General features: G+C 42.8%; 1 pseudogene; it reads left to right on the top strand.

The window, feature by feature from the left end:
* Window positions 1-46,949: 46,949 nt before the first annotated feature.
* On the top strand, window positions 46,950-111,138 carry LOC129707014 (C-terminal-binding protein 1-like; annotated as a pseudogene).
* The last annotated feature ends 33,041 nt before the right edge of the window (window positions 111,139-144,179 follow it).

The following is a 144,179-nucleotide window of genomic DNA, read 5'->3' as shown; positions in this document are numbered from 1 at the left end:
TTCCCTGAGCTGTTACAGGCAACTGAATCATCATACCACAAACCCAGAGCTCTGCTGCATTACTATCTACCTCTTTGGTAAACCGGACTAGCCTTGATTGAACTTGCTGGGCTTTACCATTCACGTAACGTTATTCCTCTTATCACGATCTATACCCTTTAAGAATCACTTGTAATCGTGTATGTCCTTTTTCTGCTGCGGGTTAGCCACAACAAAGCTTTTCAACTGTCGCTACACTGACATAAACTAACTGAACTGAACTAAGTACCACAGGTCCACAGGCTTTCTGTTCACAAATAAAACCCTCCATTATGTCCTTCCCCTTTTACTAGCTCGTTTTAAAATCCAATTTGTCAACTGCAACTGGATCCCTGTGCTCTAGTTTAATTTAGTTTATTTGGAGAGATAGCGCGGAAGCTGCCCTTGTCGCCCAGCCGAGTCTGCTCCAACCAAGTGACTCCGGCCATTTTTAAAAACTCTCCATCCGACACCCACTTAGGGACAATGTTTTTTCACATTTACCAACCCGAAGTAATCTACAAATCTATACGTCTTGGATGCTGGAGGAGACCGAAGATCTCGGAGAAAACCCACGCTGGTTTACATGGAGAATGTACAAACTCCCTACAGACAGCACCCCGTATCCGGGATCGAACCTGGGTCTCCGGCGCTGCATTCGATTCTAAGACTCTACACGCTGCGCGCCAACCGTGAGACCGCCCTAACGTTGAAAAACTTTCTCCATAACTCCAGTCCAATGCATTATTGGTCATTGGTCCTGGAAATTTCCTGTCTTAGCCTTTTTTGGAAAAAATATTTGCTATCCGTCAGTCGTCTGGCAAATTTGCCCCATAACCAGCGAAGATTTAAAGTTTTCTGTTTAAAGATAGCGCGGTCGGGATATGGGGAGAGGCAGACGGGGTACTGATTGGGGATGCTACCTTTAATGGCGATGCTGGCTCGAAGGGCCGAATGGCCTACCCCTGCACCTATTGTCTGTTGTCTATTGTCATAGCTCCATTTATTTCCTCCCTTGTTTTCCATGGCCGCTGGGATACATCTCATCCCCAGTTTAGCCTGTTGAGGCCTCTAGTGCTATTTAATGGTAACTTCTCTATCGCCACTACCCCTCAGTGAATGCAGATGAGAAGTTTTTATTCAAACTCACTTATATCCTGAGGCCCGTAAATACTAGAGGCCTAAAAGATCGCAGATGCTGTAATTGAAGCAAAAACAACACATTTCTGGAGGAACTCAGCGGGTTACGCAGCATCTGCTTGAGGCAGAGGAACGGTCAACATTTCTTGCTCTAATATCAGGACCGACCTGCTTGGCTCCTCCAGCAGATTGCTTTATGTCTTCTATAATTCCTGTACACTTTTCTAGTCTCGCCCTTTTTTTCACTTTTCTCATCTCTGTCTGTTTACTCTTTCCAAGTTCATAAGTTATAGGAAGAGAAGTAGGCCATTTGGCTCATCAAGTCTACTCCGTCATTCAAGCATGGCGATCTATTCTTCCCTCTCAATCCCATTCTCCTGCCGTCTCCCTGTAACCCTTGATGCCCTTATTAATCAAGATCCGAACAATCTCCGCTCTTAAAAATACCCAATGACATAGCCTGCACAGCAGTTTGTGGCAATGAATTCCACAGATTTACCACCCTCTGACTTAGAAATTCCTCCTTTCTAAAGATGCATCATTTTAATTTGAGGCCATGGTCTCTGGTCATAGACTCTCCCACTAGTGGAAACATCCTCTCCACAACCCACTATATCCAGGCCTTTCACTACTTTTGTAAATTGCAATGAGGTCTTCACCTTTCAGGATTTATCCCGAATTCTCAGTTTTTTCAGTTTTGAATGAGTTCAAGTCAAGTCAAGTTTATTTGTCACATACACATACGAGATGTGCAGTGACACCTCCCTCACTGTTTGCTACAGACCTACATGCAAGTAACTACTCTCATTTGTTACTCATTCAGGTTTTGATGCGATTATAGAAATCGATCTTCCACCAATTCAGGACTTTAATTTCCCAAGCATTCTATCTTTTTATATACTGGTAACTACTTTGACATTTACAGTTATTTAGTTTAGTTTATTATCACGTATACTGAGATGCAGTGAAAAGCTTTTGTTGCGTGCTATCTAGGCATTGTGATTACAATTGTGCATTACAATTGTGCCGTGTACGTGATACAGGATATAGGGAATAATAATTTTAGGTGCAAGGTAAAGTCCTAGTTAAAGATAGTCAGGGTCTCCAATGAGGTGGATGGTAGCTCAGGACCGTTCTCTGACTGGTATAGGATGGTTCGTTGCCTGATAACAGCTGAGAAGAAACTGTCGGACTTATCACTCTCTGAAATACTTTCCCACTCAAACCAAACTCTTTCAATCACTTCCCTCTGGAAGGCGACTGGACTGTCAAATCTGCCGAAGCCAGACACAAACACAGCTTTTTTCCTCTAGTAGCTCTACTCAATAACCACAAATCTGTAGCCTCGTTTTGCTCTGGTATTTTTATTTTAATTCACATGTTTAATCAATACTGTTTTATTATTAATGTTTTAATGTTTATGTATCATTCCTAACTGTCACTGTATGTCATGTTGTCCACTCACTTGCGGCGGAGCACCAAGGCAAATTCCTTGTATGTGAATACTTGGCCAATAAACTTATTCATTCAATCATTCATTCATTCATTCTTATTCATTTATTCATTGGTTATGTTTGCCAATATTTTTCCCCCTTCTCTTGTATTTCAATCTATGAAAAATCATATTCCCTCAAAACCTTTCATATAAAGATGATCCCATAAATATTAGGGAAGTTGAAATTCCAAAATGTTATAACATAATTATTTTTTGCAATTGGCCTAAATATCTGTTCTTCTTATTCCCACTGACTGTTAACTCTGTCGTACATTCCACCAAAATTAGTATTACGCTTTTGTATTCTAAACTCATAAACATACAGCCACATTTAAAGTCTTATTGGATATCCGCACTCATTACTGCAATAATGGGCTCCTTAAAGTAATATTACCATGCATTAATGCAAATGCAGTTTAAACTTTGTATTCCTCCCATGTATCTTCTCATGGTGCCTCTAAGCTCCTGCCATCTTGTTTTTTTTCAATATTTGAAGGTACCACTCCTAAACCGTGCATCTACTCATGTCCCCACCAAGTCGGTCTTAAACCAAACCAACCCTGTCAACTTCACTAGTAAACCACTCTGGTTTAAGGTCCAATGTTTCCAACTCAGGGTGGCACTTTCTCCAGAAATGTTACCGATGATTTTGGAAATCTTAAACCCTTTGTGCTATAGACAACTCTTAGAATCTAAGAAACTCTAAGCAATGAAAGGAACCCATAGATTAAAACCTTATAGTTCCTACATTCCTACATTATGTGGCACGGTGGGCGCAGCGGTAGAGTTGCTGCCTTACAGCACCAGAGACCCGGTTCGATCCTGACTTCGGGTGCTGTTGTACGTTCTCCCCATGACCGCTTAGATTTTTTCTCCTGGAGCTCCGGTTGCCTCCCTATTCCAAAGATATAGAGGTCTGGAGGTTTAAGAAAGAACTGCAGATGCTGGAAAAATCGAAGGTAGACAAAAATGCTGGAGAAACTCAGCGGGCGAGGCAGCATCGACGGAGCGAAGGAATAGGCAGCATCTATGGAGCGAAGGAATATTCATTTTTAGTCTGAGAAGGGTCTCGACCCAAAACGTTGCCTATTCCTTCGTTCCATAGATGCTGCCTCACCCGCTAAGTTTCTCCAGCCTTTTTGTCTACCTTCAGGTTTGTAGGTTGATTGGCTTCGGTAAAAATTGTAAAATGTCCCTAGTGTGTAGTATAGTGCGTGGTGTACCGAATCGCTGGTTGGCACGGACTCGTTGGGCCAAAGGATCTGTTTCCGTGCTGTATCTGAAAACTAAACTAAGCTAAACCAAATTCACAGTGCATGATTATGTCCCTACATTTTACCTATATCATCAGCACCAAACTCAGGACCTTTGGTCTACTCATCTTATGACTGCTTTGTAACTGTTCTGTAACCCAAGTACAAAGGAGGCAATACATAATCGTGGATATGCTGGGCAGATTGCAGAGTGATTTCTCAGTCAAGTCAAGTCAAGTTTATTTGTCACATGCACATACGAGATGTGCAGTGAAATGAAAGTGGCAATGCTCGCGGACTTTTGTGCAAAAGACAAACAACCAAACAAATTATAAACACAATTATAACACACACAGTCCCCTTCACATGAAACATGAACCAATTTTCAAGCAATTATTTTGTCAATTTTAGTTATCGGTTTCAAAACAAGAAAGGAAAAAATAAAACTGAGATTTTATTCGGTAGCCTGAGCAGCAATCACTTTATACATACAGCCTGTAAATACAGTTTTGTAGTGTTGTTATTGTTGGACTATGGGAAGCACAGCTGTGAATTTATGCACCCCAAATGATGACTAATAACCATGCAATAATTACCATATTATCTGTTCTCATAATGTTGATGGAATGATAAATGTGGCCAGTGTGCCAATGATGGCTCCTCTCCACTTCAAAATAAGTGTCTTGGAATCTCATACATTCACCTGAGAAAATAGATACGACCTTGGCTTTGTATCTCGCCCTGATATGAACAGGTCTGAAGAAGGGACCCGACTCGAAAACGTCACCTCTCCATGTTTCTCCAGAGATGTTGCCTGACCTGCTGAGTTCCTCCCGCAGTTCTATTCATTTTCGGTTTCCAATCAATGATTTCGGAATATCAAACTGATTTCGATACTGTATTGCATAAGAATTCTTAGTGGGCTGGAATAAAATTTGCACTTTTAATTCCCCAAGAGGCCTGACCCCGCTGTGCTACTCCTGCACTTTGTACCCTTTCCTGATTTTGTACAGCACTGATATGTCACACAGATTTTACTGCTCAAATCTTCAGTGTGATACTAGAATTCACAATCGTCTATCTCAGCAGTCAGCACAGGAACGGGTTCTTCTGCCCACAACGTCAGCCCAACTGTGATGCCAACTTAATCTAATCTAATCTCTACCTCCACATGATCCATTTCTAGCCATCCCCTGCATATCCATGTTCCTATATTTAAATGCCCCAATGAATCTTCCTCCACCACTACTCCAGCAGCATGTTTCCAGGCACCCACCACTCTCTGTGTGTAAAACAAACCTCCCTGCACATCTCCTTTGAACTTTGCCCCTCAAACCTTAAAGCTATGCCCTCTAGCTTTTGACATTTCCATCCTGCATAAAAGGTTATGACTTGTCATGATCTTCACTGTCTTTAATTTTAATTTATTTTACAAGATCCTATTTTGGTTGACGCTGTGGATTCAAATAGTATTAATTGCATTCCCAATTTATTAAGCCTTCATTTATTAAATTTTAATATTGCTTTTGTGCCATATAATTCCAAATTCATTACGTAGAGCTCGTACATGAGCAAATTTTAAGCCAAAATGCCCTTTCTTGTTTTTAATCCTGAGGAGGATAATAAATTAAATTAGAAATAGCTTTTGCATATGATGTTTGGATAAGAAGTGAAATCACATATAGTTACATATAGTTTGAGTTGAGACTCAATGTAGTTTCTGGTGGTATGCAATGATCATTTTTTTTTCAGGGGATCTAATATAGTTGTTATGTAAGAATGACAAAAATAGGCATAAAGCTGAACAATACAGAAACAGACTCTGTGGCCCAATCTATCCATGCACACCATGATGCATATCAGTGCCACTTTCCTGTATTGGACCTCTTACCCTCCACTCGTTTCCTATCCATGTACCTGGTCAAGTGTCTTTTAACATTATTGTTGTATCTGCTTATACCATCTCCTCTGACAACTCAATCATGTAACCCTAACTTGTGTGGGAAAAACTTACCAAACCTCCTTTAAATATTTCTCCTCTTCCCTAAAATCAATGCCTATAGTTTTAGACATCCTACTTTCAGATAAAGCCTATATGTGGCCCTTGTAATACAATAAACCTCTCCAAGGTCAGAAGTGTACATGTGGCTCTGATTTTGTTAATATTTAAAAACATTTGACAAGCAAAAAGATGAATCATACGGCTGCTGTATGACGTGTAAAGGTTGTACGCAGGTTTCACTGTGGTTACAAGCTGAATGAAAAATTGCAGATCTATGCAGTTTCAATTTTAGAATACTGCTGACCATTTTATGAGCATTCTGGGAATCAGGAACTGGATTCATTCTCATCATTCATTCATTTTCAGTTTTCCGATCAACAATTCGGAATATCAAACTGAATGTAGATACTGTCATTGCATAAGAATTGGGCTGGAATAAAATTTGCACTCTTAATGCCCCAAGAAGGCTATTTTTACTTGTCTCCTCTTGGGTTTTTTTTATATGTGGGGAGTGAAAAGGATGGATTGGAATATCATTGTCTCCTTTTAGCACTATTTTAATTATGAGATACTAGCAATTGTGAGATTCATTTTAAAAATAAGGAATTTTACTGTTCCATCTTGCCTAATTGCTTCAGTTGACACAGAGAATGAGTTGACCCAGTGATGAGACTGGAACTTAGTGCATTTTATGCTTAATATTTAAATCGTTTAATAATGCTTTTTGAACCGAACCTCAAATTTATTTATTTGTGTGTAAATCTATACATCACCCTTTTGATTATTTATCAGTGCAGTTAAAGTCAGTTCAAGGACCTGTGCTATTTTTCTTGTTTTTATATCTTGAATAAATTACGATGGTCCTGGTCATAATTTTCCAGGTTAGTGTCTTGGAGTCATGGTAGGATAGCCTCGCGAGATGTTTGGTGTTATTATCAATGCATTTTATCTTTGTCATTTCCAACCTCAGATAACTGTGTGTAGTTAAAATGTATCATGGATTTTAGACCATTATGATAACGGAAAATTCTACTTACAATGTGTCGTATCTTGTGGAACAGCGAGAAGAACAATGCATTCCTGCCTACTGAAGCTAGGATTATATGTCACTGTGTCTTGTCAGGAATTCTATGAATATTCAATGAGGATTTTAATGTACTGTCATCACAAAAGCAATTGGAGTGTAGCTGTACTAAACAGTCTTTTGGCTGAAATATGTTGCTTTGTCCATCAAATGACCTTACAGTCATTCTCAAGATTGGTTGGAGCAATTTTTTAAAAAAAGCACGCGTGACTGATGATATAAACTTGCCTTTGGTAGTCTTCAGATTTACCCTCTTCTCAGTGCAATGTGTGGTAAAACTTCACAATCAGTAGATGTAATATTTAACAAAACAAGTTATATCATACATATGTATCCAAGTGGATAGCCTTGTTCAAGAAGTAGAATTAGAATAATTGAACAGCAGCTTAAAAAAAATTATACTGGGGAAGAAGAGTGATGTCAGACACAAGATTTCCTTGAACCTTTTTTACATGGATGATTAGAATAATTATTATTTTAGCATGAAATATAAGTAAGTGGTGAGCATTATCAGGTGCCTAATTAGAGTTTGAAGTATAGAGTAAGAGACAAAATGTAAAAAAAAAATTAGCAGGTCAAACAGCTGAAAGACCAAAACTATGAAATATCAATATTCTTTCTTACTTGGTGATTGATGTTGCCTGTGTTTTTGTGAACTTTTGCAATTATTGTTTTTCGTTACAGATTTCCAGGTTTCTAGAAGGTTTCTCTTCAGTGCTCACTATTTGATAAAGGGAAGCATTTAGCTTTGGTTGTTTTGGCACTTTTGAAAGATTGATTTTCACTGAGTTGTGCATCTTCTACTCTACCATTCCTTCTGCATTACTACTTCACTAGCTGGTTACCAACCCTGACATTCCTTTATTCCTGGTAATAGTAACAAGGGGAGAGTGTGGCCAAGATGGTGTGCATCTTTGATATTAGCTTTCGTTTTGAGGCAGCGCCTCCTGTAGATCCCCCTCATGTTGGGGTGGCCAATGTCCCTGATGGACTGAGCAATGTCTAGCAGTTTCTACAGCCTGGACGTTTGAGTTACCAAACCAGGCTGGGATGCAACCAGTCAGTATGCTCTCTATTGTATGCCGATAGCAGTTCGAGGGAATATTCAACGACATACTGAATCTCCTCAGCCTTCCAAGGAAGTTGATGATTTTATGTTGTTTTTGTGTTTGCATCAATGCTATGGGCCCAGGACAGATCTTCAGAGATATGCACACCCAGGAAATTGAAGCTGTGGAGACGACTTTCCACCTGCAAACCCATGGGAATGTGGGGAGAGATAAAGGTAATCAGGGTAGGATTGGTAAAATAAAATGGGTTGGATTGATTGATTGGACGCAGGGATACAGTGAGCCATAGGGCCTATTTCTGTGCTACATCCTTCTGCCTCTGTTAAACCAAATGGATGTGATCCTTTGCTGCTAAACAAGATGGAAGAATTTGGTGTTTTCAACTCTGGCACAGGCATGACATAAAGGACGATGACGGGTTTATGGTGTGATATTTGGGAAAATATTGCCTTAAACATTCCCCAGATCTCTACTTTATTGGAGAAGAGAATTGCCTGAAAGTCTTTGCATCAAAAATGTGCAAAATGTATGTTTAAAAAACATTTAATAATTGGAAAGATTTTCCATGAGAATTAATGAGTGCAAAATGTATAATATTGCTAATGCTCAAATCAACCAACAATTAGTTGTGAAAGGGAGATATCCCATGGATTGTGAATTGTCACGTTCCTAGCTAATTTATATTGCTTCGTTAGCTTTATGCAAATGGCATTTTGTGGTTTAACATCCCCAGGAACGTCACCAACAGTGTTTTTGCACATTAATCGCCCATTAAGTTTGCCATATAAAGTTAAATCAATTAATTATCACCATAAGTACCCTTTTAACAATATGCAATTGTTAATAAAACTACCAGATGGTCTCACGTGCAAAAGATTAAAAAAAAAACAGGTAGACTTCATTCTTCAGGTTGCAAATTGTTTTTTGCAGATTTAAAAATAGTTAATTTTCCCTTGTCTTCTTTTTTTGCCTTTTATTCTCTTTCTGTATTGGATTGTTTTGTTTCATTTATTATTGTCACGTGTACTGAGGTACAGTGATTGGATGTTGAATTTCCCCATTGTGCTCTTCTCAAACATTTGTTAGGGTGACTTTGGTGAGATATCAGATACCTCATGTTGATAACTTACATTTTCAGCAGCATTTGAAATGATCATGTTAAAGCCAAAACATGCACGTTTATCTGGATGCACAGTCCTCTAATATAAGTAGTTCTTCATCTAATAAACAAAAAACGTTAGAATTTTTACATGGTATTTATGCAAGCAGAAAAAAATAACTGTAAAGATCCAGTGCCTATTTTTGCCCCCCTTAATCATCCTTAATCATTAATGAATCTATATTCATTTAAGCCCTTTGACATAACCTGTTTTTCCTTTCTCGCTTTTGTGCTTATCCATTAAATGCATCAATACTATTTTTCTCAATCTCTCCATGAGGTAACAAGTTTCGCATTCTAACCGCTTTCCTCTCATAAATATTTCCCCAGAATTCCCCATCGGATATATTTGTCAAAACATTGAATTTATCTTGTCTTGCCGGCAATTCAAAACATCCCTGAATCTATTAATCACATTCTTATATAGGAATCTCCATCGGATCACTTGTTATTTTTTAAGAACATGATTCTTTGCAAATTCAGTTTGATGGGGTTAACGTCAGTGAATACATTGTAATGGTGAGACCATGTACCTCCTCTACTGTTTTTAAACCCTTTTATGAAATCGTACACACAACGGTTCACTGTAATACATGAAATCTAACTGATATTTTATGCAAATATATCAAAACTTCTGTTCCATTCCATTTTTCCAACAATGACATTTTGTATTTGATCATGGATGTAACTTTCTGAACTTGTTTTAGTATTTCTAGAGTTTTGTGTTTTACTCCACATTGTGTTCTCCTTCTCCAGAGAGAGCACACAAATGCATTAAAAGCTGATAAGATAGTGGAAGAGTGAATTGTAACAACAATCAGATGTACCAGTGTAGAGCCAATCTAAAAATAATTGACCTTCCCCTGTGATTCTGTATTTTTGACCGAATAGCTTTCTGAGACGCGCAAGTTGTCATAGTGATGATGCAGAGTTTAGCTAATGTAAGTCAGAAGAATGGTGATTGATAATTAAAAATATGAAAAAGGGATAAGCTTGCTTTGGTTTGTTTCCATATCTCTCTGGGCAGCTGTACCTAATAGGCAATAAGTTTACATTTACCATATTATATATGAAAATAAATATGAACCTCATTAACAATTTCCTAATAACCACAAATAAATTATCTGAATAAATAAAAATACACTTGTCAGGAATTGTTTTTTGTGAATAGGATTTGCAAATTATTTTGTATATTACTCTATTTCCATATTAATTGCCAGCAAGCTATATCATTGTTAAGAGGGAGATGGGATTTATTTATCTTTCCATTTTTTTATAACAGTTTTTTTTACTCTTGTATATATTATGAGGTTATTTCTAAAGGTTGAGGAGACAGATTATTTACCCCTATGGTGTATAATTCCAGTGTCGCTAAACCTAACATTATAATGATGCTGCAATTTAATGGTTTTCACTTTTATCACGAACTGATGAAGTCTATCACAAATGTTCATATTGAAATTTGTAGATCAGTGGAGCAATCCGCTAACCGATATGAAATGCATTTACCAGAAAGGCTCCTCGTGCCGCTTGGATTAGTGGAAAAGACTGAGAAAAGATTTATTTTCTTTAATCCTGTCTATTACCGCCCACACACAATCTTCAGGGGATTACAAACTGATCGGGTCGGGCAAGTGTTTGTCCTGAGATCGGAATTGCACAAAGGTGGAGATCTTCAAGGGTTGAAAGGCTGGTGAAAGTTATGGAGATATGGAGGGAAAATAAAATCAAGAACGGAAATTCTAAAACAGAAAAGTTTGCCCAGTAGATAAAAACCTAATTCATCGTTACTTTCAAATTTAATTTGAGGTAACCTTGGCGGTAAAAGGCTGTAGGTAAATAATAAAAAGTGAGGAGCAGAATTGTGGCATTTTCATCCAAGAATGCTTTTCTTGTTAGCTTTACAAAATCCTGCTTTACTTTTTAGCAATTATTCCGCGTGTAATGCAATGAATTAATTTTGCATTATATTAGGGTTTTTTTTGGTGCACGGGTTGTGTTTTCCTTTCTAATAACTTGTTTGGCCTTATATAAATATCCCTTTGAATATGTGATTCAATTGAATGGTAGTAGTAGTATAGTAGTATATCTTTATTGTCATTTTCCTGAGTACTCACATACCCAGAGGAAACAAAAAAATGTTGCTCAACCAGTGTCCATTCAGTGTGTAGTAAAAAATAAATAGAAATAAAAATACATATGCATGAACAAATTAAACACTCTACTCTCTACTAAACATCAACAGGCGTTCCGATTGACAGTGGCTCTGCTGCAATGTGTCCAGGTTGGTGCGCGATACTTTGGCAGGGGGCAAAGTCCATTTATCAGTCTTATAGCCTGCGGGAAGAAGCTGAGGAGCATCCTGCTGGTTTTGCAGCTAATGCTCCTGTACCTCTTCCCAGATGGCAGGATGGAGAATATGTGATGCGATGGGTGGTAGGGGTCTTTGATGATGGAGATGGCTCTGCTGATACATCTCTTCCTGTATATGTCCAGCAGGAAAGGGAGTGGAGCACCAATAATCCTGCTGGCGGTCTTCACAATCCTGTCTAGTTGGTGCCGTTCGTACGCCTTGCAGCTCCCGAACCAGGAAGTGATGCCGTAGGTTAATGTGCTCTCGATTGTCCCCCTATAAAAAGTTCGTAGGTGTGTAGTGGGGAGACCTGCTTTCCGTAGTCTTCGGAGAGGGTGTAGTCGCTGCTGGGCTCTCTTGACCAGTGCTGTGGTGTTGGTCGTGGACGTCAGGTCATCTGACAGGTGGAGTCCTAGGAACTTCACGCTGCTGACCCTTTCCACATCAGCTCCATCGATGTGCAGAGGTGTATGGTGTTGTTTTCCCGCCCTCCTAAAGTCAACCACCATCTCCTTAGTTTTTCCCACGTTGAGAATGAGGTTGTGGGATTTGCACCATCCTGTGAGCAGCTCCACCTCCATCCTGTACGCCGACTCATCATTGTCACTGATGAGACCCACCACTGTTGTGTCATCAGCGAACTTGTTGATGAAGTTGTTGTTGAGTCTAGCAGTACAGTCGTGTGTAAGCAGACTAAACAGCAGGGGGCTTAGGACACAGCCTTGGGACTGTCAAATGGTGTCAAAAATGGAGTCTGAGAGTCAAAGTCGGACCATCTTTGATCGGACTTTACTGGACTATGTCTTGCTCTAAACTTTATTCTCATTATTTCCTTTATCATGTATCAGTACACTGTGGATGGCTCGATTGTAATCATGTATTGTCTTTCCACTGACTGGTTAGCACGCAACAAAAGTTTTTCACTGTATGTCTGTACACGTGACAATAATCTAAACAAACTAAAAAATGTTGAACTACAAAAAGGTTTGACAGTCGGCATTTGAAGTGTTGAAATAAAATATATGATAATCATTATTGTCAATATTTAAAACCAACAAATTTAAATATTCAATATTTTAAGGAAGGACCTATCACATTTTTTGTGCGGCAAAAATGCCACAGCAGCAAATTGCTGAGAAAGCATTTGGTTAGCCCGCTGCTGTGGTAATCTGTATCTCCACTTATTATGTGTACATATGCAAAGCAAACATTTGTGCTCAACTTTTACAATTTAAAGACGGGCAAGAATTACAGTATATCTTTACAGCAATCTAATGGAATGCATAGGCGTGTGGGGTTAGATTTACTGACGAATCTTGGGGGAAAGCACCAGCTAGGCAACATATCCCACTTGAGTGTATCCTATGCATATTGTCCCAAAATATTTCTTTACTTGTTTTTGGGATGTGAGCTGCTGTGACTTAACCACAGTCTGTTATGATTTTACATAACTGAGTAACCTGCAGCTGACACTTTACAGCAGGCATTGTTAGTAGATGCTTGGTTCGGCAACTTGAGCGTCCAGGAGCGGAAAAGGCTGAAAAAAGTTGTAAACACTGCCCAGGCCATCACTGGCTCTGACTTCCCTACCATCGAGGGGATCTATCGCAGTCGCTGCCTCAAAAAGGCTGCCAACATCATCAAGGACCCACACCATCCTGGCCACACACTCATCTCTCCGCTGCCATCAGGTAGAAGGTAGAAATCTGCAACATCCAGGTTCAGGAACAGCTTCTTCTCCACAGCAGTCAGACTATTAAACACAACTTCAAACAAACTCTGAACTATGTTTAAGAAGGAACTGCAGATGCTGGAAAATCGAAGGTACGCAAAAATGCTGGAGATACTCAGCGGGTGCAGCAGCATCTATGGAGCGAAGGAAATAGGCAACGTTTCAGGCCGAAACCCTTCTTCAGACTCTGTTCAAACTCTGAACTATAACAGCCTATTGCACTTTATCTGTTTATTTATGTGTATATATATATTCTATGGTATATGGACACACTAATCTGTTCTGTATTTATGCCTACAATATTCTGTTGTGCTGCAGCAAGCAAGAATTTCATTGTCCTATATGGGATACATGACAATAAACTCTCTTGACTTGACTTGAGACTAGAATTACATAAGGCAAATCTGGTACGGTGGCAGGTTTTCTTCCTACAAGGACATGAATGTTATTGACAGTCCAATAGCTTCATTGCCACTTTCTGTCTCACTAGTGTATTTGTTTCTAGTTGCGTTTTAATCTGAATTCATATTTCCAGACTAATATGTTAGAATTTTAAAGCTGTCTTCCAGCCCTCTGAAATACTTGCCCAGGTATGTATAAATATAATATAGCCCCTATTGTAGTACCAATTTGCTGTCAAGCTAACCATCTCCAGTATTATGTAATAGAGTCATAGAGTTATACAGTGTGGAAACAGGCCCTTCGGCCCAACTTGCCCACACCGGCCAACAATGTCCCAGCTACACTAGTCCCACTTGCCTGTGGTTGATCCATAACCTTCCAAACCTGCCCTATCCATGTAACTGAATAACTGTTTATTAAACGATGGGATAGTCCCAGCCTCAACTACCTCCTCTGGCAGCTTGTTCCATACACCCACCACCCTTTGTGTGAAAAAGTTACCCCTCAGATTCCCATTAAATCTTTTCCTCCTCACCTTGAACCTACAGTGCCCTCCATAATGTTTGGGACAAAGACCCTTTCTTTAAATATTTGCCTCTGTACTCCACAATTTGAGATTTGTAATAGAAAAAAATCACATGTTATTAAAGTGCACATTGTCAGGTTTTAATAAAGGCCATTTTTATACATTTTAGTTTCATCATGCAGTGTTTATACATAGTCCCTCCATTTCAGGGCACCATAATGTTTGGGACACAGCAATGTAATGCAAATGAAAGTAGTCATGTTTAGTTTTTTGTTGCATATCCTTTGCATGCAATGACTGCTTGAAATCTGCAATTCATGGACATCACCAGTTGCTGGGTGTCTTCTCCTGTGATGCTCTGCCAGGCCTGTATTACAGCCATCTTTAGCTTATGCTTGTTTTGGGGGCAAGTACCCTTCAGTTTTCTCTTCAGCATATAAAAGGCATGCTCAATTGGGTTCAGATCGGGTGATTGACTTGGCCACTCAAGAATTTACCATGTTTTAGCTTTGAAAAACTCCTTTGGTGCTTTATCAGTATGATTGGGATCATTGTCTTGCTGTAGAATGAACCGCCGGCCAATGAGTTTTGAGGCATTTGTTTGAACTTGAGCAGATAGGATGTGTCTATACACTTCAGAATTCATTATGCTACTACCATCAAAGAACCCAAAGACCACTCCAATTTGGAAGAAGCCAGTTCCTTAAATACTCTTGGTTCTTTTTCTGGGGTTAATCGATTTGAAAAGCTGCTGCAGGATTGTCCTACAAAATGGATTTCAAGGCTAATCTGGTATTAAAAGAAGATGACACTAGTTTCTCAAACTCCAGTGACGTAATTCTCTCAGTTCATAGGAAGAATGCTGGAGGCTTTTTTTCCTTAAGATGAGTGCCTCACAGAACATTGGACTGCTGCTTTAGATGTTTTATTCAACCATATAGAGCAAGGAGACTTATTTTTAGATAGGCTTGCAGCATTACTGAGTGCGTAATACAAATTCCAGGGGAGGCTGCCAAGGAAATGTTGTATGACTCTAGCCCTGTGTGCAAGGTTTTGTTATGAATAAAAGATTAGAATTGTATTTAGAAACTTGACCCATCATTTGTGGGCCAAAAGGCATTTTAATAGACTGATTGTTATAGAGTCTAGTTTAGTTTAGTTTAGAGATACAGCATGGAAACAGGCTCTTCGGCCCACTAGGTCCGCGCCGACCAGCAATTCCCGCACATTAACACTATCCCACACACACTAGGGACATTTTTTTTTAACATTTACCAAGGCAATTAACCTGTACGTTTTTGGAGTGTGGGAGGAAACTGAAGATCTCGGAGAAAGCCCACGCAGGTCACGGGGAGAACGTACAAACTCCGTACGGACAGCAACCTTAGTCAGGATCGAACCCGGGTCTCTGTCGCTGTAAAGCAGCAGCTCTACCGTTGCGGCACTGCCCCAGTTGGACCACATCTTGTAAATCTTCTCTGAATCCTTTTAAGCTTGACAATATTTTTCCTATAACATGGTGCCCAGAACTGAACACACAATATTCTAAATGCGGTCTCATCAACGTCTTATACAACTGCAACATGACCTCCCAACTTCTATACTCAATACTCTGACTGATGAAGGGCCAAAGTGCCAAAAGCCTTTTTGACCATCTTATCTACCTGTGACTGGACCTTCAAGGAACCATGCACCTGTACTTCTAGATCCCTCTGCTCTACAACATTACCCATTTAATGTGTAGGTCCTGCCAGTGTTCGAAGTCCCAAAATGACCTCACACTTTTATGTATTAAATTCCATCAATACGGTTGTATTGCAAGGAATCTGTAAAGTTTTCCTGAAAGAAAGTACGTGACATTGTGATGTCTCTTAAAACCAGTGCGAAACACCACAAAATTTACTGTATTTATCTACAAATTTTGTGGACTCACAAGTAGAAAGATACAAAACTATTTTGCAATCTTAAAGAAGAAATTGTGATGTGCGTAGGGAGCTCCGCAGCTCCGAGCCTGTTGACTAGGCTGGGTCTCTGTTCCTTGGATCGCAGGAGAATGAGGGGTGATGTTATAGAGGTGTATAAAATCATGAGAGGGATAGATTGGGTAAATGCACAGTCTATTGCCCAGACTAGGTAAATCAAGTACCAGAGGACACAGATTTAAGGTAAAGGGAAAAAAGATTTAATAGGAATCTGGGGGTTAATACAAAGGGTTTACAAAGGGTGGTGGTTGTATTGAACAAGCTGTTAGAGGAAGTAGATGAGGCTGAGACTATCCCGACATTTAAGAAACAGTTAGAGAGGTACATGAATAGGACAGGTTTGGAGGGATATGGACCAAATGCTGGCATGTGGGACGAGTGTAGCTGGGACATGTTGGCCGGTGTGGGCAAATTGGGCCGAAGGGCCTGTTTCTACACTGTATGACTCTGTGGCTCTACGACTCAATGACCCTAAATACTTCAACTTATCTCGTGCCTTTCCTGGCCTTGACACACCTCTGATGTTTTACAGCCAGTGAAACGAATTGTTGTAAAGTTGAAAACAGACACGTAGCCATGAACCCACAATGCGGGGGAGGTGGTGGGGGGTGTAGGGGAGAGGGGGGTGTGGGGGGGAAGGTGTGTGTGGGGGGGGAGGGGGGTGGTGGTGTGGGGGAGGGGGTGTGTGTGTGGGGGAGGGATGTGTGCGTGCATGTGTAGGGGACAGGGGTTGTGGGGGGAGGGGGGAAGGGGGTTGGGGAAGGGGGGAAGGGGGGTTGGGGAGGGGGGAAGGGGGGTTTGTGTGGGGGAGGGGGGGGTTGGGAAGGGGGGTGTGGGGGAAGGGGGGTTGGGGATGGGGGGAGGGGGGGTTGTGGGGAGAGGGGGGGGCGGTGTGTGGGGGAAGAGGGTGGTATCACGGGAGGGGGCAGGAGCCAGCGAGGGGGACCAGAGGGGAAGGGGCTGGAGCTGAGGTTGCAATGGGGACTCACAGCGGGCGCTGGTCGTTCTCCTCCGCCGGGATCAGAGTCTCTGCTTTCCGTTTGGCCACACCCGGCGACAACTCCGATGCTGGGCTGGGTCTTCGACGCTGGGCTGTGTCTCCGGCGCTGGGCTGGGTCTCCGACACAATCTCCCTCTGAAAATGATGTCCGGTTGGAGACGTCCGCTGGCCATTCAGAGCCTACCTCAGCTCCAGTAAAGATGCGATGGCGCAGGAAGGGGTGGACCGTCCTGCGGAGTGACAGGAGAAGAGACCAATCCACGCAGCGCTGAACGGCAGGAGAGGAGATCGATCTGCGCACACGCGGTTTTTAAGATTTTTCAGACCTTGCTAACTTTTAAATTAGATAATAGACAAAGGAATAGGCCATTCGGCCCTTTGAGCCAGCACCGCCATTCAATGTGATCATGGCTAATCATCCCCAATCAGTACCCCATTCCTGCCTTTTCCCCACATCCCTTGACTCCGCTATCTTTAATAGCCCTATCTGAGAGCCCTGTTGAAGATCTCCACCGCCCTCGAGGCAGAGAATTCCACAGACTCACAGCTCTCTGTGTGAAAATGTGTTTCCTCATCTTTGTTCTTAACTACTGTTGCTGCCACCTTCAGGAATTCTTATACTTCACACTGCACTCCTTCTATTCCCTAGTAACCTCTAGAACCCTTCCATTTGCTTTGTGTATACCACAACTTCATTAGTCCTTTTACTTATTAATCCTTGTACTTATCAGGATTACATTCCACCTGCTATTTCTCTCCCACCTGACTAATTGATCAATATTAACTTGGAGACTACTGTCACCATCAGCATCAGCAACAATTCTTGTGGCTCCTGATTTCATTCATATTGTTCCAAGTTCTGGTCACTGCATGGCAGAGAGGATGTGGAGGCTTGGGAGAGGTTCACCAGGATGTTGTCTAGATTAGAGAGTATTATTTATAAGGAGAGATTGGACAAACTTAGTTTAGAGATACAGCGTGGAAACAGGCCCTATTATCCATAAGGGCCTGTCCCACTTAACCGATTTTTTCGGCGACTTGGCGACACGCGTCATAGTCACAGCAGGTCGCTGAAAAATTTCAAAATGTTGAAAATCCAGCGGTGACCAGAAAAGGGTACAGGCCCCTTAGTTTCTCTGTTGTTTGCTTGCATGTATGGTCGATTTCTTGCTAAATCTTGTGAAGTCTGCAGTCAATTCCAAGCAAGGGGTTCAGACAAATTATATGAGGCAAAGCTGTTTCTGTTGGCTTAAAGGTCAAAATGGGGTAACATACTTTTAAAACGATTGCCAAAAGAGCCTGTGCTGACATGAGGAAAAACCTATTTGAATATTAAGCACTCATGATCTGGAATTTGTTGCCTGAAGAGCTGGTTGAACATGTTAATAATTTCAAAATGAATTGGGATAAACACTGAGGAGAAAGTTCCATGTGACAGGAAAATTTGAGGAATGTCAATGAGTGGATTGACTTGAGAAAGTTTCAGCAGGCCTGAGGGGCGCAATGTCCCCTTCCTTGTTGTACAATGGGAAGATATGGTGAGGTGTAGTACAAAAGAAGAACTTTGGAGTTTTTGTCCACAGCTCCCAAAAGGGAAGCAGGCCAGATCGATATAATGGGTAAAAATGCCTGCAGGATTTTCTCCCTTATTAGCCCAGACATAGAACATAAAAGCAGGGAGTAACTCAGCGGGTGAGGCAGCATCTCTGGAGAGAAGGAATGGGTGCCGTTTCAGGTCGAGACCCTTCTTCAGACTGATGTCAGGGGAGGGGGCGGGACAAAGATAGAATGTAGTCGGAGACAGTAAGACTGGTGGGAGAACTGGGAAGTGGAAAGGGGATGGAGAGAGAAAACAAGGGCTATCTGAAGTTAGAGAAGTCAATGTGTAAACTACCCAAGTGAAATATGAGATGCTGTTCTTCCAATTTGCGCTGGGCCTCACTCTGACAATGGAGGAAGCCCAGGACAGAAAGGTCAGATTGGGAATGAGAGGGGGAGTTGAAATGCTGAGCCACTGGGGGATCAGGTAAGTTAAGACGGACGGGTGTTCAGTGAAATGATCACCGAGCCTGGACCAAGCACAGGCTCGCCAATCATTTCACTGGACATCTCCGATCTGTTTACTGCCCCGAATAGGTAATTGAGAACCAGAAGACTTAAGTTAAAGATGAGGGGAAAAGATTTAATAGGAACCTGAGGGGTTTACACAGAGGGTGGTGGGTGCTTGGAACGAGCTGCTAGATGATGTAATTGAGGTAGGTACTATCGCAAAGTTTGCAAAACCTTTAGACAGGCAGGTGGGACTAGTGTAGATGGGACATGTTGGTCGATGTGGGCAAGTTGGGGCGAAGGGCCTGTTTCCACGCTGTATGACTGACTTGAGGAACGAAGACGTGCAGGACTGCAGATCCGTAGCTGGAAGATGGATTAGACAGGGTAGCTAAAAGCAAAGAACTTAGAGCAGAGCAAGATGGGTTACTCTCACGCAAACGTGTAGTACTCTCATGGGCGGATTCATGGGTGATTATAGGACCCATTTTAGCGACCAGTCCCCGCCATCTTGTTCGGCTATCTTGCTTCCGGCCAAAGATTGGATCTTTGTTTCCGCAGCGGGGAGAGGGAGTGTGCGGCCCAGGAAGAGGGAGCGCTCGGCCCGGGGAGAGGGAGTGTGTGGCCCGGGGCAGCGGGGAGAGGGAGTGTGGGGCCCGGGGCAGCGGGGAGAGGGAGTGTGGGGCCCGGGGCAGCGGGGAGAGGGAGTGTGGGGTCCGGGGCAGCGGGGAGAGGGAGTGTGGGGTCCGGGGCAGCGGGGAGAGGGAGTGTGGGGTGTGGGGTCCGGGGCAGCTGGAGAGGGAGTGTGGGTCCCGGGGCAGCGGGGAGAGGGAGTGTGGGGCCCGGGGCAGCGGGGAGAGGGAGTGCGGGGCCCGGGGCAGCGGGGAGAGGGAGTGTGGGGTCCGGGGCAGCGGGGAGAGGGAGTGTGGGGTCCGGGGCAGCGGGGAGAGGGAGTGTGGGGTCCGGGGCAGCGGGGAGAGGGAGTGTGGGGTCCGGGGCAGCGGGGAGAGGGAGTGTGGGGTCCGGGGCAGCGGGGAGAGGGAGTGCGGTGCCCGGGGCAGCGGGGAGAGGGAGTGTGGGGCCCGGGGCAGCGGGGAGAGGGAGTGTGGGGCCCGGGGCAGCGGGGAGAGGGAGTGTGGGGGCCCGGGCAGCGGGGAGAGGGAATGTGAGGCCCGGGGCAGGGAGGGGAGAGGGAGTGTGGGGTCCGGGACAGCGGGGAGAGGGAGTGTGGGGCCCGGGGAGAAGGAGTGTGGGGCCCGGGGCAGCCTGGAGAGGGAGTGTGGGGCCCGGGGCCCGGGGAGAGAGGGTGCGGGGCAGCGGGGAGAGGGGGTGCGGGGCCCGGGGCAGCGGGGAGAGGGAGTGTGGGGCCCGGGGCAGTGGGGAGAGGGAGTGTGGGGTCCGGGGCAGCGGGGAGAGGGAGTGTGGGGTCCCGGGGAGAGGGAGTGTGGGGCCCGGGGCAGTGGGGAGAGGGAGTGTGGGGCCCGGGGCAGCGGGGAGAGGGAGTGTTGGGCCCGGGGAGAGGGAGTGAGCGGCCCGGGGCAGCGGGGAGAGGGGCATAGGAGGGGGGGGGAGACATTGTAGAGTGGGGGCAGGCAAGGGAGTGCCGGGGGGGAGGGGGGGGAGTGCAGGGGTGGGGATAAGGCCTAGTGTGTGTGAAGTTGCGGGGAGGTTTACAATGTTTCTTATTTAATGTCCCTTGTCTAGTCTGAAATAAAGTTCATCATTGGATCAGAAGAAATATAATTGTGTGTGTTATATGATTATATACATTTATATCACATTCATGTATGTGTGTTTATAAACATTTTATTCTTTAACAAGAATTAACAGAATTATGAACTAACAGAATTATGAATCTAACCCTATATCACACACAAAAACTTCCCCCGCAATGTCAATTACCCTGCGAGTCGGGTCGGTTCCGGTTACTACAAAATCAACTCAAACACTGCTTGTGAGCCATTTAAAAAGAAATGATTTAAAAAACATTAAAAAAAGACAATTACCAGAGTCAAATTTTATTCTTGACAAGAAGTATGAACTGACAGAATTATGAATCTAACCCTATATCACACACACAAACTGTTGCCCCGCAACATTGATTACACTGCGAGTGGTCAGGTAGGCTCCGGTTACTAAAATGGGCGGGGGAAAATGCCCAGGATCCTCTCCGTAGCGTACTACACGTCAGCCCATTGTGTTTCGCAGGAGTAGCCCATCTTGCTCTGCTCTAAGATCTTTGGTTAAAAGTGCTAAATGGTCGTTGACCTTGATATTTTATGCATCCGAGTTCTCAAGTATTGCAAATGCCTGTGGGACATGCCTTTTTTTAAAAAAGTTGAACTCTATGAGATGTCAGAAATGTCACTTTGAACTGAGGGTGGGGATGTGCAGCTGCACAGATAGATAATGGATATTTCCGTTATTGGCTAGGTTTCAGTACACATCATGTTTTTGCTCCAGCCTAGTACTAAAGTATGAATTCCTTAAAGTGTAAACTGAAATAGCTTTGTATGGCACAAAGAAAATAGAAAAATACTGAAGAAAATGTAATTATTTTGTTAGCGGTGGGAAGAGAGAAACAAAAAATCATTTTGATTTCACAATGGACTGTTTCAAAGATTTTTTTTTGGAGAAGTTAAGGATTGAGATGAGGGTGTGGTTTTGGATTAAATATTTAGGGACCCATAAATATTACAGTTTGTATCAGAGGTGCGGCAAATAGATTTGGATCTATGCCAGGAGGTGCATGTCCTTCAGTACACTCGAGACATGCCTTGAGGTGCATGTCCTTCAGTACACTCGAGGCATGCCTTGTGGTGCATGTGCTTCTGTACACACAAGACATGCCTTGAGGTGATTCAGATTCTTTTATTGCCATCATCTTCATGGTGAAAACTTCAATTGTGATCAAGAATGAAGTGATTATGATCACAATGTATGAACATTGTAATGTTGGCCTCCCAAATGTAAAGGAAATATGTCATGTTGTTTGTAGTGCACGAAGGTTTGCCTGAGCATTGAGGCTGATCTGCACTGAGTTCGCTGATCCATCTTGAGGTAGTAATCGGCAGAATCATTTTTCTACTCTGCGGGGCCAGCAATAGCAATATGCTGAGGTTTGTCGGAAGGAACGGCAGTTGTCGGGAGTTTAAACCGAAGATGGTCACAAAAAGTAACTCAGCGATTACAGCATCTCTGGAGAAAAGGAGTAGGCGACATTTTGGGTCGAGACCCTTCTTCAGACCCTTCCGTTTGTCCAGAGATGTCGTCTGACCCACTGAGTTACTCCAGCTTTCTGTGGCTAAGTACGCTGAGGTGTTCTATATAGCTGAGGGTTGAGGATAAGATCAGTTTTAGATGTGATCCCTAGCATGGTTACAAGTAGCAAATGTAGATTGACGTATAGCTTCTTCTAAATTGTCTGTGCTTTGAGCAGTGTCCTTGTGATGCAATTCATGGACTCCATCCATCACTCGGAAACTGAGAACATTTAACATTTGAAACATGAGGCATTCAGTTTAATTTTAAATTCTTATACCAAATTTAATAAACATGTCAAATTTTAAAAACACATCATAATTCCTGAAAAGATTCACATTACACATGAACATCTTCTTCCTCCAAGTCTGCTTTATAGATCCTTGTACATGGTGAATATCCAACCCATCCCACCTGCACACCACACGGCCATTCTTGCCCTCCAGAAGCTCACCTATTTTATGAACATATTGAAAGTTAGGGTGGACGTTATCCTTATTTTGATACTACCTCCCGATCATCTTGACAACATGAATGGCATGTTTTCCAATGGAGTAACAATACAGGAAAGATTTTTTTTTCTCACTAGCCAGAAGTCACAGTTATTGAAGCATGAAATGCAGAAGCTGTGAAATCATTAGGACCATGGCTTATACTGGCTAGGTTTGGGCAATGAGATCTTTAACTCAGGATGTGTATGAACCATACGCATAAATCCCTGACAAGTCCAAAGGTACGTAGAAGCTTTAACTGTTCTAAGTAATTCTTCTTTCCAAAGACTATCCACGTCCCCTGCAACGGACTGTTCCAACTGCTACGGTCAAGCAAACGCCTCCTCCGTTGCCATGCTGCGAGAACGGAGAGGTTGAGAAGAAGCTTCTTCCCAGAGGCCATTAGGACTGTAAACTCCTATCTCACCAGGGACTAACTTTTACTGTACCATTCAACTGCCTTTTTTTAAATTGCTGTTTTTCTGCTTGGACTAGAATTAGGGTTGCTGTCTAGGCTTGATGGGGTGATTCATTCAGCCTGTGCACCAGTAACTGGATGTAACAATGATATTTAAGGACCTATGTTTTACAGTATGTTTCCACAGGGCCCAGATGTAGGGAACTAGTAGGAATCACATACCTGCACCAGACTGCTTTGGATCTGTCAAAAAGGAAGTTAAGAGCATGATCAGTATGAATCCGGCAGGAAATTGAAGAGGAAGCCACATCGGGACATTTTACCTGGCTGCCAGCTGTGTAGATGGAAGTAATTCCTTCTCGACTTATCACCGATTCTAAGTGTAAATCCGCTAAACTAGCAGAGGATCCAGGGATTCTGAACCTCTCAGAAGAGCAAGCGGAAAACAAAAGTTGCTATAATAAAAAATAAGAAATATATTTGCTAATGGATACAATTTTAGGAGTAATTTCGTAAAGTAATGAAGCAACATACAAATTTTCCGTTAAAACTATTAAGAGTAGTACTTAATGGGTGGAGGGAAAATGAGGCAAAGGTTTCATGAAACCGGAATGAGAATCTACTTAACCTTTCTCACTCAAACTACTTTTTACCACTTGGACATTTTTATTTATTAACTCGTTCAACTTCACCTTCACATTCCGTTCTCAATTAGCACCACTTTTATTTTCCCTTTCTCCCCAGAGAACGATATTCAAGGCAAGGTTATTCTTGCGTCACAAGGGAAGTTGCAACCATATCTCCCGACAAATGTCAATGGGAGCATGAAGTGCATCAGCACAAATTTGCCAGTTGTGCTGAATATTATTAGCAGGACGTAGTGCAAACAATTTAAGTGTATTACTCACATCACCCATGGATTTGAACGTCAAGTCTCTTTCCGTTTTCCCCAGACCCTATATGTGATGTTGCAAACCCAGTCTGTGATATATTTTCTGAAACATGCACATTGTCAAGCTCAAACTTAACTTCTGGTGCACAGTTGGGTTCTCGAAGGGCATTGCCCTTGGGTTATCTTAGCCAGACTCCGGCTGTCCTTGGAAGCAGCATTTTAAAATACCATTAATTGGCAGGAAACATGAAGAAAATGTGACATTCCTTGTTTTTTCCCCCACTTTTTTAAGCAAGGCTAAATTTCTTCTGCCTCATCGCGAATATGTTATATTCAACGCAGGCCGTGAAGGAGAGACAGCTGCTCATTTCCACTTAGCTCCAGCCTGGCTTAATTTCACAGCTGCCCACGGACAGATAGACATTTGGAAGGTTTCAGTAGTTCTGCAACCTAGTAAACTGAGAAGGCGAAAAGCTGAGGTTCTGACATTTCAGATTTAAGCAACAAACGTTTTACGGAATATTTTGGGTGTGGCAATGTAATTAAAGCTCTCCATTAAAAACCAAAATGGAGAAAGTTATTTAAGGGGCAGAAGTGAGTTTATCGGCTGCTGACACTAAACACACTATATAGTGGCACCTGCGATTTGTACTCTGCTCCATTGAAGCCAATGGAAGTGCATTTTGGAAGCAGAGTACACTACACAGCTGCTGCTATATTCTGTGTTGAGCATAAGCAACTGAGAATGAATAACCATCCCAGAATATTTAATTGATTTTGTATCAATTTCATGTATGTCATTAAGAGGAATACATTTTGTGTTGCTTTGGATAAAATATGGGCATATTTTATGGGTTTTTTTCAAAAAGATGGTTGTTTTGTCTTTTAAAAAAAGAAGCAATGTAGCTGTTTGCCAAGCTTTAAAAAAAAGCACAAAAGACACAACAAAATTAACCAGATGGCACACTGGGGTACTTCGGAATTTTGGCAAGAAAATGTTTTGTAAATAGCTGTAATTGTGTAGTTGTCATCACTGTCTGCAGTTAGTCTTTCAGCAAATGAATTAAAGAATTTAGCACATCTCTGCATTTATTTGCACTCCACCTCCAACTTTCATCCTGTCCCCTTCCACCACCTTGATATTTGCTTACTTGGAGAATATTTGAGCTATATTTTGCCTGTCTATTCTTGGTAAACTTGCAGCTTTGAAATATCCTTTAACCAGATTTCTCCCCCATGAATCAATCTTGTCTAAAATCAGTTGCTGAAGCTGCAATAATGTAACAGCTGTGGCTGCAAGTCCTCTCGCCACAACCAAATAGACATTCTGAATGTGTAAATTCAGCATGTGCTAAACATACTTCGTTGCCAAAACCATACTCCCTCCCAAGGATGTACAGAAGATAGCGACATCTCTTGCTGCAGCCTCCGATGACAAAATTGGAGAATTTTCCTGTGAGGTTGCCTGTAAGCAAAGGCCAATACCGTGCAAGTGAAGTATGATGAGCAGAATGAAATACTGCGGCTTGCAACTTCTGTTCTTTCAAGTTCTCTCAGTAGCTAGAACATAGAGCAGTACAGCACAAGATCAGGCCCTTTGGCCCACGATGTTTGAGCTGAACATGATTCCAAGTTAAACATATCTATTCTGTTTGCACGTGATCCATATCCCTCCATTCCCTGCATACCCCCCATACCTATCCAAAAGACTCTTCAATGCCATTATCGTATCTGCCTCCATCAATGCCCCTAGCAGCATGTTCTGGGCACCCACCACTCTCTCCATTACTGTGTTTTTTTTGTGCGATCTCTTGTGTCTCCATATTTTGTTTAAGCTCTCTCGCTCTCTCTCTCTGTCGCTCTCTCTGTGTCGCTCTCTATCTCTCTCTCTGTCTGTCTGTTTCTCTCTCTCTGTCTGTCTCATTAAATAAATAAGCAGCGTAACAATTTCATTGCGAGTACACTTGTCATCGCTTGTCTATAATTACTTGATGGCTTTCTTAAGTACAATCACATCAACAAATAAAATGTATGAGCAGTTGAAGCATCTCCAGTTGTACTGGAGATTGGAGTGAAAGTTCTGATTAACTGTTTTAATTCACGTCTACATTTGGCAGATTTACTTGCTGCAAGGAACAACATCTGTGTATGTTTATAGTTTATTGACTTTTAACTTGCTTTATAATGCCAATTGATGACTTTTGGCATTACTTTTAAATGTGGTTTAATTATCTTTAAAGGAGTTCTAAATGTGGTGTATAGTTTCCTCTAATTGAATCATGTTTTACTGCCTCCGTTGATATATTGCAGATTTTTGTGCAAATTTAAAAATATATATTTTAACTGCTCATTGTAAATACAAATTACTTATTATTTACACCTTTTATTGTGATATCTTTGATTTAATTCAGGTGGCAGCCATGCCTCAATAAATCAATATGTTTTTAAGTGCTACAAACTGGAGACTACAGCAGTAAATCTAGGCTAAAGCCGAGGCATCAGTTGCCCCTCATGATCATGAAGCATCACACGGCAAACCGTGATACCATAAAGTTGTAAAAATAGGCCCATCGGCCCACCACATCTTTATCGACCCACTACCTCCTTATCGGCTCTTTTGCCGATCTACAATCATCCCATTTCCCTAAATTAGGTCCATATCCTTCTATGCCATGCCTCTTTAAATGCACGACTAAATATCACTTTGAAGAGAAGCACCAAGTTCTCCTGAGTTTCTTGGGCAATGTTCATCTCCCAGTCATTAAAATAAAATATTTGTCCTGCGCCCACCTCTCCAGCACTTTGTGTATTTTTGAGCAATATATACCTGGGTGAGAGACAGTCAGAACCAGATGAGGGAGGGTGATGACACTATGTAATGTGGGGGGAGGACTGGCTGCACTCTCATTTCATTCCTGCCACCGGGAAGAAGATATAGGAGCCTGAAAACTAACATCCAGGTTTAGGGGCAGCTTCTTCCCAACAACCATCAGGCTATTAAACACTACAACCTCCGAATAAGCTCTGAACTGCATAGACTTGGGGGCATTGTTTCTGTCTTTGCACAATTATTACGGCACAAAGATATTTTACACGGATAGTGGTAGGTGCTTGGAACATGCTGCCAGGAAAAGTGGTTGAGACAGACATTAAAACATTTAAAAGACATTCCGACGTGTACATGGGAAGGAAAGGTTCAGAGAGATATTGTCCTAACCTGGGCAAATGGGACCAGCTTCGTTGGCATGTTGACTGGTATGGACGACTTGGGCCAAAAATATTTTACTCTATGACTGTGATAGGATGGATGGAGATGGCCTGTTATCTCTAGCTTGAAATAGCTTTCTGCATTGATCTTTAATGTGTAGTTATACATTCTTCGTCATTTGCACACATCTCAAGAACAACAGAAAGTAGGAGCAGAAATATGCCACCCAACCAGAAAGCAGTGCTGAACTACTATCTACCTCTTGGGTGACCCTCGGACTTTGCTATCTTACTTTGCACTAAACGTTATTCCCTTATCATGTATCGGTACACTGTAAATGACTCGATTGTAATCATGTATTGTCTTTCCGCTGACATGATAGCTTTTCAAAGCTTTTCACTATACGTCGGTACATGCGACAATACACTAAACTGAACTGAACTTAGGCCCCTCAGGCCTTTCAAACCTATCCTCTTGTTCAGTATGATCATGGCTGATCCACTCCTAGCCACAAATCCTCTTTTTGCAAGTTTCTATATCCTCCACTTTAAATATTTCTAATGATCCACTACCCTTGTGGACAGTGAATTTCAGACATTCTTTGCTATCTGAGAGAATACATTTTAATACGCCTGTTTTAAATAACCGGCTCTTTATTTTGCCGCCTTCTTTATGTCTCTAATGCTGGTGAAAACATCTCAACGACTACCCTGTCAAACCCTCGCAGGATCTCATATGTTTGAATAAAATCGCCCTTCATTCTTCTAAACTCCAAGGAATACAGATGCAAACTGTCTAGCCACTCTTGATAGGACATCAGGCTTTCATTTATCCCCTTGATGGTTATTGTTTCTGAGGAGCTGAATTTCCTGTCCAATTTGCATTTACCAAATTTTATTACATGTCTGCCCCATTGACCCAAACCTGTTCCATATCTACCAGATGGTTTTGGTTAACATTGAAATGATTTTAACACCATTCTCTAATGCCAGGCTTCTTCTATGCCTCATGTTGTGACTTTTATGAATGTAATTCTCCATCATTAAAAGTGAACATCACTGAAAGTGGGAAAGTAAAATAAATACTTGCATTTATCCAACCCATATGATTTTACAACCAATGTTTGTCTGTTGAAGTGCAGTCAATGTTGTAATGCCAGGCAGGTGTGCACCAAACTCCCACAAGAAGCAGATATTTCTTTCAATCATCTTACTTGTAGGCTCTTCAAATTAGTGGCTTAAGGCCAGATAAAGCATATGAGCAATAGACGTAAATCTCAACTGAAAGACAGTCAATACTGTATGGAGTGTTAGCCAAGCTTATCTAGGTAAAAAAGTAGACATAGATGCCAGTGAAATTCGACACTGGAGACCATGCCCTTGACGAGTGAATTCTATACAAAAATGAATTTCACTGTACCTCGGTACATTTGACAATAAAGAACTATTGAGTATAAAGAGCATAATTTCAAAATTTTCTGATGATCCAAAGTTTGCAAATGTGCAGTGAAGATGACAATCATTCATTTTATCTGGAGATAGTTAGGTTAAAAAGGCAGACGCATGGTGGATGAAATTTAAGACAGTTTTAACATCTATCTACCATATATTACTACTCTAATATATTGACCACTTTCTGTCTGTGTTATAATTAAATTTACGCAAAAACGATCCCCCATAGCGCTACAATTTTTCGCCACCTTACTCACCATTCTCCTCTGCTGTAAGTCAAATAAGTTTTGTTCTGATCGGTGAAATAGTACAAAAGTTATGAAGGTTTTCAAGGTTCCCCCTCCCCACACCACCCCTACAGTCCCCCCACCCCCAAACCCCCCCTCCTCCACACAGCCCTTCCCCCTTTGAATCTTTCTTTGATAGTATTGTTCCAGGGCTCTCAGGTGCCTGCTGTAGGTGGCCCATGACTCGACAAACAGGGTGGGTGCGATGATGCATCCCTGTTTGACCCCCGTTTCCACAGTGAAGGACTCTGACTCAGAGCCGCAGTTGCTGAGCACTGTAACCGACATGCCATCATGTAGAAGCCTCAATATTCTGATGTACTTGTTGTGACAACCGTACCTTGATAGTGTGCTCCAAAGAGCCTGGCGGTCTACCAAGTCAAAAGCCTTTGTTAGGTCTATGAAGGCCATGTACAAAGGCTGCCTTTGTTCACAACATTTTTCCTGGAGTTGGCGTGCTGTGAATATCATGTCTTCTGTACCTCTGGATGGGCAGAACCCACACTGTGATTCTGGGAGTACCTCCGCAGACAGTGGTAGAAGTCGGTTTGCAAGGACACAAGCTAGGACTTTGCCTGTTGTTGACAGGAGTGAGATGCCCCTGTAGTTTCCACATTCAGCCTTGCCCCCCTTCTTGAAAATGGTCACTATTAGAGCATCCCTAAGTTCTGAGGGAAGTTCTTTTTCCCAGACCTTGAGGAGTAGGACGCGGATGTGGTACAGGAGCTCCGGTCCACCTTCCTTTAAGATCTCAGCTGGGATCCTATCTGCACCGGTGGCCTTGTTGTTCGTAAGGCTCTTGATGGCATCTTGAAACTCTGTACAAGTGGGTGGCACAGTGATACAGTTACTGCCTTGCCATGCCAGCGACAATGTTCGATCCTGGCTACGGATGCTGTCTGTATGGAGTTTGTACATTCTTCTTGTGAGCACGTGGGTTTGCTCCAGGTGATTCAGTTTTCTCCCACATTCTGAAGACGTGCAGGTTTGCAGGTTGAATGGGTTCTGTAAAATGTAAATTCTGTATGTGTGTAGGATGCAAAAATGGGATAGGATAGAACTAGTGTAGGGGTAATCATTGGTCAGCGTGAACCTGGTGGGCCGAAGGTCCTGTTTTCAAGCTGTATCTCTAAACTAAACTAAAAAATCGATATGCATAGATCTAACCTTCAAACTGAAATATTTATCTGAGCCTTTCTTTTATATTACACTGGAAGGAAGTTCAAAGTTTTCCAAATCTGAGTGTAAACGTGATCAAACTGACATTGTCACTCAGGCCAACTGCCCTGTTTATCTTTTTCCTTCAAAGTGTGTCAATAGGTTTTCAAGATTTGGAGCAAATTGAGGGATAAAGTTTTATTGCAGGAAAGTGGTGCTCAGGTGAAGATTATTCAGTGATGGCATAGGCATAAGGGACTGAAATAGCCTACTCCTGCTTCAATTACATATCAACCCTGTATATCTCTGTGGAGAGTGGTAGTGCAGAGACCTGTTCTGCAAATCAGCATGTACTGGGGAGTAAAGAAAACTCTTGTTACCGAGTGAAACCACGCTGTAAAATCTGGAGCATGTTATGGGTTGATTATTATTAACTCTGACTTGTATTCCAATTTAGCATTTATTGAAATTGAAATAACGATGCACCGAGCAACAGTAATCCAAAACAAATTTCCAACAATTAAACCAATCTCTTTAAATTAAACAGAGATATTCCACATTGCTTTACCATTATTCGCATTGATCTGCATTCATACTTGCAATTAGGATTTTAGTTTTTAAGTTTATTGAAACCAAACAAAGTCTGTTGGTTAGGGATAGACACTGAACTAAAACTAAAACTAAACTAAACTAAACTGATGACGTTTTGTGGATAAGGAAAGATACCACAATCATGCTCTAACATTAGATACATTTCTGGCTTAACATTATTCAGTATATAAACCAGAATTAATAATTGAAACTGTATAAAAATTTTCATTATACGATATCGCAGGAACATTTGAGTCTGTTAAGCTTCCTGCTTTTTATACTTCATTTTTCTTTTAACAAAAATTAAGTGCTGTAAAGAATTGTCGTTGTCAGTAGCATAGATGGGAATAGACACAAAATGCTGGTGCAACCCAATTACTGTGCGGTAATTTCTACGTAATGTAGCTCTTAAAACATATTTGCGTGGAATGTTGGATCAGAGAAGTAAACACCAGATAATGTTAGGCACCTGAAACTTGCAAAGAAGTTTAAACTCAATCTGCGCAACTCAAGACAAAATCCAGGTGGTTGACTTACCATTCATCTTTTAGCATGTGGCCATTTTATCACCATTAGGCATTTCAGCTCCCAGGCCGACACAAGCATGAGAACCTATTGCGTTTATTGCCTCGTGAGGTGAATATTCTGTTACTTGGATCATGCAGAGCTCGTTAATAGATCTCCCGTAGATTTCTTAAGCAGAAGTTAAGGGCCTCCACAAGGTCGACTGCAACATCAAGCAAATTATTATGTGATTGTCAGTTTATTGCAGTAGAGTCTTACTCTGTTTTGCTGTATTTTACCAACTCATTTAGATTTGTTTTGAATTATATACATTTTCTGATTGTATAAATAGAATGAAAAGATCGGTTATTGATTTTTATTTCCAAAGGGAAAAGCAATGGTAATGATAATGGTAATGATAATAATAATAGCAAATGGTAAAAGGTAATGATATTACCATTTTTGCCAGGTAGTTTGCAGGCAGCAAATCTACCTTGGATGAGCTGAAGGGCAGTATGGGAATATCTTGAGGAAGTCACTTGCTGAAATTTCAATGCAAGTTGAGCTTAATTTAACACAATTATTATAATAGTGAACGTCTTTTCACTTCAAAGGCTCAAAAAAAAGTTGTGAGCACGTTTACTTGGTGGCAAAGGAATGGTGTTTGTTCTGAGTGTCAAAAACAGCACTCTAAAGATTCTATTCTGCAACACGATGATCTATGCACAATGCAGTGGAAAGTAATTTAGATATGCTTGTTTTTTTATATTTATGCTTTTGTGGGTCTTCATATGAGTGATGTGTTCAGATAGATGCTCAGAGTCTCTTACCCAGTCGGTGAATCGAGGACCAGAGGACATAGGTTTAAGGTGAAGGGGAATTTTTTTAAATCGGAATCTGAGGGATAACTTTTTCACACATAAGGTGGTGAATGTATGGAACAAGGTGGTAGTTGAGGCAATTTTTTTAAATCGGAATCTGAGGGATAACTTTTTCACACATAAGGTGGTGAATGTATGGAACAGAGGTGGTAGTTGAGGCAATTACTATCCCAACATTTAAGAAATAGACAGGTACATGGATAGGACAGGTTTGTAGGGATATGGACCAAATGCGGGCAGGTGGGACTAGTGTAGCTGGGACATGTGGGCAAGTTGGGTCACAGGGCCTGTGTCCACACAGTATCACTCTATGACTCTCTGCATGGAGACTGCTGGAGTCATTGCATGATTAGAAATGTAAGATTAACATCCTGTGATGTTCCCTTCCAAATAGAATAGGAACTGCGGGTGTAGACTTCACTGCCAGGTTGTTTCTTTTCTAGTTAGTGGACAGCCCTTACTTGTGCAAATCGTGAAGGTCCTGCTGCTACCCTCCACGGAGGTTGCAACAATTGAAGCAGTGCAAAAGCATGATTCTAATCACTGGAAAATGTGACTTAACTTCAATTTTACCAGAGTTGTTTTCGGCCCAAAGTCCAAATATTGCCTTGATGTTGAGGGCAGCTACTTTTGCCTCATCACCAGAATTTAGCTCTTTGGTCCACGTTCAGGCCAAGGCTATGATGAGATATGGAGCACGGTGGTCCTGACAAAACCCAAGCCGGACATCCGACCATTTATGCGAATGACAGCTTCCATCACTCTACTTCTGTTTCAGAGTAAACTGGTTGAATAGTAATTGGTTGGATTAGATTTGTCCCACTTTTTTGAACAGGAAATAACTGGGCAATTTTTCAAACTGAGTTCTAGTGTTGTAACTAGACTGGAACAGTTTGACTGGGGCTGCAGCTTGTTCTGGAATGCATATTTACCCTACTTCAGTCTTTGCTGTATTCTGTGTTGAGAGCCTCTTCTAATATTACATAGAGCGAATTGAATTGGAAGAAGCCCAACCTCGGACAATGTGGAAACAACGAAGTGCAGTAACTTATTTACGAAAAAAAGACACAAAGTGCTGGAGTAACTCAGACTGCTGAAGAAGGGTCCCTACCTGAAACTTCACCTATCTGTTTTCTCCAGAGATGCTGCCTGACCCCTTAAGTTTGTATCTTTCTCTGGAGCAATAGTGTCCTTAGAAGGAAGCTGAGATACATCATGCATTCATCATCGATGGCTGAATGTGGCAACAAATGCTTCACCCTTAAGCATGTAAATACTGGCACTTGCATTTGTAGAGGAAAGGAGCCAATGGAGCTGCTTCTTTCTGTTCTCTGTTTAATTGTTCATCCCCATTGACAATTATGTATGTAACGCCGTGGAGTTCTGATCAGATTCAATGGTTGTGTAATCACAGCACTATTTGTAACTGTAGTAAACATGTGTATCCCTTGTGTTGCAACTTTATCAAGGCGCCAAATCATTTTTGGTATACCTGGTGCCTTTCCAACATGCCTTTCTACTCGCACCTAGATTTGATTACAGAGATACAATGAGGGATATACTGGGTGATGTCGTTCCATATTGTGGTGATGTGCATTGCTGGTGCTGGTTGTCCTCAGCATTACACGTGTGACCTATTTTGAACAGTGTCTCATTCTGCCTGACTACAATGCCACATGGGGCCCGGCCTCCACAAAGAATGTGCGGTGATCACATTGCATCTTCTAAATTGGTGAATGGAAGATGAAGTAGGTTCATTTATTATATCGGTTTGTCCATCATTCTGGCAGCAATATCCTTCAAGATTTGACCAGCAGGAAGAGATTGCTCTCATTTGACCGGAACCCCAGAGACTTTGTGTCAGTAGTCAACATTGGCAACTCTGAGGGTTGGCACCTTCCACCTCTATATCACTCTACTTCCATTTCTGATGAGACTTTTCTGCCGATGTTTTCAGAGATTATGGCAATAGCGTCAATTATGTTTCTTTAAGATACGGTTCGATGGTTAAGTTGATGGGAGATCATTTAAATGTTTTTAAAAACTTGCAGGTTCAATACTCACAGGAGCAGAATTAGGCCATTCGGCCCATCGTCTACTCTGCCATTCAATCATGGCTGATCTAACTCTCCCTCTCCACCCCATTCCCCTGCCTTCTCCCGGATATTGGTGAAACAGTATCTGTGGAAATAAAAGTGATCAACATTTAAGTTTCATGGACACCGAGGTACCCCTCTCCGAGTCCATGGTGAACATCAACCACCCATGAAGTGTCACAGACCCAAAACATTGACTGTTTCTCTTTCCACAGATGCTACTCAACCTGTTGATTTTTTCCAAAACATTTTCTGTTTTTATGAAGAAGATTTTGCAAGATTGAGTGACCTTGGAGCTGTGTCTAAATTAGGTTCCTTGGTCAATGCCGTGTCTCCATCTGGTTTACTTTTTTTTCTGATTTAATGTATGGCTACGCTTTTATCCAGAGGCCATTTGAGAATTAAACATTTCGCAGCAGGTCTGCTTTTTTTGAATGGCTACATATTTATTACGATAAAACTTTATTCATCCCCTGAGGGAAATTGGTCTGCCGACATTCACAACATGCAAGGTACATACAAACTTGAGATTAAAAGTGAAAACAAAAAGAAAAAGACAAGCGACTGTTGTCTGGCTGCCATGTAACAGAACCTTCACCGGAACGAACGAATAAACAAACACAGACTTATCCCCTAGGCAGAGGATTCTAAACTAGAGTGTCCCGCTCCCCACACCGGGTCCCCCTTTGTTCTCCCACCGTCCTTCACCGCCCCCCCCCCTCCCCCCCACGCTGGGTCCACATTGTTCTTCACGGCGGGTCCCCATGATCTCCCCCTCCCCCCTCATGCTCATCGACCGCGAGGCCCCATCGTCACCGAGGCTCCTGCTGCCGCCGAGGCTCCCGCCGCCGCCGAGGCTCCCGTTGCCGACGTTGAGGCTCCCGTTGACGCCACTGCTGAGGCTCCTTTGGCCCAGACAGGCCTCACCACCCGGCTTCACCGTAGTTCCCTGGGAGGCCAGTGAGGTGAGTCGGGCCTACCGGGGCGCATTCCGGTCTTTCTGGTCGTCGTTCTGGTCATCAGCAGCGCGGTTGTTCAGCGGGTGGATCGGACCTGCCTGGACATTCTCGCAGCGCGCCAATATGTCGCCATATTATCTTATGTTTTGTTTTATTATCTCTTCAAAATATTCTTTCATTCTGTAATTGTCTTTCGATTCATTCACAGAATGAAGGTGGTGCTAGCATTTGTCAATGCAGCCACCCTCTTAGATGGCACAGAGCCACAAATTGCTGCAGTCAGTGTGTTGAAGCTTTTCCTGCAGTACTTTTGGGTGCAGGTTTAAAGAAGTTACAGACATTATTATGGCATCACTGCATCAAAAATATGCAGTCTTCATTTTCTGAGGCTCTGTTAAAATTAAGTAAAACTCAGTACATAACTGCCAGCCTAACTTTTTTAATGATCCTTTCTTGAAAGCACTTCAGGCCAATGACTTTTCACTTAATGATAGCCAGAGATATTAACTCTTGTTCCTCTCTCTTTGCCAGCTGCATGATTTGCGGAATTTTTCTTTATGCTATTCCTTGCATCGGAATAATTTTGATCAATGTGAGGTTCTATGTGAACTGTGAAGGGTGAGCTTTTTCGAGTATTGAAATGTCCATGGAAATCCATGTGAAAGTGGAATTCAAATGGCCAGATGTGATCCAAAGCTGCAACTGGAAAACCAACTTTATAATACCACCAATGCTGAAACATCAGAGCAGTGAATATAATCCTATACCATGCTGCTATTAAACTATAGTATGGTACTTTATTTGTTAAATGTACCGAGGTACAGTGAAATTCATTTCTCTATACGATACGATAGAACTTTATTTATCCCAGGAGGGAAATTGATCTCCCAACTGTCATAAAACACAAGATACATTAAAGCATGAAATTTCAGTGACTAGTGGCAAGTGTGCAAAGATTGGAGAGGGGAGTTAGTCTACCCCACGACAGAAGGGGAGGGGGGGGGGGGGGGGGGGGATGTACAGTTTGATGTACAGAATGCCCCCAACGAGCTTTGACAGACACATATGAGAAGGCAGCTCCGATCAAACTTGTGACGCCTCTTAATAATATTTTATATATCTGATATTGAGAAATCTAAAAACACTTCAAAACAATTAGGTAGCATAATGAAGCACGGGTCTCGACCCGAAACATCACCTATTCCTTCTCTCCAGAGATGCTGCCTGTCCCGATGAGTTACTCCAGCATTTTGTGTCTATCTTTGGTTTAAACCAGCATCTGCAGTTCCTTCATATCATCCCCAGCTCACTTCCGTTAATTGTTCTTAACCCAAACAGTGTGCAGGTCGAGTATGTGGTTTGCGAACCTAGTTCCAACATGGCAAAAGATGGCTGCAACCTTGCAACAGCCGACAAATCTATCACGCCTGTCCCCAATTGCTGATTCATATGACGGGCTGGTCATAATGGGCATTTATAAGCTGGGCCGGATCTGCAGTGTGAGCCGCAGCTATTTGGGCAAATTTTGCACATTTTTCATGAAGTGAATCGCTACAAAATGCAGAATTACAAATGTATGGTTAAAACTGACAAACAAGAGCTTAGCAGAACAATAGTATCTCTAACAATACTTTTTTCTATCAGTGGATGTCAAACTATCTGAAATACAATAATTAACTTATTGCCATAGGGAAGATGCTCAGTCAGTAAATAGTTCAATCCAATCCATTGTCTCAACGTGATATTATTAATCTACACCATTCTTCATTTGCAGTGCCACTAATAGACACACTGGGGCTGACTAGCAAATCTTGTCTTACGTGTGGATATTTGTCATGCAGACACTGCAAGGGCCTTAGAACCTCATCTCATTTTCATGAAAACCAAAACAACTGCACTTCATAACACCACCCAGACACGGTGAATTTACTGAAGAGCTATCTAAAATTTCCTGTCAATACTTTGTAAATTTGACAAAGAATAACTATGTATGTTGAAAACTTCAGAGTTTTTGTTGCAATATATGCCCTTTATATCATCTCTCTTCAGTTGTTGCAATTGTGTTATTTCAATATTTTAAATTTGACACGTGTCAATACATTACCAGTGCTTATGACTGAATTATCGTGCTATTTATTATAAACATATTTGGGGTTATCTGTTACACTTCATTTCTTAGACTGTAATAAAAATGATTTGGATATTTTACAAATGAGATGATATTTCATTTTAAGGTAGACAAAAATGCTGGAGAAACTCAGCCGGTGAGGCAGCATCTATGGAGCGAAGGAATAGGTGACGTTTCGGGTCGAGACCCTTCTTCATTTTTTCCATTTTATTTCATTTTAATGTTTCTCTTGTTCACAATGTACTTTTTGTCTATCCAATAAAAGTTTTATTTCACCCTCTCTGAATCCCTGATTACATGTACTTTGGATCATTAAGAAAGTTAGATGTTCAACATCTCTCCAATAAGGATTCCAGACTATTGAATTCTGTTAGACACAAAAAGCTGGAGTAACTCAGCGGGACAGGCAGCATCTCTGGAGAGAAGGAATGGGTGACATCATTTCTGCATTCTGTCGGTTCAATGGCATTTCTGAGTTCTGTCTGTTCCAGGTCTATATCTGTCAGTTCCATTCGCGTTTGGATTTTGGGTTTTCTTCAGTATTTCTTGGTGAGCCTACATTCGAGTCCTCTCCATTTCTGAACCCACTGACAGAAGGAGATAGAGATATTAGTAACATGGTATCAGGACAACAATATCAGTGGCAACAAGATGAAGGAGCTACTTATCAATTTTATAAAGGGTTGAAGACTATATTCCCCATTCAGCATAGAAAATAGGTGCAGGAGAAGGCCATTCGGCCCTTCGAGCCAGCACCGCCATTCATTGTAATCATGGCTGATCGTCCCCAATCAATAACCCGTGCCTGCCTTCTCCCCTTATCCCTTGATTCCACTAGCCCCTAGAGCTCTATCTAACTTTCTCTTAAATCCATCCATTCATTGTAATCATGGCTGATCGTCCCCAATCAATAACCCGTGCCTGCCTTCTCTCCATATCCCTTGATTCCACTAGCCTCTAGAGCTCTATCTAACTTTCTCTTAAATCCATCCAGTGATTTGGCCTCCACTGCCTTCTTTGGCAGGGAATTCCACAAATTCACAACTCTCTGGGTGAAAACATTTTCCTGCATCTAGCTTGTCCAGTCCTTTTATAATTTTATATGTTTCTATAAGATCCCCCCTTCTGAACTCCGGTGAATACAAGCCTAGTCTTTTCAATCTTTCCTCATATGACAGTCCCGCCATCCCAGGGATCAATCTTGTGAACCTACGCTGCACTGCATCAATAGTGCTGAAGTGGAAATGGTTGGGAGCTTCAAGGTCCTTGGTGTAAATATTAGCACCGATCTGTAGTGGACCAACCATGCTTCAACTTCAACTTCCTTTGGCTGGTCTTCATTGACTCTTCCATAAATGCACCATAGAAAGCATAACATGGGATTGTCTCACAACTTGGTTTGGCTCTGCCTGTGACTGCAAGAACTTTCAGAGAGTTGTGGATGTAACCCAGTCCATTACACAGACGAGACTCCCCACCAGTGACTCCATCGACCCATCACGATACCTCAGAAAAGCAGCCAACATAATCGGAGGTAGACAAAAATGCTGGAGAAACTCAGCGAGTTAGGCAGCATCTTTGAGAGAAGGAATAGGCGACATTTCGGGTCGAGACTGGGGATGGTACATAATCTGAGACTTGTTTCCCCCACCCCCACCCCTTCTGAATCATTCTGTTTGAGATGTGTGTTGAGCTGCAGAACATGCTTGGTGCGGGGACAGGTGAACAGTTTGTGATCCTTACAATGAGGTTTGTATCCCATCATATATCATCACTGTGTGGTGGGGATGGTACAGTTTCAAGGAGGCCTTGAGAATGTCATTGAATCTTTCCCTCTGTCCAGCTGGTAATCAATCTCTTGCTCTATGCTGTGTCTGGTGTGGTTCATGGCAACAATGAGGAAGCCCATCCTTTGCTGTCGATGTCACATAAATCGGGATTTAAAGCTGGGGATAATGACAAGTGAGAGATCACAGGTTTGCTTTTCCTGACAGTGATATAGAGAAATTGGACACAAATTGCTGGAGTAACTCAGTAGGACAGGCAACATCTTTGAAGAAAAAGGATAGGTGATGATTCAGATCTGGACCCTTCTTCAGACTCTTTGGAGAATTTTGTAAAGGCAGCATCAATGGTTCCTCTTAGTTTCTTTGATGGTTCTACTGTGGCTCGTCCTTCCTCCTGCCTTAATCATCGAGTTGCAGTTCATAACAGTGCTCACTTATGCACAAGTTCGGAGGCTGCTGTAGTTGTCATTGTTGACTCGTTTAATGAAGCATACAAAAGAGTGAGACTTACCCTAAAAGCTGAGTCTCACGTTGCGAGTTGACACAAGAGGTACCCCGAGTGAAAGACTCGTGGTTGTGTACGAGATTGCAAGTGTATGATCAAGAGTTTAACCGAGTTCCCACGGGTATGACAAGTTTGCCGTTTACTTGTCATTTCTGTGATGTTCCAAGTTCATCTCCCAAGTTACTCTTGAGCCAATCCGGATTGAAGTTTTGTTTTAATAAGCAACAGTGTTATGTTTTAATAAGCAACAGTTAAAGAAGACCTCTCCATCCTGTGGCTGTTTTAGAATAGAATAGAATTACCTTTATTGTCATTCAGACCTTACAGACTTTAAAGATAGAATTCAGCGTGGCCGCATCTATTGATGTGACCTACAAAGGGAAAATGCGCACCATCCAGTGCCAGAGCAGTTATACTTATGATTTGAAACACACAGGTTTGATATGTTTTAATTGAATTTACTGGCATGTCTACACACTGCGGGGAGACGGGAGATTAAATCTTTGAATGTGGACGGATGTGCACAGCAGATTGTTGTGAGACGGAGCTCAGGGTTTGCCTCCTGAGCTGCTTTGGTGCCCAGGTGTGAGTTGAGGTGGAGAGAGGTTGGGGGGGTGGGGGCGTCATTAATCTGTCTGGGGTGACATGGCTCTTGGGTTAGGCTGGGATCATTCTCTGCGGGATGATCTTAGTGCAGAAGACAAGTGTAGGAGAGGTGTACTGACTGTGTGGGCAGACACTTTGGAAGTGATTGCCCACCAGTCTCAAAAGCCGCTGTGTCTCCCTGTCCCTGGGATAGCAGGGGGCGATCAAACAGCACAATACCCCCCTCCCCCTCCACGCCAACACGAAGGGCAACGATCTCAAGGCTTTAGAGTCAGGAACAGAGGGCAGGCGACAATCACCTGCCATAACGCGAGAGAGATCATGCACTGTTGTAGGTCTCCTTTGCACGTCGGTGTTTCTGTCTTTCTCCACTCATTGTTGGCCCTATCTGTCACCACCCCCACCTACACCCCTCTGCTTCCCGGCCATGTGTGGGTTAGGTGAGCAGGAGAGTAGGGTTGTTTGCAGTTGCAGATGGAGGGGGCAAGGGCGGTACAGTTCCCAGTCTCAGCTCCTGTCCAGGGGGGTGGCCGGAGACGCCAGGACCAACGGGACACCGACCCCCAGGCCCACCAGGCCCACTGCAAGCACGGAGAACCCAGAGACCCACAGCCAACAGCAACTCCAGCCCAGCCCCGCTCCAACTCCAGAGGAACCCGCTCCCCGATGGGCCGCTACGGCGACAAGTGGCAGTTCGCCCACAGCCCGAGCTGTACCCCCTCATCCGCCACCCCAAGAACAAGACGTACCTTGCACACCATCAGCTTCTCCCCCTACGGTACCCGCTGCCACTTCATCCAGCCGGCAGCTGCCCATCTTCAGCGGGATCTCGGTGTCGGACTGAGGGGAGGGGGGTGGAGGTGAAGGGCTGCAGGCTCACACATACTCATGACAGGATAGACATTACTATTTTTTAATAACAGGAACATTTTACGATGAAATGCAGAAAATAGTCAAGAGCCCCAGACCAGGGGGGGGATGGGAGTCAGCGGGCACGCCGGCTGGATGAAGTGGCAGCGGGTACCGTCGGGGCGGAAGATACAAATTATCTTGCATTAGCCTACTTCATGTTACACCGCTGCTCTGCAACAACAACAACTCGGGAAAACAGGGACCACTGCCCATATCTAGGGTGCAACCTCTCAATAAAGACAGATGTAATTTTGTGAAATGCATCCATATCTTCACTGCAGCCCTTGGCCATCTGAGCTATGAAGTATTTCAGGATCATGACATCAAACCCAGCACAAAGCTCATATTCTATTGGGCAGCAAATAGAGGGAATCGTGGAAGCATGAGTTAGGAAAATGCCAAAAACATGATGGTTCTTGATGTATATATAATACTGAATGTTACATTTTTTAATGCTGAAGTATAAGACGTCTTAAAATGCTATCTATAGGCGTATTTTTTTTAAATAGCTGAATTTTGTATGTGTCAGGCTGACATAGTGTGCCTTACAGATTTTTTTTTTAATGTAGTAATTTTAACTTAAGATTTTTGACTTTCCAAAAAATAGTTATGCAGTGTACTGGTGCCATGACACATTTTGGAGAGGATATTACAAAGCTTTTACTTGGAAACAAATCTCTCACTTAGATAGACATAAAATTGTAGGAGACCTTTCCATTTGAAGAAGATCAAGCAAAAGCTTTTTTTTTTCCAAGCCTCTTGATCTGTATAATCTATAATGATCTTCCTCTTCAGTAGTTGCTGGATTCTGTTGTGATGCAACTAAGAGAATAATTTCAATGTGTTAATTGGGTAGTTCTGTGTAGGGGAAGCTCCTGAACTCGAATCTTTCTCGGTCACAGACAATATGAGATAGTTCAAAGATTTCCTCGCTTGTGTGAGCACAAATTGTACAGCTTTGAAAAAGGTTTTAATTTTTCTTGATGATATATGTAATATGAAAATAAAATTTGGATCCAATTCCTGTATTAATGTGGAAATATACACTAATGTTTTCAACCCTGAGAATCAAATCATCCAAAAATGATTAGGTATAACAATTTGTGGATGAATGATTCAGCAAACAGTTTGACATCTATTTTCATAGGTCATATTGTGATATTGATTATGTCAGACAGACAGACACATACAATTTCCACTGAGTTTTAATTTTGAATTTTACAATACCATATCGAGAATTTGTAGAGCTTATTTTTCAGTGAATTTATGTGTCCTTTTCATACCAATTGTTGCGTCATCGATTCATGTTTTCTGTTGCTTTCCTTGGCATGGCTTTTCTTGTTATTACCACCTCAGAATTACATGATTTTGGATTCTCATGATTGGTACTTTTTTTTTTGCTGCTTAAGTGTTTATGTGAGCTATTGCCACAAATTACGAAGTGTTGCCATGTATTTATAATGCAGAACAAACTGTTGCTCCTTCCAACACTTTACTTCATCTTTTAACTCCATTCTTCCTGATGTCTTTATCTGGCTTCCTTTCTAGTGCATTTTAACAGCCACGCCAATGGTAATCAGAGGCACATTGAAACCATTGTCTGTGAAAAGATGCTTATCATTATATTTATGGAATTTTCCAATGTCTAAAATAATTGGAATTCCATTTCTTGTGATTTGTCTAGTATTGTTTGCTTTGTTCCTCAAGATTCCTTTATTTTGTCTCTCGCATTACTTGAATCTTCCATCACTTCTGGGCTATCTTTGCCCTTGTCTTTTATCATGGTCCCACCCTTATTGTGGACGCATAAGAAAAAGGAACAGCTCAATTATCCCCTTGTGGTTGCTCTGTGATTCACTAAGAACGCGATTGAAGATTTTACACCATCACCACTTTCTTCCACTAATCCCTTATCCTCAGATCTCCTTAAATATCTAAAAATCTATCAATCTCTCTCTTGAATGATTAAGCTTTCACAGCCCTTGAGTAATGAACACCATTATAAGCCACAGAACACAGCCCCTCAACGTCCAGTAGTTGAAGGACCCCAGACTGTGGTCCTCCCCCACAGAATCTTTGCCTTCGCCTTGGCTGACCATGCTTCACTGTGCCCCTCAGAATGTATTCCTGCAATCTGAAATGGGCCAGTTGGCGGTATTCTCTTACCGGCATCTCGCTGTGCTGGAAGACTTACAAGTTTTGGGCAGACCAAAGTGTGTATTTAACCATATAATAACCATATAACCATATATTACAGCACGGAAACAGGCCATCTCGACCCTTCTAGTCCGTGCCGAACACATAATCTCCCCTAGTCCCATATACCTGAGCTCAGACCATAACCCTCCATTCCCTTCCCATCCATAAAACCATCCAATTTATTTTTAAATGATAAAAAACAAACCTGCCTCCACCCCCTTCACTGGAAGCTCATTCCACACAGCTACCACTCTCTGAGTAAAGAAGTTCCCCCTCATGTTACCCCTAAACTTCAGTCCCTTAATTCTCATGTCATGTCCCCTTGTTTGAATCTTCCCTACTCTCAGTGGGAAAAGCTTTTCCACGTCAACTCTGTCTATCCCTCTCATCATTTTAAAAACCTCTATCAAGTCCCCCCCTTAACCTTCTGCGCTCCAAAGAATAAAGTCCTAACTTGTTCAACCTTTCTCTGTAACTTAGTTGCTGAAACCCAGGCAACATTCTAGTAAATCTCCTCTGTACTCTCTCTATTTTGTTGACATTCTCTCTATTTTGTTGACATTTCACCAAAATGAAGACTTTCCAGCAGCACCTGATGTCCATCTCCAGGTGTGTCCCTGGTAACAGCCCACAGATTAGAGGTCATGGATCATGGATCAGATCCTCTGTTCCGTAGCTCCTTGGTAAGAATCATGACAAGGACCCTTGCATCTTTCGGCAGACCCTCTAAACAAATCCATACTCTGAAGATTTCAACTGTGTACAGTAATGGGAACACGTGTACCTGGCCTGTCAGCCCATTCTATATCTTCCAATTTTCATCATCAGTAATTTGTTGGGATGATTAATTGACTGTGATCTTCCCAATGTTACCATAAAAAGTCAAGCTGCGTCCCATCCTGCTCAAATGTGCAGCTGAGATATCAGTGGCTATAAACTATGTAAAGTATTTAAATGTTTTGAATTCCTGGCTATGGCATTCAATTCTTTGCTAATTTATGCAATGTCATGGTTTGCTCTTTTGCTGCTAGCTATGTCTTGCACTGGTGGAAGAAAGGAAAAAGAGAACGTTCATTGTTTTGGATCATTTTCATCTTTCTGATTCCATAATGTGCTACTTTGGGGGGAAAACATGATCTTGGAAGTGTATTCACTAGGTACCCAGGTGTCCTTTTGTCAAAAGAGTAGTGTTAATGAATATTTCTAAACTGAATTGTGAACCAAATCATGGTGTGAACTAACATTCTCATGGCAGAGGTTTGACCGAAGAGGTGAAATGCAATTGCATAAAGTTTTGATTTAAAAATAGAATCCCACATTTAAACCGGATGCAGGATTGACAGCATTTCCTGTACAGTACCTCACCCCTGCATTTAAAAAAAAAATTGTTTCATGCGGAGTATATGAAGTGATATTATTACAATGAAATAACACTATTTCCTATAAACATTCATTTTGTCTGCCCACTCCCTACCATCACCAGTGAAAATAATTATTTGTTATGAATAATGTTTTAGTTTAAAGGAAGTGCTAGTAAGTACAAAATAAATTAGGTCAATCGGTCAGTGACTATATGTACCAATATGTAAACTCAATGATGCAGTACTAGTAAGCCAAAGATCTTAGATCACATAATATTAATAATTCATCGGAGGCACAAGAAACTACAGATGCTGGAATCTTGGGCAAAACACAAAGTGCTGGAGGAACTCAGCGGGTCAGTTAATGTCCTTGGAGAGAATGGGCAGATAATATTTCAGGTCTAGACAGTTCTTCAGACTGATGGCATAAGGATTGGAAAACTGGAAAAGAGTGTTGGGATGGGGCAAAGCCTGGTGGATACGGGGGTGTTTGGCAAATGGGTGAAGTAAGTGACAATGGCTAGGAGTGAAAGAAGTCCAACCAAGAAATGTCGTCTGTCCATTTCCTCCACAATGCTGCCTGACCCGCTGAGTCCCTCCAGCACTTTGTGTTTCGCTAATGATTCATTGCTGTTATTTTGCTATTCGTCGGGCCAGATAGATCATTTTATCTTTTTTGCTGAAGCATTCATTATAAAAATAGACCACGAGTATCTAATGACTCACCTAACTACTGTATCAGATCACCGCAAGCCTAAAACCATGTGGGTGGTTGTGTGGAACAATGTTTTATTCAGGATTTTTTTGCCATCACGCTAATCGTTTTTTAAGCAACATTTTTAAATACTTGGCTTCCCGGATACCTCTAGAGCAGGGTTTTAAATTGCACTTTCATTTTTTTTTCGTGTAGTCGCGGTAGGCACTTAAGAATTGTCTTCATTGTAACACGGAGTTGCACATAAACTATTAATTTTGGTTTGCTTTCCATTTGGCTTTTGTGTGGCTGGTCTATTGCTAACTCCCGTGTGCACAGACCCACATCAGCGTTGGTTGAGAGAGAACATTTTGATGTGAATGATTGATCCTTGCTTTGATCAACCCCCCTCCCTCCCTTCCCCTCTATCCCTGCAGTTCTTGAACTTCGGAACCGCAGGCTTCGCGCCTGAAATCGATCGAGGAGAGCTATAACCTTGCCGTGTATACTTTCTGTTTAAAACAAAAAGAAAATGCCGCAGATAGACTGCAGAGAATGAATTGCTATCGCCCCTTGATGTATCACTGCTGCTTTTTAAGTTAAGCGGGATGATTATACGAGGCTGAACTGTTTGCTTAATGACACAGCAGCCTCTTGCCACAGGGAGGAAGAGAACTCAGTGCTGACAGTGTTAGTTGCAGGAAAGTACAAGGGGGAACAATCCTCCTCAAAATTCAACCAGCTGGAAATCAGTTATATCTTTTTAAACTTGCCAGTGTATTAAGTCCTGGGTCGCTCAAAGTGATGAAGTGCAGAATGCACTGTGCATTGTGATTAGATGATAGATATCCCATAGTTGATCTGTCCTTTCTGAACTCAGCTGAGTGTGCAGCGCTGAACGTGTCAGGTGACGCTGGCAGCCTATAAGCTGCAGCATTGCGCCTCTCCCACTCTCGGAGACAGCAGCAGCACTTGGCTGTGCTTTATTTCTGGGAAAATTGAAGTGGCCGCCATATGCCCAGTATTTTCATATCTCATGTGAAAAGGAAGCCCTCTCAGGAAATGGGGAAAATAACGGCTGTGTAAATGGGGAGCTCTCACCTCCAGAGCAAAGGGTTACCTCTAGGTAATGATTCTTGGCTTTCGTTCGCTGGAACTGTCTTAAATAAAGGTGTGTGCTGGCGGAGTTAAAATATTACGAGTGTGTGTACATTGCAGCTGGCTCTCTCCAACTCTCTTCCTCCCCCCACCCCCGCCGCTTACATTTTGCAGGCTTGATATTGAAAGAGTGTTCATGAGGACTTTTACAAATGGTTTCACACGCCGTCCTCAGTAGGACATCAGGCGCTTTATTTGATCGAATAACAAACCGGTAGCACTTTTTCTCGCTATTCGTTTGGTTTGTGCATTGCTCTTGTTAATGTTTATTTTTACTTTTGGCAATGCGTGACTTTTTTCTTTTGTTGTTTAATTTTGAATTAGCTGTATCAATTTTTTTCTACTTCAGTTGATGACTTAAGTGGATACCAATAACTAATGTTTAAATCTCAAACTGGACAGCCAGCGCTTAATAACTTTTTTTTTGCTAAGGAATTATTTAGCATTCAATATTCCAATCTGGACCCCCCTTTAAAGAAAGTCTGGTTTGTTGGGATCGGGGTGGGTGGTGTTTTCGACAAAGAAACATCAGCTTTTTGTATTAATATTTCCCTCTGCTCAGCAGTTCTGAAATTCAATGCGTGGGATTCTGTATATTCACGTCTCCCAATGCAGTGGATGTGTTGAATGAATCTTCTGTGTTCAGCAAGCGAGGACAGCCCCAGCAGTTTTCCTTTGGAAAATCTTTGAGCAGTACGTAACATCAAGTAATTTTATATCGGCTTGAGAAATGAGTTCTACTAAACGCTGTAGTAACATGTTCAGGTTTGCTTCTTTTGTTTGGGAGTCCGGGAGACTTGATTTATATACGTTTAAATATATATAAATACATGACGAAACAAAAATCTCCTGCTTGGATAGACAAATACAAAGCAGGGGATTAATATTGCAAAATACGTGTTAATATTTATGTTTAATTGCATTTTGAAGCTATTTATCCCGTGTTTCACCTTTTTTATTATATCAGTGAAAATATCCTTGTCACCTAACATTCCTTGTGTCTGGGAATAATTTAAAAAAAATTCAGTCCAGCAATATATATGAATTTTGTAAGAGTTAAGTTATCAGTCTTTTCAATAAGTGGGGGGAAAAAATCTAGTGCAAACATGTTTACACATCTGTAGTAGGCTGGTTAAGTGAGAGATTGCAGAAAACTAAGTTAAAATATCCACATAGTGATTTTACAGTTTATAGGATGAAGATTGCTCAAAAATTCTCTGCATCTGAACATAAGTGAGAGAGTTATGTTAAGTAGTGTAATTTTAATACATCTCAAGATTTATAAATTGCATTGTGGAATAAATTATATATTTTTCCATATATTGGTACTTTTCTGCCTCCTGGTGCTGCAGTGAAACACATTAGTAAGATGAATGAATGCTGTGTAAATCTTTACTGGGTTTGTAACCACTGAGTGATGTTGATCCCTGTCCATATTTTTTAATGAACCAAGAGTGAGCTTTGCAAATGCTAACACTGATGAAGCATACATTGGAAACATTCTGTCAAGTAATGACATGATTGTATGTATTTTTTGGCGCAATTTTGTTGAATGATGTAAGATGGCTTTACAGTTTTACCTTCTGTTTTGTCTCTGTTTTTAATTCATGCCATGCAGCAGTTCATTTCAGAAGGCAATAAAAAATCAAATTTGTGGAGGAATAAGCATCAAACTTGCATCGGGAAGGAATATCCATAAATGTGGATTTTTTTTTTTTGTAATTCAGCAATCTTTCTGGTGATATTTCTCCTACAAGCGAAAAGACTGAAAGTTCAAGGCGCCTGTTCTTGGCTCAGAGAAAAATGCATTTTGTGTTTAAATTCAGACTATTAGTGCAGAACCTAATTTGTTCATTTTAACTTAACTGTTGTCTTTGTTTACTGATTGGTGACTGTACCATACAACTGGAACCTTACCACAGTCTAGTGAAGACAGAATTCTATTCTGTGAAGTGGGTATGAGTTGATTTGCCCCTTAACTCTCCATTCCTCTCCACAATAATGGTGTTTAAAAGGCTTTTAAGCACAGATATGTTGAGAATGAAGGGGTACAGAGCATGTGCAGCCTGAAGAGACTAGTTTAACTTGGCATCGGATTGGGCATGGACAACATGGGCCGAAAGGCCTATTCCTATGCTGTACTGTCCTATATTCCTCTTCCTGCCTGATAACACAGCCATGTCAAGTTAACTGGATGAACAAAATAGAGAGATTTATTATCTTGAAAATCACCAATGATGATCAACTTGTTTGTCATTCCTAGATTATCATAGTTTACTAGAAGAATTAAAATGATATTAAATCTGATGTACTGCTGGTTTACTAGTCATAGTCATACAGCGCAGAAACGGGTCCTTTGGCCTGACGTGCCCATGCCGATCAAGGTGACCCATTTACTTTGCTAATTTCGCAACAATCCTGACATTGTCATTAAACATAGAATTACCAACAGTCAATCATATCCATTTGCGTTAGTCGCCCCTGCCCAAATTTGACGCAAATCCCTCTAAGCCCCAACTATCCATGTACCTGCCCATACCACTACGATGTTGCTATTTTACTACTTCAAAAGAGAAGGCGGTAAAGAAGCATGTAATGTTAGGGGTAGTCCAGTCGTTATTGAGTCATGCAGAAATAAGTCCATTTGGTTCAACTTGCCCATGCTGACCAAGATGCTCAATCTACACTGGTCCCACCTGCTTGCGTTTGGCTCGTATCCCTCAAAATCTTTCTTGTCCATGTACCTGTTCAAATGTATTTTAACTGTTGTTATGTTACCTGCTGCAACTACCTCCTCTGACAGCTTGTTCCATATAATTACCACCTTCTGTGATCTCCATTTATCGGTCGCAGTTTGGAGACGAATTGAAAGTAGTAGTTTCACCAATTGGAAACTGCTGAATTGAAATCCCTCCATCTGCAAATTTTGATATGATCCAAGTATATAAACATGTTTTGTGTAAATAGGAAATGGTCATGCAGACACCAAGATGGTAGTTTCTATGGTGATGAATCTTGTCTAATTTGGAAGCTGACAGATTGTTTAAATGATAGAAAAGCAAAGTAATAGGCATTTACCTGGTGGACTTTTTTGGATGAACTTTTGTAGAAATGCACTTATTTGTTTGCCTTATTTCATGCGGAAACATTGAAAGCACTAGAGAAAAGGTTTTCCTGAATCTTCTGGATCTTATCCACCAGTGAATCCATTAACATTTTGTAGTTGCCTTGAAGGGATTTTTTTCCCACAACAAACCCGTAGCGTAATTAGCACACTACTACACAAAGTTCTCGAGCCAATGTTTTGTGTCGCTTCACAGCAACTTCTCAACTACAGTACCTTATCACTCTCATTGCTCAAGACAGCAAAGATAGAAATCATACTGATGCCTGAACTCCATCATTTGAGGCCTGGCATACCCTTTACTCCAACTCTTTCTTGCTTGTCAACTGACATTCTCTCCACCCTGCTACGTCTTGCCTTAAACTTTAAATAAACTAAACTTTAAATAAACTACCTATATGTGATTATTAGTAACCCTTTAGAAAATCCATTGCATACTGCAGCGATGTTATTTACATTGACTGCCCTATTGGCTACTTCCAAATCCTCAGCAAATTTATCAAATATAATTTGTCTTTAACAAAGTCGTGCTGGGGCTGTGCTTGATGCATTTTTAAATATGTATTCATTTTATTTCAAATCATAAATATATGTAGTGTGTTGTCTTCAGAGTTTCACTTCAACTGTGTGGACATTGCTTAAACAATGATCTAAAATGTCAATTTTTTAAGTATTGATCAAACTAAAACTTGTACTACAATTACATGCAGAGGGATTTTAATTGGCTGTTTCAAATATTATGCTTTCCAGTTAATCTCCATATTGGTGCATGCTTCATTAGATACTCCAGAACAATGGTAAAACAAGCACTGTAGATTGCACTTCCTGTGTCTAAACAAGTTTAAATAAAATACTTATGATTTTTATTTCATTAGATTGAAAGCATCATTCACTTCAGTGACAACGTCTTATTCACTTAATTTGTCATGCCAAGGTTGTCGCGGATGCAATTACTCTTGACTTTCTTAACTTTCACAATCCAGGTCAATGATATAAATTTGATCATATCATAACAGGCCAAAACATGAATTCTATGTATTTTAAAAATCTGCACCATTGTGTAATGCCACGCCTATCCTTGCAACCAATGTCTTTCTTTTGCCTGAAATTTATCTTCTATCTCTTTCTTCCTGTTAAGGCTGGACTGAGCGTACATCAGAATTTTAGAATTTTGATAAATTCTATGTCGGTACAGTTATTTCTTGGTGAAACTTCACCCGTGTTTGATTGCTTTTCTGAAGAAATGAAATTAGTTTACATACAGCTTGGTCAACTGCTGCAGATTTCTGGTTTTTTCAGATGACCTACTCCAAAGAAAACTGATTTAATCGGACAAATAATAGCATAAAAAGGAGTTCTCCATGCACAACTGCATTGCGTTCTAAGAAAGGCTGCTAAGTGTGGTATAGGACATCATTTGTTGAGCCTGTTTGATGCATAGTAATTGTTTTGTGGGGTTTTTCAGAGGTCATAAGATCTTGGAAAGATTTATTTCATGATTTAAAGAAAACTGTAAACAATAGTTTGTATTTGAAGTAGTGTATAGTCAAACAATACATTTTAAATGGCATTTTTCTTTGGCGCTAACTCTTAATGGAGCACTCCAGCAGAAAGGACACCATTGCAGAATCATGCCCCAGCATGTAGGAACCTTTACTAATTTTCATGCCTTTTAACAAGAATGGGAGTCGATATTAATACAAAAATTAAGTTTGTTTCTGTTTTTACCCCTGACTTTTAAATGATTGAAGACTGCTGGTATGTTTGTGATCTGTTATTACTATATTACTTGAAGGTATAATTATATGAGAATGATAACAGTCTCAAGCTTGATTTTACTGTAATGTGTCTAAACTGGAATAACCTTTTCCTTCTGAACTTCCATTTTGACACCTATGTAATGTCACAAAACATGTTGTAACGTGGTTGTACATAGATAGTACTATTAATGTATTTTATACATGGAATGAAAATTGAGTTAACAGTGTTTAATTTTCATATGTACCATCAATGGAACAATGAAGTACTTACTTGCAGCAGGCCTGGAAATGCAGATAAATGGAATCATTTTTATAAAATCATTAAATTAATAACTATAATACTCTTGCAAAAACCAAAATCCTTCGTGCAACCAACTATAACCCATAGAAGTTCATAGTTGCTGAGGTTAGTGTGATGTTGTGTTTCGAGAGCCTGATTGATGGCTGCTGGTGGGAAGTTATTCTTGAACCTGGTGGTCATGGTTTTCAGGCACCTGCACCATCCCAATGGTAGGAGAAAATCAGAGTGTGGCCAAGGTGGTGTGGGCCTTTGACGATATTCGCTGCCTGTAGTGCCTCCTATAGACCCCTTTGATGGGTTTGGTCAGCAACTGTCGTATCTAGTGGATGGACAGTGTCTACTACCCTCTGTAATCTCTCTTGTTCCTGGGGGTTATAGTTGCTGAACCAAGCGTGGGTATTCTTCCTGCATGACCAGAGACTTTGTGGGTAAAGGCAAAAGTAGACCAGTTTGGGTCTGAATCGCCGGCCATTTGGAAATGGCTTCAGTTATCTCGCAACATTTAAGAAGTATCTAGATGAGCACTTGAATTACCAGGGTATAGGATGCTATGGACCACCTAATAAATGGGATCAGTGTAGGTATAGACTTGACGATTGGCATGTTTTGTGTTCTTTATTAACCTGTGGCTATTATGTGGCATTGTCAATGGTCTAGAAGAGCAGTACAGTTTACACATATTTATTCTTTCTAGGAAGGAATTATTAAGAAATGCTTCCTGTCTTTCAGATTTTGAATGTAAAATTTAAGAAAATGGGCATGAATTGCGATTTTATAACTTTAATTGAACTCCAATATCTTGCCCATTATTTTTGTACAACAATCAACTTTAGGAACTTTAAAAGGGCAGCATCCAGCTTGAGGGTCATTTCAGGTTGGTATGCCATTTTTGCGTTAAAGCTTCATTGTGTACAATATGATTAGTGGTGCACACTTGTATTACATATTATTAATAATAAATTGTCTATTAATTATATTTAGAAAAAGCATTATGGCTATCGCTGGGTTCCAACAGATGAAGCAATGAAGATATTTTAACACAAAAATGACTGCAGTATGCACAGTGGGTCCTTTTCATTGCTTTTCTGAACTTTCTACCCTGTTGTGCAAAGCCAGCACTGGCAAAAGAGAAAAAAAACTGTTACATCCTTAATTGTCTCTTAATGAAATTCTTTCTTGTTGATAAAAATCACTGAATATTGATTATGGCATGCCCAGTCAAATTATAGACCTACTTGTACAGAGCTACATTTGAACCAGTGTTAGTTAAGAATTCAGTATAACACCTTTTCTGTTCAGATAATTACCACTCTCCAGATTTTTTAACTTAAGTTCTTTTGTAGCCAGGTCAGGAAATCAAACTGGTAAAATGGCCTTGTAAAAATAAGTGATTGTTTTCTTGTGCCCAACAAATAGTAACGATGGTGTGTTGACAGCAGTGAGAGATTTCATGTTTATCAAGTGGTAAAGTAGACAAAGGAATCCTCTGCGAGAGGATTCTCCGAGAGGAATGTGCCATTCATATACCTTGTATGTTTTCTGTGATCCATGAGCTAACTGGGAGCCTGAGTCTGACAGTAGGTGAACAAGTATTTCTAAACCCACTTGTATGTCTTCAGCATGTTGGCAAAAGTGCTTTTGTGCTTTCGAGAATGAGCAATATTAAAAACCAAATAAAAGGATGAACATGTGGTCAAATGATACAGAATATTGGAATCCTTTGGAGTCTTAGTTTCTGTACCTTCATCAGGGTAACAATGGGAGGCTGAAAGTCTTTCCACGTTAGGAGTGAAAATCTGCAAAAGGAGTGTTAGTTAAAAATATTGCTTGCATGTCTTGGGTAATAATGAGTGTAATATTGGCATAGATCTCAGTGCAAGTCCTTTAATGCTTCTTTGGCCCTAGGATGTTTGTGGTGTCGAGATAATGATTGGAAAGCACAAATGAATAAGTTGCTTTTAAGTTTATCTTATTTGGAGATGAAAGCGTGTGTTTCATAAACAGAAACAGCTAAACAAAGTACATTCTATATGTCACATTGCTTGTTATTTATCCTTTCGTAAGTACTTTCATGGTGTGTATATTGGTCTTTTTTAGGAATTTTCTGACTAGTCTTTCCAACGTTGATCGCAAACAATTGTTTAATAACTTGCAGACACAATCTACAATCATTTTATGAGAAAGGGGTGAAATATGATTGTGGTGAATTGCTTCTTCGAAGCAGACCAAATGGCTACCTTCAGCCAAATTAATGCACATTTCCATGTCCAAGGAGAAAGTGGAAGAATCTTGTTCATGATAGTCTTGTGTTGGATGTGTGGGAAGGAACTGTAGATGCTGTTTTAAAAGGAAGATAGACACAAAATGCTGGCGTAACGCAGCAGGCCAGGCAGCATCTCTGGAGAGAAAGAATGGGTGAGAGCAGGAAAAAGGGTCTCGACCCAAAGGTCACCCTTTCCTTCTCTCCAGGGATGCTGCCTGCCCCGCTGAGTTATTCCAGCATTTTGTGTATTGTTTTAGATTATTCTTTTCAGTTTTATTCATTTAAATTGAATGGATGTATTAATTTCAAAATAGTTCTTTGTCAGATTTGGTGACAATTGATTTAAATTTCTAGTTTAATCTAAGTTGAAACCTTAAACTATTATTATTATTTGAAAATGACAGCATTCTCTTTTTGCAGCTTGAAGTAGTGTAAGTCTAAACATAGTTAAGTGTTCATTTTGGGGGTGGCCAATTCTGTTAAGACATCAATGTGTGTGTAAAAAAGATATATAAATATTTAAACAGCTTGGCTTTCATCTTGGTTGCCTTGTGGGCCATCAAGCATGTGTTTCACACGGAATGAATGCTGGAAATATTCAACAAGGCAGGTAACACAAGTGAAGAGAGAATCACAATGAAGGTTTCAAGTTGATAACTTTTTTTCTGCAGGTTTTTGTTTTCAGGTGATCACAAACAGACACAAGTCAAGTTTGCACATTCAATATTTATTTAGCTAACAAGCTAATTATGCTATTTTTAGTGGTGGTAAATACAAAATTGATTGCTGGATAAGGATAAAGATCCAAAATCTCAAAGTGCAGAGTAAGTAAATGCCATTTGAGTGTGGTACCAGTGTAAATTTATATCCGAGAAGGAACAAATAAGATGGCCCACAGTGAAAAAAACTGGGAGTTAAGTTGGAAGCAGATGTAGTGTTGGATAAGGTTTGCGTAGGAATAGAGAGCAAAATAACATAAAAGCAGAGGAAGTATTGAGGGGTTCAGCAAGTTTGCAAAGGACAAAATGGCAAATTCTAGATGTAATATTTCAAGCTGATAAAAAGAAGCAAAGGAAGCAAATATGGAGTTTCAGATTTTTTTTTATAAACTTTCTCCTTGGCTATAGGATTGGTGCCAATGAATGACAGAACTGCCAGCATTGTCTGTTTACAAAGGGGATGAAGTAATTACATGGCAACTAGTTTAACTTCTCCAGGGCACAAATTAGAATTTATGCTGAGGAACAATATAAACCTTCAGTAAAAAGCAAACCGATTAATCACGAGGAATCGGCATGGATTGATTTGGTGAAAGTCACGCCACACTAACTTGACTGGATTTTTTTTTATTTTTGACCAGTACAAATGAAGCATTTGATGTAGGTTATGTAGATTTAAGCTAAGCTTTTGACAGCATCCTGCTTGACCAAGTAGTTAAAGAAATAACAGCTCACGGGATCCAAGGTCACAGTTTAAGGGTAAGGGGGAAATCTTTTAGGACCGAGATGAGAAAACCATTTTTCACACGGTGAATCCAGGTGAATCTCTGGAATTCTGTGCCATAGAAGGTAGTTGAGGGCAGTTAATTGGCTATATTTAAGAGGGAGTTAGATGTGGCCCTGGTGGCTAAAGGGATCAGGGGGTATGGAGAGAAGGCAGGTACAGGATACTGAGTTGGATGATCAGCCATGATCATATTGAATGGCGGTGCAGGCTCGAAGGGCCGAATGGCCTACACCTGCACCTAATTTCTATGTTTCTATTAAGATGGGGTGGATAGTAGATCCAAAGTTGGCAAGAACCCAGGGATTAAAAAAATGATTGGTGTTTTTGTGATTAGGAACTGTTTCTGATGGGGTTTCAGAGCACTCATTTATCCCTTGCTGTTTGTAATACTTGGATTTGGAGGGATTTAGACTTGGATATCGGGACACGATAAACAATTTTGCAACTGATAATAGGAATGGTAATGTGGTTGACAGTGCAGATGAAAGCTTTAGTCTCCAGAATGATCTAGATGGGTTCAATCAGAGGGTCACAAAAATGACAAATGGAATCCAGGCTGGAGAATTAGTAAAGTAATGCACTGGCAGAACGAGAATCATAGTTTGTGTTTGGAGTAGAGCAGACTGAAAAGGAACTGAGTTTAAGTGTATACATTTCTGTGTGACCAGGATAGATTCGGGAGGAAGGATCTATTTCCTTTTGCAGAGGGTGGGCCAAGTGGGGTAATTAAACAGCATCTTAATATTTGTGTTGCAAAAGTATTTGTCTGCATAATACAACACAACCTATCTGCAGGCCACTAGTTACCTCACTCAACGAGGTACATTACAATAATTGTGCCATTAATTTTGTTTCGTTTTTGACCAACACTAATTGAAACAATGGTGTGTGGCATACAATGGTACAGTAATTAGTAGACATGGGTTCAATCTTGATCTGTGATCATGGTTTACAGAGTTTACATGTTCGTCCAGTGACTGCATGAGTTTCAACTGGGTTCCCTGATTTCCTCCAGCATCTCACAGGTGTTGTGTAATGTTAATTGGCAATGACTACTAAATGGCAAAAAGAGTCGTGGTGAAGATGAAGGACATACGAGAAGGAAAGCAGGGAGATGAGGAGAAAGAGAATATAACAAGTGTGATTACTCTGCTGGGAGTTAGCACAGACCAGTGGGCTGAATTGCCTCTTCTGTCATATAAACTAAGTAACTTGCACTAATAATGTATCACCTACGTACTGCACTTTGCAAAGTTTGTCTTTTATTGCTTTTCTTTAACAAAAAATCCAAAAGCATAGATAAGGATATACAGTCATAACCCTTTCCCCAAGATGGATCAACTATTAGAAGTCATAGGTTAATGTGAGAGGGACAAAGTTCAAATGAGGTGGGTGGGGCAACTTATTTGCATAGAAGATGGCGAGTGCCTGGAACATGCTGCCAGTGGTAGTGATTAAGGCAGATACGATAGTGGCATTTAACAATTTTTGGATAAGCATATGTCTATTCAGGAAATTGAGGGGTATTGTTTATGTGCAGCCAAATTGGGCTTGGAATCGTATTTGACACAGACAATGTGGACTGAATGGTGTGTTCTTGTGTTGTACTGATCTGTTTTATGTAAAAATCGAATTCATTTTTCATAAATTCAATTTTTATATAAAACATTTATTTTATTTCATAATAATTTTATTTTAATTTGCATTTTTCAGTGGTAGTCTTACCCTTCCAATTAAAAAAAAAAAAAAACATTTGATGGTTATTATCCCCTTTTATTTCATGTGTGTTTTCTATTCAAAGGGAAAAAAATAATATGCCCGGTGGCATTACAAGCTTTCCCAATGTTTGTACTTGATGTTAAAAGAACAAACATTAACCATCTCCACCATTCTCTGTAAATATTACTGCAAGGTTTTACTGGGTTCGTAAAGCTCACTAGCTGGATTAACTTTCCTTTGAAATGAAACATTGATCCTGATCCAAATTGTCGAATAAACAGAACTTTGTCTGAACTTTTTCAAACAACAGCCTTAAAGCAACTTTTACAGATATAAAGCAAGAGTGAAATGAAATTAATAAAAGGAATTTGATTGTCAGTTACAGAGCTTAAGATCCATAATTTGGAGCTTTACTCAAAGAACGTTAACCATTGGACTGGCAAAGTACAATTACATTTTGAATGACTTTATCAGTAAAATAATATTTAAAATTAAAATTGCGTGCTCCTTTACTTTGCCCTTTCCCTTTATTGCTGGTTCTTTTTTAAAATTTCTTGTCAGTTTTGTAATTTTAGTTACTATTTTCTATTCACACAGCCTACTCTGTGTAAGTTAGGACATGCCACGAGCCAGGAATCACCTTCATCAAAGTGTTTGAAAATTGGCTTCAAAGCACATTTTCATTAAATCAAGAGATGTTAAGCGCTTTGAAGATGTTTGTAATTTTTTTATTAATTGGAAGCATGTTAGGTGAGTTATCCAATCGCACATGCTAACTGCCCGAGAGTACATAGATGAAATAAGCAATTTTGAGCAATTTGAAATGAGAAGTTCACATTGCTAAATAAATGTGTAAATTAAGAGCAGACTTTCCAGTTTCATGTGTGCATGTTAAAACATTATCTTTAAGAACAGGTCTTGTTTGGTTTAATCGTAAAAAACCCTTGTTCAATTACAAACAGTGGCAGATCATTACATGCTATGAAAGCCTATTTACAATCACTACTTGTGTTGCCTTAGAGGACTTCATTGACATGAGCCTTGACCTAATAACAGAGACAAATAATTCCATTAATTTGGGATTGAGATAAATCTATGTAGTTCTGAGCCTGTAGTAACGGGGCAGACCTTCATTGCCCTGAAACTGCAGGGCCATCTGCCAGTTGCTTGTTCCAGCATGGCCCCAGGCGCTGTTTTCTCTCCCGGCATTACAGCGTGGGTGAGAGCAGCATTGCGACTGTCTCAGCACAGACGGCCTGCTGTACTCGCAGAATGGTTTCGACAACCAGTATGGCTTCCCTCCCCAGGCTGTCAAGGCTACTGTCTTCAATATTCACGAACGCACACCAACACTTGGGACCTATCGAATAAAACAAAAGTACTGTTTTAAAAACTAAACACTCACTTGCAAAACAATTAAAAACATTGAAAAAAATAAACAATTAAATAAATTGAATCGATCTTTCTCCTGGCAGTCAATCTTTTCATGGGATTCCTGTGTTCATCCAGATTAAATTTGTCACATTCAGTGGCTGGATTCCCAATCTGAGTCGAGAAATATTTGGAAATTTGTGTTATTCGATTCTTGAATTGACTAATACATAGATAGGGTGGGCAGGGCAGCAGTGCTCCCAGTGGTTTAGGCCTATGCCAGAGAATGAAAGTGGAATCTGTTTGGGTGAAACCAGGGTATGTTTAATAGAGGCAGGAGAAACTGCAGAAGCTGGAATCTTCAGCAAAAGATAAAGTGCTGGGGGAACTAAGCAGGTCAGGCGGTATTTGTGGAGGGATTGGACAGACAACGTTTTGCATCGGGACCCTTCAGAATGTTCGAGAGAGGAAGAAGGGTCCCGAATCAAAACATTGTGACCTGCTGAATGACTCCAGCATTTTTTTATCCTTTCTTATTTCCTCCAGCCCAACAATTGTCTGAGATATCTACTCTCTACCAATTATGGCTTATTGTGGCGCCCTTTGCTTCATTATTAGTTGTGCCATTGCCTGGTAAGGCCAAAAGTAGATTTCTTCTCTTAAATCATAGAACAAAGAAATCTATGGCACAGGAACAGGTCCTTTGGCCCACAATGTCTGCCGTATATGATGCCAAGATAAAATCTTATCTGCCTGCATCTGATCCATATCCCTCCATTCCCTGAACGTGTATGTGTCTAACGGAAACTATTAACCGCCACTGTTGTATCTGCCTCCACCACCGTTCTGTCTCTCCTCAAAGAGTTCAGGAAACTTTATTTTGGTACCAAGCTTTTGAGTCATTTGTAGTTGAGTTTTGTCATGTGATTTGCCTGTGAATTGCATTGCACATAGTTATGTTACCAGACTATGTGAAGATGTTTTGGTTTGACTAACCAGGTCCTCTGCCTTTCCTTTAGATTCAAGATTTACACAGTGCACTTGCTAAAAGCCACCAGGCCACTAATTAATTTCATGAAACAAATCGCTGCTTACTCAGCAACCAGATCTAGAGGTAAAAGTCTGTGCAAAGGCCAGTGAAATCTTTAGGAGCTATAGGTGTTATGTTGAACAGTTAGACGGAGACGATAATAGATTTCCGTTACTTTAAAAAAACAAACTTGTCTATCATATTGCATTTAACTACCCAGAAAATGAGCAATTATTATGTAATGCCCTATTAATTTAAAAAAGATTATAAAAGAAAACTAGTTTTGCAGCTTGTCCTTGCAGATGAAGGCAGATTGACCTTTTGTCGTTCTAAATGTGTTGGATGTTTTCCAATTGTTGCTAGTATTAGAAACAGCAGTGCTTGGTAAAATATTTGCTGATTACACGGTGATTCTGCTGGTAAGAACAAACTTAAATGTACCTTCATTGAGTTTGCTGTTTTCCCATTTATTTTCCCAGCTAATTTCACCTCCTTTCCAAGACAGAGGTACATTGCCGTGGCTCTTTGAAAATCCACTTGCCTGAACCATGTTAAATCTGATCACAAATTTAAAGTATTAAAAGGCAATAAAAGAGTAATGAGTGGAGATGAGGATAGTATTTTTACGCAACAAATGGGAATTAATGTGGAAAGAATCATGTAAGGAGATAATATTCCATTTCTCAGAAGGGATCTTTATTTGTTAAGTGAAAGTGAACATTTTGCTGGACCACAAGGTAACAGCCAAGTTGGGTTAGCTCTATCGGCACAGCTGTTGGCTAAACTATACCACCACCATCTTCCCCAATTAAGTATTTTCTTCATAGAATAAATGTTCCCGTTGCATTGTTTTCATTTGAATGGTTGAGAATATCCGTCCAGCAAATGCTAAAATCTGCAGTATCTTATAGGAGCTGCAGAGTGTGTCGTTCTGAGAAATGCTCATTTCAGCGATGGTGTAAACCTCTGTTGCAATCTAATCTGAGTAATTTTCATGAGGGCTCTCCAAATCTCCCTATGTAACTTTAACCAATTATTCCACAGAAAGAAAATGTTCAAAGCATTATCTGAAAGGCTGGTGGCATTTGTTACAATCGTTGCTTTCACAGAATATTAATGTGTGTTCATAAAAATAAACTTTTTGGATTTGGGGAGTGGGCCAATTGGGTAACTCTGACTGCCAGCTCAGGCACAATAAGATGTCTGGCCTCCTCCTCGTGCCATATGATATTCTCTCTCGGTTTTCTGTCCTTCCACTCTGACATCAACCGCAGTAAATTGTATGTCTAAATGGCATCGTTTTTTGCATCTTGGCATGGTGATGTTGCAGCAGTGAGCTTGCTGCATTATTAAACTGTAGCTAAAGGTGCAGAAATCCCTGCACAACAGCTGTGAAATCTCCATTAATTAAATCATCAGATTTTTTAAAAATATCCAGACAGTAATGGTGTCCACAGATGATCATACAAGTTCATCCTGTTCACTAGTTCCTTTGATAGTCTATTGATTTTACCTGGTCTGGCCATGGTTGGTGCATAACTGGGCTCTGAAGTGGTCCAGGAAGCTATTCACTTATGCCAAACTGGCATCTTAAACCAAGAAAAGAAATTAGTCTGGGTGGATCATCTGGCATCGACCTTGACAGTGGATTTGAAAATGACAGGCCACTGCAAATTTCTCCATATAAACAACTTTGAACTGGTGTCTAAATTGAGTGACCTGTCCCTAGTTATTGCAACAACCTAATGCAGCTTACCTCACTGAATCGCACCTGACAGACGATGTGCTAGACGTTCCATCGCAACCCCAGGTTTGTCCTGTCTCATTCACAATACGGACAAACTACAGGGCAGAATGTTGGTAAACAGACTGGAGTCCTCAGCATTAACTCCAGATGTTTGAAGTCTCAGATCAACCCTGGAAGATGAAACCTGATTACCCCCATTCCGTGCTCCCTCAGCAGATCAGTCAATGCTCCTCCGTGCTGAATAACACTTGGAAGAACAACTGAATGTAGTAGGAGGATCTATTCTTGCTTAGTTAATTTGTTGTCCATTGCCTAGTGCACCTTTGAATTGTCCAAATGTAACCAAAGAGCTGATCTCCACAGGCATGATGAAAGCATTTGCCCTTGACATCAGATGACTGAGGCATAATCATGCTGTAACTCCATTTATGTTTGCAGATGACACCACTATAGTAGACTGGATCTCAAACAATGATGAGATGGAGTACAGGAATGAGACTGAGCTTAGTAACATGGGGCAACAACCTTCCTGCATGGCAGCAAGATGAAGGAGCTACTTATTGATTTCAGAAATGAAGTGGTGCACACATCCCAATCAGCATCAATGATGCCGAGGAGGAGATGGTCAAGAATTTGAGCGCAAAAAGCATCAACAATTTATCCTCAACCCACATATTAAAGCTACAGCCAAGAAAGCAGACCAATGCCTTTACTTCCTCAGAAGGCTAAGGAGGCCTGGCATGTCTTCAATGACTCATACCAACTTTCACAGATGCACCCTGAAAAGCATCCTATCAGGTTGCATTACAGCTTGATTTGGTAACAGCACTGCCCATGACCATATGACATTGCAGAGAGTGGTGGATAGAGCTCAGTCCAGCACATGAGCCAGCCTCCTCACTCACTCCCATCATTCCCCAATCTCTCTCTCTCTCTCCCCATACTTCACGTTGCCTAGGGAAAACAGTTAAATACTATTTTCACCCCGGTCATTCCCTCTTCTCCCCTTTTTTTCTGTAGTGCAAAAGATACAAAAGCTTCAAAGCACGTAGCACCAGATTCATGACAGTTTCTTCCCTACTATTATTAGACTGCTCAATGGTCCTCCCCTAAGCTAGTATGTGGCCCAATATTCCAATGTACCTCATTGTGGACTTACACTTTATTATTTGTATGTTCTCTGTTACACTATATTCTGCACTCTGATATTTTTCTCTTTGCACTACCTGTTGTACTTGTGTATGGCTAGATTGTGCTCATGTAAAGTGTGATTTAAAGGATAGCACACATACAAAGCTGTTCACTGTATCTTGGCACCTGTGACAATAAAAAAAAAACAATACCAATACCAAATCTTGATTTAAAATTAGTGTGGAATCACCTTTTACATAAAGGAAGATGCCCTGGTTATCAATCGTCACAGCCCTAAGACAATGTTGCAGAAATTCATCAGGGAAGTATCCCATGGCAATCATCTTCAGCTGTTCCACCAGTAACCTTGAATCATCAGACTGGAACTGGAGAAGGTCACTGATGATTGAACAATGCTGTAATTTTTCATTCGCAATTCCTCAATGTTGAAACAGCCCATACCTGCACCGTCAGCTTTCGGGTATGGCCTGATCAGTGGCAAATAACACTTTTGCTGCACAAGTATCGGGCGATGACCAGCTTCAACAGGCCTAACTACTAACCTTCTAGACGTAATTGCATTATCAGCAAGTCTCTCTATTGACATTCTGAACCAGTCGCACAAATACCGAGGTCGGAGGCTCGATATCTTGCGGAATCACCTTCTGATGCCACAAAGCATTTCCACCACCTATAAGGCACGTCAGAAGTGTGTTGGATTTCTTCCTACTTATCTGGATGCCTATACCTCCACGACTTCTAAAGCTGCTTTTGACAAAAGGACAAAACGTTCTACTCAATCGACACCCGATCTATCCTTGATATTGATTATATCTACCATCGACGTACCTTGGCTTAGGTATATGTCTTCTGCAAATACAGATACTTGGGTGATTGAGATGTCCTGACAGCACCTCCCACATCCATGACCTCCACCATGAAGATGGACAAAGGCAGCATGCTTCTGGGAACACTGCGACATGCAACCCTCACTGCAAGTTGTGCATTGACCTGGAACATATACCTTCATTCCTTCATTGTTGATGAATCTAAACCCAGGACACCCTGCCCAAGTATGTTCTGGGAAGTTTAGTTTCATTTTAGTTTAGAGATACAGCACAGAAACAGATCCATTCGGCCCTCCGGGTCCGCGCCGACCAGCGATCCCCGCACATTAATACCCACTAGGGAGAATTTTTTTAATTTACCAAGCCAAATAACACACAAACCTTTACATCTTTAGAGTGTGAGAGGAAACCGAAGATCTCGGAGAAAACCCATGCAGGTCACGGGGAGAACATACAGACAGCACCTGTAGTTGCGATCGAACCCGGGTCTCCGGCACTGCATTCACTGTGAAGCAGCAACTCTACCAATATGCTGCCCAAGAAATGGACAAGAAATGTTAATTCTAGCAATGCCCACATTCTGAACACCAATTAGAATAAAAAGTTGAATGTGTCCACCTTTCCCATCTGTTATTGTGTCCACCCTCCTGTCTTTTGCAATTTGTTTCAGTTTAATACATGTGTTTTTCTTTGCATATTTCAACATTTTAAAATGTTAGCAATATGTTTTTGGTTAGATTTTTACCAGAAATTGTTGATTGATTGACTCAATGGGGCCAACATGACCTCCTCCATTTAAACATGAAACCTGGAAAGTTCTTATCCAGTATAACTATAACTGTTTGAATTGATCCAGGTTTGAATGTTTTTAAAATGTTGAAATGTTCAGAAAATTTCAGAAGGATCTGAATGGAAAAAGCACTAGATTTATTTAGAAATAGGAATACTTTATTGTCAAGTCAAGATAGATTATTGTCATGTGTCCCAGATAGGACAATGAAACGGGACTGTGGGACCCCATCCAACCCCTTCCGAAGTCCACAATCATTTCCTTGGTTTTGCTGATGTTGAGAGCCAGGTTATTGTGCTGGCACCATTTGGTCAATCGGTCGATCTCACTTCTATACTCTGACTCGTCACCATCAGTGATTCGTCCCACAACAGTGGTGTTGTTGGCGAACTTGATGATGGAGTTCGCACTATGTCCGGCTACGCAGTCATGAGTATAGAGTGAGTACAGCAGTGGGCTGAGCACGCAGCCTTGAGGTGCTCCCGTGCTGATTGTTATCAAGGATGACACATTTCCACCAATACGGACGGACTGTGGTCTGTGAATGAGCAAGTTGAGGATCCAATTGCAGAGGGATGCGCAGAGACCCAGATCTGAGAGCTTGGTAACCAGCTTGGAGGGGATGATGGTATTAAATGCCGAGCTGTAGTCAATGACTAACAGCCTGATATATGAGTTTTTGTTGTCCAAGTGGTCCAGAGCGGAGTGGAGAGCCAGTGAGATTGCATCCACCGTTGATCTGTTGTGGCGGTAAGCGAACTGCAGTGGGTCCAGGATTTTGTCGAGGTATGAGTTGATTTGCGCCATGATCAACCTCTCAAAGCATTTCATCATCACAAATGTTAGTGCCACTGGTCGATAGTCATTGAGGCACGTCACCTTGCTCTTCTTGGGCACCGGCATTATTGATGCCCTTTTAAAGCAGGTGGGACCTCAGACCTCAGAAGTGAGAGGTTGATAATGGCTTCTACCCACGAGGCCTCAACCCGGGCTTCTACGCGGTGATCCGGGAGGTATCGAGACCGCGGCGCCTCGATAAAGGCCTCCGGCTGCGTTCCCAGTCCGCGGCCTGTCGGGAAGCCTTCTGGCCGTAATTTACTATATTTTTTTTTAACATGGAGAGTATGTGTTCTTATGGAATTTTTTAATGAATTGCCACTGTTTAGTTGCACGCAGGAGTCAGTAGATATGCCTCGGGGCAGGCCTGCAGATTTTCCCTCCTCTGTGGGAAGGATTTCCTCCTCACATTTCAACCTTGGAATGCTCTGTGGAGAAATTGCAGTTTCAGACTGCAACTGTTCATTACTTTGCTCGAGTTGATTTCTGCCTCTTCACTTCAGTATTGATTAGACTTGGTAAAGATAATTAGCCAAAATAATGGGTCGAGTGTGGCTAAGACTGGTTCAGAAAGTTAAACTTTTTTGCACTGAGGCTTTCAATGTGAACTGTAGCAAATGCAGATACGTTGACTCGGGTATTTTGAATTCCTGAAAGAGCTGCACAAATTCACATTGGTTGCAAGCCTTGTGCTCTGTTCGCGTTCTGTAGAGTAAGTTTAATTGGGAGAGTGCCAAAGCCAATGGATTAAGTACTGGCATCAGAAAAGTTTAACCAACATTTGTGTTTGCATTTGACTCTAGGCATTCGTCCTCCTATTATGAATGGCCCCATGCATCCACGCCCCCTGGTGGCACTGCTGGACGGCCGGGATTGCACCGTAGAAATGCCCATTCTAAAAGATGTAGCAACAGTGGCTTTCTGTGATGCACAATCCACACAGGAGATTCACGAAAAGGTGAGTACAGGAATATCTGGATTGAAACACTTTAACTTTTGTTGGCTAAATGAAATTATTACAAAGCCTTGCAGTTCAAGTATTATAATTAAATGTTTAACATCTGTTTTATTTTACTATTGACAGCAATTAGCATCTCAGATATTGCTCTGAAATAGTTATGGAGTTAAAAAGGGAAAATACTGGAAATATTCAGCCGGTCAGGCAGCATCTGTATGAAGAGAAACAGTTGATGTTTCAAGTTAACGCCTGATCTACTATTTCCAACATTATTTTTATTTTTCACAACCATGACAGCTTTTCCAGTGTACAGGGAGCAAACATTTCCTCAAGTTAAATGTTGGGAAGACTGAGATTGCCATCTTCTGTCCCCATCATAAATTCCATTCCCAAGCCCTTGACTTTCTCACATAATCCTCTTAAATTGAACCATAGTCTTGGTGCTATAGTAGAACAAGTCTTGAGCCTTGGGTGACATGAAGATGGCCTACTTTCATTTCCTAACCCTGGCTCATTCTGTTGACACATTATCCGGCCAGACCGTTACTTCCCAGACCTGAGGAGTCCAATGTGCTTTTGGCTACCATCTCTCATTCTAGTATCTATAAAGTTCATAGAATCATGGAATTGTCGTGGACAAAATCAGCCTTTACAGCCCACTGTGTTCATGCCAACCATAATGCTTATCTATCTTAATCTCATCTTCCCACATTAAGCACATGCCTCTCTATGCCCTTCCTACCCGAGTACCTGGTCTAATGCTTTTAAATGTTATAATAGTGTTTGCCTCTATCACCTCTGGTCTCTTGTTCCAAATATTGTTCACCCTCAGTGTGATAAGCATACCCTTCAGATCTCCTTTAACATTTTACCCTTCTCATTTAAACCTCCACCCCCTAATCCTAGATTGCCCCAGGGCAAACGATTGAGACGATCGAGGAAGTCAAGTCAAAAGTGTTTAATTGTCATATGTACTGACAACAGAACAATATAATTTCTACTTTCAAAAGCATTACCGACATGTAAACACAATACACATGGATGAATATAAGAATTTAAAAAATCAATAAATTAATAACTGCAACATTAGTGCAAAAATTCCCAAAGATTTTAGTGCAACCGAAGGCTTTCCATAAAAGTTCATAATTGAGGTTAGTGTTATGTAGTATTCAAGAGCCTGATGGTGTTGCAAAGGAGCTGTTTTGAGCCTGTCTGTCACGGTTTTTTTCGGACTCCAATGCCTTCTTCCCGAGAGTAGGAATGAAATGAGAATGCAAGGGTGGCGTGTGTTTTTGAAGAGATTAGCTGCCTTTTTGAGATCTCTGCAATGGAAGGGAAGTCAGTACCTGTGATGGACTGGGCAGTGTCTACCACTCTCTGTAATCTCCTTCATTCCTGGGCATTTCACTGCCTAACCAGGACGTGATGCAACCAGTCAATATGCTCTCTATTGTGAAAATGCACTCATAATTTTATAAACTCCTCAGCTGCCTACATTCCAATAAGAATAAATCTAGCCTATACAATCTCTTCTTACAACTGTAGCCTTTATTCAAAGCAACATCCTGGTAAATCTCTACTGCAGGTACACAAAATTGCTGGAGAAACTCAGCGGGTGCAGCAGCATCTATGGAGCGAAGAAAATAGGCGACGTTTCGGGCCGAAACCCTTCTTCAGACTGATGGGGGGTGGGAGGGGAGAAGGCAGGTAGGACCCAAAACACGTCGCCTATTTTCTTCGCTCCATAGATGCTGCTGCACCCGCTGAGTTTCTCCAGCAATTTTGTGTACCTTCGATCTTCCAGCATCTGCAGTTCCTTCTTGAACAAATCTCTACTGCAGTCTCTTTTGCTACCACATGTTTCCTGTAGTGGCAACCAAAACTATACACAGCATTCTCAGTGCAGTCCATTCAATGTTGAGCACAACTGCAAGTTGACATCCCAACTTTTATAGTGAATTCTTCAGCCTATAAAGGCAAGCATACCAAATGACTTTCTTACTTCCCTATCCAGTTGTGTCACCACTTTTAGGAAGTTATAGATAGATTTATACCCTAAGGTGTCTACATCCATGCTCCTAAGGTGTCTGCCATTTAATTGTATGTGCCCTAACAGATTTGACCTCCCAAAATGCATTACCTCACTCTTGTCTGGATTAAGATCATCTGCCAACTCCTTGCGCAACTTTCCAGCAGATCCATGTCCCACTGAAGAAGGTGTTCAGGACCAAGACGATGCCTATTCACTCCATGGATGTATTATTTCAGCACTAATTATAATAATAAATTTTATTTATGGGCGCCTTTCAAAAGTCTCAAGGACACCTTACAGAATTTAACAAGAGTAAAAGACATATAATCGGAGTAAAATAAATAATAATGACATCACCAATACACAAATTAAAGACAGAATTCGATCCAAAGACAAAAAAATCAAAAACACAACGTGAAAAGAGAGCAGCGGCAGCTAAACCGCGCCAGTGTCCACTCTCCCTTCCGACAGCCATCTTGGACACAAACTAAAATAATCACTTACACACAAAAATCATCCCCCCACAATGGTTACCACTGTGGGGGAAGGCACAATGTCCAGTCCCCATCCCCAGTTCTCCCAAAGTCAGGCCTATTGAGGCCACCGCTATTGCCTCTACGGAGGCCCGATGTTCCTGGCCGTTCTCGCCGGTTGATGTTGCCCCGGCGTCGGGAGAGTCCTCTCAGCGGCTGGGCCACCTGGAACGGCCACTTCCTTACCGGAGACCGCGGCTTCCGAAGCTGCCAAGACCGCGCCTGTTTGGAGCTCCCAGGTTCCCGATGTTGAAGTCGGTGCCGCCCGCTCCGCAGACCCGCAGCCCGGAGGTGTTGAACTCGGCGGTCACAGCTTACCGGGAAGTTACCCCCTTCCCCCCACATTAAAAAGTCTATTTCTGCCACAAACAAAACACAGGACTCATTAGAACTACAAAAAAAAAGTGAATTAAACGGACGGCTGCTGGTTAGCAGCCGTCCCCCAAGATGGCTCCTCCTCCTCTTTCTTTTATTCAAGATTCTCTATCTTTAAACAACCTCTTTCCTCCATTGCCAGTTTTTGTGTTGCTTGCAAATTTATTAATTGTACCGAGGACATTATCATCCAGTAATGTCCCAACACTGTCCCCTGTGGTACACCACTTGTTACAGATTTCTCGTCAGACAGTTAGAAAATTACCCATCTGCCACTACACTCTGCCTCCTATCACATGACCAATTTTGGATCAGGTTCATCAACATGCTTGAGATGCATTGTGGGTTAACCATCTGAACTTAAAACTTCAGGTCAACCAGCCACGTCTTGGCTCCTAACGTCCAATGTAGCAGCCACTCATTACTTTATAGCCTACACTGGTTTTCAGTCATGAACACATCAATTATAAAATTCTTATCCATGATAAAATCATTCCTATGGGTCATCTCTCTCCACCTCATTTTGGTTATTCTGTCATTGTACATTCTGTTGGACCTCATGATTTTTGCGCTACAATCTTGCTTCTTCTGCAGTTTTGTGCTCATTATATTTGTTGTTGTCTTTATCATTACTGAGTGCCTACTGTTTATTCCGAGCCTCATATCAACAAAGAATTTCATTGCACCCAATGTGTATGACAATAAACAAATCTGATTTTGATTGGGGGGAATTTCTTCACTGAATCCGTTTGCCTTTGCATTGCCCCTTCCTTAGTTTGGCAGAACGTCAGCCTCTCATCGGGCTATCTCCTTAATAGCCTCGGTGCTAGATTTTATTTCAATATGGGTCCCCTGAAGTGACATTCTTATCATATTTATCTTCCTTGACAACTCGAGTTGTTTGTCAAACAGTGCTGGATGAGCAAAAATTCCCCTGATTTAACTATTAACTAGATATTTATTCTAACTATCCTAGATATTTAGGACAAAAGTGGTGTTTTTCACTCCCAGTCAGAACCAGTGATAATCAAACGCTTTCCATTATTTTTGGACGATTGCATGCCGCCTTTGTGACCTGTTTGGTTCTGGTACTTATGGAATTATTATTTCCATTTCTCTCTTAACTAATTAGCTATCAAAATCCTTGTCCAGGTCTTGATACCTGCAGACCTATCTGTTTTTGGCCATTTCCTCTTCAGCTGTTTCATTCTAATTTAGAAATGATCTAAAATTTGCATGTTGTTCAAAGCAGTAACACACTGTGCATAACTTACCAGCTAGTAGTCAATGGTTCCACATGAATAGGTTGGACAGCCTATTTAAATTCAACGAAATAAACAATGTGCAACTAAAACAAGGTTGGTTTTAAAAATCAGATCATTGCAGAAACATTTAGTTCAGCGATGTCCAATTGGGAACGTGCTGCTTGGCTGGAGTGTGTTCCCTGTGAAAGCAGCAATGATTGTTCATGAAAGCTTGTGACAAATGTGAGCGTTGCACCACCTTAAAATGGACGGCAAACAGGTTGGAATGCAAGTAGCCCTCCAATTCTATGCCATTAGTGAAGAATGTAGTGGAGAAGGACTGGGTGACGTTTCAGGTCGAGACCCTTCTTCAGATTTTGGGTTGTTCACTGTCATTGGAATCAAACGAGGAATCTCCCTGCTTAATAATATTTGGAGCACCTTCACCAGTGAATCTGTTCAGTAGGGCAATAAATATTGGTCTTGCTGACAGTGCACACATATTGTGTGTGAGTTGAAAGGCGGTTCACCCCAAGCTCATCACTGTTGACCTACATTGACTTGCAATACAATGATTGTAATGGTGTCCACTGAGTACTCTGTTTACATATATGTTGTGCTGATGCAATAAGCCAGTTCGGTATTCCGACTGCGCTTGCACAGGTCATAGGTCGATCTGGCTAAACACTCGCGGCGAACGTTCCGCTGCATGGGTGCAGACCTGCATCTCATCCCTATTAAGCCGCCGCTGGGCTGTCCCCGTTCCGTCCCGAGTGTCCCGTCCGGGGCGGCCCCGGGCTAGTGGGAGCTGGACGGGAGCGTGGAGGAGGGGGCGTCAGCTCCAGCTCGGTTCTGCCTGTCCCGGCGGGGCGCTGGCCCATCGCAATGGCGGCCCAGGCCCACAGGCGGCGGGACAGGCAGAGTCGAGCTGGGGGCCAGCGCCTCCCCTCCTCGCTGGCTGCGGGCCTGTGCCGACACTCCCGTCCGCGGACATCTGTATAGAAAACCCTCCTTCAGACTTCCTACACATTAGACTTTTGCGCCGTGGTTGGGATGGATGGGAGCTGGGGTTTCCGTGGGCGCAAGGGACAAATGGCCTAAAGTTTGCGTTGAGTGAACTGAGTAATCTTCACGTCCTCGCCGTACACCGGCATTTTGTGAGAGTGGTTGGATCCCTTCTTCAGCTCCGCCAACGTTGGTCACATTATCCGGACAGGTGGCGGGAGATCAGGAGCTGATGTGAGGCATCGGCGATGCTCTGGAATCCTCGTCGTGAGCAGTGGGGTTGAGGAAGCAGCGTCCGACCCAGGGAGTAGAGGTGTCAGTTCCTCCAGTGACAAGCGGAGAGGCCGCTCACCTGTCGGGCGCTGACTCCTCGATCCTGGGATCCAACCACTCTCACAAAATGCACCAGTGTAGGACGAGGACGGTAAGAACACTCAGTTCGCTCAATGCAAACTTTAGGTCATTTGTTCCTGTGGCTGCATAAATCTCCAGCGCAGTCGAGACGATGAGGTTCTGAGGTTGCATTCTCTCGATTGAGGACATTTTCTCGACTCCTAGAAGCAATGAGCCAAGGCTTTATCAATGGTTGTGTAACTAAAACCTCTCTTCCCCCACCTCTCACTGTCTCTCCCTATCTCCCACTCGCATCTACCCCCTCTCTCTCGCTGTTACACCCCGCTCTCCCCCGATACCAGGCACCCCATTCGCTTTTTTTATTCTCGAATGACCTTTGAAAAATCCCATGATTCCTTGCGTTTTTCGGAATACCGAACTCGCTTATTAAGCATTTCATTTTGGGACAAATGACAGTAAAATACTCTTCATGCTCTCTCTTGAAGGTTGTCATTCTTGTTTTCAAATCCCTGTATGTTCTCCCTTCCTTATTTTCTTAGTAGTCGCCTTCAGACCAATAACCCGCCAAATTATCTGAGCACCTCTAATTATGAATTTCCGATCACACCTCAATTTATATCTAGCAGCCAAACCTATAAATCTAGAATCATCAGGTTCTTGAACTGACCTGCACAACTCTATTTCTGCCTCGGTAATGGAACATTTCCCTATCATTTCTTGCACTACCGTCACTTTGTTTCTATTGTGATTTGCTACAAGCAAGATTTTCATTGTACCTGTACTTCACTGTAATGGAGCACATGACAATGAACAAATTAGTGGGCGGCACGGTGGCGGAGCGGTAGAGTTGCCGCCTTGCAGCACCGGAGACCCGAGTTTGATCCCGACTACAATACTGGGTTCAATCAGACAGCACTGTCTGCACAGAGATTGGACTTTCTCCTGGGACCGCGCTTGGGTTTTCTCCGATATCTTCGTTTTCATTCCACACTCCAACGATGTACAGGTTTGTAGGTTAATTGACTTGGTGTTAGTGTAAATTTGTCATTGTTATTAGCTCTACTGGTTCAGCAAGAATTGTCTTTTCTTTGATAACGAGCTTGTAAGATACTTGGATACCTTAATGGTGTGAGACAAAACGGTGCCGTTGTTTATGTCAATTAAACCTCATTATTAATAATTCAGTTCTCATTAGTAAAATTCAGTTTTGTAATTGCTGATCTCTGATTATGAGATTATCTACAATTGAATCAAAAGTTCTTAAAAGTGGAACAAATGTTAAATAGAGCACTCAGTTTTTTGTGCATGATTTTGTCTCTGTCTTTAATGATTTTTATTTTAAAGCAATTAAAATTAGATTAAGATCTGTCCTGTATTCAATCGATACCATTTTGATAGTTAAACCACAAGAAGAATAATGACCGCATTATTCAAAGATTGAATCACTGAGAAATCACTGAGAAAATCTTAAATTGGTCAATTTTGAAAGAGACGTGACTGTCAGCAAGTTATGGGCCAAATGCAAGCTTTATGTACAGTAATACCTTACAAGTCAGAAATTTTGGAATGGATTGGGTTACTGCAAATCCTCTTCCAGGTTTACAAATAGAAGAAAGTTTGTATCCCAATGTCAGAATGTTCTCTTGCATGAAGTCTTTTTTTGTGAGAACAACATATTTAAAGCATTTTTTTTAAATACAAAGGATTTTTACGAATCATTAAGTGGTTTGCAACATTTTGGGATTTTTAAGTGCCCATGTGGATTCAATACTGTGACCCTGTACTGCAGGATATTGTTACTGCAGTAATAGCTCATAAGCTTTGTTCTCTCTGTTACTGATTACAAATTGAAGTGCAGAGTGTAAGAAAGCAACAATTCCATGAATGCCTTCTTTTGTGTGTGACTCCACATTGCTCATTCAGCCATCTCAGCTGGAGAAGTCTAATAGAACAATGGTGAAATAATTGTTCACTTTCGTAGCCAATTCATTTCCCTGCCAACTTCACAGAAAGCATCTCTGCAAAACTTGGTTCCAACTTTATTTAAAAATGCAGAAAATGAATAGAGACAAAGTGCAGGGTGGGTGTAAATTGCTTCTGATGTGTGAAGTATGTTACTACAAAAAAACATATTTTATGGGAGGGGGGGAAACAAGTTTCAGCCCCGCCCTCCTGAGTGGTGAAGGGTGGGTGATGGTGATTCTTCTCTTATCACAGACAAACTCATGAAAGGAGAAGAACGTGGGAATGATTGTGGTTCATTTTTTAGGTACGTGGACAACAGTGCGTAGGCAACACATTCTTTGAATCTGTGTTCTGACGTGTGCTAAGACTCGCCAGAAATGTGAACAAATTGCTAGCGCTTCCAGAATAGTTCATCCACTTTAGTAACTTTGGTGGTGAGGGGAGGGGAAAGGGCAATTCTTGTTTATTTTAGCCTATGTTTTTGGAGGAGACTGCTCCAGAGTTCAATAGTTGATTTCAAGCGTCCTGTAATTGGTGTTGGATTTCTGATTCAGAGTGAGACATCTGTTGCAGGTTTCTGGTCACGTCACATACACCGAGGATAAAGTGACTGTGTCCCCACCCTTGCACAGATTGCATGCAGGGCATCTCCTCCCCAAAGTTGGATTTATTATGTGCAACTCTCAGCCAGAAATTGGGGACTTTAAGAGCCTATATCTTGTGTTAATTGTGTGGAACTTCTACTTGTATGATCCCATGAATGTATAAAACAAACCATGCCACATGGAAGAGATTGAAAACTGGTTGTACGGATTTTGTTTGTGTGCTTGGCAGCTCAGGCTGGTGATAATATCATAACAGCTACACACCAGGGATCATCTTAAAATGTTGATATCACAAAAATCACCAGAACTTTCTGGATGCTTTCCTTGAATGCAGTATGGAGAGCTTAGACCGACAACAAATTCCCATTCATTGATTTAATTTGTTGCATTTAAATGCAGCTGCTATGATGTGCTGTTGCATTACTGATTTGCAACACTTGTTCGGGTGTTTTTTGTATAAAATTGTAGTGTGCAACATGTGTCGTGTCATTTTAGATGCTGTGCCAAGATTAAAGCCATATACATGTGAGGCTGGCTGTGTTTCAGCAACTATTGATAGCAATTGTGATGATTGTCCCAGAGGAAATCGATTTAATTTAGAGATACAGCGTGGAAACGGGCCATTTAGCCCACCGAGTCCATGCCGACCATCGATCACCCTTCTGCCAGTTTTATGTCATCCCACTTTTGCATCCTACAAACGCGGGGACAATTTACAGAAGCCAATAGGGGGGTTGCACGAAAGGTCACTGGGTCAGAGGGCTCGACGCACGAAGCCGCTAAAACCAACTGGAAGACATCCATCACTTCCGGTACATGTTATTAATGCTAGAAACGCGTACTTTCCTACCTGTTGAAAACCGCCAAAATGTTGAATTTTTGCGCTGAAAAAAATTGTGGGAGTCGGGGTAAGTGTGGGAGACATGTACCCAACTTTAGAATTCCAAACGTGAAGCGAAATGAAGGTATAGAGAAGCGAGAACTGAAGGGACTACAGCAGCTAAAGTGCTTGGTAAACATTGAAATTATTGGGAATTATCGCGTTTGCTCACTGCATTTCATCAAGTAAGGCATTATTTGTGTTTTTCTTGATTCCTTTGGTATCTAAAAATTCTCAGAAGTGATAAATCTGGCTGTAAATTTTTCTTCAGATGCGTTTTCATTTTGTATGTAAAAACCCACGAGAACCATGGGCGATTTAAAAAAAATTACAGCCAGATTTATCACTTCTGAAACTTTTTAGATGCCAAAGGAATCGAGAAAAAACACAAATAATGCCTTACTGTTGATGACATGTAGTGAGCAAACGGTCAATGTTCGCCAAGCACTCTGGCTGTTGTTGTCCCTTCAGCTCTTGTTTCTAATCTACCGTTATTTCTCCTCACTTTTGGAATTCTGAAGTATGCTAAATATCTCACACACTTATCCCGATTTCCATAATTATTTACAGCGCAAAAATTGACAATTTCAGCGGGTTTTAACGGGCCCGCTACGCTGGAAACAATGGTAAGTGCCTATCTGCAGTTCATCGCGTGTAATCCATTTGGAGTAGCCTAGCAACAGTACGGGTCATGGGTCGTGACCCGACTGCCGTGAAACCTCCCGATACACCTACAAACTCGTATGTCTTTGGAATGTGGGACAGAACCGGAGCATACACAGAAAACCCACGAGGTCACAGGGAGAACGTACAAGCAGTGTCTGTAGTCGGGAGCAAACCCAGGTCTCTGGTGCTGTGAGGTGGCAGCCCTACCGCATATACCCTGCCAGGTTGTGCCGAACAGAGCTGAGTGGACTGAGTTAGTGAAGACCTCTGGTGGTCTCTCTTCTGATGCTTGCTCCTTTCCCATCATCTCCCACATACTATTTTTGTTTATTTCCAAATTACAAGTTATAAAAAGCTTGAAATCTGTCATGACCTGTGGACTTCTTATAGTCAACTATTCCCATTGCTGCTGGTGACCTCTTGTGTAGCGCTTTCTCCTGCATCCTAAGCATAGTTGAAAACACTGAATTTTTGAGGTTTTAGGTGACCACTAGGCTGCATCATCCTTTAACTGTGAACCAGCAGACTTTCTTCAAGATAAATGAAACACGTGAAAGCAGTGGCTTTGTCACCCGAGTTGCACTTGGTCGTAGTGGACTGGAGATGCAGCAGGTCAGGACACAGGAACAAGGAGAATATTATTCTCCTCTACCTAGAAAGAAGAAATCAGAAATGAAGAGGGGTCTCGACCAGAAAAGTCACCCATTCCTTCTCTCCAGAGGTGCTGCCTGGCCCGCTGAGTTACTCCAGCATTTTGTGTCTAAATCAGAAATGATGTTATGTCTCTGCCTGTCCAGAGCTGCAAAGGGTGGGTCCGGCCATCTTGCTGCAGAATGGCCCTTTTTAATTGGTCCATGCTATATTTCCTGTCCCTCAAAGAAAAGTTTGAGTAGTAGAACACTTTCTCTCACATTTCCATCGTTGCCCATTTGACTCTTGCCATTTACCTACACAAAGAATTAACTTGCAGTGGGAGCTTGTGCCACCAGACTACCCTTGAGGAGGCTGTGCTGGGAAGAGATTGTCATCCATCTCCCTCTGATGGGAGATTTGTGGATATTCAGTCCAAACGTCATGGTAACGCAGGATTCTCTGTTCCACTGGGTGTTTCTAGAAATGCACTGAGACAGACTTTAGAGATACAACGTGGAAACAGGCCATTCGGCCCACCGGGTCTGCGCCGACCAGCAATCACCCAATACATTAGTATTATCCTGCACACAAGGGACAATTTACAGAAGTCAAGTTGCTGACAAATCTGTACACCTTGGGAATGTGGGAGGAAGCCGGAGCACCCAGAGGAAAACCCACATGGTCACAGGGAGAACGTACAAATTCTTCAGACAGCACCTGTAGTCTCTGGTGCTATAAGACAGCAACTCTATCGCTGCACCACTATCTACCTTCAATATGTGCAGATATCAGCAGCTGCTGGAAGATCATCAGCTGGCTGAGAGATGCCTTTTTTTATAGTGCAAGGAGCTGCCTTCAAAGAAGTGTTGTGGACTGACACATTCCCAGGTGCAGGCAGGCCAACGTGTGAGGAACAAGCAGAGACCTGATGCAAAGACTGCAATTTCAGGCTCTCCTGAACATGATGCAAATTTGCTCATGCAAAGCCTTTACTTCTGACACTGTGGACCCCGTGCAGGAGAGAATGAATCCTGATAAAGCGGGCAAAGCAATCTGCACAGCATCACTTTGGCACTTATTTTCAGGGGCATTACAATTTCAAGACAACTTCTATTGAGTCCTTACAGTGACGAAAATGCACATATACATTGCCCTTCTCGTGAACTTTTGTTTCCCAACTACCAGTTCCTCCATTTGATTATCATCGCTGTTTGTATTTCGTCCTAAATTAAATTTGATCCGCATGTTTTTTGCATCCATCATAACATTTGCCAATTTCAGCTTTCATTACATTGTTCACATGTGTCCCTTCCTCTAGCCACCTGTTCCTGAAAACCATATGGACATTTTTTTCTCTCCAATCTCAGCTCTGCATTCCTCCCCTGTAAAATACTCTGTAACTGTGGATTCACCCCAAATTGTCGATGAATGATTCACGTGAACATGATGCAGATATGCACTGAAGTTGATGATGTACAGGATTTCAAAAGAGATTTAGCTCTCATCGCTAAAGGAATCAAGGGATATGGGGATAAAGCAGGAAAGAGGTACTGATTTTAATGATCAGCCATGATCATATTGAATGGAGGTGTTGGCTCGAATGACCTAATGACCTATTCCTGCACCTATTTTTCTATGTTGGCATATTGCTGTCACATGCACATTGTGTCATTGATTTTTATCCTGCACATAGTTTACAAACCACTAGAGTATGCCTTACTGGCACCCAAGCCAGGAGACTGCATACTATTTCCAGAAGCGTATCTGCAATCATTCATTACAATCGCTCCACTGTTAAACCTCTACTCCAACAGGAGCTATACACTGTGGACGGCTTGTTGTTATCATATATTGTCTTTCCTCTGATTGGATAGCATGCAATAAAAAAACTTTTCCCTGTACCTCGGTAATGTGACAATAAACTAAACCAACTCATCTGCATTCAGTGCCAGGTAAGCTGAAATTGTATCTGGCTAAATAGTTGAGTGCAGAGATACTGCGTGGAAAAGGGCCTTTCGACCCACCGAGTCCACACTGGCCATTGATCACTCATTCTCACTAGCTCTATGCATCAATTTTTGGGTTCACTCCCTACGCGCTTGGGGCAATTTACGGAGGCCAATTAACCTACAAACCCGCACGTGTTTGGCATGTGGGAGCATCCAGTGGTTACAGAGAGAACATGCAAACTCCAACTAAACAACTACCATTCCTCTGATCACCTGCTCCATCTTTCTTTGCAGCATCAGACTGTCAAGTTGCCGGCAGTCGCCTGAAAAACCGGCAACTGGAAAGGCGACTGTCAGAGTGGAAAACACACACACATGAACACGCACACATGAACACACACACACACCGCCCCTCAGCCCTTTATGCAGGCGGGGGACAGGGCAAGTGAGGGGAGCGCTGTCTGAGTGACATTCACACGGTGCAAAGCCAAGGTGATACAGACACACACGATGAACAGGAAGGTTGGCGCTGTAATTAAGACGGCTAAAGCACAGTCCTTTAAAAGAGGGGGGAGAAGGAGTGGAGACAGCTTTTAAGAAACCAGAGATACACGGCTGTGAAGGCGGACATTAACATTACCGGTCGGTTATCGTTGGTTCTGAAAACTGCTACTTACATTTTTTTCCCAATGAGCCAATGATACAGCACCGGCTACAACCTATGAGAACTTTTGACCTCCTGGCAACCCACTAGGACCTCCTGGCGACCCACCTACGGCACGAGAATTCTCGCTACTCTCCATGGCGCCTTCATTCTGTTCACCGCTAATTGTTCAACATGGCATCCTTTCATAGCAAAAGGATTTGAGTATAGGAGCAGGGAGTTCTACTGCAGTTGTACAGGGTCTTGGTGAGACCACACCTGGAGTATTACAGTTTTGGTCTCCAAATCTGAGGAAGGACATTCTTGCCATAGAGGGAGTGCAGAGAAGGTTCACCAGACTGATTCCTGGGATGTCAGGACTGTCTTATGAAGAAAGACTGGATAGACTTGGTTTATGCTCTCTAGAATTTAGGAGATTGAGAGGGGATCTTATAGAAACTTACAAAATTCTTAAGGGTTGGACAGGCTAGATGCAGGAAGATTGCTCCCGATGTTGGGGAAGTCCAGAACAAGGGGTCACAGTTAAAGGATAAGGGGGAAATCCTTTAAAACCGAGATGAGAAGAACTTTTTTCACACAGAGAGTGGTGAATCTCTGGAACTCTCTGCCGCAGAGGGTAGTCGAGGCCAGTTCATTGGCTATATTTAAGAGGGAGTTAGATGTAGCCCTTGTGGCTAAGGGGATCAGAGGGTATGGAGAGAAGGCAGGTACGGGATACTGAGTTGGATGATCAGCCATGATCATATTGAATGGCGGTGCAGGCTCGAAGGGCCGAAGGGCTGAATTTCCTACTCCTGCACCTAATTTCTATGTTTATATGTTTCTATGGTGAAATATCTGCAGCGACGATAATGAGGCTACGACTAGTCCCCAGAAAGCGGGAAGTCCTCACGATCATGAAGGCGAACGTGTGGCAACCATGTGGCGACTGCATAGTCGCCTAAGTGGGACAGGCCCATAAGTCCTTGTTGTCTGCCAACTCACGGGCACCCACAAGATCAGATGTGTATTACTGACAGCGTTAGTTCCGGGTGTGTGACGTGAGATGGGATTGAGGTCAGGAACACTGGGGATCGGGACAGTGAATAGATTTGCAGACCGCAGTGGGATCCAGAGTGCAACTGGACGTTTAGCCAGAACCAGGGTCTTGCATGTGGATGGGGTTAGTGGACAGTGCAGGGGTCTGGACTGCTTGTTTCAGCTAGTCTTGACAGTGTGATACCAACAGAACAAAAATTGGCGCTGTTGCCGCAAAATTGCCGCAAGAACAGGAGTACGGAGGATGCCATCTCAACGGCACTTCACTCCGCCCTCTCGCACCTCGACAACAGAGACACTTACGTAAGAATGCTGTTCATCGATTACAGCTCAGCATTCAACACCATTATACCATCTAAACTGATCACCAAACTCGGTAACCTGGGCATCGATCCCTCCCTCTGCAACTGGATACTGGACTTTCTAACCAACAGACCACAGTCCGTGAGGTTAGACAAGCACACCTCTTCAACCCTCACCCTGAACACCAGCGTTCCACAGGGCTGTGTGCTGAGCCCTCTCCTCTACTCCCTCTTCACCTATGACTGCACACCTGTACATGGTACTAACACCATCATCAAGTATGCAGATGATACAACGGTGATTGGCCTCATCAGCAACAACGATGAGTCGGCCTACAGGGAGGAGGTCCAGCACTTAGCAGCATGGTGCTCTGACAACCTGGCCCTTAACTCCAAGAAGACCAAGGAGCTCATTGTAGACTTCAGGCAGTCCAGGGGCGGCACGCACACCCCCATCCACATTAACGGGACAGAGGTGGAACGTGTTTCTAGCTTCAGGTTCCTGGGTGTTAACATCTCCGATGACCTCTCTTGGACCCACAATACCTCAACTCTGATCAAGAAGGCTCACCAGCGTCTCTTCTTCCTGAGGAGACTGAAGAAGGTCCATCTGTCTCCTCAAATCCTGGTGAACTTCTACCGCTGCACCATCGAGAGCATCCTTACCAACTATCACAGTATGGTATGGCAACTGCTCTGTCTCCGACCGGAAGGCCTTGCAAAGTGTGGTGAAAATTGCCCAACGCATCACCGGTTCCTCGCTCGCCTCCATTGAGTCTGTCCAAAGCAAGCGTTGTCTACGGAGGGCGCTCAGCATCGCCAAGGACTGCTCTCACCCCAACCATGGACTGTTTACCCTCTTACCATCCAGGAGGCGCTACAGGTCTCTCCGTTGCCGGACCAGCAGGTCCAGGAACAGCTTCTTCCCGGCGGCTGTCACTCTACTCAACAACGTACCTCGGTGACTACCAATCACCCCCCCCCCGGACACTCCTCCCACAGGAAAAACACTATGTCTATATATATGCTAATGTAAATATTTATTCAAATCATATGCTATGTCGCTCTTCCAGGGAGATGCTAAATGCATTTCGTTGTCTCTGTACTGTACACTGACAATGACAATTAAAGTTGAATCTGAATCTGAATCTGAATCTGAAAATATACAAAAGTAGTAATATCCACAGAGGTATTGACTGCAGTATGTTATTGGAGCCTGAGTGTTATTGATAGAGATCTTAGATGTATCCATATTAATTTATATACAAAGAACTGCAGATGCTGGTTCACAAAAAAAAGATACAACGCGCTGGAGTAACAGCGAGTCAGGTTGACTCGCTGAGTTACTCCAGCATTTCGTGTTTGAACTTCATCCAGATAACAAAAAAACAATCATGTGTTCGTCATGAATAACAAGGGCTTTAATTGTTATTTATGCATATGCACGTTAGTGAAACGTGTAACCGATATAGTTCACATGGAAAATGTGTTATCCCGTAGTTTCATTACTGACTGCAGCTCAGTTACACTTGCCTAATAAATGTAAAATTGCAACATCAGGAAATTTAGTACGATCAGCCTTTCCACTTTCTTTAATTAATACCACCGAGTTCGCAATTGAATTATAACAACAGCGGTGTAATATTACTGCAATATTGTTTTCCACTTATCAAAGCAACTCTCACATCAATTGTAATTAAACATTCACTGTGTGACTACCGTTGCCTTTTTTTTAAACGGACACCATTCTCCTTTGAAGAAATTTGATGCATTAATATGCGTAACGGATTGTAAATATATGCATACATTTTTAATCTTTTCAGCATTCTACAGCAGTAAGGCATCTGATGGTAATAGATATTTTGCCATTATGGTTCAAATCACTACATGATCCCCAAGATGCTCTATAAAAAGCAATTTAACTTTGAGCCATTAGCCTCACTTAATGGCATAATTTCCTGAATCCAAGGAAACCCATTCGACATCCATTAAATTAAAATCAGTTTCCAAGTTGCAATGTGCACCAGTTTTATAGGTTTTAATAAATTGCTCTGCCTCTTGTTGGTGGGAACCTTGCTGTATCCCCTGCTGTAAAATTGACAGATCATTAAATGCAATTTTTATGTTGAACTTTCCTTGCATCATGGGGCAAGTGCGAAGGTCAATGTTTTGATAATTACGCAACATCCTGCATGACAAAACAAACAGGAAGTCTGTTAAACGATTGATGACGTTTGTTTTTCTTTACTGAATTTTAGAACCTAATTCATCATTTCCTCCATCACTTGCATTTGCTCCTGGGGCTTCTCACTGTCATCAAGGGTGAAAGTACTTTAAATTGGCTCTTTGTAGTCCTGCTAAGTGAATCTGAATTAAGCAGTTGCCTGCTCGGTGACATATGGTAGTTTTATGATTTAATATTTTGAATCAGATGGGATTTTTCAAAATATTGCATTTAAATTTAATTTATGACCACATTATATAACATAAGCAGATGCTTGAAGAATCCTGAAATTAATATGTTCTGTGACTCTTACTGCTGTGTTCTATATCTCTCAGATCCACAGTAGTTTCTCTCATTTAGCAGTACAGCATGTAAATGGGCCCTCTTGCCCAACTCATCCATGCTGACCAAGATGCCCCATCATGGACCATTTCCCTCCAAAGGTTTGGATCCATGTACTTCTCCAATTGTTTTTTTAAATGTTGTTGTTATTGCCTCAATTACTTCCTCTGGCAGCTCACTCCATATAACCATCACTCTCATTTTTACAAAAAAAAAGTTGACCCTCTTGTTTGTATTCAATCTTTCCCCTCTCACCTCAAACTGATGCCCTCTGGTGCTTGATCCCCCAACTCTTGGCAAAAGAGTCTGTGCTTTTACCCCATCTAGTCCTCTCATGATTATATAAATCTCCAAAATCACCCCTCGGCCTCCAAGCCTCCTCCAATCTCCCCTCTTTGCTCAGGCACACGAATCCCTGCACACGAATCCCTGTAATAAACTTGTGAATCTTCTCTGCACTCATTTCAGCTACATGGCATCTCATGGTAACCAAAACTGAATACAATACTCCAAGTACGGCTTCACGAACAGCTTGTTCAACTGTAAAATAACGTCACAATTCAATAGTCATCTCCCTGATGAATGAAGGCTTCTGTGCTAAATGCCTTCTTCATCAATCTATCTACATTCAGGGAATGTATCTAGATTTTATCTGTATTCACTTGTACCCTACAACACTCCCTATCATCCTACAATGAAGATCTTACCCTTGTTTGACTTTCTAAAACTCAACATCGCACTCTTAGCTCCATTAACCTTTCCTCTGCCCACTTGCCCAGCTGATTAAGATCCAGCAGTAATTCTTGATAACCATCTTCACTGTCTACATTTTGGGGTTGTCGGGTTGGAAATAAGATATGTAAGATCAGGAGAAGAGGGAAAGTGACAGTGTGGGAGTGGGAAAAGTTTGAGAATTTTATTTTGTGTCCCCTCTTTTTCTGGTTTTCTCTTTTCACTCCTCTCAGACACATTATCTACCAATAATAAACCTGCAGCACTCTCTCAGCAGACAGCAATGTGATTATTCATTGCCTCTTGGTCTCCATCCTATCAAATGCATTATTTTGTTGTCTCTTCATCTTGCCCTCTCCTACGTCTATAAACTTGCCTGATTGCTAACCTTTCTCAGTTCTCATGAAGAGGCAACTATCTGAAATGTGTTTTAAAAACTGCTGGAGTAATCAGAAGATCGAACAGCACCTGTGGAAGGAATTTTTTTTCCTCCAAAATGAACTTTATTCAGAATAAAAATATATATACAAAACTGCAGAAAATGCTTCCTCTTTTCCCAGTGTCTTTTATTCAATAGTATCATACTCCGTAATATTCACACCTATCTTTACACAAAACACCTTGCCACTCAGGTGCCCCCTGGGGTGATATCCCTTCCCTTGTTTGAGGAAGACCAACTAGTTTATTCCTCAAAAATAAACTTTTTAGAATAAAAAATATACAGAAACAAAAATACAAAACAATTCTCTGCAAAAACTTCACACCTTCTCAGTGTTTATACTTTCCGTAGTGCCAGTTGTGTTCACACCTATCATGAAGTAAAACACCATTGCCACTCATGTAGTGATTAGGGCCAGGCAATTCAGAGTTGTTAAAATGGTGAAGAGCATATGAGGTGTCGCAGATGTAGGTGGGAGGGACTGAACGAGGAGAGATAAGAATGAGTCAATATTTTGAGGGAAGAAGTTCAGTTTAGGGATGAGCAAGTAAAATCAGTGGTCCTACCAGTCTTATTTGTGAAAAGGAAGTGTCAGGTTGAGGCTGTGGAGACAGATTGCCTGAAATGATGAGATCTGTTGTTATATGGAAGACAATGACTTAATGACCCCCTGGTCCAAGGTTGGATATGAGGAAGTTTAGTTTAGTTTCGCGATATACTCCGGAAACAGGCCCTTTGGCCCACCGAGTCCATGCCGACCTGCGAGTCCCGTACACTAGGACCATCCTACATAAACTAGGGACAATGTACAATTATTCCAAGCCAATTAGCCTACAAACCTGTACTCCTTTGGAGTGTGGGAGGAAACTCCTGGAGAAAACCCGCGCAGTTCACAGGGGAGAACAAATAAACTCTGCACAGGTAAGCACCCGTAGTTAGGATTGAATCCGGGTCTCTGGCGCTGTAAGGTAGCAACTCTACCGCTACGCTACTGTGCCGCCCATACCGTGCCGCCAGTATAAGAGCTGCCATCCTTTGTGCCCCCACTTACCATCTCCCAACCTCTGTTACTTCCTCCACTCTTCTTTCCCCTACAAGACTCCATCTGGCAATCACGTCCTCTCTGGACCAAATCTTCCCCCTCACTTCTTTATATTACCTATTTCCTGCTTATTCATTCAGTCCAGATGAAGGGTCTGAAATGTCAACAGTTTAGTTTCGTTCTCTCCAGAGATGTTGCCAGACCCTCTGAGTTCCTTCCAACAGTTGTTTTTTGCCTCTGCTGTCTCTTTTGTTTCCAACTATCGGAGTGGGTCTCACTCCACAGTTTCTCTCTCGTCTGCTGAGTATTTCCAGCAACAGAATATTTTACTTCACAGATGTCTTTCAATTGGCAGCCATCTGTTACACTTTTGGCTTGTCTGTCAGAATTACAGAACAAGATCAAAGAGAAGCTGTGTATTTTAAGAATATTAATAAGCAAGACATGAAGGATCAAGAGAAAATATAAGTTCTCCTTATATTTGCTGTCTACCAAAGTGTTTTCATGTTGTTTGGAGCTGTCGGTTTGGTACTTCTATTGAATCAATGGACTCTCTTGCTGGTTCCCCTTTCACTTTCTCTTGATGATTAATCGTGCTTTAATTGTGTAAAAATTATTAACTGTGAATCTTTTTTTCTGATTAAAAATGTAGACAAACACATCTTTTGCATCTTTAATTTCTCTTAAAGCATTGTAAAATATTAAAACAAGATTTCCATATTTTTTTGGATAGTGCAGCAATAAATAGGGAAGATGAGATGGTGCTGGAGAGAGGGCAGAGGAGATTCATTAGGATATTCTTGAGAAGGAGAGTTTTATTTATGAGGCGAGGCTAGACTTGTATTCCCTGGAGAAGAGGTTAAGAAGGGACATTATTGTTTCCGTACGAAATTGCAGCCCAGACCATCGCACAAACCAACCTCCCTTCCATTGACTCAATTTATACCTCCTGCTGCTTCGGCGGGGCCAGCAGCATAATCAAGGATGAGTCTTCCAGTCACTCCCTCTTCTCCGCTGTCATCAGGCAAGAGATACAGAAGTGTGAAAACGCACACCTCCAGTGTCTTCCCAGCTGTTATCAGGCACCTGAACCATCCTATCAACATCTGAGAGCAACCTGAACTACTATCTACCTTATTGGAGACCCTTGGACTGTCTTTATTGGGCTTTATCTTTACTAAATTGCTGAGGCATTGATTCAAGTACTAGATAATTAATACCGTAGATAGACACCAAATGCTGGAGTAACTCAGCAGATAAGGCAGCATTTCTGGAGAGAAGGAATGGGTGACGTTTTGGGTTGTGACCCTTCAGACTGAGAGGAGGGTGAGGGAGAGATAAGGAAGTGTAAGGTATGAGAACGAGATCAAAGGGGGTGGAGATCAAGAAAAATATTGAATAGATCATTGTTAGTTGGGAGGAGGTAACAACAAAGCAAACAGACAAAATGTAATCAGGGCCAGTCAGACTGGGAAGGATGGGGAGAGAGGAAAGCAAGGGTTACTTGAAGTGAGAGAAGTCAATGTTCATACCGCTGGGGTGTAAGCTGCCCAAGCAAAATATGAGATGCTCTTCTCCCAATTTGTATGGGCCCACAATCTGACAATGGAGTAGGCCCAGGGCAGAAAGGTCAATGTGGGAGTGAGAGGGGGAGTTAAAGTGTTTAGCAACCGGGAGATCAGGTAGGACTATGCGGACTAAGTGGAGGTGTTCAGCTAAACGATCGCTGAGCCTGCGCTTGGTCTCAACGATATATAGGAATCCACACCTTGTGCCTTGGGCCCCCCCACAATGGATATAGTAGATTAAGGTTGGTCGGGGTTCAAGTGAATCTCAGCCTCACCTGAAAACACTTGGGGTCCTTGGACGAAGTCCAGGGAGGAGGTATAGGGACAGGCGTTGCATCTCCTGCGGTTGCCGGGGACAGTACCTGGGGAGGGTGTGGTTTCGGTGGGAAGGGGCGAGAAGAGTCAACCAGGGAGTTGCGGAGGGAACGGTCTCTGCAGAAAGAGGAAAGGGATGGGATCCCGTTGGAGGTGGCAAAAATGTCGGAGGAGTATGCGACGGCTAATGGGGTGAAAGATGAGGATGAGGGGGACTGCCCCTGTTGCGACTGGGGGCAGGGGGAGCAAGTGGAGTTTCGGGATATCGAGGAGATCCTAGTGAGGGCCACATCTATGATGGTGCTGGATAGTAATTTCGATGGGTCGGCATGGATGTGGTTGGCCAAGTGGCCGGTTTCCCTGCTGTATGACTCCGTGACTTAAATAGATGGCACACATCAGGATCATGTAAAAGAAGATAAATAACCCGTCAGTTTTGCTGTTACCTAGGAGCTAAGCATTGGCCTGAATATTTGGATCTACGTAGTGCTCAACGGTGGCATGGGACCTTGTTTGTCCAACTGAACGAAAGTACAGGAGTTTGGTTTCACATCTCATCCCTCAATTATAGTCATACAGTGTGGAAACAGGCCCTTTGGCCCAACTTGCCCAAACCAGCCAACATGTCCCATCTACACTAGTCCCACCTGCCTGCGTTTGGTCCCTATCGCTCTAAACCTGTCCTATCCATGTACCTGTCTAAATGTTTCTTAAACTTTGTGATAGTACCTCCCACAACTCCCTTCTCTGGCAGATTGCTTCATAAAGAGTTACCCGTCAGGTTCCTATTAACTTTTTTCCCCTTCACCTTAAACCTGTGTCCTCCAGTTCTTGATTCCCCTACTCTGGGCAAGAGACTCTGTGTGTCTACCGAGAATTAGATAGAGCTCTAGGGGCTAGTGGAGTCAAGGGATATGGGGAGAAAGCAGGCACGGGTTATTGATAGGGGACGATCAGCCATGATCACAATGAATGGCGGTGCTGGCTCGAAGGGCCGAATGGCCTCCCTGCACCTATTTTCTATGTTTCTATGTTACCCGATCTATTCCTCTCACGATCGAGTGAATGAATGAATGAATGAGTACTTTATTGTCGCGTGACGAGTCACAGTCAAATTCTTTGTTTTGCATACCCAATGGTATCAACAGAGTTACAAAGTGTCCCACACCAGGTCCTCCCTCCCCACCACCCCCTCGGCATTGCATGGAGGACTCCCAGGCCGGGTCCTCCTTTGTTCTCCCCCCCCCCCCCCCCACATCACGGTGGTCCCCCCACGGCGGGTCTTTGTTCCAGGCGGCACGTCCTCCGGTTCCTAGGTGGCCCGTGGCCACCAGCGCACGCAACGAGTCCTGGCAACATCCTCGTAAATCTTCTCTGTACCCCTTCTAGCTTGACAGCAATTTTTCCTATATCATGCTGCCCAAAACTGAACACAATACTCTAAATTGGGTCTCACCAACGTCTTATATAACTGTAACATGACCTCCCAACTTCTATACTCAATGCTCTGACTAATGAAAGCCAATGTGCCAAAAGCCTTTTTGACCACCTATCATGCTACTTTCAACAAACTATGTACCTGTACTCCCAGATCCCTCTGTTCTTCAACGCTCCCCAGTGCCCTACAGTTTACCGTGTTGGTTGGTGCTCCAACAATCCAAACTCACAGTTCTCTGTATTAAATTCCATTAACAATTCCTCAGCCCACCTGCCCAAACGATCAAGATCCTGCTGCAATTTCTAACAGCCATCTTCACTATCTACAAAACCACCCTGTAGGAGCCATTCATGTTTAAGTTAGCTACTGTTAGTATATTATAGTATTTTGTATGGATATTTTGAGCTGTATCTTTTTTGTATGCTTGTGGGACGCGATACATAGATGGGTGTGTCTACATCTGAGGAGGCTAGCGAAGCCACAGGGAGTGGTCAGATCAGATTAGCCTCGGGGATTGAAGAGACAACAGTTCTTACCACACAACACAGTTAGTAAGAACGAAAAGTCACAGCTTGTATAAGAATTAAGAGGATCGGATATATTCACGTTATCTGTATGACTACTTCAATAAAGGAAATAACGACTGGAAGATTTGTTTTTACTATCAGCGACTGCGTAAGTTCTTTCACTCTGACATTCCCGAGTAGTAATGGCAGTTACAAGTTGGACATTGGAAAGTTAACATTGTTGTTACACACCCACTGAAGTGTTTGAATATCAGCGGAATCAAGGGGTAAAGGGTAATGGAGGAAAGAGGATCGGAATTAAATACCAACCATTAATAAATATTGATCAGTCTCTTAGAACATCATGACCTTCTCCAGGCCCCATTTCCATCGGATCATGCGCTCAATGCCTTGAGTGGGATTTCAACTAAAATGCTAATCAAAGATGAAGGCTGACATGAAGTCTATTTTGGCTACATCACTCTAATTGGTTTGCACACAACAGGATCATCCAAAGGACAGGATAAATTACCAAGGATAGACACAAAATGCTGGAGTAATTCAGCGGATCAGGCAGCATCTCTGGAGGAAAGGAATAGGCGACGTTTCATAGTCATATCCTTTTCTTTTCTTTTCAACACAAGCTTGATTGCATTTTATGCACATTATATGACTTCCTACGCTTTGTCAGTAATGCCATTGAGCTTTGCATGTCTAACCAAGGACTTGTTTTATACCATTGTATACGATCCTTTGATGGAAAGGGATGCACTTACAGATACTTCTAGAAAATTACTCGCAGAATCTGTATGGTGATGTAAAGGCAGCATTCATTAGCATTCCTGTAGCCTTAAGAATGAAGCAATGGACCTTTCCACCACTGTCAACTTCATAATAGTGTTGATGTTTCTGAACTATGAAATGCCAGACAACATCCAATATTATAAAATAAATTCCATCAAATATCCCGGCAATTAAACTGATGAAGCAGATGTATGGGAGGATGGGAGGTTGTTCTGACAAGTGCTATTAATCTCTGGTTTCTCATAAAAAAAAGAAATTAAATAGATTAAGGGAGTATTAAGAAAACTAAAATATCATCAGTCCAACAGCCATTGATCCACTTTGAGGAATTACCAACAATAATGTAATTTTCCATTACATACAAACAAATTATACAGGATATTGTTTCTGACCTTGAATTGCCAAATATGTTAAAAGATCAGTTATGCTTGTCACTCCTTTGTAATTGCCCTTTTATTCGTTATGTCCTCCCTTTTCACAAAAAAAGCGTACATAAACATATTTTGTACTCCAGCCATCTGTATGGTAGGTCACCTATCTATTGGTTTGTGGTGTCTATTCCAGGTTATAAAATTTGCTTGTCGAGGCAAACAGCGGTCCCATTCTTTGCTTGAAATTTGTTTAAAAACTGCGAAAAGCGATTCTGCCATGTTCATGTGGGAAAAGATTGTACAAATGCACCATTGATGGAGCCTGAAGGGGGAAGCATGCTGAGGGTGGCACCGTGGCGCAGCGGTAGAATTACTGCCTTACAGTGCCAGAGAGCTGGGTTCAATCCCGACTATGGGTGCTGTTTGTAAGGGGTTTGTACGTCCTCCCCGTGACCCGCATGGGTTTTCTCTGCGTGCTCCGGATTCCTCCCACATTCCAAAGACGTACAGGTATGTAGGCTGATTGGCTTCAGAAAAATTGTAAATTGTCCCGAGTGTGTGTAGGGTAGTATTAGTTTGCGGGGATCACGGGTCGTCACGGACTCGGTGAGCCAAGGGGGCTGTATCTACGCTCTATCTCTAAACTAAAAAAATAAAATGATCGAGCTCACTCATTGCCGCTGACCAACTAATATTAGCAGAGCTGAAGGAACATTAGTCTCTTTACTGGATACTGATGATGACAAAATCCACTGTTTTTGCACAAGAGAGCTGAGGATTATGTGTTTAAGAAGGAACTGCAGATGCTGGAAAAACTCAGCGGGTATTATGTGGACCCTTTGTGTAGATTTCTGAATTTTGTGAGAAAATGTCAAGGATCTCCTCATTGCAAATGTGTCGCATTTTACTCCAGCCACTTACAGCACTTACATCCCATGTTGGAAAAAGCTGGTAATTACACTATTATCACCATCACCATAGCAACCTAAAGAAGATGGCCAGAGTCTTACTTTTTTCTTTGCTGTTTTAATTTGTCCCTTTGCCACTGAAAGTAACACCTTTTCTCTGGCCTCCATTTCATCTTCAAGATGGCATTCTTCACAATTTCCTCTGCCTGCTCGAGACAGTTCCTTTCTTGACTTCATTCCCACCGTTACAACTTCCCTCTTTGAAAATGGAAGAAATGCAGAAACCGGGTAGAGGAGAATAAAAGTAAGAAGGTCAAGTGGTTGTGCTTCGTTCAATGCTAATCCCAACGCAACCACTGCTGTTGGTGCAACTCCCTTCCCATCACTGTGGTGGCCTACTTTCAACGATGCTTGATCACTGCCTTCACCTTAATCAAACACTTATCCTCATGATGAAGGGTCTCGACCCAAAACATGCCCTATTCATTTTCTCCGGAGATGCTGCCTGACCCACTGAGTTACTCCTGCATTTTTGTGTCTACTGTGTAAACCAGTATCTGCAGTTCTTCCTCATATGTTTCCAACATGATTTGCCATACCCACATCCTCAACAGATCACCCTGTTCCTCTCCCTCCCCACCACCATCTGAACCCTCCCTTACCCAATCTCCTGACCAGTTCCAGTTCTCATCCCAGTTGCCTTCTCCTGTGGTTCCCCATCCCAGCACCTGGTGCTGCTACTGCTTGAGGTAATGACACTCTTCGCGCATTGTCCACAGGGATTCATGTCCCTGAGAAGTTCTGCACAGCAGTGTGCACCATTAGGGTTAAGGGCCTGTCACACGAGCATGCGACTCCATGTGGCAAGCGCGGCCTAACGTGGTCGCTTGAGCCGTACGGCCTTGAGCCGTAAAGCCGGTCCCACTTCGATCGCCGGAGCCGTGTGGAGTTGTGCGGAGCTGGTCCCGACATTGCGCAAGGCTCCGAAAAACTGATCGTGTTCAAAAATTCCGTGCGGCAATGGCCTACCGGCCCGCAGCCACCTCGACGCCGTACGCACCGCCTCGACGAGCATGCGCAGCGTCTCAACGCCGTACGCACGTCTTGACACCGTACGTCACGCGCGAACTTCCCGCGGAATTCGCTCGAAGTTCACGTCACTCACTGGACCTCCGCGCGGCACCCGCTTCCGGTTTGGTCGCACTCGCCGCATGCAGGCGCATGATGGTGGGACAGGCCATTTAGGGTTCTATTTGCTGGAACTGAGAACTTGGTGTATAATTCTTGCAGCTCACTCTGCTGCTGGCTTCTACTGAGGTTCACAGAGCTGGAGTTGCACAGTAACTATGTTGTGCAACTCAGTGGTAGAATTAACTGAATAAAGTTTATAGATGACATTTTCATATTGCAGAAATACCTATAAACTTAATTCAGTTTTTGATTCTCAAATAAATATTGCTTCTCAATGAAGGACCTGGCGTGGAGGAGGAGGGGGCGGGGGGACTGCCGTGAGGCGGGGGAGGGGGGAGAACAAAAGGGGACATGGCGCTGGGGTACTTTGTCAGCGCCCTTTATGTGGTGACTATTTGCATACCTTGGGTATGCAAGCAAAGAATTTCACTGTGACTTGTCACATGTGACAATAAAGTTATCAGCCAGTCATTCAGTCAAATATTTAAAAATAAATGAAATATCCAAAGAACATCACACACCAAGCAGCCTGATGATTTTGTCAAGTGTGTTGACAGATCTTTAGTGGAACGTTCGATCCAATGTGTGCTGCAATTTCACCAAATTAATATTTGTATTTATATTTATGTGGAATCATCAGCAGTTTATGTTGTGACTAAATTTTCAGAAGAGTGGACGAAAATCAGCTCATTGGTTTCTAAAGGCAAGTTTTCAATTAGTTTACCGAATGTGGTTTAGCAACCTCCTCTTCACTCTACCCTTTGTGCTTGGAGTTGTCTTGAATGTGTATAGTCTCTGATTTGATTGAATAGCAGAAAAAAAAGCTTTTCACTGTACCTTGGTACATTTGACAATAACAAAGTTAAATCTAAACCTAATCTATGAAATTGGATTGCACGCAACAAAAGCTTTTCACTGTACCTCGGTACATGTGACACTATATTAAACTATAAACATCAAGTTTTACTTCCTCAATATGAAATAAAGTAATGCAGTAATTCCCCTACAGAATGATTCCATCTAATGTCCAATAAACAAATACCATTGTGAATTTTTCAGCAAACTAATGACATTTGAATTCTTAATAGATTACCTCATACTGGATCTATCCAAACTAGGCAGCTGTTGCAAGTTGCCTAGACAGTGCCCTATCCAGTGGTGCTGTCACTCACATGGAGCTACTTTTAAGAGGTTAAGATCTAAATCTTAGAAATATAAACATTTGATATCTTTAATTAAAATTAATGTAAGCTCATGAGCTAGAGACCATTTTTAATATCTGTTCTGACACCGTTGACATTAGGCAACTCTCTTACATCATTTAATTCCCTCAGAGATGCTGCCTGACCTCTCATTTCCACTGTAAGAGGGAACTGCAGATGCTGTTTTACACTGAAGAGAGACACAATATGCTGGAGTTACTGAGTGGGTCAAGCAGCGTCTCTGGAGGAAAGGAATATGTAATGTTTTGGGTCGAGACTGAAGAGTCTTTTCTCCAGAGATGACGCCTGACCAGTTACTCCAGCATGTTGTGTCCATCTTCCATTTCCAGTGTTCTTTTTATTTCAGCATTTTACAGCATTTGCTTTTATTTTTACTTTTACACTGCATCACTTCCCACCCACAATTGTTTTGACCTCTTGTCTGCGGAGTTGTACAAAGAGCTATATGTTGGAGTAAGTGGAATACACTGCACTGACGTTAAAGTTACCATACAGGGCCCTTTGGAAAGGCCTTCTGATAATGATGTACCTCAGACCTGCATCAAACCTGCAAACACCTGCTGAAATGTTTGTTTCTTTTCCCCAGGTACTAAATGAAGCAGTGGGTGCACTAATGTATCATACTATCACTTTAACAAGAGAAGATCTGGAAAAATTCAAAGCACTTCGAATAATCGTCAGGATTGGCAGTGGTTTTGACAACATCGACATAAAATCAGCTGGAGATTTAGGTACGAACAATGGTTGCAATGTTTTGCCTTTTTCTTTGAGTGGGTATAATTTAAGAGAGTACAATATTGGGGATTGTGGATATATTTGAATGCCGCCAGGTTCTGACTGATTCATCCACTTCAAATAGTGCTTCCTGTGCCAGCACTGTTTTTGAAACCCTTTACATTAGTCAGGAATAGATTTGCATTCAGTTTTTTCATTCCTTTGTTCAATTTTAGCGTAAGCCATATGATATTTTCTTGGTAGCTGCATTGACTACTTAGTGCCATGGTCACACGGCATGAAAACAGGCCCTTCGGCCCAATTTGTCCATGCTAACCAGGTTGCCCCATCTAAGCTAGTCCTATTTGCCGGTATTTACCCCATCTCCCTCTAAACCTTTTCTATCCATGTACGTGTCCAAGTGTCTTGCCTCAAAGATCTCTTCTTGCAGCTCATTCTGTATACCCATCACCTCAGTGAAAAATCCTATAATATCTTGCCCCTTTTACAAATCCATGTCCTCTTGTTTTTGATTCCCCTGATCCGGGTATAAGACTCTGTGTATTCACCTTATCTAATACCCACATGATTTTACATAATCCTCTACAAGATCAACACTCAGCCACCTGCACTCCAAGAAATAAAGTCTTAAGGTACACAAAAATGCTGGAGAAACTCAGCGGGTGCAGCAGCATCTGTGGAGCGAAGGAAATAGGCAACGTTTTGGGCCGAAAACCTTCTTCAGACCCGAAACGTTGTCTATTTCCTTCGCTCCATAGATGCTGCTGCACACGCTGAGTTTCTCCAGCATTTTTGTGTACCTTCGATTTTCCAGCATCTGCAGTTCCTTCTTAAACAAATAAAGTCTTAACCTGCCCAACCAATCCTTACAGATCCTCTCAGACCCTTGAGTGCTGGCCACATCCCCTAATTATTTTTTGCACTCTTTCTGGCTTCATGACATCCTTCTTATAGCAAGGTGACCAAAACCCCAAACACAATACCCCAAATGTGACATCACCGACGTCTTGTACATCTTCTATACTCGGTATCCTGGCGGATGAAGGCCATGGTATAAAAAAGCCTATTTGGCTATTTGGCGTGATGTTTATCTATTTTGCCTGTTTCCATGCTGTATGACTACACAAGTATTTGTGTGGAAGCACGGTAATATACTGGGAACATTATACATTTTTGCAAAAGAAGGACGAGATTAATATTTTCTGTGATAGACACAAAATGTTGGGGTAACTCAGCAGGACAGGCAGCATCTCTGGAGAGAAGGAATGGGTGACGTTTCGGGTCGAGACCCTTCTTTAGACCCTTCTTCTCTCCAGAGATGCTGCCTGTCCCACTGAGTTACTCCAGCATTTTGTGTCTATCTTCGATTTAAACCAGCATCTATAGTTCTTTCCTACTTAAAATGTTCTGTATTCATTCCTGACGGTAATTATTCAAAGTGTATGTATCCTACATTTAATTTGTAACACATTTGAAGTGACAGTGGAATTCTCTGTGCTGGTTTTAGGTATAGCAGTATGCAACGTCCCAGCAGCTTCTGTAGAGGAGACGGCAGACTCCACAATGTGTCATATTTTGAACCTGTACCGACGGACTACTTGGCTTCACCAAGCTCTGCGCGAAGGCACAAGAGTTCAAAGCGTTGAACAAATACGAGACATCGCTTCAGGAGCTGCCAGGATTCGAGGGGAGACGCTTGGAATTATTGGGCTAGGTGAGACGTATTAAAGATGTAGCACAACTCATTTTGTTTAGTTTAGTTTAGTTAGAGATACAGCGCGGAAACTGGCCCTTCGGCCCATCGAGTCCGCGCAGACAAGCGATCCCCGAACATCAACTCCATCCAACATACACTAGGGACAATTTACAATTATACCAATCCAATTAACCTACAGACCTGTACATCTTTGGAGTGTGGGAAGAAACCGGTGATCCCAGAGAAAACCCACGCCGGTCACGGGAAGAACGTACTAACTCCGTACAGACAGCACTCATTTAAGAAGTATGTCAATGAGCACTTGAAGTACCAAGGCATTGAAGACTTTGGACCAAGTGTCAGTAAATTAAATTGGTGTGGAGAGGTACTTGATGATCAACTTGCACATTTGGCATATGGGGTTCCACAGGGCTCAATTTTAGGCCCCCTGCTTTTCTCCCTTTATCTACTTCCACTGGGCTCAATTTTAAGAAGACATGGCATCTCCTTTCACTTTTACGCGGATGATAGCCAGTTGTATATCTAAAATCACTTCTGTCTTGTCCCGAACATCGGCCCAACTGCCTGAACCTCCAACCTGGGTTTTATGATGGACAGTGATTTTAAATTGGATCATCAAATAGGCGCAGTGGTTAAGTCCAGCTTACTGGCAAAGGTGAAGCCTATTCTGGCGGCCCATTCTTGAAACAGTACAGCATTTTGAAACGTAGGGACAATTTACAATTATACCAATCCAACTTAACCTACAGAGTCTCGCGAGCTTCGTTGTCCACAAAATGCTGCCGCTCGCCTTTTAACCGGAACTCGAAAGAGGGAGCACATTACCCCAATTTTGGCCTCCCTTCACTGGCTTCCAGTGCACTTTCGAGTTCATTTTAAAATTCTTTTATTTGAATGGCCCGCCCCGTGACCTCTCTGAGCTGCTCCACCTATAAACCCGGTGCCTCAGTCAGCGGATCAGCTGCTCCTTGAGGTACCAAGTCTAAGCGGAAGCTCAGAGGGGACTAACTTTTCTGTACTGCACCGGCACTTTGGAACACCTTGCCGCTGCAATCAGACAGGTCACTGTCCATCTTTAAATCCTCCCTAAAAACGCACTTTTATTCACTGGCTTTCGACACTGGCTGAGACTTTGTTCCTGTTTTAGTGCTTTTAATGTCTTTTAATTTTTTACTGTTTTTATAGTCCTGTCGTTTTAATGGTTTTAGTTTTGTGATAACTTTTTGTTGATTTCCATTGTACAGCACTTTGGGTAACTGATGTTGCCTAAAAGTGCTTTATAAATAAAGTTATTATTATTATTATTATTATTTAGTTTAGTGTTGAGATACAGCGCAGAAACAGGCCCTTTGACCACTGAGGCTGCGACCAGCAATCCCAGTACATTAGCACTATCCTACACATTATGGAGAATTTACAATCTTTACCAAAGCCAATTCACCTACAAAACCTATACGTCTTTGGAGTGTGGGAGGAAACCGGAGCACCCGGGGAAAACCCACACTGTTACAACCTCTGTACAGACAGTACCTGTAGTCAGAATCGAACCCAAAGTCGCTGGCACTGTAAGGCAGCAATTCTACTACTGGGCCACTGTGCCGCCCGAAGGGTCTGTGCTGTGTCATATGTATGTGCTGTGTTGCTCTGACTCTGGCTAATAGCCTTCTTTTTTTTCTCTTTACCCTTTAGGTCGTGTGGGTCAAGCATTAGCACTGCGAGCAAAAGCATTTGGTTTCAATGTAATTTTCTATGACCCATACCTCTCAGATGGTATCGAGCGTGCACTGGGTCTCCAACGAGTAAATACTTTACAAGATCTCCTATTTCACAGCGACTGTGTGTCTCTTCATTGTAGCCTGAATGAACACAACCACCATCTTATCAATGATTTCACTATCAAACAGGTACAATCGTGCTTTCCCATTAATTCTGAACAAGATACAATCTTTTCTCAGTGTGGTTCCATAGGTCACGTGGTCTCTTGGTAAAGTGTCTATCCTTGCAACCATCTAGAGTGTACCGTTTAGGGTGAGAGATACACAGATACCATGGTATCATACGTTTCTTAAAAACTCTAAATCTCAGCTAACTAAATAAATACTTTCAAAGTGATAACGGAATAAAAATTGATAGGACTATTTACTCTTTGAAATTTGAAGCATGTGCAGTGCCCTCCATAATGTGTGGGACAAAGACCTGTCATTTATTTATTTGTCTCTGTACTCCACAATTTGAGATTTGTAATCGAAAAAAAAAAAAAAGTGCACATTGTCAGATTTTAATAAAGGCCATTTTTATACATTTTGGTAGCACCATGTAATTACAGCAGTGTTTATACATAGTCCCCTGCACCCCCCCCCCCCCCCATTTCAGGGCACCATAATGTTTGGGACACAGCAATGTCATGTCAATGAAAGTAGTCATGTTTAGTGTTTTATTGCATATCCTTTGCATACAATGACTGCTTGAAGTCTGTGATTCATGAACATCACCAGTTGCTGGGTGTCATCTCTGGTGATGCTCTGCCAGGCCTGTATTGCCGCCATCTGACAAGTAAAATGGATGAAGGGGAGCCAGTGGATGAAGTGTGTCAAGACTTTCAGAAAGCCTTTGATAAAGTCCCGCAGAGGAGACTGGTGACTAAAATTAGAGCACATGGTATTGGGGGTGTTGACATGGATAGAAAATTAGTTGGCAGACAGGAAGCTAAGAGTAGGACTGAACGGGTCCTTTTCAGAATGGCAGGCAGTGACAAGTGGAGTGCCGCATGGTTCAGTGTTGGGGCTGCAACTGTTTACCATATATATTAATGATTTACACGAGGGAATTGTGTATTGTGGAGTATTGTGTGCAGTTTTGGTCCCCTAATTTGAGGAAGGACATTCTTGCTATTTAGGCAGTGCAGCGTAGGTTCACGAGATTGATCCCGGGTATGGCGGGACTGTCATATGAGGAAAGATTGAAAAGACTGGGCTTGTATTCACTGGAGTTTAGAAGGATGAAGGGGATAAGAAGGATGTTTCTTATAGAAACATATAAAATTATAAAAGGATTGGACAAGCTAGATGGAGGAAAGATGTTCCCAATGTTGGGCGAGTCCAGAACCAGGGGCCACAGTTATAAAGAGGAGGCCATTTAAGACTGAGGTGAGAACTTTTTAACACAGAGAGTTGTAAATGTGTGGAATTCCCTGCCACAGAGGCAGTGGAGGCCAAATCACTGGATGGATTTAAGAGAGAGTTAGATAGAGCTCTAGGGGCTAGTGGAATCAAGGGATATTGGGAGAAGGCAGGCACGGATTATCGATTGGGGACGATCAACCATGATCACAATGAATGGCGGTGCTGGCTTGAAGGGCCGAATGGCCTCCTCCTGCAGCTATTTTCTATGTTTCAGTTTTCTCTTCAGCATATAAAAGACATGCTCAACTGGGTTTAGAACGGGTGATTGACTTGGTCACTCAAGAATTGACCATTTTTTAGCTTTGAAAAACTCCTTTGTTACTTTAGCAGTATGTTTGGGATCATTGTCTTGCTGTAGAATGAACCGCCGGCCAATGAGTTTTGAGGCATTTGTTTGAACCTGAGCAGATAGGATGTGTCTATACACTGCAGAATTCATTATGCTACTACCATCAGCAGTTGTATCATCAATGAAGATAAGTGAGCCAGTACCTTCAGCATCCATACATGCCCAGGCCATAACACTCCCACCACCGTGTTTCACAGATGAGGTTGTATGCTTTGGAACTTGGGCAGTTCCTTCTCTTCTCTATACTTTGCTCTTGCCATCACTCTGATATAAGTTAATCTTCGTCTCATCTGTCCACAAGTTCATTTTTCAGAACTGTGGTTGTTCTTTTTAAGTACTTCTTGACAAACTGTAACCTGGCCATCCTATTTTTGAGGCTAACCAGTGGTTTGCATCTTGCAGTGTAGCCTCTGTAATTCTGGTCATGAAGTCTTCTGCAGAGAGTGGTCATTGACAAATCCACACCTGACTCCTTAAGAATGTTTCTGATCTGTCGGACAGGTGTCTTTATTATAGAGATAATTCTTCTGTCATCAGCTGTGGAGGTCTTCCTTGGCCTGCCAGTCCCTTTGCGATTAGTAGGCTTTCTTTCTTCTTAATGATATTCCAAACAGTTGATTTTGGTAAGCCCAAAGTTTGGCTGATGTCTCTTAACAGTTTTATTCTTGCTTCTCAGTCTCATAATGGCTTCTTTGACTTCATTGGCACAACTTTGTTCCTCGTGCTAATAAACAGCAAAGAAAGTTTCCAAAGGTGATGAAAAGACTGGAGGAAAGACCAGGTGCTGAGAGTTCTCTTATACCTGCTTTAAGGAGACAATTAAACCGCTATTGGCACGCGGCTATGATCCGGACTATGAGAAAAATGGTTCCCGATGTTGGGGGATGTCCCGATAACCAGGGCCACATTGTTTAAGAAATAACGAGTAAGGTCTAATTTATAGAACAAGAGATCTTATGGGATGTGAATTTGTTACACTTGCTGTTCGTAACCAGGATATCTGTCCTCGAGTCAGGTGGATTTCTGTAGGCGTCTCAGAGGGAGGTGGATCAACAGGTCCCTCTGGACTCGTAACAAGAAGAGATCCAGATGTGGGTCAAATCTGGTGATGAGGGCCATCGGCATGCCACTCTCAGTGTAGATATGGGAGGCGAGGCCGGAAAGTGGTATCAAGATGGGTGGAATGACTGCCGCTATGTCACATTGAATAGCGGTCGACATACCACAATCGAGGACGAATCCACATACTCCTGCAACCTAAAAGGTCTAAGGGGGTGCATCATCGGACAATGTGTTTATGAGTAGCTCTGAAATTGGCGGGAGGGAGTGAGGGGCTCGACGTCGGGGGGGGGACATAAAGGTCAGAGATCTCAGTTGATGTAGGCCCTATTCTTGATTTAGATTAAATAGGACTTCATGGAAAACAAGAACATGGAAATAATTTTTTTTTTTTCAGTGGTGTACAATTCTAATTTGTTTGGTTATTCAAGGCTTCCCTTTCAGGTCTTGGTGTAAATAAGAAGAGAAATTCCCATTGACATTCTGCAAAAAGCAAACTACATATCAATACAAAGAACAAAGTCATTTGCAGTGCAGGTGTGTCATCAAATGGTGACTTTTCTTGCTCTACAAAATGAAAATAAACAAAAACTAAGAATATCTAAGTGGAAGAAACATTGAGGATGGTATGAATTATTAGATTTCGTAATATAGACGCAAGGGCTAAGCCAGCATCATCTCCCTTTTTACAATGTTTTGAAATAAACAGTTGCTGTACACTAATGAGATGTGACGCTGGCTTCATTTAGTTTTGACCAGTAGAAATTCTATTTATTGTTAGTCATTGGATCATTAGCTGACGTTCTGGTCTCAACCTGGTCGCGTGCTCCAATTAATGTGCAAATAATTGATCACTACAACTCAATGGTACTCATGAACCATCGACTGCTTTATTTATATGAAATGCCAATAATCCGCCCTGCCTGAAGTGCTTGAGATGATGTTAGAAGGCAGTCCGTTTCTTTTCACTTGAAGGGGAGGCCAGGGGGCGTTTCTGGTGAATGTGCGACGGGCTGGACTCGTCGATGAGACTGCAGAGAAGCAGGGCTCAAGATTTAAGGAAGGAAGGATACGAGGGGCAGCACGGGCTGTGCAATGAATCGGAGCCGTTTAGGTAAAGTCCCGTACTAAAATGGTTCTTTCACTTGCAACTGGAATGTAACAGATGTAGAGCAGGGATCTTATACAGGGATTTTATGCCTGTGCATGGCAAGTATCTGCGCAGGCGATCGTGGTGATTTGTCCGTCAAGAAACAACAAGTGGCAGCGTGAAGAAGGGTCTGCAAAAGACGACGAAAGTGTCTGCGAAGCCAATAAAGCTTCTCTCTACGAGTGGGCTGCTCTGATTACCGAATGAGTAACCCAGCATTGTGTCTAAGATGCGGCCTGATAGACTGATTACGCCAGGTGGGAGGCCACCTTGTACAAAAACTGAGGGGTGACGGCCAATGTGTCAGAGTATTGTGTGCCAATTTTGAATCACCTGTTCGTGTTCGGAAAGACACCCGGCTATGGTAGATCTAACATTCAGAATAAATCTATAAACGTAAACACCATCCAATTTGAAAAATGGTGAGGGACTGAACTGAAACGCGGTCGAGATGGGGGAGCAGGTAGAGATCATGTAAGCCTGTGACCAGAGTCTCATCCTTGTGTAAATGCTTCCTACTGGCCCTTAAAAGGTTAGGTTTGTGTCAAATGTTTGTAGATCTGCTGGTTTTTATTGGCATGTGTGAACATTGAGCCAAAGACAAGATACAAGATAAGACACAGTTGCTGGCGACATGTCAGGGGTCAGGCAGCATCTCTGGAGAACATGGATAGTGACTTGGGTTGCGGACCTTTCTTCAAAAACTGTGTGTCGTTTGTTTTCTCCACAATGTTAGATTGGGCCTCACAATAAAACACCACCATCCATGTACTCAGAGGTGTGGCCTGATCCTCTAAGGTACTCCAGCACTTTTTTTTGTTTTTTTTTTGTTAAACCAGCATCTGCGTTCCTTGTTTCCACATTTAAATGAGCCAAAGTCAAGTTTTTGCATAGGGAATGGAAAAAACTATAATTGGAAATTCTGGTGGGAAACTCTAAAGTTCAATTTTGCTAAGTTATTGCATTTTTTATTTTAATAGGAACTGAGAAATACATTAATTAGTTTACATTGTTTTCAACAGTGGGTTTACGTTTAACCACGTCGGTTGGAATAAATCAGTTAACAACTCCGTGTGAGAAGGTTACCCACTGAACGTCACTCTCCAGTCCCCAGAGTGCTGCCTGAACTGCTGGGTTGTACTCTGACATGTGGGGTTATTAAATTAATATCTCCAACTTCTCTGGAAAAGGTTGCTGTAGTTTTGTTGATAGGCTTATGAGATGCCCTGGGGCCATCTTTTGTTATGATAAAACAACTTTGTAAATCAAATACAGCAGTAGAAAGTAAACCATCCGTGATGGGACTCAATGCTAGGGACCATTGTATCTTTTCTGAAGAAAGGTCTTGTCTGAAGGAAGGTTGCGGACCGCAACGTTGCCTAATTCCTCGCCCATGGATGCTGCGAAACCCCCCGCTCTGAGGTTGAGTTATCCAGCATTTTTGTGTACCGTGCTCGGCTTCGATACGGTGATGAGCGTATTGACGGTAAGATATTTAAAAAATCTTGGAATGGGACATACAAAACAGATGTAAGAAGATCTCTGGGTGCAAGGGTCGTAACAGACTTCAACAGGGTATAGGATGAGCTCAATCACAGTAGGAGAGAAAAAAACGGTTAATGCTGGAGACTTTTGAAATACAGTTAACCACTCTTGTCCAGGGAATAGTAGTGAAGTAGATATGGTCCTGGAAATGACATAGTGGGTCTAAGTCATGCACGGGAGCAGAGAAACGCTAAGGAATGCAACGGTGAGAACGAGCCGTACTAAGACTGTTGTCAGTGTTGTTGTCCGGGTTAGTAACTCGAGTATAGATAATTCGGAGGCTTCATAAATGGGCAAAGTTCAAAATTAGGAATCTTTTGTTGAATTTGGGCAAAATACTGGATTGACAGATTTGATGTCCTTGAACCCATAGATAGTGGTTGCCATACGGTGGGAATGATATGAAGGTTTTAAAGAGAGCACAGCACAGAAAATATTTATTTGAATGTTTCCAGGGGAAAGAGAATTTTGGTAGTAACGTTAGATGAAAAAAAAATGAAGTTATTCTCCAGGGAACAAAGCAAATTGAAAGGAAATTTGATTGAGGTGTACAAGGGTTTTGAAACATAAAATAAAGAGAGGTGTTCCCATAAATAGATGGTTCAAGAACCACTGGACACAAAATTTCAAGTGATTGGCAAAAAGCACTGAGAAGGAGAGGGAAAAGCTTTGTTCTTCAGAGATTACAATCTCAGATTGACTGCTTATAAAACTGGTATAAATATTTCCTTGGGGGTTTAAAATGGGAATCGGATAGTGACATGCAAAATAACTTACACGCCTGCTGCTGAAAGGCTTGGGAAAGGGAAGCGCCAAAACACGCCCTCTAACTGTCAGGGTAACTCAATATCCCGCTATGCAATCAAGACAGACAAGAATCAGGCGCATAAGACTTCTCTCAGCAGTGGACAAGAGCCTCGAGTATCAATTCGGTTAGCAATCTGCTTTGGAAAAGGGTTGAGAGAGCTGGGGGAAACCCATCACACTAGCGTCTCGACTTCTAACTTTGAATGCGCTGGATAGCATTTTTCACTTTACCGAGCAGCCTGCAATATAGAAGATTAAAATGAATGCATGGATGGAGATGGGGTAGTTCATTGCCAATTGGTGCATCTTTGTGTTGAGGGCGAGAGCGTTATATACTTGGAATACGTAACAAGTATTGGTGGTATGCTTGGTTGCATGGACCAGTAAAAATAAGAGGCGGACTTGATTGTATATGCGCCCAAACATTAATTATTACTTGTAGAACTAAGGAAACTGCTGATGCTGGTGTACAGAAACTGCGTGGCGTATACACAGTGGGGGTCAGCCGAATCCCTGGTGAGCAGGCATAGGGGACAGTTCGGGTTGGGGGTCATTACTACTGGACAGGGACACAGTTTCTGGAATTTATAATTGACTTAGTACTACCTAACAATGAAGAATATCCATAGCTTTATATTCCAACATTGTGATAAATATATATGCTTATGTACTGTTTTACGCACGGCTGCCTGTAAAAGATGCTCCAAACCTAGGCTGCACACCATGCGAGGATGCCTGGTACAGTAACAGGCCTCAGAATTGAAGCTGAGAGAAGAGGCAGCTGTACGCGCGCAGTCCGGAGAGAGCTATAACAGGTTATTGTAGGACCACGGCTGAAAAAGCTCTGCAGGAGTTTCCAATTGCTCATTTGAATATTCGTTGTGGACATAGTTCGCTGGGGTAAGAGAATTAAGGGCCTAGGAGCACTGCCAAGAACGGGTAATTCAAAGAGTCGCTCCGAGTGACGAACGATTGGGAGATAAGAGACCCGTAATAGCCAGCTGGTAGGTAAGATCGGACCAGCTCATGTGGAAATTGGTTTCAAACATGTGAAAAATCTTCACGCGGCTTACCACGTTTTCCGAAGTACATCGCAAAGTTAGCGTTTACGAGCTGCTAAGAGACGTAGCCGAGCTCTGATCAAGAACCCCACTACTAAATTTACGTGATTAAGCCACGAAGTTGAGGTTTTTTTAAGAGCATAGGGAGAGTCGTGTTGAAATTACATCGTACAGTGGGACAGGCTGAATAATGTTAATTGAAGACAATTAGAATTAGTCAAAAACATTCTAACCTTTTTCAGCACCTTTTTAGGGACTCTGCACTAACTGGTGAAGTGAAAAAGATGTTCAATGTGAGTTAAACTTGACCAACGAAAGCCTCTCCTCTACAGCATAAAGCCGAAGATAATACGGTTTCAAGTTAGTCAACAGAAGCGGCACATTAGCCCATTTAAACCATAAGCTGTCCAATACCTTCTTTAAAAAACAATGGATCACCGGGAAGCGACAAATCGTGTCTCGGATATCAAAGGTATAATTTTGCTGCTTTAAAGAGAGCTGTATTACACAACAAATGGAGAAAAAGAGGAGCCGGAGAGCTGCCGGGGTCCTCACATATGATCATGGATGATTTATGCTGGCTTCAACTATTTTGTATCAGTTCAACATAGATCGGGTAATTCCATGGATATTCCAACATACTTATTACAGATTTGATGTATCGGCATGACCTACGTCATCCCAGCGACAACCTACCACAGCACCTACATCAGGAGAGTCAAGCTACGTTCATTGGCGTCAAGCCAAATGTTGCCGACTGTCACCGAAACGTTTTGAACATTTCAAACTCCAGTGGCGACCAGAAAAATGCTACAATTCTTTGGGCGACTGAGGAGACTACTCACGACCATACAGGCGACACCCTAGGACACACCATGTGACGACAGCCTAGTCGCCTATAGTCGTCTAAAAAATCGCCTATAGTCGCCTAAAAAATCGCCTAAGTGGGACAGCGGCATAAGGGTGTTACCACTAACTATATACTTCTTCCTTACATTCATCCTCCCAAAGTGCAACAACATCTGATTTTACAACACCTTACATTTTAACCTATGGTCTTCCATACCCATCAATACATGACATTGGGATTAATCCTTGTTTGTCACACTGAGTTTTATACAAACGCAATTGAATAAAGTAGAGCATTAAAGAAGTGTTCTGTTGTAAGAATGGGCAAACACCTGCCTGGATAGTAGTTAATAAAGATGATACCAAGTTTGAAAATCTTGCTCCTTCCTGATGTGCTCCCATGACTGAGGTAAAATTGATTGTGCACTGAAACATGGAGGATGAGCCGATTAATAAAACAAACCTGCACTTTCTTTAGGGCGCATCCCAGACAGCCTGAAAAATTGTATTAATAAGGATTACTTGACTGCAGCAACTCACTGGGCTGGAATGGACCCTGCAGTAGTTCACCCAGAGCTAAATGGTGCCGCCTACAGGTAAGGATAATGCAGAAAGCAGTCTTGGTAAAATATGCTACTTACCGTCAAAAATTGGCACAAGGGGTTTTGATACTGGGTTCAATTCCCAACATGGTACAATGTGGAATTGAGATCAATAAAGCTCTTATTTTATTGTGCTAGATACCAGAATATGTAACAATATGCTAATAAAACCTCAAATAAATGGCAAGGCATACATAATACCTTGGGCATTGGGCATAATGCCTTGGCCAATAAAGGGGGTAAGAGGGAAAAATAGATCCGCCATGAAAGAATGGTGGTGCAGACTCAATGGGCCAAATAGCCTAACTGCTCCTATGTCTTATGGTCTTATAATGACGAGGACTGGTTGTAGGTCCAAGGACTGGGATGTTTTTAGGGTTCAACAGCAAAACACTAAAAAGCTCGTAAGAAGGGAGAAAATTGATTTTGGGTGAGAACCTGTGTGTAATCTGTGGAATTCTTTGCCGCAGAATGCTTTGGAGGCCATGTCGATGGATATTTCTAAGCCAGAGATATAAATTGTTGATTAGTACGGGTGTTTGGGGTTATGCGGAGAAGGCAGGAGAATGGGGTTAGGAGGGAGATAGATCACACATGATTGAATGGCGGAGCAGACCTGATGGGCCGAATGGCCTAATTCTGTTCCTATCACTTATGACCTTAATATCAAAACAAACAGTAAGAGTTTCTCTAGATATATGAATAGGAAGAAGGCAGCTTAGCTAGGTGTGAAACATCTAAAGAACATGGTGAATTAAAGACAGGAAACAAAGAAACGCTGATACATCAAATCAGTCTTCACTGTGGAGGTCATTGAAAATATCTGAAAGATAAACAGATGGTTAATTTCAAATAAGAGGAAGAGACTTGATCTTGATCGCAAGTGATAAAACATGAGAGAAACCCGGGACCTGATGGCAGACGCCCAATAGTTTTAAAGGAAGCAGTATCAGAGAGAGTGGATTCATTGGTCAAATTTGTTCAAAAAGGGAGGAAGACAGATGGCAGGGAACTACAGTCCAGTTGGTTTAACATCTATGGTTGGACGGTTACTAGAGTCAGTAATCAAGGAGCAAATAACTAATCATTTAGGAAAGCTGAATATCGTCAACGTGGTTTTATGATAGGTAGGTCATGTTTGATAAATTTGTTTGAATTCTTTAAGGATGTCATGGGGAAAGTTGATAGAGGGCAACCCTCAGATGTAGTGTATTTACATTGCCATGGTGCCATGTAAAGGTTTTTACAGCTGGTCTTTTCTTGCTTATAGTGCCCCCTCCACCACCTCAGTCTGAAGAGTGTCCCAAAATACCCAAAATAGATAAAAGTATTTCAATGTGGGTAGGAGAGCAACAAGTATAAAAAAAATTGTCATTTTCATGACTTAGTCATCTGATAGTGGCATGCAACCAACATATTTTGGGCACATTCTGACTGATGCAATTTAAGATAGAGAGGGTAAATCAAGTTATGGAGGCAAAGGTGAGAAGAAAGGAATATCATGCAAGGTTAGCATTGGCTGTTTGGGAATGGCTCATCAGTAGAGGAGATGGTGGAGTTGAACTGTCAACAAGAGTGAAATGGAGGGAATGTAGCAGAGCATTTGGAGATGAAGACAACATTTAATATTACTGGCAAAACAGATTAGGTCATATACAGATTGTAATGTTGGAAACAGAAGTGAGGTGGATTTCACACATCAAACTTTTGCTATTTCACATATCACACTGCCAGACCCTGAATAGATTAGATGATGTTTGATCGGCATGTACTCTTCTTACAATGTTCATCTCTGTTGTTAACAATAGATTGGAAGAAGATTAAAACACAAAGTGCTGGAGTAACTCAGCTAGTCAGGCAACATTTATGGAGGACATGGATAGGTGACATTTCAGGTCAGGACCCTTCTACTTTGAAGAAATGCTACTCTCTCCAGTCCATTCTACTGCTCCACTGTGAAATTTTCTCAAAGTATGCCTACTTTGAAGAAGCTCTCCTCCACTCTCCACAATCAGTCTGAAAAGGGGTCCCGACTTGAAACATATCCTATTCATGTTACTCAGAGATGCAACCTGACCCGCTAAGTTACTCCAGCACTTTGTGTTTTACTCAAGGTCCCAGCATCTGCTGTTCCATGACTCTCCATTAGAAGACGCTTATTGAGCATCACTAAGCACCTTACCTGATTACCTGTGAGGCTTCCGGTGTCTGAAAACATCTGATAATTTACTTGCATCCCGTGTTGCAATTGAGAAGGGTATCAGCACTAACCCATGGCTAATTTTTTTATCTTGTTTCCCCCCTCGCACTCCAGGTATCCACCAGGTGTTGTCGGAGTGGCTCCCACTGGACTGCCACAGCCAGTAGAAGGAATAGCGGCCAGTGCGGTGCAGTTATCGCACAGCCTCTCCACAGTCACCCACCCACCACATGCCCCTTCTCCGGGGCAAACAGTCAAACCAGAGTCTGACAGAGATCACACGGGTGACCAATTGTAGCCAGACGTCATTCCTGACCCCAAGGATCTCCACCATAAGAGAAGCTCGTCAAGAGAAGCTGCTGTGGTGAACAATGGACTATGGAAATAACCAAGATTAGAAACTGGTCCAACTCCAAATAAAGATGTGGGAGAGAAGAAGAGATTCGGTAAATTTGTCCCTCCGTTAAATTGTAGCTTGTCCCTGTACAGTGGACTGATTAACTGTTTCTATGTCATATGGGTTCCCTGTGAGCAAGAAAAGTTCTAGTAGTTACTTCTATCATGAATGTACTATGTCTGTGTACAGTTTTAGAACTTAAGGGTGTGTTCGCTTAGCTGTGAAACAGAAACCAAGGGAGATATTCAGTAAAACTGATTTTTTGAAAAGAAAACTATCTTTCTTTTGTACATTAAATTCACGCCCAAAAAGAGGCAGTTTTCAGACGTCTCAGGAAAACAATGGTAAATTCCCACTTATTTTGTGTTCTTACGCCATGCAGTGCATTGTTTTGTACCTGCTTATCTTTTTTTTTAGTATCAAGTAACAAAATCAACACACTTTTTAATTCATTTTCTTTTTGGCATGAATTCCCATTACTTTCTTGGGGGCTGAGGAAAATGTTGCAAAGAGATTTTTTTTAAAGAAATTTCATACAAACAGCACCATGCTTACTGTCACCAGTTTAAATGTATATCATTGGTGGTATGCGTACAGGCACTAGACTACTGGAAAGTAGCAGCATTTCTTTGCCTACATCGATTCCTGTTAATGTGGTAGGCTAGCAATATTTTGGTTGAAATAATCATGTTTTGTGACTGTAACCATTTGTATGAATTATTTTAAAGAAATAAAACAAAAAGACAGAAAACGCCTTTTATTTATCAAGCTATTATTTTTCCTCTCTAATTTGAATATATAGAATCACAGTCATAGAGTGATAACAGTGTGGAAATAGGCCCTGCGGCCAAACTTGCCCACACCAGCCAACATGTCCCAGCTACACTAGTCCCACCTGCCTGTGCTTGGTCCATATCCCTACAAACCTGTCCTATCCCTGTACCTGTCTAACCATTTCTTATATGTTGGGATAGTCCCAGCCTCAACTACCTCCTCTGGCAGCTTGTTCCAAACACTCACCAGCCTTTGCGTGAAAAGGTTACTGTAGATCAGTGTCACTCATGCTATGAGTTGTAAAGGGGGCACCGTCGAGTATGGCTGCCCTGCCAGCAGCTGTCGGTCTTTTCACCCTTTTTTAATTTTTAGTGAGTTAAAAGTGTTTGTTTTGGAGGTCTTTTAGTCTTTTTATGTGGGGGGGAGGGAGATATTTTTCTCAGTCCCTACCCGGTCAGAGATGCGGCTTTTCTCCGTGCCGTGTTTTCGCCTCTTCCTCGCGGCCTACCAACAGTCTGGAGCGGCATTTCCTGCCGGGACCGGCCAGGACTTCAGCTTTGGCGGCGGCACAGCGCTGAGGCACCATCGTGGAGCGGGCGATGCCTTACCTGGGTCGCCGTGCGGTAATCTCCGGAGTACTGTGATCGCCGACTCCAACATCGCGGAGCTGCGGTCTGTGGAGCTTCCAGCTGAGCTGAGCTGAGCTTCCGGCGGCGCTGAGCTTTAAACACCACGGAGCCTGGGATCTCACACCGAGATCGGCAGTGTCGGAGCTCTGACTAGCGCGGCCCGTGGACTTCGGCAGCCGTGGTCTCCGGGGAGGAAGCGGCTGCTCCAGACACTGCGAGCCACTACGTAGCGGCGACTGCGGAGGCCTCAATAGGCCCGACTATGGGTGAACAGGGGACGGGACTGGACTTTTGATGCCTTCCCCCACAGTGGGAACCATTCTGGGGGGATGTTTTTATGTTTACTGTTAAATTCTTTGATATTGTGTCTTATCTTTATTTATGTGCTGCAATGACAAGTCAAATTTCACTACACCAGTTGATGTATGTGATAATAAATGTCCTTTGTATCTTAATATGGATCTTACTCACTGTGCGTGAGTTAAGTCATTCCAACAGTTACCCCTTAGATTCCTATTAAATCTTTTCCCCTTCAAACTATGACCTCTAGTCCTTGATTCCCCTACTCTGGGCAAAAGACTCTGTGCATCTACCCTCTCATGATTTTATACACTAAATATTCAGAATAAATGTGCTTTATCTTGGTTTAATTTAAGATAGAATCCAGTCCAAATAATTTGCCGTATATTAATGTTTTGAAATTATGTAGTGTGTTTATATTGAATTATGTCAAATTGCACTTTGACGAAAGGTAAGGAGTAAATGGCTCACCAGCAAAGAAGGATAATGTTAATAGCTGGGTCAAGGACATTGTTTTTATATTGGCTGTTAAGGAGGGGAGGAGGTCAGTATGATCTGGGGACAGTAATATGTTAAGTGATCTAAGACATCAAAAGCGCCATTGTAGATTGTTCAAGTGACCCGCAGACGGACGTAGCCCCTGGAAGAAATCGGGGCCGCAAAGTTCATTCAAGGTAACGATAATCAAAGTGTCCTGCAATCCACAATAATTCTTGCAGCCAGCTGCATTCTTCATCGACACACGATTCGAATGCCATTAACGTGAGTAAAAGCAAAAGGACAGTCAGAGGAGCAGAACATTTGCTACTGTTTTAACAATTCTAGAGAATTGGGAAGTGGAACGGCAATTGGCATGTGAAACTTTTAAATCTGAGGTTTCGAGGAGAGTAAAGTAGGATTAGGAATAATTGGTGTAGAAAAATACAGCGGATGCTGGTTTATACTGAAGATAGGCACAAAGTGCTGGAATAATTCAGTGGGTCAGGCAGCATCTCTGGAGAAAAAGGATGGGGGATGTTTCAGGTCGGGACTCTTCTTCAGACTGAAAATAGGGGGAGGAAAATGGAGATAAAAAGGCCAGAGTGAGGCCACACGCAAATTGGAGGAACAGCACATCATATTTTGCTTGGGCAGCTTACAATCCAGTGGTATGAACGTTGATTTCTCCAATTTTAAGTAACCCTTGCTATCCTTCCTTCTGCCATTTTAGCTGTCCTCCTGGTTCCACTGTTTGCATTCTTGTATCTCTTCGTTATCACCTCTTCCCCAGCCAACAATGGGCCATCATGGGCTCCACACGCCCTTGGTCATCTGTTGTCTGCCCTGCTTTGTTCTGACCCGTTCTTACCTCTAGTTCCCTCTCCTTACCTTCAGTCTAAAGGGTCCTGACCCAAACAGTTACCCATCCTTTTTCTCGAGAGATGCTGCCTGACCCTCTGAGTTACTCCAGCATTTTGTATCTATCTTTAGTAAAAATAATGGTGCCTGGTGAGAGGGCCAAAGGGCCTCTTTCAGTGCTGTATGACTATCAACCGAAAGAAAGAGAGTATATTTAAATGGATTTAGTGTATGGAAAATGGAAGTGATTGTTTTGATACTTTATAACACTTAGTGGGAGTAGTCTGTATTTCAAACAAGACTGTGGTGGGCAAAAGGATACAATAGGTAGAGAGACAGCTGATTGAGGTGTGCATGTGGAGGTTGGTGATGGAAACCATGCAGGGGGACCATGTGGAAGGACAAAGGGCGAGTCATCCAAGGGGTCAGTACAGGAATAAGAAGAGAAGACAATGCTGGAGGTTATAACATTTGGAATAGAACCAAGTTTGATGGAGAAAAATGGGGAATATCGGTAAGCAAGGATGGTTGTTAACTGTATCAGATGTTGCAGAGAGGTAAAGGAAATATCTTGCACTTGCATCACAATCATAACTTGGTATTGAAATAAGGTAGAAATCTGATTGGTGAAGTTACAAGTATGCAAATCTATTTGATGGGTTTCAGCATGTTCCAGGTGCATGGAGAGGACAGAGGGGGTTGGGAATAAGAAGGAAAGAGAGGTAATGACACAGTTCTGAAGGTCATATTGTTGCTTCAGGAGGGAATAAAAGTGTTAAATCACCAGGAAGGTAAGTTTAGTGACCAGATGATACATACAAAAGGTTACATATACTGCACAAGTATACTGTTAAAATAATTACACTGTTCATTTGAGGATACAAAATACAGTGGCTGAGTTCATAACTGATAGGAGCAGAATTAGGCCATTCAGCCCAACAATTCAGTGTATTCCGCCATTCAGTCATGGCTGTTCATTCTCTCTCTCCCAACCCCATTTTCCTGCCTTCTCCCCATAACCCCGACACCCACGACACAGTTGATCTAAATCGTGAAAGCTGCACCTGAAATAAGTAACAACAGCATTTTGCCACATTTTGACTCAATTATTTTCAGCGCTGTGTAAATTGAACCAAAGGAGAATGATATTTGATTATATGGCATTCGTATGGATCTTGGATTTAATAGCCAATGCAATTTTCTGCAAATTTCTAATATTTGCATATTAAAATAATACTGGTGGCAGTGAAAATTCTGAATATATCAGATGTGGATGACAAAAGAAAATCACTTGCCCTGTGCATGACAATAATACAGACATCAAGCAGCACTGTACAAAGTAATCACATTGGTCTTACAGATGATCCTGTGTTCAAGTTTTTTTGAGCGACTAGGAGTAGAGAATTCAAGTTATTGTACTAATGCTGAATGTTTGAAAGAGCTGAGCATTAGATTCCCTACTTTTTACCAAGACCCCTTTGAATTTTGAAAACACGAATTATTTCACATAATTTTACGAACTATTGAACATAGAACCTCTTAGGTTGCAAGGGCTTTCCAAGCATTACAACTTAATCAAGAAATACATTACATTTTTGTATTCATTTACAATTTCAAACTTAGTGAAGCGTTAAGTAAAACTGGCTTGGATTTTGCAAAAGTTACGGTGGAGAAACTGTCGGTTTGTGCTGCCATCGGTTTGTTGCTGTCAGTGAAACTAAACAAGCAGGTGCAGCAGGCAGTGAAGAAAGCTAATGGCATGTTGGCCTTCATAACGAGTGGATTTGAGTATAGGAGCAAAGAGGTCCTTCTGCATTTGTACAGGGCCCTGGTGAGACCACACCTGGAGTATTGTGTGCAATTTTGGTCTCCTAATTTGAGGAAGGACATTCTTGCTATTGAGGGAGTGCAGCGTAGGTTCACGAGGTTAATTCCCGGGACGGCGGGACTGTCGTATGACAAAAGAATGGAACGACTGGGCTTGTAGTCACTGGTATTTAGAAGGATGAGAGGACATCTTATAGAAACATAAAATTATTAAGGGATTGGACATGCTAGGTGCAGGAAACATGTTCCCAATGTTGGGGGAGTCCAGAACCAGGGCCCACAGGTTTAACAATAAAGGGGTAGGCCATTTTGAACTGAGATGGGGAAAAACGTTTTCACACAGAGTTGTGAATCTGTAGAATTCTCTGCCTCAGAAGGCAGTGGAGGCTGATTCACTGGATTAATTCAAAAGAGAGTTAGTTAAAGCTCTTAAGGCCAGCGGAATCAAGGGGCAATGGGAGAAGGTAGGAACGGGGTACTGATTGTGGATGATCAGCCATGATCACATTGAATGGCTCAAAGGACCGAATGGTCTACTCCTGCACCTATTTTCTATTTTTCTGTGTTTCAAGGCAATTTCTGGCAATCCACATTTGTCTGGGCATTGTTAGCGATGCAACACTCCTTCATAGGCATTGGATGTTTTGCAAACTTCTCCAACCGATAAAAATGAAAGCAGATATTACATGGACATGGGTTGTGTGCAGACTCTTCACAGAGTAGATTACGTGAAAATATTACATCCTGTTACTGATGGAGTGAGTTCTTAATATCCTGCTAGGCTATATTCGGCACCTAATCTTTCTGGCCCGAGAGTTATTGTATATGTGTAGAATGCAAAGCTCTTAAACAATTCATAATATAATGGATTTTAAAATAAGCAAAAATATATTTTTAGAAAGTTTATTTATATTTCATCTTCTACGTAATCCTATGTATATGTTCCAATCTTTATTTAGTACTCTGTAAAAGTTTAAATAGTAAATTAAAAGTTGTGCTTTTCTTCTTCCTGGTATGCTGTCCGTAAGAATTATTGAATATGATTGCTGCTTGTCCAGCTTGATTCCATCACAAGTTTAGTTTAGAGATACAGCGCGGAAACAGGTCCTTCGGCCCACCGAAGTCCGCACCAACTAGCGATCCCCGCACATTAACACTATCCTACACACACAAGGAACAATTGGTTTTTACCTTTACACCAAGCCAATTATCACGGGTATGAAGCAGAAGGGCGGTACACTGCTTGATGACGAACAGAGTCTGGCTGTTGATCTGAACAGATTTTTCAACAGATTTGACTGCCCCACACCATCCCAGCCTCCCCCACCTGGTCTGCTGACCATTGCTGCTTCCTCCACCTCCCCTCCCTCTCTCCAACACTCCTGAGATGTCACCTGCACGGAGTCCCCTCTTCCCACCTCCTACTCCACCACCAGCCCCACCTATGACTCTTCATACTGCTCAGGTCAAGATGATGCTGGACAGACTGAAGCCAGGGAAAGCAGTGGGGCCCGATGACACCAGCCCAAGGCTACTGAAGACTTGCTCTTCAGAGCTGTGTGGTATTCTAACACACCTGTTCAACCTGAGCTTGCGTCTACAGGAGGTCCCAAGGCTGTGGAAAACATCTTGCCTGGTACATGTCCCAAAGAAGACCCATCCCACTCACCACAATGACTACAGACCAGTAGCGCTCACCTCACATATTATGAAGACATTTGAGAGACTTGTCCTCTCCTACATCAGGACTAGTGTGTCAACTCAAATGGATCCTTTACAGTTTGCATATCAGCCCAACATCAGTGTCGATGATGCCCTTATTTACATGCTGCAGAGGGCGTACACACATCTGGACATCCCTGATGCATCTGTAAGAATTACATTCTTTGACTTCTCAAGCGCCTTTAACACAATTCAGCCCCGACTGCTAGGGGAGAAGATGGAGAAGATGAAGGTGGATCCATTACTGGTACTGTGGTGTTTGGATTACCTTTTCCTCAGACCACAGTACGTGCGCCTACAGAACAATGTCTCAAGCACCATCCTGAGCAGCACAGGGGCTCCACAAGGAACTGTGCTGGCTCCATTCCTGTTCACCATCTACACAGCGGATTGCCAATATAACACCAACAGCTGCTTTTTGCAGAAATTTTCAGATGACACAGCTGTTGTAGGCCTCATCAAAGGGGGCAATGAGGAGGAGTATAGAGACACAATTAACAACTTTGTGGAGTGGAGTGCACACAATAACCTCCATCTCAACACCACAAAAACGAAGGAGATAGTTGTGGATTTCAGGAGGGGGAGGAGGAGGACTCAACCAACACCAATCACCATCAGGGGCACTGAGGTGGAGGTGGTCGCCAACCACAGGTACCTTTTGTGCAGCTTGACAGTGAGCTGGACTGGAAGAGTCATATGGAGGCAGTGTACAGGAAGGGACAAAGTCGACTGTATTTTTTAAGGAGGCTAAAGTCATTTAATATCTGTCAACCCCTACTGTGCAGTGTCTACCATTCAGTGGTGGCCAGTGCTCTGTTTTTTGCTGTGGCCTGTTGGGGAGAAGGCGCCCGCATAGCGGACAAGAACAGACTGGATAAGCTGATCAGGAAGGCCGGCTCAGTGGTTGGGGCAGAGCAACTAACGGTCAAGCAGGTGGCAGAGGCCAGAACTCTGAAAAAACTAGGCTCAATAATGACCAACCCCACTCACCCACTCCACGCCCTGAAGGTGATCAAGTGCAGCATCTTCAGTCAGAGACTGATTGCACCAATGTGCAAAACGGAGAGACATAGGAAGTCTTGTATACCTGCTGCTATAAGGTTTTATAATGCACAAAAATAATTTTGGATTTTTTTTTTTAGTATTCATTCATTGTATTTTAACTTATTAAGTATTGAAGCTATCTGTGGAAATGTGTGGTGTTATGTCTGTCTTGAAGCTGTTGTGGCACTGTAATTTCCTGTAAAGGATTATTAAAGGTTATTCATTCAAATTAACCTACAAACCTGTACGACTTTGGAGTGTGGGAGGAAAACCAAGATCTCGGAGAAAACACATGCAGGACATGGGGAGAACATACAAACTCCGTTCAGACAGCACCCGTAGTCAGGATCAAACCCAGGTCTCTAGTGCTCTAAGGCAGTACCTCTACCGCTGCGCCACCGTGCCATCCAAGTGCAGTGATTCTAAGGTTGCCCTTAAACGAATGCTTGACAGCAGTAAATCTTGTGCAGAGAGAGTTCCTGGCTTGAAACAATTAGTTCTTTGCAGCGATCACTGACTGTAGTTATCGAGTCACAGAATAATACAGCATGGAAACTGGCCTTTTGGCACAACTTGCCCATGTCTCATCCACACTAGTCTCACCTGCCCGCAATTGGCCCATATTCCTCTAATCCTATCCTATCATAGAAACATAGAAAATAGGTGCAGGAGTAGGCCATTCGGCCCTTCGAGCCTGCATCGCCATTCAATGGCTATATTTAAGAGGGAGTTAGATGTGGCCCTTGTGGCTAAAGGGATCAGGGGGCATGGAGAGAAGACAGGTACAGGATACTGAGTTGGATGATCAGCCATGATCATATTGAATGGCGGTGCAGGCTCGAAGGGCCGAATGGCCTACTCCTGCACCTATTTTCTATGTTTCTAATATGATCATGGCCTTCTCTCCATACCCCTGATACCTTTAGCCACAAGGGCCACATCTAACTCCCTCTTAAATATAGCCAATGAACTGGCCTCAACTACCTTCTGTGGCAGAGAATTCCAGAGATTCACCACTCTGTGTGAAAAATGTTTTTCTCATCTCGTCCTAAAAGATTTCCCCCTTTATCCTTAAACTGTGACCCCTTGTCCTGGACTTCCCCAACATCGGGAACAATCTTCCTGCATCTAGCCTGTCCAACCCGTTAAGAATTTTGTAAGCTTCTATAAGATCCCCCCTCAATCTTCTAAATTCTATCCATAAATTCTAAATGCTTCTTAAATGTTGAAATAGTATCTGCCTCAACTACCTCCAGCAGCTTGTTCCATACACCCACCACCCTTTTGTGTAAAGACTGTGCGTTTACCAGATCTATTCCTCTCATGATTTTGTACTGTTCTGTAAAGTTCTATTTGTACTTTGTATCTATAATTGAATTAAAAAAATTAATGAGAAAAACATCGTTCAAAAGCTAAACTGCCAGAGAATGCTTTGAAGACAAGCTATGAATTCTCAGCCCCATTATAATTCTGCTTGATGTTCCATAACTGGCGTGATGTTGGAGAAATCAGGGCTTATGAAAATCACAAAGTCTGCATGGTGAGAGAGAGGTCAGGTTTAGTTCTAATTTTTAGTTTAATTTTAGAGATACATCACAGAAACAGGCCCTTTTGGCCACGTCGGCCATCGACCACCCCTTCACATTAGTTCTGTTTTCGCAACCACTTCCTAAACACCTTGGGGCAATTAACCTACAATCCCACAATCTCTGGGATGTGGGAAGAAACCGAAGGACCCGGAGGAAACCCACGCTGGAGAACATGCAAACTCAACACAAGCAGCATCCAGGGTCAGGATCGAACCAGGTTCCCTGGCGCTGTCAGGCAGCAGCTCTATGAGCAGTGCCGTCCATAGAACATTATTATTCAGAATTATTTAGCTGAGTGCTGCCTGTGATATCAAAATCTCTTCTCTTTGCTGATAAAAAATACTTTATTCAGGACTTCAAGCATTCAAAAGCACTTACACATGCCAGTCGATTCTCTGCTGCATAGGAGGCAGCAATCAATCAAACAAAATTATCCAATTCCGTGGTACTGAACAAAGGCAGGTTGGAGACCTGAATTTCAGCACAGCTCTGAAGTACAGCCTTTTGAACAAGGCTTTAAAATGAGGTTGAATAGCTGTACAGCTGAATGTAACATTCTGAGGAAACACTTGTATGTGGTGCTCTGGAAACATGTTTTATTCATCCTGACTTCTCTAAGGTGAGGCATATATCTTGGAAGGTGAAATCTACATTCTTATCAAGCATCAGGTATTTCAAATAATTGATATGTATTCGTATTGTGATTTGTGTTGAAGGATCAGCACAACACAAAGTGCTGGAGTAACTCAGCAGATCAGGCAACATCTGTGGAGGGAACGGACAGATGACATTCTGGGTTGGGACATTTCTTCAGATTCCATTCCCTCCATGGATGCCACCTGACCTGCTGAGTTCCTCCAACACTTTGTGTTGCTCAAGATCTCAGCGTCTGCCGATTCTTGCATCACTATTTCACAGACCTATTTTGGGCTATGGTAACAACACGGCTAAAGGGGAATCACAGTGGCGGCACGGTGGCGCAGCAGTAGAGTTGCTGCCTTACAACACTCACAACGCCAGAGACCCGAGTTTGATCCTGACTACGGGCGTTGTCTGTACGGAGTTTGTACGTTCTCCCTGTGACCGCGTGGGTTTTCTCCGAGATCTTCGGTTTCATCCCACACGCCAAATGCGTAGAGGTTTGTAGGTTGATTGGCTTGGTATAAATGTAAATTGTCCCTAGTGTGTGAAGGATAGTGTTAATGTGCGGAGATCGCTGGTCGGTGCGGACTCGGTGGGCCGAAGCGTCTGTTTCCGCTCTGTATTTCTAAACTAAACTAAACGAACACTGTCACTCGTGCAAGAACAGTGATTGTGCTCCAAAGACCTCTGCAGCACAGCAACTGGCCCTTCAGCCCACAATGTTCGTGCTGAACATGATGCCATCTGTCTGCACATGATCCATATCCCTCTATTCCTTTCACATTCATTTGCTTATCTAAAAGCCCCTTCAACCCCTCTATGTCATTTGCCTCCCCCACCACCCCTGACAACGTGTCTCAGGCCTCCACCACCCTATGTGTAAAACAAAATTGCCGAAGGGCCTATTCTGTGCTTTGTTGTTCCATGTTCTACATAGACACAACAAATCCTAAAGAAATCCTAAAGGAATGCTCACAATTGGTATCTCCAATGTAAATTAAACCAAAATTAATGTTTTGTGTCTTGTTCTGGGCAACACACTTCAAGAAGCAAATAGCACTGAGTGGTTGCAAAATATATTTACTGGAATTATTCTATATTTACAAGAATGATCTCCTTAGGAACAAAGGCATGAAAGAAAATTGGAGTATTTAAAGTCACGATGTTTATAGGAATAGTAACTAGATTTCACTCTCCTTCTTGGAGAGACCAAGAAGCAAAGTGGAGAGCATAAAAGCGAAAGAATCAAAATTGATGCAAGAAAAAGCTTTTGTAAGAAGTAAAATTTCACCAAATCGAACCTTGAAAGCGGTGCGTGGTTGATGATGAAGGTAGATTTAGTCATAATGAACACAAGTGAACCACATAAATAATTGAAAGCAAAATGATTACAGGACTATGGAGGAAGAGTGGATGAGTCAAGTGGTCCGTTTCACTGCTGGAGCCATGCTATGATTTAGAGCAGTTAGCGTAGGGAGCAATGAAACTAGCCTGTACATTAAGTTTTATATCCTTGCTCTATTGAATGTGCAGATTCTGGTGCAGTAGAAGTAAAAGATTGTATAGTCCTTCATGACATTGGATCATTCATGGGTGATTCTCGAGTCATGGCACATGGTGCTTATACTGCAGAAAGCTGGCCTTCAACTGAATGTTGCCTTGGTTTTGTTAGTGATTCATGGAGGGACATCAGAGCAGGGTCAGTCTCACATATAAATCACATATAAATCTCAACTGAACCATCCAATCACTAACTAAAGAGCAGCCCTGACCTATGATCTACCCCAATGGTGACCCTTGGACTATCTTTAATCGGACTTTACTGGACGTTATCTTGCACTAAACATTATTCCCCTTATCATGCATCTGTACACTTGACGGATCAATTGTATTCATGCACTATCTTTCCACTGACTGGGTTAACACGGAACATAAAGCTTTTCAATGCACTTCGCTACACGTGACAATAACCAAAACTAAACTACATCTTGGCAGCATTGAAGATGATTGTCATGGTACACCAGTCATTGAACGTAGGTATGCAGGTGCAGCAGGCTGTGAAGAAAGCAAATGGTATGTTAGCATTCATAGCAAAAGGATTTGAGTATAGGAGCAGGGAGGTTCTACTGCAGTTGTACAGGGTCTTGATGAGACCACACCTGGAGTATTGCGTACAGTTTTGGTCTCCTAATCTGAGGAAACACATTCTTGCCATAGAGGGAATACAGAGAAGGTTAACCAGACTGATTCCTGGGATGTCAGGACTTTCATATGAAGAAAGACTGGATAGACTCGGCTTGTACTCGCTAGAATTTAGAAGATTGAGGGGGGATCTTATAGAAACGTACAAAATTCTTAAGGGGTTGTACAGGCTAGATGTAGGAAGATTGTTCCCGATGTTGGGGAAGTCCAGAACTAGGGGTCACAGTTTAAGGATAAAGGGGAAATCTTTTAGGACCGAGATGCGAAAAACATTTTTCACACAGAGAGTGGTGAATCTCTGGAACTCTCTGCCACAGAAGATAGTTGAGGCCAGTTCATTGGCTATATTTAAGAGGGAGTTAGATGTGGCCCTTGTGGCTAAAGGGATCAGGGGGTATGGAGAGAAAGCAGGTACAGGATACTGATTGGGGATGATCAGCCATGATCATATTGAATGGCGGTGCAGGCTCGAAGGGCCGAATGACCTACTCCTGCACCTATTTTCTATGTTTCTATGATTGAATGTGATCAAATCTGCTGCTTGATTGTACAGGGGTAGATGTCCACATTGTGCTTTAATAGTAGCAGAGCAGTTAAGAGTTCGTAGATACCATAAATTGGGATGTTCTGTGGCAGATTGGCTGCAGATTTTGCCTGTGTAATCAAGAGAGGTGACCACCTCGTTGGTCTTTACCTTGAGGTGTAGGTTATCCTTTCAAGGAAACTTAATAGATTGCCCTTGACTGAACTAGAGGTGAGAATGCCTTTGCTTCTGGACTGGAATGTGGTTTGAATGGCGGTGAAGTAAATACATTTAAAAAAAAAAAGATTAGATTAAGTTCAAATATTGCAAAACAATATTATGGAATTCAAAATTTATTAAAAGAGTAGACGGAATGGAAAATGTGCACATGTAGTGAGTGTGGATCTGTGGTTAAAATACTGTCCTTAATGTGTTAAAAATAGACATTGTATCTGCCCAGTTCTGATTTATTGCATTTTTTTAATATATTGGCAGCATCTGAGTCTCTCTCCAGCCCACAGCGGTAATTCCAGACCCCAGAGAGCTGTTAAAAATAGAGGATGTAAAGTCAGGTGAAACAACCAGGGGACCAAATTATGTGTTTGAGAAGGTTTATAAATGCCGAGAATTGTGCCTGAAGAAATATGACATCAACGTCGACTTTCAGCGGGGTTTAGATAAAACACCAAATATTTGCTGTGTAGGCATTTTAAACCTTAAGGTATAAAAGAATAACAAGGATATAAGGTTGGCTTTGGGATAGAAACAAGTTGTTCTGAGCGGCTGTCCTGCCAACTGCAGTGATGTACACGCTGATTTTCACCAGCAATCAATCCAGGCTTCCCGCTGCTCCTGCTAAACAATGAATAGAGGGCAGAATTTCAAAGTTTGCGGACTACACATACTTGTCAGTGCAGTAAACGGGAGGAGGAGATAATAATAGATTTTGAAAGGGTGCCGATATTCAAACAGAATGTGCAGACACAGAGCGGGTGACATTCAGTGCAGTAAAGTAGCAGCTGATGTATTTTGCCAGGGGAATGAAAGGAGACTGTACAGGATGATGGCAGTTTTAATGAATGTGTGCTTGCAGGGAGGTTTAAAGGAGTCAGGGCAAATTAACAAATGACTAAAGCACGTGCAGAGCTCAGACAGATTCCAATACCTGGTTGCATCCTTTCTTATTTGATCACAACCTTTCAAGCTTCCCTAAAGATGTATCCTTGCCCTTGAACTCTTCCACATTCTGGAAGACACAGGTGACTCAACAGGTCAAGTGGCATTTCTTGCAGACACGGATCGGCAACGTTTCGGGTCAGTACACTTCTTCACACCAAAGAAGGATTCTGACCTGTAATGTCACCTATCCATGTCCTCCAGAGATGCTGTCTAACGCACTGAGTCACTGCAGCACTTTGTCTTCTACACAAGATTCCAGTTCTTTTTATAACCATATAACAATTACAGCACAGAAACAGGCTATCTCGGCCCTTCTAGTCCATGCCAAACACTTATTCTCCCCTAGTCCCATCTACCTGCACTCAGACCATAAACCTCCATTCCTTTCCCGTCCATATACCTATCCAATTTATCTTTTTAATTATAAAAACAAACCTGCCTTCACCACTTCCTCAAGAAGCTCATTCCACACAGCTACCAGTAAAGAAGTGCCCCCTCATGTTACCCCTAAACTTTGTCCCTTAATTCTCAAATCATGCTCATGCTTATCTTGCTCATTCCATTTCTACTTCTTGTTAATGTTTATTACAGGTACGGATACGCTTATAACAAGCTCATGATGGGATAAGACATTCTCAGGGCATGAATGTCTAGTAACAAGGTATAGGTATAAGGTGAGAGGGGAAACGTTTAAATGAGGTTCGCAAGTCAAGTTTTCCCATTTCTTCATCTGAAGATCGGAGGGGATAAAGATGTAACAATCAAACTCCATGACGCTTGCCACCACCCCACTCCCCAAACAGCGGCCTATGCGGAGACAGACTCCGTGCAAGCAGGCCCGGCTCACCGTCGCAGACCGACGACCGAGGACACACCCACTCCGGTCGGAGGAATGAGAAACGTCCGCCACGGACCGATAACGTTGGATCTGCCCGGTTGGGCCGGCTCACCCACCGCGGACTCTGAATTAGCCCCGAGCCACTGGCGTCAAAGGGAACTGTGCTCCAGAGAGCGAGGAAGGATTGAAGGGATTGTTTACAGGAATGAGCAGGATAACCTATGATGAGCGTATGTCGGCACTGGGCCTCTACTCGCTGGAGTTTAGAAGAATGAGGGAGGACCTCATTGAAACTTACAGAATAGTGAAAGGCTTGGATAGAGTGGATGCGGAGAGGATGTTTCCAATAGTGGGAGAGTCTAGGACTACAGGGAATTGCCTCAGAATTAAAGAACGTTCTTTTAGGAAGGAGATGAGGAGAATATTTTTTAGTCAGAGGGTGGTGAATCTGTGAAATTCTTTGCACAGAAGGCTGTGGAGGCCGTCAGTGGATATGTTTAAGGCAGAGGTAGATAGATTCTTGATTAGTGCAGGTGTCAGAGGTAATGGGGAGATGGCAGGAGAATGGGGTTAGGAGGGAGAGATAGATCAGCCGTGATTGAATAGCGGAGTAGACTTGATGGGCCGAATGGCCTAATTGTACTCCTATCACGTGATCTTATGAGAGCGAGGTGGAGGCGGACCGGTGATAGCAATGGTGGTTTCTGGTGTGGGTACCCCAGGTACATGTGACAATAAAGTATCATTCATTAATACATTCATTCATCTCACATTGCCATTAGTTGGAAGGAACTGCCCTGATTTGTTCTGGCCTTTTTCTACCTCCAGTTCCTTCCCCTGTACTTTCGGTCTGAAGAAGGGACGAGCACTAATATTTTAGTCATTAATTTATTATATTTTTGTTAATTATGTTATCTATGTTGTGGAACTGGAGCAGCAGCTGGATGACCCCAGGGCCATCCGGGAAAACGAGAGTTTCCTGAACAAGACCTACAGTGAGGTTGTCACACCAAGTATACATGAAGAGCAAAGGTTGGTGACTGTGAGAAAGAGGAGTAAACGTGGAGTGCAGGAGACCCCGGTGGCTGTACCTATTTAAAACGGGTTCACCCTCTTGGGAGTGGATGACACGACAAGATTGAGTGGTAGCCAGGGCTGTGATTCCAACCCTGGTGCCGAGGCTCAACGGGGAAGAGTGACGTCAGGCAGAGCCGTAGTGGTGGGAGACTCCATCGTCAGAAGTGCGGACAGGAGATTCTGCAACAACAGGCGAGACTCCAGGATGGTGTGTTGCCTCCCTGGTGCCAGGGTCCAGGACATCTCGGGGCAGCTGCACGGCATCCTCAAGAGTGAGGGGGAGCAGCCGGAGGTTGTTGTGCATGTTGGCACAAACAATAAACAATAGGTGCAGGAGTAGGCCATTCGGCCCTTCAAGCCAGCACTGCCATTTAATGTTATCATGGCTGATCATCCCCAATCAGTATTCCATTCCTGCCTTCTCCCCATATCCCTTAACTCCACTATTTTTAAGAGCCCTCTCTAGCTCTCTCTTGAAAGCATCCAGAGATCCTGCCTCCACCGCCCTCTGAGGCAGAGAATTCCACAGACTCACCACTCTCTGTGAGAAAAAGTGTTTCCTCGTCTCCGTTCTAAATGGCTTACTCCTTATTCTTAAACTGTGGCTCCTGGTTGGGATATTTTTAAAAGTGTGCTGACGAAAGCTCAGGATATGTATGTCCCCGTTAGAGTGAAGGGCAAAGCAGGCAAACGTAAGGAAGCTTGGCTGACGAGGGAAATTGAGAGTAGACAAAAATGCTGGAGAAACTCAGCGGGTGAGGCAGCATCTATGGAGCAAAGGAAATAGGCGACATTTCGGGCCGAGACCCTTCTTGAGACGTTAGTCAAAAACAAGAAAGATGCAAGGTACAGGTAAAGGCATCTAAGATCAAGTGCATCCCTGGAGGAGTTTCGGGAACTAAGGAGAAAACTAAAAATGAAAATCAGAAGGGCAAAAAGGGGCCAGGAGATAGCTCTGGTGGGCAGCATTAAGGACAATCCCCAAATATTTTATAAATACATAAATGGGAAAAGGGTAACTAGAGAGAGAGTGGGACCTCTCAGGAATCAAGGTGGTCACCTCTGTGTGGAGACACAGGAGATGGGCAAGATCCTCGATGTGTATTGCTCCTGTGTATTTACCGAGGGAAAGACTGCAGATCGGAGGAAATTGGAGCAGTCACTGGAAGTGTCTTGCGAGCAGTCAGGGTTACCGTCGAAGAAGTACTGAAGGCACTGTCCTTTTTGAGGGCAAACAAATCTCCAACAGTCTGATCAGATATATCTGAGGACATTGTGGAAAACTAGAGAGGAAATTGCGGGAGCCTTGGTTGAAATTTAGAAAGATAGATAGATAGATAGATAAATATTTTATTAATCCCTTTGTCAGGGAATTTCAGATTACTTGCAGCACACCAATAAAAGTAAGGCACCACATTAAAAAAAACATAAAACATAAAAACATCAAACATCCCCCCACAATGGTTCCCAATGTGAGGGAAGGCACAATGTCCAGTCCTCTTCCCCTTGTTCACCCATGATTGGGCATATTGAAGCCTCCGCAGTCGCCGCAATGGCGGCCCGATGTTACAGGTCCTCGCGCCGGATGATGGGGCGTCGGCGTCGGGAGAACACTCTTGGAGCATATGGAACAGCTGCTTCCCCCCTGGAGACCACGGCTCCCGAAGTCCACGGGCCGCGCAGGTCGGAGCTCCGAGGCTCCGACCCCAGGCTCCGCGGTGTTCAGAGTCAGCGCCACCATGGCTGGAATGTCCGCAACCACAGCTCCGCGATGTTGGGTCAGGAGTCTCAGCACTCCGGAGCCCACCGCATGTTGGCGGCCTTGCGCTGTGCCGCCGCCGAAATTGAAGTTCTGGCCGGTCCCGGCAGGAAACGCCACTCCAGTCCCGGTGGTAGGCCGCAAAGAATGGGCGTAGATGCGGCCCGGAGAAAAGCCGCATCTCCGACCAGGTAGAGACTGAGAAAAATAGTTTCCCCCTTCACGCCCCTCCCACCCCCCCACATAAAAAATTGGACCTCCAAACGAACATTTTTTAATATACTAAAAAAAAAGTGTTTAAGACTAAATGGACGGACAGCCGCAGGCTGGGCAGCCATACTCGTCACCCCCCCCCCCCCCCCCCCCTCGCTTTACGAGTCATCCTTAAATACAGGAGAGGTTCCGATAGGCTGGAGGGTGGCAAATGTTGTGCCTTTTTTCAAGAAGGGTTGCAGGGAAAATGCTGGGAACTATGCCGGTTAGCTTAACATCTGTAGTTGGTAAGTTACTGGAGAATATTCTGAGGGATAGGTTATACAGGCATTTGGATGGGCAAGGGCTGATTAGGGACAGTCAGCATGGTTTTGTACATAGGAGGTCGTGTCTCACAAATCTGATAGATTTTTTTGAATACGTGACCAAAAAGGTCGATGAGGGCAGAACTGTAGATGTTGTGTACATGGACTTCAGTACGGTGTTCGACAAGGTTCCGCATGGTAGGCTGCTCTGGAAGGTTAGATCGGATGGGATCCAAGGAGAGATAACTGAATGGATAGCATACTGGCTCCACGGAAGGAAGCAGAGGGTGATGGTGGAAGGTTGCTTCTCAGTGTGGATGCCTGTGACTAGTGGTGTGCCTCAGGGTTCGGTGCTGGGCCCGTTACTGTTTGTCATCTACATCAATGATTCGGATGAGAACATACAGAGCATGATTAGCAAGTTTTCTCATGATACAATAGTTAGTGGTATTGCAGATAGTGAAGTTGATTGTGAAAGATTGCAGCAGGATCTGGATGGATTAGCCAGGTGGGCAGGGGAATGGTTGATGGAATTTAATACAGAAAAGTGGGAGGTGTTGTATTTTGGGACGTCTAACAAGGGCAGGACCTACACAGTAAATGGTGGGCCTCTGGGTAGTGTTGTAGAGCAGAGAGATCTAGGAGTACAGGTGCATGGTTCCTTGAAGGTCGATTCGTAGATAGATAAGGTGGTCAAAAAGGCTTTTGCCACTTTGGCCTTCATCAGTCAGAGTATTGAGTATAGAAGTTGGGAGGTCATGTTGCAGTTGTACAAGACGTTAATGTGACCGCATTTAGAATATTGTGTTCAGTTCTGGGCACCATGTTATAGGACAGATATTGTCAAGCTTGAAAGGATTCAAAAAAGATTTACGAGGATGTTGCCAGGACTAGAGGGTGTGAGCTATAGGGAGAGGTTGAGTAGGCTGGGTCTCTATTCCTTGGAGCGCAGGATGAGGGGAGATCTTATAGAGGGATACAAAATCATGAGAGGAATAGATCGGGTAGATGCACATAGTATTTTGCCCAGAGTAGGGGAATCATGGACCAGAGGACATAGGTTAAAGGGGAAAAGATTTAATAGGAATCTGAGGGGTATATTTTTCACATAAAGGGTGGTGGGTGTGTGGAACAAGCTGCCAGAGGAGGTAGTTGGGGCTGTGACTATCGGTGGGCGGCGCGACTCACGTCGCAGCGGCCTCTGCAGTCCGTCTGTTTTTTTATTATTTTTTGTCTTGTTTCAATGTAGTTTTTTTTTTTTTTGACGGGGTATGTGTGTGTGTGGGGGGCGGGGGAGGGGGGATGGGTGAGGAAACTTTTAAAATCTTTCCCCTGCACAGAGAACCCGACCTTTTCCCTGTCGGGTCTCCGTTGTCAGTGGGGCCTAGCACCGTGGAGCGGCCTCCAACCGGAACGACCTGGGGCTCCAGTTGCGGAGCTGCAGACTTACCCACCATCGTGGAGCTGGCCGAGTTTGGAACGGGTGGAGCTGTGGTGGCGCTCAGCTGCGACCCGACCCCCGGGGATTCAGAGGCTCCAACCGCAGGTCTGATGGACGGTGACACCGGGAGCCCGCGGGTCCCTGCTGGGAGTCCGCTTTTCGGGGCTTCCGCAACGGCGACTTCAACCGCCCGAGTTGCGGGGTTGAAAAGTACCTGGAGCGGGGCCTTACATCATCGCCCGGCGCGGCTTGGAATGGCTGCGGGTCTTTGCTAGTGCCCGCCAGGGGATCCAACAACAAGACCCGGAGCGCGGCCATGCATCACCCGGCGCGGCGTTAATGGCCGCGGGGCAATTACTATCGCCCGCCGGGGGCTTTGACTCTGACATCGGGAGGGGAATGGGGAGTGCAGGGGAGAGATACGTTTTTGCCTTCCATCACAGCGAGGAGGAGATGCGCTGTGATGGATGTTTGTGTAAATTGTGTTGTGTCTTGGGTCTTTTTCTTGTGTGTATGACTGCAGAAACACCATTTCATTTGAACCTCTATGAGGTTCAAATGACAAATAAAATTGTATTGTATTGTATTGTATTGACTATCCCCTTGTTGAAGAAACAGTTCGACAGGTACATGGATAGGACAGATAGGCAGCTCAACAGCATCTGCGGGGAATCTTGGTCGGTGGGCAAGTTGCTTGTTTCTGCGCTATATGACTTGTCCTTTGTCACTTGAAATGTTACTTGTTAACATTGCGAGGAGCTTTAACTTTGAGGAGAACACTCCATCTTTGTCCCATTCAACTGTCCTGGGTTACACATCACACCCTTATCTTCTCTAATCAACCTCCACCTTTCCCTCACAAACTTATTTATTCTACTCATCAAAACATGGACCTCTTTGTGGAGTTGCAGTCTTGCCATGGTCTTGCCTGGCGCTTCTAAACTGGAAGTTTCTCATGGGACATGAAGGGGTGTCCAAGCAGCCAGCTTCCCTATTTAGGCAAGGGTTTGCTCTTTTTCCTGAGTATGTTTGTAGTTTGGGAAATCAGCATTCTGTCTTCCCACACAAGGGCGAAGATTCAATCTCTCAGCCACCTGCAACCACAAATTTTACCTGACAATTTTTTCTGCAGCCAATAATGGTTGAAGCATCCAAGAACGTCAATTACCTTGACTATTCTGAAGAAAAGAAGAAGAGAGAATTTTTAAGAAGGAACTGCAGATGCTGGAAAATCGAAGGTAGACAAAAATGCTGGAGAAACTCAGTGGGTGAGGTAGCATCTATGGAGCGAAATAAATAGTCGAAACCCTTCTTCAGACTGATGTGAGGGGGTGGGGGGGGGGGGGGGGGGGGGGGAGTGTGGGAGCAGGTGGAACAAAGGAAGAGGTGGAGTCAGAGGGCTAAGGGAGCGTTGAGAAGGGGAGGAAAAGTGAGGACTACCTGAAATTAGAGAAGTCAATGTTTATCGCGCTGGGGTGTTGGCAATCTGAAGAATGAACTACGAATGCTGGAAACACACGGCAGGTTAGGCAGCATCTGTGAAGAAAGAAACAGAGTTAATATTTCAGGTCAATAATCGTTCATCAGATGAAAAGTCATCAACATGCCACATTTTCCCTGATACCTTTGTCTGATGTTATTATTCATATAAAGTAATAGAAACATGAAAAATAGGTGCAGGAGTAGGCCAGTCGACCCTTCGAGCCTGCACCGCTATTCAATACGATCATGGCTGATCATCCAACTCAGTATCCTGTACCTGCCTTCTCTCCATACCCCCTGATCCCATTAGCCACAAGGGCCACATCTAACTCCCTCTTAAATATAGCCAATGAACTGGCCTCAACTACCCTCTGTGGCAGAGAATTCCAGAGATTCACCACACTCTGTGTGAAAAATGTTTTTCTCATCTCGGTCTTAAAGGATTTCTCCTTTATCCTTAAACTGTGACTCCTTGTCCTGGACTTCCCCAACATCGGGAACAATCTTCCTGCATCTAGCCTGTCCAACCCCTTAAGAATTTTGTAAGTTTCTATAATATGCCCCCTCAAAATTCTAGCGAGTACAAGCCGAGTCTATCCAGTCTTTCTTCATATGAAAGTCCTGACATCCCAGGAATCAGTCTTGTGAACCTTCTCTGTACTCCCTCTATGGCAAGAATGTATTTCCTCAGATTTGGAGACCAAAACTGTACGCAATACTCCAGGTGTGGTCTCACCAAGACCCCGTACAACTGCAGTAGAACCTCCCTGCTCCTATACTCAAATCCTTTTGCTATGAATTGAATAATAATTGAATAATGATTGAATATTGTCAGAATATTAAGATATAAGAATATTAAGCTATATATTGTCTACCTTAAAATATTAAGCTATCAGTAAACATAGAAATATCACGTCCCATCAAGAGGACAGTCATCGATTTGCGAAATATTAATTCTGTTTTTATCTCCACAGATACTACTGAACTGCTATCCTGTTTTTATTATGATTTTCTTTGATTTATTAGTTAAACTATTTGAAACATTTTTTTAAACAGAATCATTTCTTACATATGCTTTTTGTTTCCAAAAGACAAGAGTCTAAAGTGTTTAATTGTGGACAATTAATTGTGGACAAAAACATACGGGTTTTCCCAAACCAGAAACCCTGGATGTCCAGCCAGGTCCGCACACTACTCAGAGCCCGCGATGCTGCCTTCAGGTCAGGTGACAGAGCTCTGTACAGGGCTGCTCGAGCCGATCTGAAAAGTGGTATTAAAAAAGCCAAGGCGGACCATAAGAGGAGCATAGAGTCCCACTTGTCCAGCAATATTACACGGGAGGTATGGCGGGGCATACAAGACATTACCAACTACAGAGGCTGTGCCACAAAGTCAGAAGACCTGAGTGTGCCGCTGGCAGAAAAGCTAAATTGCTTCTTTTCCCGCTTTGAAACATCACAACAGCAGCACTCACCTGCTACAGCCCTGTTTCCACCCTCACCTGGCTCCTGTACTACTCCACTCACTGTAACGGAGCACGATGTCAGACGGGTGCTCCTGGCAGTGAACCCCAAGAAGGCTACCGGCCCAGATGGAGTACCTGGTAAGGTGCTCAAAGCGTGCGCCCACCAGCTCACTGCCATCTTCACCAGAATTTTCAACCTCTCCCTGGACCAAGCAGTTATCCCATCCTGCCTAAAATCAGCCACAATCGTCCCTGTGCCGAAGAAGTCTCCCATCACCAGCCTTAATGATTACCGTCCTGTGGCCCTCACTCCGGTAATCACGAAGTGCTTCGAGAGATTGGTCCTCCAGCACATCAAGGACTATCTACCACCAGACTTCGACCCCCACCAATTCGTTTATCGCGAAAACAGATCCACAGAAGACGCCATTACCGTAGCTCTCCACTCTGTGCTGAGCCATCTGGAGCAGGGGCAGAGCTACGTCCGGATGCTCTTTGTGGATTATAGCTCAGCTTTCAATACAATCATTCCGGACATTCTCATCGACAAACTGGTCACTCTCGGCCTCCCCACTGTCACATGTGCCTGGATAAAGGATTTCCTCACCAACCGGCCCCAGACTGTGAGACTCGGCCCCCACCTCTCCTCCACTCGCAGGTTGAGTACCGGCTCCCCACAGGGCTGTGTGCTAAGCCCCCTCTTATACTGTCTCTACACCTACGACTGTAGTCCGGCCCACAACAACAACCGCATCGTCAAATTTGCTGACGACACTACTGTGGTCGGACTTATTTCAAAGGGAGACGAGGCAGCCTACACAGAGGAAGTCCTGAAGTTGACAACCTGGTGCTCAGAAAACAATCTGGCTCTGAACACCAGGAAAACAAAAGAGCTCATTGTCGACTTCAGGAGGCACAGCACCGACTTAGCCCCCCTACACATCAACGGCGAGTCTGTGGAGAGGGTCAACACCTTCCGGTTTCTCGGCGTCCATATCGCCGCTGACATCTCCTGGACGGACAACACGACAGCGGTCATCAAGAAGGCTCAGCAGCGGCTGCACTTCCTGAGGGTCCTCAGGAAGCACAACCTGGACTCTAACCTGCTGCTGACCTTCTACCGCTCGTCCATCGAGAGCCTGCTGACATACTGCATTACAGCATGGTACGGCAGCTGCACCATGGCAGACAGGGAGAGGCTTCAGAGGGTAACTAGAACAGCACAGAAGATCATTGGTTGCCCTCTCCCCTCCCTGATGGACATCTACACCTCCCGCTGCCTTAGCAGGGCAAAGAATATCATCAAGGACAGCTCCCATCCTGCGTTTGGACTGTTTGACCTGCTGCCCTCTGGAAGGCGCTATAGGTGCATCAAATCCAGGACAAATAGACTCAGAAATAGTTGCTTTCCGAAAATTATAACTACTCTTAATTCAAATTCACACATGCACTGACTTCACAGCCCAACACCCGGACTTCCATCTGTATATATGTATATAGTGCCGCAGAATTGTGCACCTATCCCCCCCCCCCCTTCTCCCTTCTGTTTTTTGTTTTTCTGTTTCTTGTTTTTTGTACTAAATTATATGTATGCACTGAGTACGAGCAGCTTTCAATTTCACTGTACATGTATAGTGACAATAAATGGCATATCTCATCTATATCTAATTGCCATATGTACTGACAACGGAACAGTGAAATTCGTACTTGCACAGCATAATAGGCCTGTAAACACAGTACTTATAGATAACATCTTGAATTAAAAAATGTACACTAATAACCAAAATATTATTGCCAAAAACAAAAACTCCTTAGTGCAACCAAAGACAGTTCATAGAACTCCATAGTTGAGGTTAGTTTGTGCAGTGTTCAAGAGCCTGATGGTTATTTTTTTTAATATATTCTCCTTTGTGCAACTTTCATTATTTTTCTTCAGCCTCCATAAGATGCCTAAGAACATATCTTTGTCTTTAAAAATGTCGCAAATAAAAGTCACTGTTTTTGCTTGGTCCACTGTTATTTTTTGTCGTGTTCTACCTACACAATGAATTTGTGCCTCAAGTAGTTATTTACTGTAACTGTTTCAATGATGCACCTCTAGGTGGCAGGACTGCCACATCCTGACAGTGGTATGTAGCAAGTCTGACGGCTGTATGGTTGCACTTTCTTATACCCACAGCTGTGTGTGAGCGTAAATGTAAAATACTAAATAAGCTAATAGAGGCATGAAGTCATACAGTGTGGAAATAAGCCCTTCAGTCCTACTTGTCCACACCTCCCAACATGTCAGATGCAGTATAATGTGGATAAATGTGTGGTTATCCACTTTGGTGGCAAAAACAGGAAAGCAGACTATTATCTGAATGGTGGCCAATTAGGAAAAGGGGAGATGCAACGAGACCTGGGTGTCATGGTACACCGGTCATTGAAAGTAGGCATGCAGGTGCAGCAGTCAGTGAAGAAAGCGAATGGTATGTCAGCATTCATAGCAAAAGGATTTGAGTATAGGAGCAGGGAGGTTCTACTGCAGTTGTACAGGGTCTTGGTGAGACCACACCTGGAGTATTGCGTACAGTTTTGGTCTTCTAATCTGAGGAAAGCCATTCTTGCCATAGAGAGTACAGAGAAGGTTCACCTGACTGATTCCTGGGATGTCAGGACTTTCATATGAAGAAAGACTGGGTAGACTCGGCTTGTACTCGCTAGAATTTAGAAGATTGAGGGGGATCTTATGGAAACTTACAAAATTCTTAAGGGGTTGGACAGGCTAGATGCAGGATGATTGCTCCTGATGTTGGGGAAGAACAGGACAAGGGGTCACAGTTTAAGGATAAGCGGGAAATCTTTTAAAACCGAGATGAGAAAAACTTTTTTCACACAGAAAGTGGTCTGTGGAATTCTCTCTGGAACTCTCTGCTATATTTAGAGGGGTAGCCCTTGAGGCCAGGATGTTCATTTTTTTGGCTATTACTTTTACCAGCTGATTAAATTCTCACACAGTTAGACCTTTGTCCATGGCCCCTTGTGGCTAAGGGGATCAGCTTATTTTAAGGGTAGATGAAAGAGAGAAGGCAGGTACGGGATACTGAGTTGGATGATCAGCCATGTCCCAGCTACACTTGTCCTTCCTTCTCCAACCTGCCTACACTTTGTCACACCTCACACTATTGAATGGCGGTGCAGGCTCGAAGGGCCGAATGGCCTACTCCTGCAGCTTATTCCATACACCCCTAATTTCTATGTTTCTTTTTCCCCCTTCTATGTTTCCTCTGGTCCTCAACTCATCTGGTCTGGGTTTCTATGATTTTATTCAGATAGAGTCCCAGCCTACTCAACCTCTCCCTATATCTCACATTCTCTAGTCCTGGCAACATTCTCCTAAATCATCTCTGTGCTCTTTCCAGCTTGACAACATTTTTCCCATAACAGTGTCCAGAACTGAACACAATACTCTAAATACAGCCTCACCAACATTTTATACAACTGCAACATGACCTCCCAATTTCTATACTCAATACTCTGACTGATGAAGGCCAAAGTGCAAAATGCCTTTTTGACCACCCTATCTACCTGCGACCACCTTCAAGGAATAATGCACCTGTACTGAGTTCGAAAGGGTCCCAAAATGCAAACATCAGATAGAGATTTTAAAACCGAAAGTTAAATCGATCTGGGCTTAGGCCTTGAGTTATAGGGTGAAGTTGGATGGTTGGGTTGCTTTATCTTTGAAGTGCAGGAGGCTCAGGGGTGAAAAGGATCATGAGGAGAATAGACAATAGGTGCTGGAGTGGGCCATTCGGCCCTTCAAGCCAGCACCACCATTCACAGTGTGATTATGGCTGATCATCCACAATCAGTACCCCGTTCCTGCCTTCTCCCCATATCCTTTGACTCTGCTATCTTTAAGAGCCCTATCTAGCTCTCTCTTGAAAGCACCCAGAGATTTGGCCTCCACTGCCTTCATGAGACAGAGAATTCCACATATTCACAACTCTCTGGGCGAAAAGGTTTTTCCTCATCTACGTTCTAAATGGCCTACCCCTTATTCTTAAACTGTGGCCCCTGGTTCTGGACTCCCCCAACATGTGAACACGTTTCCTGCCTCTAGCGTGTCCAATCCCTTAATAATCTTGCATGTTTCAATAAGATCCCCTCTCATCCTATATTCCAGTGTATACAAGCCCAGTCACTCCATTCTTTCAACATATGACAGTCCCGCCATCCCAGGAATTAGCCTTGTGAACCTACTCTGCACTACCTCAATAACAAGAATTTCCTTCCTCAAATTTGGAGACCTAAACTGCACACAATACTCCAGGTGTGGTCTCACCATGGCCCTGTACAACTGCAGAAGAACCTCTTTGCTCCTATACTCAACTCCTCTTGTTATGAAGGCCAATATGCCATTAGCTTTCTTCACTGCCTGCTGTACCTGCATGCTTATTTTCAGTGACTGATGTAGAAGGACACCCAGATCTCATTGTACTTCCCCTTTTCCTAACTTGACACAATTCAGACAATAGATAATGTAGAGGATTCTAAAACTAGATGGCATAGGCTTAAGTTGAGAGAGGAGAAATTTAAGAGGAACATCAGGGGCAACTTCTTCACTCAGAGGGCAGTCCACACCTGGAATGCACTGCCAGAGGAAGCTATAGAACCAGACACAACTGTGACTTTTAAAAGGTACAAGTGCGGACTTCACCAACGCAATATGCCAGCACTCACCCGTTTGGCTGTTTTTGAAACTTCAATCATGGGGGGGAGGGGTGGGCTGGGGGGGAGGGGGGAGGGCGGTGGGCTGGGGGTGAGGGGGGGGTGGGGGTGAGGGGGGTGGCTGGGGGTGAGCTGGGGGGGGGGGGGGGGGGAAACTGGAATGCCCCCATCTCCCGGAGTGGACCGTCCTGCCTTGCGAGTGTATTGTGACGTCACTCGGATTTTTTTTCCCCAAAATGGGTGAGTTTTAAGAAATCTGGCTGTTTTAAAAATTTCAACAATTAATAACTTTAAAAATATAGTTGGAAATGCGACAGGAAGATATTTATCGCCACCACGGGAAATATGTGAGTAGGTTGTGTGAATATGGGAAGGCTATATCCCAGCGTTTGGAAGAAGATAGGAATTAACCAGATTGACACACACACAGACACAAACAAGACAAAGACTATTAGTTATATAGAGATTTGGACAGATTATATGGATCAGAAGGGATTAGAGGGCCAGTATACCAACATGGACAAGGTGAGACAAGGACTGTTTCCATGCTGACTAAATAGTCGCCAGGGCAGTAACGTGCCTAGATTGAAGGTGGATTGCTATATTTGTATACATTGTGTATGCAAGCAAAGACTATCACTGTGCTTAATCACATGTGACAATAAAGTATTCCTATTCCAATACTTTGGGCTTACATTGGGTTTTGTTGGAGACCTGTCCTTCTCCTTTGTAGTCAATGCCTACTATGTTCTGTGTGCTGAAGCAAAGCAAGAATTTCATTGTCCTGTCAGGGACACATGACAATAAACTCACTTGACTTTGACTTCTCCACTGTCCTAGCATCTGTAGACCCGCCTGCTTGTGAGGTCGGCTGTATGTCGCCAGGTGTGCCATAAATGTAGCACCTTCCTCAGAGTTGCCTCCGGTGGTGTCCAGCTAATCCTGTTTCCCATTAGATGCTTTCTACAGGTAGGCAGTAAAATATCAATAGTTAGTAAGTGACTGGATATGGTTGGGAACAATATGGGCCCGGAGTGTGGAAACAATAGGGGTCAGGAGTGTGCTTTACTGCAAGAACGGGGTTTCAACACAGTGGGGAGGTTGGGAATGTCTGAGAGCAGTGTTTCTCAAAGTGGGGTACATGTACCCCTAGTGGTACGCGAAAGGTCTTCAGGGAGTACACGGCAATTTTCAACTATGTACTACTGAAACATAGATTAATTATTAGAAAAAAATACTGTGGTTACAAATTATTTTATACATGCATATTTGCAAATAAATTATATATTTTGTATGAATTATCATAGTCAGGTTGTGATAGCTGCTGCATTTGGGTAGTTTGCAGACTCCAGCGCAACAACTTTTATCGACTTTTACAATGAAATTCGATTGTTTCTAATGAGGGGTATAAGATGCTTATGGAAATTTACAAAGGGGTACATGGGTATCAAACCATTGTGAATCACTGTCTTAGAGTCATTGAGTGATACAGTGTAGAAACAGACCCTTCGGCCCAACTTGCCCACACTGGTCAACATGTCCCAGCAACACTAGTCCCATCTGCTTACATTTGGCCCATATCACAAGTTTGCAAGTTATAGGAATAGAATTAGGCCATTTGGCCCATCGTCCACCCTGCCATTCAATCATGGCTGATCTCCGCCTCCTGATCCCATTTTCCTACCTTCTCCCCTTAACTCAAGAATTTGTCTATCATTGCCTTAAAAATATCCACTGACTTGGCCTCCAAAGCCCTCTGTGGCAATGCGTTCCGCAGATTAACTACACTCTGACTATTCCTCCAAACCTGTTCTATCCATGCACCTGTCTAACTGTTTCTTAAATGTTGCGATAGTTCAATTACCCCTCAGAATCCTATTAAATCTTTTCCCCTTCACTTTAAACCTATGTCCTCTGGTTGTCAATTCTCCTAGTCTGGGCAAGAGACTCTGTGCATCTGCCCGATCTATTCCTCTCATGTGTGTGTCAGGGCAGGGGTCCAGAGTGCGGGTCAGATGTGTGGCTGGTGCTGGAATAGCGGTGGAGAACATTACATAGAAACATAGAAACATAGAAACTAGGTGCAGGAGGAGGCTATTCGGCCCTTCAAACCAGCATCATGGCTGATCGGCCCCTATCAATAACCATCAATAACCCGTGCCTGCCTTCTCCCCATATCCCTTGACTCCACTAGCCCCTAGAGCTCTATCTAACTCTCTCTTAAATCCATCCAGTGACTTAGCCTCCACTGCCCTCTGTGGCAGGGAATTACATAAATTCACAACTCTATGGGTTAAAAACTTTTTTTTCTCACCACAGTCTTAAATGACCTCCCCTTTATTCTAAGACAATGCCCCCTGGTTCTGGACTCGCCCAACATTGGGACCATTTTTCCTGCATCTAGCTTGTCCAGTCCTTTTATAATTTTATATGTTTCTATAAGATCCCCCTCACCCTTCTAAACTCCAGGATTTCTGAAATGGACGGGTTGCCTGCTGTTTGTGATGGCTGTGTCCGTGCATCACTTGTAGCCTTAGATGTACCATTGTTTTTATTGTCCATGGGAGGTTTGTGCCCCTGCCCCTGACCCATGCACCAAAGACAGAGTTTCAGCGAAGCAGTGGGATGGAGAATTAGGGTGACAGGGGTCTGGAAGCTCTGGGTCTCTCTTGCGATCTGAATGGAAATAATCTGCAAAGCAATCGCATTTACTTTCTCTAATGTCCATCTTATGAACACTGCATTAGTTTAGTTTAGTTTCATTTAGTTTCATTTGCAGAGGCCCCCGGGCCCACCGATTCTGTGCCGACCAATGATGACCCGTACACCAGTTCTATCCTACACACGAGGGACAATTTACTGAAGCCAATTCACCTACAAATTTGCATGTTCTTGGAATGTGGGAAGAAATAGACACCCGGAAAAATCCCACGCGGTCACAGGGAGAACGTACAAACTCCATTCAGACAGCACCTGTAATCAGAATCGATCCTGGGTTTCTGGCGCTGTAAGGCAGCAACTCTACCGTTGTGCCACCGTGCCACCCTCATAGGTTCTGTATAATTTGTTTTAAATAATTCTCATTTCATAAATTATAGCGGGATACCAAAGCATTATTATTGCACAGCAGGATGCATTTGGCCCAATGACTCCATGCTATCTCCCGGTATAGGAATCAAATAAGTCCCATTACTTCAGTAATTCAATACTCGGCCCCCTCCTCTTCATCATCTACATCCTCCCCCTTGGTCAGATACTCCGCCACTTCAACCTGGACTTCCACTGTTACGCCGATGACACCCAGATCTACCTCGGCACCAATTCCCCCCACAACCCCTCCTCTCCCATATCAACTCCTGTTTGTCAGCTATAAAAACCTGGATGCAACATAACTTCCTCAAACTCAACAGCGATAAGACAGAATTCCTCCTCATAGGCTCCAAAGCCACACTCAGCAAAGTCAATAACCCCACTCTCACCATCGACGGCACCACTGTCTCCCCATCTCCCCAGGCCCGCAACCTTGGCGTGATCTTTGATTCCACCCTCTCCCTTGAGCCTCACATCCGCCATGTCATTAAAACCTCCTTCTTTCATCTCCGCAACATCGCCAAACTCAGACCCTCTCTCACACCGCCCGCTGCTGAAAGACTCATCCATGCCTTCATCTCCTCCCGACTGGACTATTGCAACTCACTTCTCCTTGGCATCAGCTCCACCTACATCAACCGACTCCAACTGGTCCAAACGCAGCCGCCCGACTCATTACCCACACCAAATCCTGGCATCACATCACTCCAGTCCTCAAACAACTTCACTGGCTTCCCATCTCCCACCGGATCACCTACAAAATCCTAATCCTCACCTACAAAGCCCTCCACCATCTGGCCCCCCCATATCTCACTAACCTCCTCTCCCCCTACCAACCTTTTCGGTCCCTCAGATCCACATCAGCCGGTCTCCTCTCCATCCACAAGTCCAACATCCGCAGTTTTGGGTACAGAGCCTTCTCCAGGGCAGCTCCCAGGCTCTGGAACTCCCTCCCCCAACTGATCCGCAATTCCGTGTCCCTCACCATCTTCCAGTCCCGCCTCAAGACCCATCTCTTCACCTCTGCCTATCCTTAGCCCCACGTCCCCCTCCCTTTTCATCTGTGCATTAATTGCCTCATATTGTGTTTTGTATTGAATTCTGTCTTTACTTTGTGTACTAGTCATGTCTCTACTATTTATTTCATTCCCCTTACATGTTTTTCCTCTACCTGCTAAATTTTTGTAAGGTGTCCTTGAGACTCTTGAAAGGCGCCCATAAATAAAATGTAGTATTATTATTATTATTATTATTATTATTATTATTATTACTTCATTCTTTCTCCCAATCCCCACATGTTATTTTCACATCTCTGATTGGTCTTGCAATAATTTTAATCCAAAGCCTTGTTCACTATAATAACTTTTTTGATATGTCTCTGGTATTTAACCATATAACATATAACCATATAACAATTACAGCACGGAAACAGGCCATCTCGGCCCTACAAGTCCATGCCGAACAAATTTTTTTCCCCTTAGTCCCACCTGCCTGCACTCGTACCATAACCCTCCATTCCCTTCTCATCCATATGCCTATCCAATTTATTTTTAAATGATACCAATGAACCTGCCTCCACCACTTCCACTGGGAGCTCATTCCACACCGCCACCACTCTCTGCGTAAAGAAGTTCCCCCTCATATTACCCCTAAACTTCTGTCCCTTAATTCTGAAGTCATGTCCTCTTGTTTGAATCTTCCCTATTCTCAAAGGGAAAAGCTTGTCCACATTTATTATATCATTCTTAACGGCTCGAGAGAAGATGAAGGGGGAGCCACCTTCCTGAAGCAAAGCCGTCTGTGTGGTGAGGGTGATCCAACAAATGTTGGAGAGTGAGCCCGAGGATTTAGATCCAGTGACAATGAATGAACAACAGTGGACTTTCAACTAATGACAGTGTGGGGATTATAGCTTCTTACCAACAAGCAGTAAGTAAGTAAGTAAGTTTTATTTATATAGCACGTTTTAAGTCAACTCGCATTGACACCAAAGTGCTTTACATAAATTAAATAATAAGTTTCCATACAAACCATAGAAAAAGGTTAAAAAATAAATAAATAAAATGGACACAACACATTACAGAGTTCAACACGAACGCCCCCCCACAGCAGAATCAAAAATTTCCACTGTGGGGAAAGGCACAAGAAAGTTAAGTCCTTTTCCTCTGTGAAACACCCGAGGTCGGGGCCCATTTGTGGCCTTTCAGCCAGTCCGATGATTTTCAGGGCTCTCCTGCCGTGAAGATGGAACATCCGGCGTTGGGTGAAACATTCCTCAGCGGCTTGGAAAGTCTGGAGCGGCTGCCTCCTCCCCAGAGACCGGGGCACTCGTAGTCCTCAGGCCGCGCCAGTTGGAGCTCCGACCCCGGCGAACTCGATCTCAGGCTTCGTGGCGCTCCAAATCCAGCGCCGCCCGTGGCCGACGCCCGCAGCCACAGCTCCGCGATGTTGGGAGTCGGCGGCCACAGCACTCCGGAGCTTACCGGACGGCGACCCGGTAAGGCATCGCCCGCTCTGTGTTGGTATCCCAGCGCTGCGCCACCGCCGGCGAAGCTGTAGTCCCGGCCGGTCCCGACAAGTAACACCGCTCCATTCTCAATGGTAGGCCGCTAGGACGTAACAACCCAACTCTTGAAAACCACACAACACTGCCCTCAACTATGATCTATGGACTATCCTTTGTTGCAATGAGAACTTTGAGCTTTGTTGCATGTGTATTAGAGTCATGTATACATCGTGCAATCAGGCCCTTTGACCCAAATTGCCCACACCGGCCAACATGTCCCAGCTACACTAGTCCCACCTGCCTGCGTTTGCCCCATATCCCTCTAAACCTGTCCTATCCATTTACCTGTCCAAATGTTTCTTAAACGTTGCGATGCTACCTGCCTCAACTACCTCCTACGACAGCTTGGTCCATACACCCACCGCCCTCTGTTTGTAAAATATACCCCTCAGATTCTTATTAAATCTTTCCGGTGTATTTGTGTTATTAATTTAAGGATTTTTTGTTTATTAAATATTTTCTGCATGTGATGTGATTATTGCAAGCAAAAATCTCATTGTTCTGTCGTCGGTAGATTTGAGAATTAAACACTCTTGACTCTTGACTTTTAACTCTTGACTCTTAACCCTTGAGTCATGACATGGAGGGGAACCCGCTCTGGAATCCAACTCTTGGTTCCATGTTTAATCGAGGATGTGATGAGGTGGTTATTACAGTACCTGTATTACCTCTACTTATCTTGATTAGTACGGGTGTCAGAGGTAATGGGGAGAAGGCAAGTGAATGGCATTAGAAGAGAAAGATAAATCACCCATGATTGAATGGCGGAGTAGACGTGATGGGCCGAATGGCCTAATTCTACTCCTATTCCTTATGACTTTATGACCTTAAGTCTGTAGCTAATTATTCCAGGCAAAACCCAACCTGGGAACATGGTTATTGCAAAATAAGTGATGACGTTTTGTACTGGAATATACAAGATGCAACATACATGGCTGTAGGGATACCTCATCAATGTAGGATTTGGACAGATATCAACAAATATCAGCAGCAGAGTTTTGGATGAACTTATTTTTTCAATGTAAAAAGCTGTGAGATAGATAGCCAGCTACAGAAAAATTGTAGAGAGGAAATCAAATGATAGACAAGCATTTCAGCAGCAGATGAGCTGACAGTAATAGTGGTGAGATGTTCCAGTGTTACAAAGTGGATGGTCCAGGCATTTTCTGCTCCTTTATTTTATACCTGTTATTCCTACATTTTAGCCCCTCCATTGAGAGAATGCTGAGATGAAACTCAGGATGGCAGGGCCCTGGGGAGTGTTGTATAACAGAGGAATCCAGGAGTGCAGGTACATCATTCCCTGAAAGTGGTGTCACATAGAGTGGTCAAGAAGGCTTTCGTTACATCGGCCTTCGTCAGTCAGGGTATTGAGTATAGAAGCTGATATGTTATGTTGGTGGGGCCACATTTAGAGCATTGCATTCAGTTTTGGTCACTCTGCTATAGGAAGGATGTCGTTAAGCTAGAAGTAACACAGAGAAGACTTACAAGGATGTTGAGGGCCTGAACTATAGGGAGAGGTTAGGCAGGCTAGGACTTTATTCCCTGGAATGCAGGAGACTGAGCCTTGAGGTGGATAAAATCAAAAGGGACATAGATACATGAATACACAGTCCCTTATCTAAGGTAGGGAAATCAAGAACCAGGTCTAAAGGTGAGAGGGGAAAATGTAATTGGAACCTACAAGGCATTTTTTTCACATAAAGAGTGGTGGCTATAGGAGAAGAGCTGCTAGAGGAGGTAGTTGAGGCAGGTACTATAACAACATTTAAAACACATTTAGGCAGGTACATGGATGGGAAGGGTTTAGAAGGATCATGGGGTCAAGGAAAGAGCATTCACGTCGCGTCCCTGTTTCCACCAATTGTTCCACCACAAGAAGCACAAAACGCCATTGAATGTAGATGCTGAGAAGTGTGTTCAGCATTCGCTGAACAATTTCTAATCTGTGATGTGGACTCGATAAGAAGAAGGATCATAAGGTCATAAGTGATAGGAGCAGAATTAGGCTATTCAGCCCATCAAGTCTACTCTGCCATTCAATCATGGCTGGTCTATCTCTCCCTTTTAACTCAATTCTCCTACCTTCTCTCCATAACCCCATGACACCCGTACTAATCAAGAATCCATTCATCTCTGCCTTAAAAATATCCATTGACATGGCCTCCACAGCCTACTGTGGCAAAGAATTCCACAGATTCACCACCCTCTGACTAAAGAAATCCCTCCTCCTTCCTAAAAGAACGTCCTTTAATTT

Source organism: Leucoraja erinacea, chromosome 1 (genome assembly GCF_028641065.1).
Source record: "Leucoraja erinacea ecotype New England chromosome 1, Leri_hhj_1, whole genome shotgun sequence".
In the NCBI taxonomy this organism is placed as follows: domain Eukaryota; kingdom Metazoa; phylum Chordata; class Chondrichthyes; order Rajiformes; family Rajidae; genus Leucoraja; species Leucoraja erinaceus.
This window is presented reverse-complemented; position numbering and strand designations above follow the sequence as displayed.